Below are 144179 nucleotides of genomic sequence, written 5' to 3' on the forward strand. Positions count from 1 at the left end.
AAATAAATCATGTTCCTCACAGGAAATTCTAATCATGCAGGGTATGCCAAAATATGTGATATTTATGTTGCGTAGAGTCGCGCTTGCTGAATTGTTCAGAAGTGCGCGCGTTTTGTCCGTGATATTTTCTCAATTTACGCTTTTGAAACTTAATGTGCATTTCTCAAGCACATGCAATTAGCACTTGGCGATTCCATGACGTGGCCCCAAGCTTCTCACGCCCACATGACAACCCGACCCAACTTCCTCGTGATATTCATCTCTAACTGTGCAATATTAGCGATCGACTGTGACGAGAGAAATTGCATATATACGAAGAAGAACGCAGAAAACATCATAGGATGAGAGGAGAGGGAATTGTGAATACGTAAACAAATTAGAAATGAGCTTACGTCACCAATAATGCAGGATGCTTGAAGTGGAATTTGTTGACCCACAATTCCCTTCACATACACCAACACTCATACACTCAGCTCCCAATGGGTGCTAAAAATAAAATATGTATGAATTTACAAAAGCAAACGAAAGGCACACAGGTCAAATATGCAAGAGCTAAGAGATCGAAGAAACTTATATGCATTTAACAAACGTACATATGTATGTATATATACATATGTATTGAATACAACATATTGTCGATAATTGCACACTCAAACTCTTACGCTAAAAAGAGGCAATTAACGAAATGTACGATTAAAGTAAATATATTTTTGTGTTTTATTTTTATTTTAAACGGATGCGCATTATCATTTGACAGTTACATTGATCGCAAATTATTTTTCTGAGCTAAAACTCTTCATAAGAAGAAAGATCTGCGATATTTTTGTTCAGATATTAACGAATACTGTACAAATATAAATATCTCTTGGACTTTTTTCTCCCTCGCTCTTTGGCACATCAAAGTGATAGCTGCAATAACAATAATGATAATCACAGGTGTTGTTATTTTATATTATTAAAGACCCACACATTGTACAATTGATTATAACGCTATGTTCTTATATATGCATAAAAGGTATTCTGATAAGTGTAATCAGTTACTTTGGTTTAATATTGTTGCATTTTGTACATCAATAATGACACATTGATAACAACAATTAAATACAGAATGTGATAAGATTTTGGCGTAAATTGACAAAGTACGTGTAATAAAAACTATATGTGGAGACTGATATTAAATTAATAAAGATCTGTCTTTCACCCGCCATAAACATTAATTAATAATAATATGTTATACATTTTCTGTCGAAATATCAACATTCTTGACAAACTATAAGATATCCTGTAATAAAGTTTTTTCATCAACTAGACAAGCAATATGTGCCAGATTATTAATGCATCTAGCGAGAAGCGAACACAACGTAAAGACAAAGAAAAGGTCTCAGTTAATTTATAAAATGCCAATGCAAAAAATACTCATTTTTGAACTCTGACACGCACACATAGCAAAAATTTCAGAGAGTGCGCGAAAGAGAAACAGAACTAAGGCAGACGCAGAATAAACAAGAGGAGCTTGTGTATAACGCCCACGTGAATTGCAATACACAAATAAACCAAAAGCTTTGGCGCCACGACCACAACAACAAGGCAAGACATCAACTGACTTCAGTGCGTGTGAAGTGTGACGTCAGCGCACGAAATGTTTTCCCGAAGTTGACGACTACGCACCGGACCAAATGACCATTAAAGCCCAACAGATATAACAACTACGCATATACTTATGTATACTACTCGTACGACGGAAACTACGATGCGCTCTCGCTACGCTTCGGTTATTGCCGTTAATTATTGTTGGTGCTGCTGTGTTTTCACTGTTTGCTGATTTCGTTATTGTTGTTGCTGTAGGTGTATGGAGTATATACATACATATGTATGAATGTACATATGTAGTGTATTGAATTTGGTCATTCATGGAGCTGCCGTTCGTTTTGCATGTGTGCGCCTAGTTGGCTGTGTGAATGTGGAGCCTCGTTTGCTATTCACAATACGCCTTAAAGGCAAGAGAAACAACAAAATTGCGCGCCATTGGAGCGCTGAGTTGTAAAACGTGTTTTTGTTTTGCAGTAGCTGCTGCCTCTGATGCTTTTGTTGTTGTCGCTCGATGGACAAAATTGCGTAGTTTGTTGTTTTGCTTTCAATTTTTCTATACAATACTAATAAATAAATAGTATACATTTATGTATAAGTGCGCATATCCCCTGATGCCGATTTCTAATATAACTGTGGTTTGACCTTAGACAATAAGCATATTTCACACACAGGTTTATATGAGGAAATTTGTGTGTGATTTCCATCTATAGAACACCAACAAACACTCATGAAATGTGTGATTAGAAAATATTATTGCGGGCTTTATGCAAACAATTCTGACAACATCGCCAACTTTACGCAATAGTTAACAGTTGAAAATTATGCAAACATTTCCAAACAAACACACACTCACAAAGTCTCTAACAACACACACACAACAATCCATAGACAGCTGTCAAGTCGCGCCCCTGAAGAAACATACGAGCAATGTTTAATAAAACAGAGAAACAGAAGAGAAAAAGCATAATAATAAATAACTTGGGTGGTGTTTGGTATACAAATAGTTTTTATCCTTTTGCTCAAACTTTCGTCACTTTTACACACACATGCTTACAGCAGACACACGCGCACAAACACACTCGCGCATAGATACAAATATTAGACAGACAGCGCGTCGCTTGTAAAGGGCGTTGGGTGGCTGACCATCCTTTCAACAAAATACTCAGATTGCGCACACATTCACGAATATACCCATACATTACATATTACATTACATATTTACTTTCAGTGATACAACTTACCTGATATTCCTATTGCTTTGCTACTCTGTCCCTGCTGCAGCGATTGCTGCAGTCGTCTGGCATTCCACTACGCCTTCAATCTCCGCTGATGCTGCGGATGACAACTTCGACGGTGGCCGACCATCAAGCAGCGATTCGACACATGCACATTTTTATTTTGAATGTTATAAATTATTTATAAACATTTGCACACACAAGCACACGCATATACACTCGGGCACACTTTTTTTGAGTGGCCAACTTGCTGCTTTTTTTTTGTGGAGTTTTTCGACGTTTTTCTTTTGCTACCTGCAACACATTTGTTACGCTTTTGTTGACTCGGCTTAGTTATTGGGAGCAATTAACTATGATTTAGTATCAGTACTAACACGCCGTAGACATAAAACTATATTTTAACACTCAAAAATTACGAACTATGAACGCGCACTAAACACTTTACGGCAACAAAAATTCCATGAAAAATAAAGCAGCCATCTTTGTAGAGGTGAAGAAACATCGATGGCAAAATCGATGCATCGATGTTTTTAAAATCTTTTAAAACATCGATTTTTAGTGACAAACATCGATGTTTTTGGCAGCTAAGCAACATATATTATTAAAATTGCATTTATTTTCGACGAAAATTATTCTTTCAGACTTTTGTTTCTTAAAAAGAGCTTTCCTAAAGCTGCTTTATTTGTCGGGGTGTGACCATAGGCAACCTTTCAAAAATATATCTTTAAACGCAAAATAGATATACCAAAATATACCGATTATGGCACTTGGTTCCACTTTTATAGAGATTGCAAAATGTTTCAAAAGTGTAAAAGAGCGCCTTATTTTAAACAGTTGCTAATTTTATGTTTTAAAAAAATATCGTCCTGAAAAATTTTTAAGTGTTTTCTCCATACTGTCGCTATTTCCACGAAAAATTACAAATGGATAAATAAGCAGTGGTTATCCCTTTTCCGACGAATGGTGGTGAAGCAACGACGGATAAGTGGCAGTAAATCGAAGCTCGAAAAATACCAGAAAGCTGTTTTGGAATTTTGAGTATTTTATAACAGAAAGCTACTTATCGTGAAAACCAGTGATAAATATAAAAATATCAATATCCAAATAATCGATAGCTTTCCCCTCATCAAACTTCAATCGATGATTTAAATGGTCAAAATCATTGTACAGCGGCCAAATTGATACCCTTTTGTTGAGTCTTAGAATTTCATATTTAAGGAAGTATGTATTTTTAAATTACTAATTTAAAATTATCTGCGAAGGCCAATGTATATATTCGTCTGGACAGCTTCGTGTCATTTGAGTTAAGGTCTGAGTATTTGAAACATATATAATGTTAAATATAAATCGGATCAACTTATCAAAGCTATTAAACATCATTTTAAAAATAGTGGATATGACAATTTAAAAGTTTGCGCTCAATCTATCAGTGTTTATAGAATACTGGTATTATTTCCAAATGGTATGAGGTCAAATTATGCGGCCACACTGGATTGGTAATTGTTTCGCGCACGTTGTTGTGTTGTCACATCGCATGGCAATAATATAGCATTAAAATGCGCAATCTTAAACTGCGATTTTGCAAGGAAGACACGACAGGCATTCAAAATGCCAGGCAACTGTTGCTGCTACCCGATACCGAATACAATGACAAAGAAAGGAACACCACCTACGTTGTAACCGACAGCAAAATCTACGCCGTGAACGAAACCGGCAATGACAACGATGAGTTAAAGTCTCAAATAGTTGCGGATCTTCCGGACATAGTTGGTGCAGAAGTCTTGCAGTTAAATAATTCCATCTGCGTGGCGACGGGAGCTGGTGAGGTTTTGCTCATAAATCTGGATACTTTTGACACTACTGAGGGCACCTATTGTGATGTGGGTATTGAGTGCATGGCCTGGTCCCCAATCAAGAGGTGGTTGTGTTTGTAACCAAGACAAAAATGTGGTGGTCATGACCTGCACGTATGAGGTGCTAGGTGAGCAAGCCCTGGATGCAGAGCTTGCCGCAGTTCAGCAATTTGTTAACGTTGGCTGGGGCAAAAGGAGACGCAATTTCATGGCACAGCCGGCAAGCAGGCAGCCAAGCAATCGCCCGAATTCCAGACGCCCGGGGATGTGCAAGAGCTCCCGCAGGTACAATATAACTCTGAACTTCATATACTTCATGTTCTAAACATTCTAATCCTAATAGGATGTGCACATTTCTTGGCGCGGCGATGGCGCTTTCTTTGCCGTATCCTATGTAGCTAGCAATGTGGGGCGCACGTTTGGCGTGTATGACAACGAGGGCAAGCTGCAACACATGGCTGAGAAGTGGAATGGATTGCAGTCGCCACTCGCATGGCGTCCCAGCGGTAATTGGATAGCTCAGCCCCAAAGTTTTTCCAATCGACAGTCAACAATTTCGTTGTTCGAGAAGAATGGTTTGCGCCATCGGGAATTTGAATTGCCATTCGATTTGCAAACGGAATACATTGAGCAACTGCAGTGGAGCACTGATTCAGATGTGCTGGCACTGCAGACACGTACAGCGACAGATCAGAGAATCTATCTCTATACGATTGGCAACTATCATTGGTATTTAAAGCAAGTGCTGACCTTCAAGATGACTGATCGGTTGGCCTGCTGCCAGTGGTCCAGTGGTCGTGACCATACGTTATACGTATTGTTGGAGAGCGGCAAGCGTTACATTTACAGCTGGAACTGGGCTATTGATCGCTTTCGCAATGTTGTTTGCGTCACTGATGGCAAACGTGTGCTATTGACAAATCTTCATGAGGCTGTGGTGCCGCCGCCCATGAGTCAACATGTCCTGCAGGTGGACGAATACATCAATGCTATCGCTTGCAGTGAAAGTTTTATGTGCCTTTACTCTAGCGAGCATAACATATTCTCTTACAATATTCTTAACGATGAACGTGGCGCGTTTCCGTTGGGGAGAGAGGGAAATCGACACCCGGAAGAAGCGAGGAGTCGCAAATCCAAATGGCTAGTTTGCTGCATCATCATGCAGGGCATCAACTTCTAGCCACGCGAACCTTGGGCAAGAGCACACATGTTCTCAGTGTTGCATACGTTCCGAATGGCGAATATCGCGTGGTGTCGTCACGAGTTCTGAGCGGCATAGTTAACGCCTCAGTCGAGGGTCTTAACGGCAATGTTTACGCGCATACAGTAAACAATGGACAAATCTTTGAGATTTCATTAGCAGAAGCCGGCAGTATTGAGCACATTGGTTGGCACTACCAATTGAAACAACCTGCTGATTACATTGATTGTTGGATACCCAAGGACAAGGACAATCTGAAAACATCGAAAGGTATGTAGGCGTTGAAATATGTATAAAGCCCAAGGCAAATGCAATAAATATTTCCATGTTTCAATAGTTGCTGTCATTACACTGCGCTCACAACAATTGCTGCAGATCGACGGCGAACTCATTGATGAGGATGTGACCTCATTTATCGTTACCAACAATTATGTGATCTACACTCAGCTTAATGCGCTGCACTTTGTGGAGATAAGCAATCGTCGCAAGGTATCCACAAGAAGCATCGAACGAGGTGCAAAACTGGTGATGCGTGCTCCGGATGCCCGCTTGGTGTTACAATTGCCTCGCGGTAATCTGGAAGTGATTTATCCCCGTGTACTGGTCCTAGAGCTAATCGGTTCTTTGCTAAACGACAAACGTTACAATGATGCAATGCGTATGATTCGTACGCACAGGATAAATCCGAATATCATTTGTGATCACAATGTTCAATCATTTTGTTCCGAGCCACATGTGTTTCTAGGTGAAATTAGCGACCCTCAATGGCTGTGTCTATTCCTCAGTGAGCTGAAGAACGAGGATTACGCTCTAGGGATGTATGCCAGCAATTATGAAGCATCTCAGCAGAGTTATCCGACGGGGTACAACGTTGATATCAAAGTCGAGTATATTTGTGGATTGCTGTGCGAATGCATGGAGAAGATGCCAGGCGACTTTCGTCTGCCCATCATAACGACTTATGTGAAGTTGGGCAAGCTTGAGAATGCTCTGCTTCTTATTTGGAAGCATAAGCACACAGATGCGCACCTGGCGGATCAGTTGCTCAAGTATTTACTGTATCTGGTCGATGTCAATGAGCTGTACAATGTCGCCCTGGGCACATATTTGTTTGGACTCGTTCTTTTCGTTGCCCAAAAGTCGCAAAAGGATCCCAAGGAGTTTCTGCCGTATCTGAATGAGCTGAAGGCTCTACCGGAGGACTATCGCAAGTTTAAAATTGATGAACATCTCAAGCGATACGATTGCGCCCTGACTCACCTAGCTGCATGCGGAGAAGAGCATTACGACTTGGCCTTGGATCTCATTAAGCAGCACAATATATACAGAAAGGCATTGCTCATTTATCGAGATCACACAGCCATGCAGCAACGCATCCATGTGGCCTATGCGGATCATTTGCGTGCCAATGCGCAATTAGAGGCGGCAAGCCTCATGTATGAACGGGGCGGTCAGCTCCAGCAAGCGCTACTCAGTGCCAAGCACACTTTGGACTGGCAGCGTGTCATTAATTTGGCTAAACGTACTGGTGAACCGATTGAACAGGTAGCCAGCTCAATGGTGACGCCACTGCAGCAGCAGGATCGACATCTCGAAGCCTACGAACTAAGCAAACAGTTCACCACGTGGACAGACGTTCCTCCGTTGCAGATACTTATCGATGGACATCTCTATGGTCGTGCCATTTTTGAGGCTAGCTTACTACGAGAAGAACTTTCAGATGATGCTTTGGGTAAGTTCTATTGATTTCTTCTGATGCAAAAATTTGGACTGTCCTTAGCTTTACTGTATTTGCTACGTCTTAAAATTGCTGGCAACATTTCATATTTCGTAAACAATTTTTGCAAATTTTCAAATGAAGAAGAAAGTAATTGAAAGTTAATTTATATTTTAATTTTGCTCATTTGACCACTTTTAATTCTATTGCAGTAGATAAAAATGAGGCGACGTTCCTTAATCATTAAACACATTCGATATTATTCGTGTTGATAATGACATATAATTTGAATGCATTCCTTATTAGGAATATTGTTCAATTGATCAAACCAAAAGCAAATCGCTTTAAAATCGTTTGCCCATGTTTGCCCATCTTTAAGTTTTTCGAAAAAATTTTCGTTTTCGAAATTTTGAGTTTTGAAAAATTTTGACATTTTACGGCATGAATGTCTCAAAATCGATCGCCCACACCTCGAAATTATGAAAACTAAAACTCTACAACGGTAGCCTCAAGTGTTTTTCAAAATTTCAAAATTTTGAAAAATTCGAAGGTTTTCAACTTTTTGATTGCCCATACAAATTCATCGTTTGCCCAAGTTTCAAAGTCTCAAATTTTTGCCAAATTTCAAAATTTTTCAAATTTTTTGACTTTTCAGACTGCCCATTCGCTATTTTCGTTTGCCCACCCCTTAGAATTTCAAAATTTTGCCGAATTCAAAAATTTTCATACTTTTTGATTTCATCTGGTTCCCCATACAAATTCATCGTTTGCCCAAATTTCAAAGTCTCAAATTTTTGCCAAATTTTTCAATTTTTTTACTTTTTCAGACTGCCCATTCGCTATTTTCGTTTTGCCCACCCTTTAGATTTTCAAAATTTCGCATAATTCAAAAATTTTCACACTTTCAAATATGGGCAAACGATGAATTTGTATGGGCCATAGGCTGAAATCAAAAAGTATGAAAAATTTTGGAATTCGGCAAAATTTTGAAATTCTAAAGGGTGGGCAAACGAAAATAGCGAATGGGCAGTCTGAAAAGTCAAAAATTTAAAAAATTTTGAAATTTGACAAAAATTTGAGACTTTGAAACCTGGGCAAACGATGAATTTGTATGGGCCATAGGCTAAAATCAAAAAGTATGAAAATTTTTGGAATTCGGCAAAATTTTGAAATTCTAAGGGGTGGGCAAACGAAAACAGCGAATGGGCAGTCTGAAAAGTCAAAAAATTTGAAAAATTTTGAAATTTGGAAAAAATTTGAGACTTTGAAACTTGGGCAAACGATGAATTTGTATGGGCAATCAAAAAGTTGAAAACCTTCAAATTTTTCAAAATTTTGAAATTCTGAGATATGGGCAGACTTGAAAACACTTGAGGCTACCGTTGTAGAGTTTTAGTTTTCATAATTTCGAGGTGTGGGCGATCGATTTTGAGACATTCATGCCGTAAAATGTCAAAATTTTTCAAAACTCAAAATTTCGAAAACGAAAATTTTTTCGAAAAACTAAAAGATGGGCTAACATGGGCAAATGATTTTAAAGCGATTTCCGCAAAAAATTTTGAAAAAATTTTTGAATTTTCGAAAAAAATGTTTTTCATAATTTCGAAACTAAGGGTGGGCAAAAAAATTTTTCCTGGGCAAACATGGGCAAACGATTTAAAGCAATGGGTACCAATTTTTGTTTGAATATCTCAAATCACTGGACCCAGCTTCTCTGAGCTTGATAATTGCAACAGAAAAGTTGTCAAATCGATGGGAGTGGAGTACCAAGTATTGGCAATAATCAACAGGTCAATAAATTTCAAAAGCGAATATGTTTGAATGTGGGTGTTGATGATGATGAAGCTAATAAAGATGATAGGATAGTGAAGATGAGAATGATGACGATACTAAAGAAAAACTACGATTAAAAATAAGCTGTCAATGCCTAACACTATAGCAATCTTTATTAATCCTTAACAAGAATCATTTGTGTCAGTTAATTTTGGCAAAAGAAGAATCGATTTGGCACATTATTTGATTTTATTTATTTCAAAAAATTCCTATTGAAATGAAATGATTCATTGGCTTGTTTTGACATTAATTTTTATAGAAAGTCGGATACGACCATCACTGATTGGCTTTGTGGATCAGTTGAAGGCATCTCTCATCGCGGATGAGAACTTGTTTCTGGAATACAAGCAGCGATTGCTGGACATTCGTCAACGTCAGGCGACTGTTGACGAGCGCGATGGTTTGGCTAATCACGATGTGGAAATTGATGAGGTAGATCTGCTATCAGATACCAGTAGCATGCATTCATCTCGCTATAGCCATAGCTCCCGGAGTACTGGCACAGGGTAAACAATTGCATTGTCATCAAGTTTCGAGTGAATCGTTGTGATTGAATTTTCACTTTTATTAGGAAAACCTTTCGCTCGAGCAAAATCGACGCAAGCACGAACGCAAACTGCTCAGTTTGAAGCCAGGCAATCCATTTGAAGACATCGCGCTCATCGATGCGCTTCACAACCAAGTTACAAAGATTGCACATCAGAAACAACAACAACTTGTGCGTGACACATGCAAAGCACTAATGCAGCTCCACACGGAGGACGAACGGGCGGCGGAATTGCAGCAACAGTACGCAAGCGTCATGTCTGTGGTGCAGGCATCTTTGGACTCCATTTGGATACCTGAACTAATGGGCGGCACATCGCAACACTTGACCGGACCCAATATCGATTACATGGCGCTGCAAAAGGAGCAGCGTTATGCGTTGATAAGTGAGTTAGCTATGGTGAATTTAATTGTTCTTTAAATTCAATTTTGTATTATCTTTTAGGTCCCATAAAGCGATTGAAGCCGCAACTAAATATCACCGATTGGCAGCATACCGCCCTGCAATAAATGTTTTAAGTGTAGCCAATAAGCTGATATCGAATGTTATCGATAACTCCATTGAATACCATTTATGAAATCAAAAAATTTGCGTGTATTTCGGATTTCGATTTTCACTTTTCATGCAAATATGTTTTGATCTAATTAATATGTTAAAACCAAAACCAACGCTTGGCTTGCGCCGGGTCCGCCTCTCATTTACTTTCACTTGAGTTGTCTGAAAAAATAAATGTTGCATTAAACTTACTAATTGATGATTTTTAGTTAGTTTAGTTGCGTGCGGACTTTATTACTGCAGTTGTTGTTGTTGAATTAACTGTGAAAAAGGGGTGTACAATTGCAATGGTAATTGGTACAGACTATCATTTGGGAGGCGTTTACTTTGAAATACTTATTGCTGTGCAACGCCCTTCAAAATATTTCGTAGTATAATTTCCTGTTGCTGACACAAACAGCAGCTGCTGTTGTTTTACTGTTGTGTTGCAGTCGCTGCTGCATTTATGTTGGCGTTGACTGAACTGTTTGCAGTTACATTTTGTTTGACAAATAACAACATCATCGTCAAAAACAGGTTTGTGATTTGTGTTATAGGTGCATTTTTGTTGTTGCCAGGCAGTTTATAAACATAGTGCACAGTGTGGCAAGCATTACTCGAATGAATAACTCAAAAAAAGTACCATTGTCATTAATATAAGAAAAAATTCAACTTTTTCGTTCTGTTGGGTTTGCTAATTTTGACTGGCCACATTAATAAGAAAGAATTTCTGAAAAACAAACACCTACCCTCCGAATCTTTCCATAAGCAGTAGGAACAGATCAAATTCAAACATCTTTTGACAACGATGTTTTGGTGCAGATGCTGTTGGTGTAATCAGGATATAAGCCATTATATTAAAAGAAAGTTAAAGTCAAGAGTGCTCAATTGTGAGATAAAAGGAAAACAGTACGTTATTAATCTTAAAATATACCCAACCAAATTCTAAAATATATCGATTGCTTTATATGTATGTATGTATATATAATAATACATTAAGAATAGAGTGCAAAGCATGCCAGATTGTCAGCCAAAGACCCGGCAGCAACATCGATTTTTGCAATATCAAATTGTTTTTAAATAATTAAAAAAAATTTCTGATCGAGAATCTATAATTATTTTAGTAGTATGTACCAAAAATCGCGACCTTAGATTAAAATTACTATATTCAATTTTATTGATTTGTAATTCCATCCTTACAAATCAATGGGTGGGTGTAACAAAAATCTAAAACAAACTTGATCTGATCTAAAACAAAATTGACTCTGCTGTTGACGCTGATTAGTCATAATCATATTTTGGACTGAACATCATGAAACACCCTAACGTGCGCTGGACATGCGCGGCTAAGATTTTCTGCGCTACGTCGCTGCCGCAGTCGCATTCGCAACTCTATTCCAGCAGCGGCGATTGGCTCTTGTGCTCTCTTCGGTTTCGTTGTCGAGTCGCATTTCAGTGAGCTCCATTGAACAGAGCGGTCGTGCGCTCGCTGCGTTCAGCTATCGGTTTGCTTTTGCACCGCGCCTCTCGGTTCGTTTCGTAGTTCGCCCGCCAAATAACTAAATAAAAATTGTGTTAATAAACAAAAATGTGAAAAGCTGCAAGCATAAAAACAGTCTCATAAATACAACAGAGTCACCAAAAGCAACAAGTGCGACAGGAAACGTGAGTGAAAAACAAAAACGAAAACAAAGCCAAAATGCAGATGAAATAATTACATCTCTACGTATAAAAATACATACATGTATATGTGTGTATGCGCTTTGAATGAAATTTCAATTATTTGTTAATGAAAATTTGTTATTATCGCTAATGGGTTTTATTAGAAATCATTTAAATGTGATAATTATAAAGAAAGTGTGAAAAATATAAAATTGTATTCAACGTTTTGTTGAGCTTCAGCTCGAGGCGGAAGCAGCGCAGCCGCACTCGCTGAGACTGCTGAGTGGAAAATAAATATATTCGTAATATCATAATGTTATTGCTCAAGTGTTCGCATACATTTACAACAAATATCATTAGCAAGAGTTAAGTTCAGCAACAACGGCAGCAACACCAACTCCAACTACAATAGAAGTACGAGTGCAACAAAAACATATTTCGGTAAGTCTCACTAAGCTCTGAGTATTCTAGTACAAACAGCACAGTATACGTCAAGTGGAGCTTTTGCTGCCTGTTGTCTGTTTCTTTATCGTTCTCTCTCTTCCTCTTTTCTGTCTCTCTTTTCAAACAGTCTCTGTGGTTGGCTGTCCAGTTTCAAGCTTAGCTCAAACTCGCAAAACGACTTTCAACATCATTTGGTTTTACTTCGCGTCATTGTTGCTGGTGTTTTTAAAACGTTTTTTCTTCTAAGTTTTGTGTTTGTGTTTGTTTAATTACACCTTCTACATATTATTTTCTCAGTGCTTTTGTTATAATTTAGATTTGGGTGTATGTATGTATAACCGAACATATGCACATATGTGTGTACATGTGAATATACATATAAATGTTGGCCTTTTAGCACATTTTTCGCACATGTTGAAATCGCCACTGTCTTTAATTTATTTTCCGTGCTAAAAGTATCGCACAAAGCACAAGTCAATTATTTATTTATAAGCTTAATGCCATAATTATTGTACTATTTATTTCGGTTCAGTATGACAGTACGTGGAAATTATTGTTTGTATTCCACTTGTCGTTTATTTTGGGCACGCTTTAATCAAGCATTTTGAGGTTAGACAATTGCAATAACTATCCATTTTGACATTTTATAATAAGCTACGTAGAATTCTTTAATGACACATTTCAATGAATTCCCATTGTAACATTTTAGTATATTAAAAATATGATGTACAAGAATGTAAATTCAAAAACAAAAAGGTCCAACGAGACAAAAATTTAATTAAATTAATTTCAAACATATAAAAACTATGCATTTATGCTATGTACTCTATAAAAAATATGAAAAAATAAAGGGGTGGTGAAAACGACGCATACTAAGGTATTCACTAGATTTAGGCGTTTTCTGGCTTTTTCTTAAAACGCATTTGCTTATTTTCTCAATTTTATGAGACAACCTCATAACTCATGTCCTTTTTTCGTCAAAATTACCAATTACTTAAGTTATATTAATACTTACATCGGTTCCATAATAATACAATCAAAAATATCTGTTTTGTTGTTGCGAACCATAGTTTTCGGTATATTTTTGTAATTTTTCGGTATATTTTAAGAATAATGCGACACTTTTTTACTGTTGTGCTAATCCAGTAGATTCATTGAAAGAGTACATATGGGAATTAAATAATTAGTTATCTAATATGATATTTACGTGTCGTATTTTATTGCTTTGAAGTTGACCATTAAAACTTCTTCTGAGTAAGGTTCTCGAGGACGTTTAACAAATATTACTGACATAATATACTTAGTAGCATTTTAAAAATATAGATAACTTTTGTAACTCATTCATTTTTTCGAACTAATGTGCAGAACGAAGAAGCTCAAAATATAATGCTTTCCAACAGTCATCGACTCTTAGACTGTTTGTCTGACTGACTGGCGGATTATGTTAACGAGCGAGAAGGTCGTAAAACAAAAGCCTTAACTTGTGTTAAGAGTTGCATTTAAAATGAAGCTAAGACAACGCCGGTGTATTCAACGCTGGCGCGAATCTATGCAAAAGCGAAATGAGCGTCGAAGGTTGAGACTGAGTTGGAGACGAAGCCGGTATTGGAGTCTGAAGCCGTGCCACATATAATGTTGTTTTTTTTTAATTAAAGTCAGAAAAATAACAAAGAACTTTTAAGAATGCATTATGCATTTACTTGTACGTAAAACGCTGATAATGGGCTCTTGGGCTAATAGAAAAATGCAAATGATCGAATCGCAGACTTTGACGATGAAATGAAAGAACAAAAACCAAATATAGAAACCGAATCCAATGCTGACTTTCATAGAATGTGATTCCATGTTGAAAACCCGTTTTGGGTAAAAACCGGATTCACATTAGATGGTAGCTGCAATGGTTGATCATTTGATAATTTTGGATGCTTCCATGGATAGTTTGTGGCCAGTATCGGACAAGAAGATAAAGCAGACCAGCATCAGCTGTGAGTCACGTTCAGCACTTTAGGATTTGATTTTGACACTTTCTGGTACGTGACCCATTTGAAGAGATTGAGTAATATTTCAATAGCCGGGTAGGAACAGCGAACATCTACAACAACAATGAAGCATTGTAAATTATGAGATAATGTCTCAAGTAAAATACGAAATCGAATAATAGACCCTGGTTTCGAATACATTTTCACATTATTTAAGCGAATATCTCTCCGATTGCCGTTTGCCATTGTCTTTGTAGCTTAGCGAGACTTATCAAGTGATTTGCCATCTTGTGCTTTAAGATTGTGTCTGATTTATGATATGATATGGATTTACAAAAACGTTATTTTTCTTACTATAAGGTTTCCATTTTCGTTCTGGATCATATGCTTTCTTCTTAATTTGAATATCAATCTTTGCTATGTTAAATTAAAAGCCAAACCTATCCGGAATATTAAAAATTTCATAAATATTGATATAAATTTAAATATATTTGTCTGGCTATATTCTCAAGGCAGTGCATTTTACAACGCTGTATTCAGATTCCAAACTGTTCAACGAAGTCTTGAATAAATTATCGTTGAGTCTGCATTGAAGTTGAACAACCAGTTGATGACTCAGATTTCACCTCTGTTTCGTTGACGTTAAGACTACATTCAGGTCTGTGGGCGATGCACAGTTTCTGAGAGGCTCGTGGAGTGAGGAGGGGCAAGTTATTGCATATGAATTAAGGTTGCCCTGCAAACCCAGAGACCTGACCTATGACGTTGTCAGTAGTTGTCATTTCTGGTTCTTCATCTTCTTTTGTACATATTCTTATTTTTCGGTGCGCTGTTGTCGTAATCTTTGTTTCTTTTGTTTTAGCCTCTTCATCTTCTCTACTGCGTTTCTTCGCATTAAAACATTTTGCGTTTGCGGTTTTGCATTTTGCAATCTTTGAATGGAAAATTCTACTTGACCATTATTTGACTTCGAAGTACTTGCAACAGCAAAAGCTCTTGAACTTTACGGTATCTGAAATGAGTCTGTGTTGGCAACACTTAATTTGCATCGAAGTTATATTTGAACAGCACTCTTAATTTTACGATGTCTTTGTATTCATCAGCATTTACCGTGTTTATTGTATAATGGTTGAATTAAATTCAATTCTAGCAGTTGTAGGATGCCTTTACATGCTTATTCGACAAACACTTTGACCACTGATTGAATCTAATTGAATTACGTCGCGTCTCGTGAGTTACAACTCGACTTGGATCGGCCCTGAACTGTGCCACAGTTCACATCGCATCGGCCCTGATCCATGCCGCTCGGCAAGACGAGAAGGAAGTCGTTTGCCAACGGCCAAACTAGGGAACTAGTTTATTTTGACATTTGGTGGCTTTTGGAATTTTGTAGATGGCCTAAAAGCCATCTCAAGTTACGAGAAATGTTTACCTTCTTGGGGCGGCACACAAGTCGCTCTGTGTGCTTAGCCACAGCTGTAGGCTCTGGGCGCAAAATGCATTTATGAAAACTCTTTTGTTTACCTTTCACATTGAGGGCCATTGAGGTCAACCCCACACAAGCAAGCCCAAGGCACACTCACACTCGCACACACGTATACATATTCATAAATAATATATCCGCATTTGCTCTTTGTTTGTTTATGCTGCATCGACTCAACTCAACTGGCTTGAAAGATACATTCTGTATCTGTTGTTGAACTCTCCACGTATCTGCGAGATACAAACGATCATCTGTTTTCTCCCTCTCTCTTTCTCTCTCACCCCGAATATTTGCATTTTTCTAGCAAACTTTTTATGATTTTTCGATTTTGATAAAGAACAATTTTTATACGCAGTAAGTTTGTAATAAATAACAATTAGTTTTGCAAATTAATTTGCATTGGGGTTCTTTTGCTGTTTTGAAGCACGAGGCGCAATTGTAAGCTATCTCGATTGCTAATTGGCTTTCGAATTTGAGCGTAAAAGTTGAATAAATTTGATTGTCATACATATTTGTTATACGTCTGCTAATATATGTATATGTATGTAAGTAACTGCATATATTATAATCGTATATGTATAATAAATTCATTAAATGGGGTTTGCCCTCGTCGAATCTGAAGTCGAGGCCGGAGCCCATCCGTTTTACTGGGTAACAAAACTAGTTTTACTGTGATGGCTGCGAGAATTCGAGAGAATTCTAAATCTAATGAAATTCGGAGAATTCAGCAGTCGAAAGGGCAAACAAAACCATAAACAATATACAAATCATAAAAACAACTTTCCAGGTAAATGCGAAAAACGAATTCAATTACATTTTGTAATATATGGCTATACAAATTTTCAGATAATTAAATTAACAGTTGTAAATGTTGTGACTATAGAACTAAAATAGTTAGGTTTATTTAGCAAAGATATTTTTTATCGTGTTGTTCGTGATTCTTACCAAGCATACATATAAATGCTGTTAAATGCAATTAACTCAGCTAAGCTCATAGTTGATAACATATTTTATGTTTGAACGCATTGACCTTGCAAAACACGTATAAATTAAAACAAAAAAGACATGTAAGAAAGTCGAGCACACTCGACTGTGAGATATCCGTTACCTATTTTGAATAAAAGCAGAAAAACATACCAAAATAATATACCACAAAAACACTAAAAATATGTTAAAAAGTGTATTTGGTATACGATATACTATAGAAATAAAAATATACCAGATTGTGAGCCAAAGCAACTAAGATCCCTAGTAAGTGGGCGTTTTTTCCCATAAAAGTATTTCATATAAAACTGCCACAATTTTTATCCGATCGCACCCAAATTTTCAGGAATCATTAACACTGTACTAATTATTGCCTGTACTAACAGCTTTAAAATTATGTTTGTTTTTGATTTCTATCGACTTGCGGGGGCGAAAGAGGACGTTGACGCTGATCAAGAATATCCATACTTTATATGGTCACAAAGCTATAATACCCTTCTACCCTATGGGTAACGGGTATAAAAAGAGTGTTGTAATACTTCGAGGGGCATACTACACGCATTTATTTAAGATAATAATTAACATAGTTTTGCTAATCAATTATCGCCATGAACTCTGTGTAACTATCAAGTGTAAAATTAAAAGAGATTCGAAATATACTAATATGATATGATGATATCGTTAAATCTGTGTATCTTTAATTAACAGTTATTGCGTTGGCAATGACAAATTTACGTGTGAAGCAACAACGTGGAGGAAAAGCGAATTTCTGCTGACCTACAGAAGAATGGCGTACAAAGAGAAAAAATAATTAAATAAATTACTTGGGTGATAGTCTATGTTGGTTACTGGAATTTGATGACATTCACTGTGGGTACTTTTAAAATCATACTCAAGTACATATATGTACATATGTATGTTTATTTATTACTCTTCGAATCTCAACAGATCCGTATTAAAATAGTAGAAGAAAAACAGAGCGGTTTCAAAAATACAATTATTTTATAATTACTTTTTATTAATGTGGGAGAAATCGTTCAATTGAGGGATCACGCAAATGGAAAGTCAAGAGAGTGTTTAATTATATAATCCACATTGAACTGTCCAATGATTCCGCCCACATAATCTCCAACATGCTAATACTCTCTCCCCATTTCCCCTTCAGTCCGATCTTCAAGCTGCTGGCGATCATTAGCACATTTAAATGGTAGCTGACTCAGGGAAAACTTGTCTGTCAACTCTTACAGTTGCGCTATGTGGTTGTCTTGCCTAGAGTTTCAACTACGTTGCTAGATGCTGTTACTGTTGCTGTGAAAATTAGTCGTGAAAATGTATCTGTTGGATTGCGACGCTCACGGAAAAGTAAAAGTGGTGCTCTGGGCACTCACTTTTTCTTTCATTTAACAAAAATTCATTCAGTCAAAACTTTCAATTACAGTTCATGAAGGTGTCTTCCAATTTAAAATCTATAAAAATGCTCACGAAATTGTTAGTAATTACTAAATAAATATTACAGATGGAATATATTTATTTTATATTGCAGTGTATTTAGATATGTAAACATTGTAAAAATGTTTATACAAATTCTTGAGTTTACTTTCTGCAGAGAGTTTGCGCAAAAGTTTTATATACAATAAAAAGAAAAATATAAAAAATAAATTCAATTAAAGAGACATTTTTTGGTATATTATATTTGCTTAATAGACTTTAATAATTAAATTAAAATAAATATGTTTGGTGACTTTCAATGAGTTTGTAGATACAATATGTAAATATTGAGGATTAGACAATATTGATAGATTTAGGAAGTCGATACAAAGGGAAATGATTCGGACTTATCTCTCTCCCACTAAGGTATTATCTTTTTGAAAAAGTGGACAGAAAGAATGGGCATTTTGAAGTGATAGTCCGATGTGGCAACTTCTGCAGATTATTCACTAATTTGTTGCCATGCAAGCAATAAATTCGAAATAAGCAGAGTACATTACTTAACTTGAGGTTTGATGTGAACTATGCAAGTGCCCTGAGGCATTCAGCTGACACGACGTCAACGAATGAACTCACATGAGTCACAGCGTACTCTAATGTGAGCTTATACACTCACACAGAAAAATCGTCACAGATACACACACACACACACACACACACAAATTGTTAAATCATCTGGTGGTCGTATGTGTGTATGTGTGTGTGGCTGTAGCTGTTGCTGTGGTTGTGGAATAACCTCAATTTCGTTCACATTGCGGATTGCGACTGGCGGCGTCATGGCTGTAACTCTTTTTATGCCCGTAACTAAAAGCGAAAACCCAAAACAAAAAAGACAACAGCAGCAGCAACAACAACAAGATTACTCGTGCAATTGTGTCCAGTAACAATAACAATCCAATGGAAATGTATCTCGTTGTTGTTGTTGTTTTAGCCAGACATGACGGTAGCCCCAATTTTATTTAACGCTTTTCAATTTCGTGACATTCAAATTGGCCACGTAAAAGGGCAAACATTTTCGTATTAGTTTCCCTCGATTCCCCAATCCGCATTCAGTATGCAACAAGTGGTGATTGTTGCATTAGCAAATACAGATACAAGTTGTCTGTTGTCGTCTGTGGGTGTTAACTTGTTGGTCTGTGCAAGTGCTGGTTATTGTTGATTGAAGTCTTGTCCTTCAGCTTGATTGAATATCTCTAGTCGCTAGCAAGGCTGCGCCAAGTGCGCTTTTATTATTAACCAAAATCATACGACAAGCGAAATAATATCTGAAACTGTATTATTAATGTGTATGTCTATGAAGTGGAAATTAGCTATGCTAAGAAAGTATTTTACGATCGTAATGAAGGCTTTTATCCTAGCTAGCCTCTCATTTTGACTTAAATATAACTAATATTATATAGTATGTATAAATGTTCTCTTATTTACCTCATGCTGTTTTAGGCAATTTCTGATCTTCTATTGTAGATACGAATGTTTATTCCTTTTGAACAATTGTGGAGCAACCCCACAGTATGGAGCACCCACATATGGTTGTTTATTTGATGAATGAAAAAACCACCCCGAAAACATACCCCGTTAGCCGACTAGACTTGCCATTTGATTAGGCCAACATATATAGATTAAAATCTTGGCTAGGCAAACTGCATTTTAGGCCTGTCCCCTGGCTATATAGACAACATTCCCATTCGACAAGTCGCGTGCCCAATTTGGCAGTAAATGAACATTACTTTTGCCCCAAATGCATTTAAATTTGTATCTCCATTTCTATGTGTGTTTCCCCAGTCTTTCAATGATTGTGTGTGTGGCTGCCTATGTCATTATTTTAATGACCAGTGCTATGAAATCGGTTGTAGATATATACATAAGATACACAGCACGGCACTAATTCATTTAGGCGCTTAATGTGCTCGTCAGCTGCATAATTGCCTCTAATGCAGTTGGTCAATTAGTCAAAACGTGCATTATTAGTGCTACTTGCTCAATGTTTGCTGTGGTTACTTTATAAATTATAGAACCCCTTCTCGCTATCCTCTATCTTATTGTACATTTGGGTTTATTGACATTCACAACAAAGTTTTACGGAATAGTCAGATTTTTCTCTTAATCTTCTGTTGCAATTTACACATATTTTTTAATTCACATTTTTATACTAACTAATTTAAACAAAATGTAAAAGGGTTTGTTTACAACAGAAAATTTAATTATTTGGTAGGCAGAATGCGGACAATTTTATCGATATCTCATGAGCTTGAACAGTCGAGATGGAGTCATCTATTCTAATTCTTGCAAGCTTATTAAGTATATTTCTTTTTTCCAATATCCAATATTGTTATGCAAACAAAAGTTTGAGAATATGTTACAAACGAATAATCTAGTTATTTATCGCTGGATAGTTATTTTAATAGTTATAAACTAATTAGAAATGTTTAGTGCGTTCAGAAATTCTTTTTAATTGTGCTATAGGTTTTGCCCTATAGGTTTTGGGAATGTCCAAGTCGGTTGCAGTTGTTATAGCTCTCCTACTTTGCTGTTTTAGCCTTGTTTGCGGTGTTTCTATGGAACGCGACGTATTTGTCAATTTTGTATAAGTTCCAGGCACATACGTAAGTGGACACAAGTCACACTCTCTTACACACGTACACTCGTATATGTATTTATATATACATCACTTATTTCTATATAAATATAAGTAAATATAGTACATGAAATGAACAAATTAGATTGGCTCTTGTTGGCGAACCAATTGTGATCATGCCATAGTTGGGGCCAAGCAAGTTAAGCGGCTTACAAATTCGCTTTGTATGGTTTGATTTCATCATGAGCTTTGTAAGTAATTGGAACTAGAGTGGTTTATAGTGTATATCAATAAATCAACATGATACAAATTCAATTTATTATAATTAATTGTGTCGGACTGTAAATTGGGAAATATCGGTAAGACATGCGGTAACTATCGTTAAAGATCTCTGTAGTAGTGTTCTCAACGTATCCATTAAATGTTTATGTCAGCAATCTCAATTTGAATGTTAATATTGCAAGGGACTCATTTCATTCATTAGCTATCTTAAAATTATACATACCGATTTTTTGGCTGCGTCATTCTTATAATAAGCTTAACAACATTGGCATTAAGCAAGAAGCAAGAAAACTAAAGTCAAGTGTGCTCGATGGTAAGATGTCCGCTGACCATTTTCGATCAAACCAAACAGTATGTTTTTATTTTAAAAATACACCAAACATCATTTAATATCTGATTTTTGTTTTGGTATATACATAATATTTTGGTATATCTATAATATTACGTTGAAACAGAGTTTAATTAGGAAGCAACAGCAACGGATGTATTTTTAAAACCTTCTACAATTTTCATCTGATCTCAAGTTTTCAGAAATCATTAAGTAGTTATTTACTACATAGTCTCGGCTGTTGACGCTTATAATATAGATAGTCTTTATGTCGGGTCGGAGAAGCCTCCACAAAGTTTATATGCCCTATTCGTACATAAAACAAGAAGAAGCATATTTAAATGTACATGTCCATATTTTATGGTGATTAGCGCTTTTAATAGAACAAAAATTACTAAAATCGATAAAAATAACAATAATTAGATTTTTGTGGAGACATGGCGCTGCCTGGTTCAATAAACGCTTTAAGAGGGCAACAAGGTCAGCGTAGATGTGTTTTTGGATAAATTTTGATTTGCATTTCTATTTTAATTTGGCAGAAAGTTTAGGCCCAGACGTATCATACATATGAATTAATTTATTGTGGTGTCTGAGCTCTAATCATTGATTTTCTCTCGATCGTGCGTAGTTTGCGCGTTGAATAAGCAAATGTCATGCAAATGAGTCATTCAAACCGAGTTAAAGCAAATGAATGAACATTGGTTTGAGGTCAGAAAGAGTTGAAGACATGCGAATTATGAATGAAATTAAAAAGAAGGTAATGGCTAAGGTAAATTTCACCAATATATCAAAACATATTCATATTGAAAACAAAACTAGTTTATCGCCCAGGCTGATCCTTGTGAAGAGCTAACAATTTTCTTTTATTTTCAAATCGCTTCCGCTAGTCTTAATTTTGCACGAAATTGTCGTAAATGTGTGCAACAATTAATTTGCCATTTCGACACAGATAACACAGATAATTAAAAGAAACAGTTACGAGTACTTCTAGTTAGCCTCCTACAATAACTAACGCCTCACATCCCTATACCGCGTTGCTTTCCGCATTACACTTGGTTGATTTCAGCTTGGAAAAACAAGGAATATTTAATACATATGTCGTGGAATTTATTATCATTTAAGCACGAGTATCTGTACGACTGAATGAAATATTCGTACGCAGCAATTATAAAAGAGCAAGAGACTCTTAGATCTATGATTAACTAGCCTAACTGTTTGCATTCTCTTCTCGCTAGAAGACTACCAAGAAGTGTCTGTAGAATTGCGTGCATAAAAGATTTGGGTTAACTTAAGATTTGGTTCGTCAATTGTACTGATTACTCAAAAGAGAAACACTTTAATTAAGGCTAAAGACTAAAACTACTTACAGGTTCTTTTATTAAATATGATTTTTAGGTTCAACTGGATAATCCGTGTTTATTATTTTTACTACTCAATTATGTACATAATCTGAGTATTAACAAATAAGAAAGCATTAGGATAACCATATATCATACCATATCATTTTTCTCTGATTGCAATTAAATTTTCAGGAATCATAAACACTATAGTTATAATTGTATATACCAAAAATCGTAACTCTACGTTGCTATTCGCTACGGTTGAACAGACTGATGGATATGGCTATATTGTCTCGGCTGTTGACTCTTATCAATATATTTACTGGGGGCACAAAATTATAATAGCCGGTATAAGAGGTGACTAGAAGTGAAAGTCATTTCTGCGAATTTAAAGTTATTTTAAGGTCAACAACTGTAGATCATCTTAAATGAACATCATCAAAGAACTAAGTTTTTATCATTGAGCTTAGCCTTAATAGATATCATTCAATCTTCGAACTAATTATCATTTTGATCATCATCAATATCATCGTTATTAACTAAAGTTGGGTCGTATGAATGTGAAGAATTCTAATTCTGCAGATTCTAAGACATTCGTTCATCTTCAGCGCCTTTCCTTGCCTCTCAAGCGGAAATGAATCTTCTGTCTGTAAAGTTGGCTTTCTTTAATTTCTTCAGTCGACTATGCCATGATCGCGTCTTTTACCTTGTTTTGTCTGTGCTATGTCTTGGTCGGGGCTGCACTTGCCGTTGCTTCATCGAGTCACGTTTCAGCAGCAGAACAGATACTTGTTTTCATTTGGGTTAAGTGTAGGGTTCAAATTGCAAACAAACTCTTCTTTTCACCATCTTCCCTTCCATCCATTGTCTGTAGAACTTAACAATGTTTTGGCTATTATTTCATATTTGTAGCTACGACGTAATGCTTGAACTATGTACAAGCCAATCACTTAAGTTCTGAGTGTGCTAGATAACGATAAAAAATTTCATAATATGAAAAGTTTCTTTTTAATGTTTTTGCTTAGCTTTTTACAATGGAATTTAATTATATATTTTCGACTATGCGATTTATTTTAACGAAATTACAAATAAACATTTGCCTAGATGATTCCCAGAAATACTTTTTGGTTCCGACTAAAAGTATGCAACATTTTATTAATGATTCATCGCAATAACATCGCACAGCCCAATGAGTACGTTTTGCGATGTCTTTGGAATCTATTTGTTAGAAGACTCTTTTTGTTGGTATCTCTTAATTAATTGCTTATCACTGGTAATGTAGAATATATGTTAAACAAGTATTATAGATTAAAATGTATTAGATGCATCAGTTATAATGTTCATATTTTAATAAATAGAATCTAGCGCCTCAAGTGGAATAATTTTGTACTCGACCTTACACATTTTTCACAAGTTTTCTTTTTGATATGGAAATCGTGCAGTTACAATCTTTTACCTTGCACGGCACTGGTCAGACTTATCAGAGAACAGAGAAAGGGCAGGTGCTCTACTACAGCTTACCGAAGCGATTGTTTCTTATCAGCGCAACGTTGACATTCAGAATGAAGAATTAAAACAAAAACAAAAGGTTACAAAACACTTTGCAGTGATTTTCGTTGCCTTTCCCACAACTTCTGGTAACCAAACAAGTCTTATCAGTAGTTTTTTTTGTTAAGAATTTGCGCGGCATTAGTCAGCCAATGTATATTATATAAAATAAAACATTTGTGTACAATAAGCTGCAGAGTATTGGAATTTCCATATATTTTTATGTATTTGAGCAAATTAAACTATTTTGTAGAACCATATGCACCGTCTGATGTCCCATTTGAGGCCAGAAACTCCGTTAACTCCCTTAAAACCAGTTCGCTGTCACACCCCAGTTTAGACCACACCCAGCTGTAGCATTAATGGAAAGTGGTGCGTCCACCAAAGCACACTGATTCAAATCCTATAAAATGGGAATGATAGAGAGACGGAATTCGCTTACATAAAACCGAAAGAAATATACATATATATATATATAGTTAAATGATTGAACCACACTATTTTTTTGCAGATGCTTGTATTATTTTAATGTAAACATATTTGTCTTTTAAAAGCCAATTTCTGTAATTTCTGATTTTGAGCCTTTACTATAGTTTCTATTACCAAGTGTCGTTAACCTCTTAACAGTGTGATGTTGGTTTTATTTACATTCATTTCCGAGTGTTTAGATCATTTGAATAGCCCCATTCTCGAGCACTACGTTGCACGCAACATTGAAATGACGTGGGGCAAATCAGTAGATAACAAACTTACAATCACCATGGTGAGTTTTGAATGTATTCAGCCCCTAACTGTTTCGATGTCTGCCATACATTGCATGATTCGGATAGTTATGATTGCTTCATATGAAACATTGATGAACTTTGCTCGAGTTCTGGGCCATTTCAATTGCAAATGACGTGAGGTGCAGTTGAATGAACCTTATACTTAAGTTCAATCCGCCAATTGCTTGAATTGTTTGAATATATTTTTTTTTTTTTTTTCGTGAGTTTCTTTTAGCCTTCCTCAAAGTTCATTAAACCATTCAGCTTTTAAATTGACTCAGCGTGTACAAAAACAAAGTATATAAATATATTACTATAATAAATGCTAGAGCTAATGATGATGGATACAATTAAATCTACAAAAGGAAATAAGTTTATTATTGACATATCCATCGAACAACATTAGTTAACTAGGATAACTAATGGAGATTTCGGTATTCTACAATATGCAGAATTGCTCAATAAGCCTATAAAGTAATCAATAATTATTTTTTATTTCTGTATATGACACATATTTGATTTCTATAGTTAACGTTTAATTTAATAAGTCCAGAGTGTGCCTCGTTCTTTGAGCAAGCCGATTTTTCTAGAAAGCTCAAAAGATTGTGTAGTCCCATTATTTCCACTTTCGTTTCCGCTTCTTTTTATGTTGTTTTCGTAGGGAACCCCTTAACCTTGAACTTGTGGATCACATGTTGTATGTAGCCAACGTTAATTAAAATGTATTTTTAGTGCCTTTCGAACGTGTCTCACCAATTATGTCTAAATCGTTATCGCATGGCGGGGAAATTGTTTTAGTTTGCTTCTTGGGCTTAAACTTAAAGTAATCACTCACTCTTTGGAATAATTGAACGTTCTTGACCTGCATTGTATGTCGTACCTAATACCATAAACTACTTTAAAACGAAATTGATAATTCTAATATTTAATATTGTTTTGTTTTTTGTAGGTCTCGCATACATTACAAAATGGCGACGTGACGGAACGCGAAATGCAAGCAAAGCTAAGCTCTCTAAAAATTGAAAATAACAAGTTCGAAAGGTTTAAAATGGGCACATAACTAAAATCGGCAACAAAACCATCAACAACGGTAACAAAAAGTATTGTTAAAGAGTTAAGCACAGAAGAGGAAGAAGAATAACTACAATAACAGCACGCAAATTGAAGTAACAATTTGAAAGCGCAGTGAAACGAAGAATTGGTTGAAGTGCTCCCACAAAAGTGTGAGAGAGGGAGAGAGAGAGAGAGAGAGAGAGAGAGACAGCTACCAACATGCAACTCGTCAATCGCTCTCTGTCTATCCGCTGGGTCCTGGGTCTCTACCTGATGGTGCTGGTATGTTGGGACCCACGATCAACGCAGGCACGTTTTATTGCCAAAAGAGAAACGCCGAATGGGGAAATGGGTGTGGCAGCCGCGGCAAGTGACCCTGACATTGTTAAGCCGCAAAGCGAAAGTGACAACGAATCGCAAACAACGATTTTTCAACAAGAGCGGCTAAAACCTGGATCACAAGACGAAACATCGACAACATCGCCTACAACATCAGGAATAAGTTTCACATTAGCATCCACAAATGAAATGCAATCCACAGTCAATAGCTTTCGGACCACAGATGAGACAGCAACAACGCCATCTAAAGTTAAACTTACGGAACAACCAATGCTTAAAGAGGATCATAAGTTCACAACAACAACGAAACCTGAGCAGCAGTTAATATCACAAGTGGAAGTCACAACGGAAGCTACTACAACATCCAGTATCAACAGCGAACCAACAACAACAACAGTAACAATGACAACAAAGACAATAGCATCAACATCGGACCTTCGATCCACACCACGTGAAGAAGATCGGGCGCGTTCCATGCAATTTCAAGCAGCACTGAAAGAATCTCTTTCGTTTCTGTCGTCACTCCCATGAAACTTCGCCCAATTCCAATGGCGGCGACAACAACAACAACGCATATGCCTCAGCTGCTGGCACCACTATTGCATGCTGGAGTCACGGTCACGCCGAGTGCTTCAGATGAAAACGCCATCGACGGGCAGGAGGGAATGCAAAAGGTGCATCTTCAACCTGAGAAGCGTGCGAAATTCATCGCTGATAATTCGACAAATGCTCAACAGCTGACGCTGCCGAATGTGGCCGAAGTCTGGAGTTTGGCAGCCTTGAAAATGGTGCCAACACCGTCAACCACAACAACAGCTACCACAACAACAACAACAACAACAAATTCACCAGTGGCTGGAAAGGGAGTGGAGCTCTCAAACGATATTGAGGAAAGAAACCAAACAATGAAACAGCACAAAGAAAAGAACATTCTCGACTGGCAGCAGATCATGATGATGCCCTCAGGGCAAGAGAATCACACAGAGCCTATCATGATGAGCACCTCATTGGATGCCACAGAGGCTGCAGCGCAATCCTCAACATTGAAGCTAGACATCACGTTGAATCAGGGCGAAGTATTTCCAGCTGTCAGCAAATCTGTGACTGAGGGAACCATTAATAAAACAGAATCCAAAGAGGCTCAGCTAAATGAATGGTTACCAATTACAACTACTGAGCCATCAATTAACGAGGCGTCAACAAATCCTCCAAAGCTGCCTTTACAAGAAGCAGAGGACGATTTTACATCAACAACAACTTTTGTACCTGTAAAGTCAGAGTTAACAGAGAATTCAACACTCAACTTAACATTAGTTGAGAGCGCTGTAACACAGCTTAGCATAATAGAAAATGATACAACAGAGTCTGTTGTAACTGAGTCTATAACAGCAGCGGCTGCAGCAACATTGCCTGTTAGCTTGACAACAGCTGAGCGAGCGACAACAACAACAACCACAACAACGACCATGCAAAGTGCGTTGAACGCCACCCCAGTCCCCATCCCAATACGAATAAAACGGCAATGAATTCCACACTACATGAAAATAATGAAAACGGTGATAAAGCAAACGACGTTGACGTCGGCGTCGAGAGCGACACCAAGAGCAAGACTGAAAGCGACGACGTCATCGACGTCTCTGTCTCTGTCTCGGTTTCAACTACCGAAACCACGCCGACGGCAACTGAGCGGCAAACAATAACAGTTAGTACCCGAACAGCTGTCGAGGAGAGCACAGCCACAGCTCCGACGATTCAAACGGTAACGGTAACGCCAACACCAACGCCAATTTCAACGTCGACGTCAACGGTGACGCCGACGCCGCAAACATTGCACGCAAATGTTGATGAACAAATAGCAACAGCAAGTACAACGACAACGCCAACACCTACACCAACGGAAATTGTCCAAATTAGCAATGAAGTGAATTTAGAAACAATTACAGTGAAACAAGTGACAACCGACGATATCAATAGCAATAGCAACAGCAAAAATTATTAATAACAACAAGCAGCACTGCGAAACCTATTAACAACACTGTGAACACAGAGCCACTGCAAGTCGATAATAACAGCACTACAACAGCGACGCCGCCTTCGCTGTTGACTGACGAAAATGCCAACAGTAAACTAAACGAACATGAAACTTCGCTGGAAACGAATAACATAAGTGAAACAGCTGGAATAATAATCACAACAACAACAACAGCAGCACCTGTGCCAAGCACAAGAACAATAACTGAAGCAACAGCTGCAGTTAACAGACTGGATGTAAGCAAAGCAATAACAACAACAACAACAACTGCAACTGTAGTGACAGCTGCAAAGGGTGAGTCGGTGTTTAATGAAGACGAAGTAGATGACCAGCAACAGAATAATCATGATTACCGCACAGAGGAGTCATTGTTAAAAGAAAAGAACATGGCGAATATAACAACAACAACCAACACAACATCAATAACGACAACAACAGAAACAGCAACTACAACAACAGCGGCTAGAACGACAGTAAAACAACAACTACCGAGGAACCAATTATTAATTTGCTGGATGATAGCACCAGTAGCACCTCTAGCAGCCCCACTACCACTACAATTTCTACAACAACATCTCCACCCAGACCAATAACTACAACAACAGCTGAGCCGATATACAGCTCCACTTACACTACGAACAACTTCAACAACATGCTGCCGGTGGAGACTACAACACGTGCAATCGATTTACCCACCACAATGCTGATCCCTCGCGTCCCACCGAACTGGATCTAATGCACCAACCGCCTCCAAGCAGCAATTCGGGTACAGATGTCAATGTGATCATTGCCATCACGGTCAGTGTGATTGGTGTCGTGGCTCTGATTCTGCTGGTTGCGTTCCTATATTTGATGCGAAAGCGACAGAAACAGATGTCGTATGGGCAACGCTGTCGTCCCGTCAGCTTGGATGCCTACTCCTGGACAATGTGTCCGTTCTGGGCAGCGTCAGGCGAAAAGGTCGAGATTTTCGCGTCTCGAAACGCACATATGGTAATGCCGCCTTCGATGATCCGTCGCTGCGTCACAATATGCTCAATGCTACGGAGCTGGGCAAGTTTTTAGAACGCAGATCGAGTATCTTCGAGGAATTCAGAGATGTACCGCAAATAATTGCGCGAGCCGATGAAGTGCCTGCCGGATGTGAGGATAAAATCGGTGAGTGCGCACAGCTTTGTTGGAGAATAAGAGACATTGTCTATTATTGTTCTATTTTCCTTATTATTTGTACTGACTGACAGACAATCTCGTTATACTATTACTATTATTATTATTATTATCTTCTGCAAATAGTCACTGATATCACGTAATAAGGAAAGTGACTGCAGTGTAGATACATACATATGTATGTATATAATAATTTATAACATCAAACACTGAGAATTTTCAAGGTTTTATTGTGGGGATTAATTAAATTTAATTGAGGGTATGACACTCATTTGCTATCCGCTGAAAGATGAGCGATAAGGAAAACAGAAAAAGTGTGACCAATTTGAATTAGATTGATAAAGGTATCTTAATAAAACAAAGTTTATTAGTTAAATAATTATGGATTTAAAAAATGGGAAAGTAACTGCAACTGCATATCTATAATAATATGATTATTAAAAAGTATTATTAAAATGACTCATTTTTATTGTACTACACACTTCCCGATTAACCCTGTTGGTTGCCATTAATGAATCCAATGCCTTTCTGTGATCGCTGACCGGTTTGCCTAATTGAACTGAACTGAACGGAACGTAACCTCAAACTTGAAACCGCAGATACGCTAACGTAATTCCACTTCCTGAGACGCGGGTGGTACTTCAAAGACAGGGCGATGATGACAAAACGGAATACATTAATGCCAATTATGTGCGGGTAAGTGAGACAGACGAACGAATGCCTCTCATTCAGCAAAAAACAATCAAAAGCTGCTTTCCCACATGTGTGTGTGTGTGTGTGTGTGTATGTATGTATGGTAACTCTCCAACTTTACATAAACACATTGCTATATTGTGTTTGTTGTTGCTTATCTTACAACGGTACAATAACTTAAAGTTGCCTCTTCGTCTAGCCTTGCATGACGTGTGTAGCACAAACAGCTGAAAAGGCGGAATAATTATATGGCCCATGAGATTGGTAAAGTGCCAAGAAAATTACTTCAGCCTCTTTGTTACATTGTCTGTTGTAAACAAATGAGCTCTGTGCGAAATCCATATTGATCCTACTTAAAGCAACTATGACAATAAATAATAATCATAATCAAGGAGAAAGTAGTGTGAAACTACAACAAAGTGCAATATCCTAATTGAATAGTTTGAATGTATTTTGTATTGATGTGATCATGGAACTTATAAAAGTAATTCTTATTAATTGATTATTGATCGCAAAGTTATTTAGATTGCCTTAACTTAAGCCAATACAAATTGCAAAATGAGTAAGCTTGCTTATTTTTGCTTATTTAGTTTTATGAAATTTGCAAAACAATAAACAATTAAACGAAGCATGCAATACAAGCATTGACGTGTAACGACAACGCGTCGACTGCAATAGATGCGAAGCGATTACAGAAAACGGCTAAAGTGCATTGAAGCGAATCTGGCATTGATAAGTCAAGTCGAAGAGAAAGAAAAATACGTATGCAGTTCACTCTCACTTACTCTCATTGCTCAGCTGATGTATTGTACTCGTGCAGCTGTTGATAATCTGAGCATTCCCTGATTGACGTTCTGGCTTATCTATGTACGTAAACGTGTACACATGTATGTATACACATATGTATGTACGGTGGTGTATGTAAATACATGCATTCACACACACAACCAAGTTTACAGTAATTTATCGAAAGCGCGCGCAACTCAATGGCAGCCATTAAAAGCACATTTGCACACACAAATGCATACTTACTATATGTATGTATGTACATATTTTATGAAGCCACACACGAGAGCGAGTATCATTTGTGTTTACCTTTTGCACGCACTTTAAAGCTTTTAATTAAATGTTATGGCATTAAACACCCAAATTTACATAAGCTAATTTTCCTGTATATCCACAGGGACCAAGAGACGCACCAAATTATTATATCGCTTGTCAGGCACCTTTGGAGAGTACAACTGGAGACTTTTGGCGCATGATCTGGGAGCAACAATCACGAGTGATTGTACAGGCAACCGATCTGAATGAGAATGGCATTGAACGATGCGCGGAATACCTGCCGCCGTCAGTGACCCTGGATAATCACAGTAGTTATGGCGATTATCAAGTAACACTGAAGCATCGTGAGGTCAAGGATAAATACGCGATTTCCACGTTGATGCTCAAGCGTGTTGATGGAGAAGAGTGTCGCGAATTGACGCATTATTGGTACAAATGGCCGGAGGCTGGAGTGCCCCTAGAAGAGGCGCCCATTATAGCGATGTTACTGGAGGCGAGATCTTCCCTCAAATCCTATGCTCTGGAGCAGGCCAATGAACTGAAAGAGAAATCCTCAACTTTGAAATCCATGGACACCGCTCTCAACAATAGCGCGGACGTGGATACAAAGAAGGCAGAAGAAGTGGGCAGCACTTCGAGCGGGCCAGCAATGAAATTAATGGCAATGTGACCAATAAGCAGCCTCGCAGTCAGCAGGGGTAAGTTGTGTGTGTGTGCGTGTGCGTAAATTGTCATCAGTTTAGCATGTTAATTGTTAATTGTTTTTCGTTATCTTCACTGCGTGTTCATCTTTCATCCCTTTAGACCGCTAACCATTCACTGTTCCCCAGGCACGGGTCGAACTGGCACTATCATTGCCTGTGACATGGCCATACGCAGTCTGGAAACACCTAAACGTTTCGTGGACATTCCCCAGTTGGTTTACTATGTGCGTCGTGGACGTGCCAGCTCCGTACAGACCAAGGAGCAATACGAATTTATCTACAAGGTGGCCAATATGTATGCGACCAAAATCACAAATCTATCAAATGATAACTGAGATTGTGTGCAGTCGAAACATGTTTAACCAAGTCCTTATATAAACGCTGTATACATTTAGTCATAGTTTATATACAATCTATATCTTTATATCTATTATACATATATTATACAAACATAAATTAATTAATTAATGTTACTATACTAAGAGTGATAGCGTGTAAGGTATGTATTTATCGATTGTTCGCATACGTTATTTTCGATTGCTGGAATTTTAATTTAAAATATATGTATTCCTTTATTATTGTGATATATTCGTACATTTGTAAATCTCGTAATTATCTGTTGCATATTTATAATTAGGCTTTGTTTTTGCAAGTAAATACCTGTAAAATGTGTACATTTTATTGTATTTTAATTGTAAATCGTTATCAAATTTCTGTATTTTAATAAAAGCTTGAATGTATGTCAAATGTATCTGCTTGTTTGAATGTTGAATTTCAAAAACGATTAAAATATTACAGACTTGATTTTTTACTTCACGATTACAGAAAAACAATAGTTTAAATTAAATTTTGCTAGGATTAAAAAGTTATTTTATTCACTTAATAATTTTCAAAATATGTATGGCATTCTAAGAGAATTGTATATGCTTCCGAAATGAAAATTGTGAAAGGAGAAAAAAAACTGATTAATAATGTGTTCATTTAGATACAAAAAATAATTTTGAATAATGCGCGAGAATCGATTATTAACAATTGCTATTCACATAGAATACAATAACAATGGCGCCATGTCAGCTGTGAATGGCGATAATAATCGGTGCCGTCGATAACCGATATCATGTTTTCATTAAAGGAAAATTCAACTAGAAGTGAAGATGAAAGTGCAGCATTTGTTAATTGTTTGTGCTCTTTTTGGTACGGCTTTGGCCAATGATACGCCTAAAGTGAAGATTGGAGTTAAAAACGAGTTGAAAACTGCACGAAGAAAGCAAAGAGCGGCGACCTTATTCACGTGCACTATAAGGTAATAATCCAATAAATATGTTGCACGTCAGTTGCTGATAACAAAACACATAATTTGTTTTCAGGGTTCTTTGCAAGATGGCACTGAGTTCGACAGTAGTTATGGCCGCGGCAAGCCCTTCTCGTTTAGCTTGGGCGCCCGCCAAGTCATCAAAGGCTGGGACCAAGGACTTCTAGGAATGTGTGAAGGTGAGCGTCGAACACTGACAATTCCGCCGGAGCTTGGGTATGGAGCAAGTGGAGCGGGAGGTGGCAAGATTCCTCCAAATGCGGTGCTTGTTTTCGATGTGGAAATGGTGAAGATTGAAGCACGCGGAGCCGAAGAGTTATAAGCAATAAAACCAACTAAATGAATTTGCATTTCAAATTTGTAGGCATCAAGCCAGTCTTTCAATAATAAAAAACAATAATTCAAGTCTAAATAACTAAACAAATGGCAAAGCACCCTTGGCACCGTCTTAAGCGGTTTGTGTCTGCATCTGCGATTGCGTTGTACCTCGTTCGTCGACCTCGTCAAAGTGACGACGCATCATTCGATGCTTTTCGAGCGCGGTGCCCTGGATGAAGCGTTCGCCGCATGTGCCACAGATGAAGGGGCACTCGCCCGTATGCTGCTGAAGATGCAGCTTTAGATCCTTGGCCTGGCGATAGCTTTTCGCAGTACGTGCACTTGTGGGGCTTCAGTCCGCTGTGGGTGAGCATGTGTCGTTTGAGCTTATCGGATCGGGCGAAATCCTTGCCGCAGACTGTACAATGGCATGGTTTCTCGCCGGTGTGCATGCGACGATGCGATATCATTTCCGAGTGCCGGGGAAAGGCCATTTCACATAGATCACATTTAAATGGTTTCTCGCCTGTATGGCGGCGCATGTGGGTTACTAAGGTTGCTGCGGATTGCGTCTCGCGACCACACAGCGAACACAAGAACTTCTTGATGGCCTCCTTGCGTTTGCGATCCCCGTTGATGTGCACGTCCCGTATGTGATTGTTAAGGCGTGACTTCATTTGGTAGGTGCGATCGCAGTGCGGACATTGTAGTAATTGAAGAGCAGAATCGACTTGATCCGCTACATCATTGGGTAGACGACGATCAGCGCTAGCACCGCGTTCATTGCCACCATGTTGGAGTTGCATATGTTGCTGAAGATTCTCAGGCCACATAAACTTGTAGCTGCATCTACTGCACGCGTATTTCTTTTCAGTGCTGTGGCACTGCGATTGACGATGCTGATCCATAATGCTCTGCAAAAGGATATATGCTTCAGTAAATTTGCTCGAATAAAATTGTAGAATAAGTACATTACCTTGCAGACACACTTGAAAATGCAGGTCTCACACTCATGTGGCATCTTGTCAAAACGATGCATGGCACGCTGATGCTGTATCATCTCGTATTTTCGCTTGCATTGCACTTTGCACAGCTCACAGACGTAGACGATGCGCGACGTTGATTGCATCTGCATTTGCATTTGCACTTCATCCTCTGTCTCAGAGTCACCTAGCTGCAGTTCGTATCCCGATTCATTTGTTATGGAATAGTTGTGTGGCGAATCATAGTTCTGGTGCAGCGATAAAGCCAGCTTCAGCTCCAGTTGAATGTGAGCACGCAGATCGATGATGCGCTCAAAGTGCATGTTGCAGATCTTGCAGGTGATTCGTTTGGTGCCATTCGGCTTTGAAGTGGCCGCAATAAGTGTCTCCGCCAATGGAATATCCTGCTCTCGAATGCCATGTCGCTTGAGGTGCTTCACCAGATAGTCGCGTCGGTAGAACTTGCGAGTGCACCATTGACACGGTATCAGCTTCGATTGCTCTGCATGCACGCTCAGCAAATGAACTGTTAGCGACTTCTTCTTGTCAAAGACTCGTTTGCAATCGACGCACTCGAATGTTTGATTCTAAAGCAAGAGTTATATAAGAGTAAAGTATGTAATGCATTGTTTGCCAATACTCACAGCAATTCTGTGCTCCCTGATGTGCACCTTTAGATTGTGACGCCAGCGAAAGCGCAATGGACATTTGTGGCATAGGAAACGTTTTTGCGAATTCTTGCATTGCGACTCGTTGTGATGCCGCAACAACTGCAGGCTCACAAAGCGAGCATCGCAGCGACCACAGACATGCGGCGCATCCTGCCAGAGATGCGTTTGTCGCTGATGCTCGTACAGCTGATACTTCCGTTGATAGCGTTCTTGGCAAAGTTCACAAGAGTATTTGGCTATTGGTATGCTACGTTGTTGCTTCGTATGCTCATCTGCATCCAGTTCAGCTTCGCTATCAGTCTCTGAGCTGTCTAGATCTATTTCATAGCCCGATTGATTCGTTATCGAATAGAAACGTTGATAAATGCCAGCAGCTAAATCTTTTCGTATGAGCGCTTTTAATTCTTGTTCAGTCATATCCTTGGCATCTGGATAGAACAGCTCGGCAAGTTCATTGGGTTCCATATTGGACCGTGTGCCAAAGTTAACAATCTCTGGATGCTGCTCCAAGTGGCGTCGCAAATGAACGATCTTATCGTATTGACTTTGGCAGATCATGCACTCAATAAGCTTATAGCCATGAGGTTTGCACACATTTACATCAATATCCTTGGCCTTTTATTTTCTCCCAAATTGGCCGATCTCTTCGAATCCCCGTGCACCTTGAGATGTGCTTTCAGTGCTTCGTGGTGGCTGAATTTTCGTATGCAGAACGAGCAGGAATACCAATCAGTTTTCGATTTATGCACCCGCGAAGAATGCTGCTTTAGATATCTGGGACGCTTGAAGCTTTTGGGACATTCTTTGCACTCGAATATTTGTCTCTTTAATCTGCGATGTTTTTCTGTTTGCTTCCACTTTTGTATCCGCTGTTGTAGAGGCAAATCATCCAGCGAACTGAAACACATAAGGGGATTAACTTTTGTACACTCAATATGCGATTTGAAATCGTACTCTTCTTCGTCGTTATCATTATCAGCCTTATACAAATGGTTCTGTGCAATCGCTGCTTTTGTTGCAACTCCATCCTCTTCCTGTTTGACGGGATCGACCATTGTCAATGGATCGTTGGACGCTTTGGTTACATCTACATCCACATCACTGCTCAATGTGTTGTCAACATCGTTGGCATTTTGTACTGTGGTGAATTCCGGCAGTTCTGTGCAGGTGATATCGTTGTCAATATCCTCTTCTTCCGTTTCCAATTTAACCTTTAGACAATTGTTTTGTGAGAGATTCAAGTAATAACAATAAACAAGACTTGCCTCCACATGTTGTTCGGCACACAGTTCCATGGGTACCTCCTGCAGGCAGTCCACCACACTGGCTTTGTCGCTATCCTGCACATGGTTTATCAGCAGCTCGTGTGCTGCCAGCGCCTGCTTCACATAGTAATAAGCGCTTATTAGTTTCCTGGCGCAAGTGCCGCACAAACATTGTGGGAGTCGCTGGCCCAATGGATCGTCTACCTGTAAAATAACTTGTCTGCATTATGGATATGAATAGATAATTAGTTTGTAGCATATTTACCTCAATGTGCGTCAATTCAGATAAAATGTCGGAGAGCAATTTATCAGGAAATCTTTGGTGGCCGTCGCTAACTTATAAAGTTTATCGGTGTCTCTTGCGTCGCAAGTTCGACACATGACTGGCAGCTTCATGTTGTTATGCCTTTTTAAATTGCAATACCTTTCAGCAAACAAGAAACAATAACATTTATCAAATACAGAATATCAACAAATTTCCATCTCGTTTTTGCTTATTTTACACACAGATGTGCGTTGGTAACTGAGAAGGGAGAAACGTCAACGCAACTATCGCACTTCGATAGCTATCGATAAGTAGAATCATAAAATCGAAAGAAATTGTGTTTATTAATTGGTTTGGCGAATAAACAAAAATAGTTTGTAATGAATTGTATATTGTTTATTTAAAGTCATTCAGAAGTCATTTGCACACATATTTGAATTGACTACTTCGTGTTTCTCTATATTCTGTATATTTAAAGTAAATGATATTATAATAACTGCATCTTATTTTAGAATCTTGATAAGCGATGCGTTTCACAAAAATTTAAAACAATTTGTCAATTTGAAGAAGAAAAAGAACGGGAATCCATTCGTAAATTAAAATCGTGTCTAGTACTTCTTGATGGTTTTTCTTATTAAAGCCAAGCGTTGTTTGTGCGCCTCAGTGACAGCAGCACGTTTATATGGACGCAGCTCGTCTGTTCCAAATCCAGGTATCCACATATTATACTTCCGCTCAAAGTGCAGCTGCACGTCGCGTACCTCAATCTTGTTGGACTTGCGATGCTTAGCAAAAGCACTTGTTGACTTGACGGTGTCCTCCACAAAATCGTCTATGATCTGCAGCAACAACTCTTCCACGTCTTCATCCAACTGTGTTGTGGTGTCCACTTCACGCACCAATTCGGTAAGACGCGGTTTGGTTAGCATCTAAAGATTCCACAGAATAACTGTATTAATAAGTTATCATCGATATTGAAACCGTTTCGCTTACAGGTGTATTTTCGGCCCCAGTTGCTGGACTGTGATTTGTGCTTTTACCACTTGCACCACCGCCTCCTGCGCCACCAACTCCAGCAGCAGCCTGGCTCGTAGTTGTCGTTGTTGCTGATGTACCGTTCTGGGAGGTTGAGTTGCTGTTGTTTGTCATTGGGCTGTGCTGAGAGGGCGATGCCATTGGTGGTGAGTCGTTATGACCGCTCTTGCTATCAAAAGTGGTAAAGAAATCCGACATGTTGTTTAGAGATGTGCATGCATATATTCTTAAGACAAACAATGCGTGAGTGTTTCTTTTATAAATAGTTGAGACTAGAATCAAAGTGATGAAACCAAACTGATATGAATGTGTTATGTGTGTGTGTGTTGTGTTGGCTGTAATTGGTGGTGATTATTTGAATTAGTGTGTAATGTGGGCATAAATTGCATATTAATGATAATAGAATTTTTATTGGCAAATCGCTGTGCCATGCATCCTGTTTTTGTATGCCCATATTGGCTGCTGTATCGCACAACTAACTGACTTACAGTGAACGTTTATTAATAGTTTCACTTTTATTGAGAATGAAAACAGCAAATTTATTTATTTGTTGCAAACAACAAAACAAACTCACTTGGTTTGCGTGTTGTGAAACGCGTCATAGTGGCAAGAGTATCGACCTAGCGATGAATAATACATTTGATATTTAACATCTTTGCAACACTCAACTAAATATACCAACTGATAAGTGCTGCAAAGATGACAACTATCGAAGCAGTCACTCATCGATAACTCGATAACCTTTTTTACGTATTTAATTTAAAAACAAAGAAAAACGTCAATACGCCATTTGATAAAGTTATAAGCAATATTGAAAATAAAATGTCATTGGACGAGACAACAGCTAACATGCAACTAACTGAAAATACTGAAGACAACGATGGTGTTGATAATGCTGTCGATATGACGTTTACCAAGGAAGTACGCAAAGCTACAAAAGACGTCCATACTTTGACTGATGTTTTGGTTAACGCAAAATTTGCATTCGGTAATTACATACATATGTGATTATGCTTATCGTGAAATTTTTATATTTAGTCTTTGGGGCGTTGTCGAATTGCAGCTCTGTCGGACGATGAAGTTTGGTACGATGGTCTCTTGGTCTTCTACGAGTTATATAAATTCTTTGAAACACATTTGCCAGAGCGCCTGCTTCCCAAGGAACTTCATCGGACCGCTGCCTTTGAGCGTGACTTTGCATATTTCTATGGCTCCGACTGGAAGAAGACTTATGAGCCGCGTCCGGCTGTCCTAGAATATCTCTCATTGCTAGAGAGTGTCGCCGCCAAAAATGAAGTGCTCCTCTTCGCCTATGCCTTTCAAATGTACATGGCATTGATGTCTGGTGGACAATTATTGCAAAAAAAGCGTATGATTGCTCGCAAACTGTGGATCTTTCCCAAAGGCAATGTCGAGCAGGAGCAAAAACAGGCACAGGCCGATGCAGCGTTGGCAACTGATGCTGCAACTGCTGCTAATATTGAGCTTGATGATAAAGATTTGATGGCGCGTCAATGCCCGAGCAGGTGACCATATGTCCTGTTGGATGTGAGGCCACATATTTTCCCACACGAATCCCCAAACTCAAGTCGAAGCTGCGGCGCATATTCAACGAGCTATACGGCAATCTAGACGAACAGACGCGTGCCGAGTACATTGAGGAAAGTCGCAACGTTTTCCGCCAGAACATGGAACTATTGCGCACAGTAAAGGGTGTGAATAGGGCTAATCTTAGGAAACTTGCCATTGCGGTTATCTTTGTAACCACCATATATGTGGCATTTAAATTGGCTGTCAAATAAGATGTTATTTTCATTAACCTATATTTGCAACTATTATATTTGTAGGATTCCAATTAGCATAACTATATACGATTGTTCTCTAGTTTGTATATGAAGCAAAGTCAATAAATTGCAAGTTAACTTCATAATGAAAGTCGCTATAATCCAAAAGTTTTATTTACTTTGAATAATAAACCCTTTAAGAAAGAACTAGTCTAATTGTCTTCTTTTGATTCAGGAAGGGATTTATAGCTGTGCAATGTTTGCTAAATCTTTCATTGTTTCATATTCTTTAAAGTTTAAATTCATTATACCCGTTGCCCATCATATAGATAATTACTATTATTTTTATTATTTGATGGTAAGAGGAAATCATATTTTACAATTTTATCGATCTGATAAAAGTAACATTACTAACACTAGACTAAGCGACTCTTTTGGTTCGGGTAAGATTATATGTATAGTATCGATGTTGTTGATGAAGAATTTTCTCTTGAGCATTAGGCTCTCATTATTTATCATCCGGAAATGTCGTATGCTTACAATAGATACTCATAAATCACAGTGTATACTGCATATTATCTAAAAGTTTTAATTATATATTTATTTATTTATTTTTTTCAATATTTGACAATATATACCATATAAATAATACATCACATTTTGCAATTGTATAGTTTCAGAGGCAGTAGCGAAGAAGAAACTTTAGACAAAGTCGAGCAATCCCCTATGATTAAGAAAGGGATATATGGCTTCGCTGTGCTTGCGATATCTGTCATTATTGAAGAGCTTCCGCTTGAAATTTTTACCTTCCTCATCGTTGCCCAACATGGTCTCAATGCTCGCGTTATTTGTGGGCTCGAGCAGGACTGCTGACATCACCGTGGATGTGGTTGTCACAGCCCAAATGGAATCGTTCAGCAGCATTATGTGGAGTTCTCTTAGAGTGGGAATGTGGCGCGGATACTTCAGCAGCTCGAGGTTTCGCTTCAGTTCGTCGTGATAAAAGCGAATAAAGTAATCGAATTTCTCAAGTTTGATATCAAAGTTGGGCGAGGATAACAGGAAGTAATATAGATCCTGGGCTGGAGTGTTAAAGTTTGATCGCTGGAAATCGATGAGGAGAGTATCGATAATCTGTCCTTGTGAATTATAGGAAAACATCACATTGTTTGTCCAACAGTCACCGTGATTCATCACATTGAACTGCTTCTCATCGTACTCCTCCGCCTTGGATATCAGTGTAAAGAGGTTATATAGTACCTTGACCTTTAAAATAAAGGATATAGTGGGATTGTGCTTTCATCTGGACATAATCTTGATTTAAACTTACCACTTTTTTGCCATAAAGTTCACTACCCTGGAATTTTTGAATCGCCTCAGCCGCTAGTCCCATAAAACTTTTATTTTGCTCACTTTCGAAGATTGGACGAGTGTTCTCATTGTGCAAAGCTTTGTCCAGACAATCAGCATACTTGCCTTTTGTTACATACCATTGAGCAGAGGCTGCATGCAATTTGGCCAACTTTGCTAACACATGTTTCGTTTCACTTTCGTTCAACCCCTTAAGGCGATCCGCATTCTTATAGCCCGCTGGTCGCAGGTTCTCAAGCAGGATGTGGTCGTCCTTTGGCGAATTCTGGAACGTATAGCTTTTGGGGCCAAAGACAACTGGCTCTCCAGCCTGCTGATAGAGTTGCTCCAGCTGTGGTATGACATCATAGTACATGGCTATCTCTTTTTAAATGTGAGCATCAAGTCGAGTATCGCCTTTGAAGCGGCTCCAGCCGGTGGCACTTTTAGCATAAATGAAATGCTGGATTTACCACCCGATACTTTGAGGTAGTCAATATCCACCGAGAGCATGATTGAAGAGTAGTTATCACCAGCTTCTGTGGCTTTTCGCACAAGGAAACTTTGTATATCCTTATAGTCGGTTATCTCTGTTTTAAGCAGAGTCTTAAAGAAGTCGATGCTGACCCAGTCGGGGCCTCAGGATCCACATTGATCTCAACTTGATTTGGTGATTCAGTTGCTATCGCAGCAGGAGTCAATCCTGGGAGTTCTTCACTAAAAAAGGGATTTATACGTTTGAGATGCACAATCAAGTGATCATAATCAGCTGAGCTGTAGGACTTACTAGGTTTCTAGGAGTCCTCGATTATCCAGCCAAGGTAGTATCTGTTCAATATAATGCTGGTAACGCTTGTTGGAGTACATCAGATTCTTAAAATCAGACCCAGATTCAGTGTCTGCAAAGAAGTTCTCAAAGGTGGCCGATTCAGTGGGATCCAGAAGAACCACGGGCAGCACCATATAGACTGCAGTGATGGCCCAGCTAGCGTGTTTAGATAGCTGCATATGCAGTTCCCATAACTTCGGCTTGCGTTCAGTATATTTAAGTAATTCCAGGTGCTCAATCAGCTGGTCGTGGTAATATTTGATGAAATAGTCAAAATGCTTCAGCTTATAATCAATGTGCACAGATGTCATTATGAAATAGAGCAAATCTCCGAAAGGATGGCCATAGTGTGGATTCTGGAAATCCACAAAGAGCATTTCGGAGAGATCTCCATTTAGTGCGATCTTAAAGAGAAGATTGTTGACCCAAGAATCACCGTGGTTGATAACATTGAATTCATTGGGGTCGTGGTTGCCAATGGACTTAAACAGATCTTTAATTTTACCGAAATATGCTTCCTAATTGATAAAGGATATTAATTAAAATAATATAAAAAAAGAAATAATGGATCAGTTGTACTACACTTACCATCTTGTCATGGTATTTTTGACAGTCCTTGAAGTTCTTTAAATTACTAAGGAATCTTTTCTGTGTTGGTACCATCATGGCTTCTAGCATCGCCAAGGCAACTTCAATATTCTTCCCAAACATTCCATACATAAGTCGCTCCGAGATACCATAGAGGTTCTTATAATGTGCACCCGCAGCGTGATATTGTGCCATTTTCTTAAGAACTACTTTGGTCTGCTCAAAATTGAGACACTCCAAACGATTGACGTTCTTATAACCTTCTTGACCCAGATCGTACATTAACACTGTATTGGCAAGTCGAGGCTCTTCTTTTACGCTCTCCTTGAACTGATATGCTCTCGGAGCAAATCTTATGTCTAGCCCCTTTTCTTTGTACAATTCCTCCAGCTTGGGCAACAAATCTATATAGGCTTCATTCTCAACGACAAAGAAATTTGAAACGGCGAGCATTTGTTCCATTTCCGGCGATTCGTGTGGCACTTTCATCATGTACGAAACGGACTTGCTGGATTTGTCTGAAAAAATAAATTCATTACCAAAAAGACACAATAAAGTTAGTAAGAAAGTATGCAAAAATCACAAGGAACAATCCAGACATCAAAGTAATAAAATGAATGCTACTCGTTACAATAACAATATTTGCAAGTACTAATAGTTGCGAAATCATTTGGAATGGACTATTGTAATGAGAGTAAATTTTTACTAATTAAAAATTATTTATCTGAAGCCAATGTTTGATAAATTGAATCATTAAAAATAATTTATCTGAACCCAATATTTTTAATTATTCAATTTATCATGCTTCTAACCTGCACAAAGTTGTTAGCGAAAAATTATTGATTATATATATACCTGTCTTTCCGCATTCAATCCTAGATATTTGAGACTATAACAACATTAGACACTCTAGAAAATGTAAAGCATTATCTACAGACTAGTCAAGTTTGGTAAAATAGTAATCGTAAAGTCGGAAATTCCACACAATAATGACATACATATGATAATTTGATTACGCTTGGGCTATAAAGATTAAAATTGTATGAAATCAATACAGTATTTGCGTCGAGTAATGCGTAAAATATGGTTTTTATCCATAGCGACAATAAAGTTATATGACTGATTTACGGTTTCAAGTTAAGATATATTATGTACACCATACTTGACCGTAATTTAGTTATAGATAGACTAGGGACAATTATAAAATGGTTATCTTAAGTTGAGATAAGTGACCATAACAAACGATTACGCTCAAAATTTCTTTGTCGATAATAATGCTATATATAGAGCACATGAATTTAATTGCATTTTAAAATAAAATTCTAATTTGTGACATCATTAAAAGATTAGCTCTTCACATACCTGATAATTCAACATCTAAGCTCACTCTCAGCATTAGTGTTGCATAGTTCTCTCCGGGGTTCAAAGCGGGTTTTATGTGAAAGCTTTTGATTTTTCAAAGCTTGGAACAGTCTCTCTGAGTATTTCCACAAAATGCGACTCTTTAATCCATGTGGGTACCAATTTAATATCAAATTCTGGAACTGGCGCGGCAGGGGCAGCGGCTGGAGAGGAATCCGGTGTAACGATCTTGCTCTGTGCTTGAGAGTCATTCGATTTAGCGGTAATGCTTCTCTTCTGCGCCTTAGGTTCTTCACTAGCCACATCATACTTGTGCTTGGACTTCGAATTAAATGCACCCATTGTACGAGATCTAGGTACGTCTTTTCAACAGGTCGAATTAATTTCAACTGAGGGAATGCGTTAAATAGTTTGTCGATATTTATACCCGAATATCAGTACTGATAGCATTTATCGCTGATAACAAAATTATTTTATCAGTTTGCCCCGAGAGACTGATGCAACAGGTGTTTTTCGAAACTACAAACTGAAAAGTATTCTATTCACATGGTGCGCATCAGTTTAATGCAATTAAAAGCTCTCTACAGAACTAGTACATCTGCGTGGGGGCTTTAAAATCATTCATAAATTCTCCAATTGCTGGTTGCTTGAGGGTAAGCTATATATATACTATACTTAGTATCACTTAATTTTATACAAATACTGTGAAATAGAAAATGTGACGCAGTTAAATACCCTGTATACGGTAAATTCAAAAGGTGGCTTGACAGATTAGATTAGTCAAAATTATTACAACAAAATGAAATCTTCAACTTTGTAATGACAACGGCCTAGTTGACTTATACATTTCTTCCTTGCAGCATATTAATTTTCTTTGTAAATGGTTATTGGTAGTTAATGTGAACATGAAAATATTAAAAATTGTACAGGGCATTTTAATGTTTGCTTTAGGTCTACAACAAATTGATTAGGAACACACAATTTGAAATTAATGTTTATCAATCGTACTCGTTTACTCATAATGACTTTAACTTTGTGAATACTTCCCAAGTGGACGACAATCACTACCACAAGCGATAATAGCATGCAATAATTTTATTATAAGAACTAGTTTAACATTTGTAGATTAGAATGAAGCGAACTAAATTCTAATACACTGAAAAATACCAGTTTCTAAAATCAAGAGTATTCAGCTTAAAATTTGTGTTTTAAATTCTTAAAATAAGATCAGTTAGTCCAGCTGTCGCCAACTTCTCTTCATTGCAGTCCATGATGTACATATGTATGTATTTCGTAAGCAGAGAGATTAACATACAACTGAATGCGCTAAATAAAAAATTAAGAAATAAATAGTACACAAAAACAATAAAACATAATGTTTTTTTTTATTTGATTATAAAAAGATTTTTGGTCGTGAAACTATTAAATTTTTTCTCTTATAAACAAGAACTTGTGTCTTACATCAAATGTAAGACCAGAAACTTGATTTTAGAACCTCTTTTCTTTCTGTGCAGCAGTAAATGTCGCTGATCAAACATATGATTCAAATAATTGTATTATTAATCAATCATTTGAATTATTTGTTCCAATAGGAGTTGAAGTTGGCAAAACGATTTAATTTCCGACTCATATAAACACACCTATATCTTTATCGGTAAAAATAATACACACTCAAGTCATTTGTGTTGTTAAATCTAATCATAAGAAAGTACTTAAAGAATTGCAGCTTTTATATTCTTAGTAGACTCTTAGGAAAATTGACAGATTAAAACAGTTTAAATTTTTGTTCTGAAATACAACAAATTTTATTAATAAGCTTTTTATATGTATTGATATTGCTATGTATATTGTCCTTCCAGAAGTGCTCTAATCTTTACATTTATGAAATTGCTGCGTCGAGTATGATCATTATACTTTTATTCTTCTAACAGACCCCGGTTGTCTAGCCATGGTAATATTTTCTCAATATGAGTCTTATAACGGCTATTGGTGTACAACATGTTCTTGAACTGGGCACCTTCAAGTGCTTCTTCGTTGGGATCCAGTAGAACAATTGGCAGCACCATAACAGAAGCTGTAATTGCCCAGATGCCATATTTATACAGCTGCGAATGAAGTTCCTTAAGGTAGGCATTCGCTCCGAATAGCCCAACAGGAGCAGGTGCTCAATCAGATGATCGTGGTAGTATTTGATAAAAAAGTCGAATTCCTTTAATTTGAGATCAATGTGCACAGAAGTCATGATAAAGTTGAGTAAATCCGTTGAGGGGTGTCCATATTTTGGCAATTGAAAGTCAACAAAAATTACATCGACTAATTCCTTATTCGGCCCAAATTTGAAGAGCAGATTATTAATCCAACAATCACCATGATTAATCACATTGAACTCATTGGGATCATAGGTACTTAGTTTAAGGAATTTCTGACTCATTTTGGAGAAAAGATGTTCCTAAAAAGACATTTTGAATTAATTTCGAAGTTGTTCGTTTAAAGTGCAATTAAAACTATAGTCATAATTACAAATTTGTCATAGTATTTGTCGCCATCCTTAAAGTTTTTAAGATGAGCTAGAAACATTTTCTTAAAAGGTCCCATTATGCCGTTCAGTATGGTGAGGGCTCTCTCCTTGCTGGAACCAAACATGGGCTGAGAAAAACGTCTGAATAGGGCCCATGAATGACACGACAATGTGCTCCGGCTGCATGGTATTGTGCAAGCTTGCGAAGTACAAACTTGCTCTCCTCCATATTGAGGCAATCCATTCGATTGAGGTTTCTGTAGCCATCCTGGCTTAGATCATACATGAGCACCGAATTCGCCAATTTGGGCTCATATTTAAGGCTCTCTTTGAACTTGTAGGTTCGTGGAGCGAACGTGATGCTTACACCTTTGGCCTTATAAATGTCCTCGAACTTCGATATTAGTTCAGTATATGTTGCATTCTCCACAGTAAAAAGTTGACAGTTTTAACATTTGTTGCATTTTGGCCGATTCATGAGGCACTTTCATCATGAATGACATAGGCTTTATGGTTTTATCTAAACATAACAATTGATTTGATGTTAGGTTTAAAAGGTTAAGTCACAAATTTCCTTATATATCTCACCTGTTAACTTTATATCAATGATTACTCGCAACATTAAGGACGAATAGTTCTCGCCTGCACTTAATGCTGGTTTCACCAAAAGTTCTCAATTCTGGCAAACTCGGGAACATTTTCTTTTAGAATCTCAATAAATTGGGACTTGTGTATCCAGTCGGGTACCAACTGACTATCAGAATTTTTCTGATACTGATTTTGGATCTTGTTCTTTCCATCCTTTCTGGTGCACAAATCGGAACTATTTCGAAGCTCAGTTAAATGCTGAGGCTTCGAACACTTTTGACCCATGGCCGACATCTAAAAACGTTTTCTAAAGTTGTTTAGTTGAAAAGACAATTAAATTTAATTATAAGTTCATTTAAACGGCTCTATTTATAGTGACGGATAAGTTTCCACTGAAAGCATTGCAATTTTCATCCTTCGATGAAATTGCTATTGAACACATCGAAAGATATGGTGATAAGACGGACACAAAAATTAAGTTGTCAATATTTTAGATATGTGCGTATTTTAATATTACTTTTGTTGTAAAAGCTCCTAGCCAATGTACAAAGTGCAATTTCTATAACAGTTTTGTGTAAATACTTACGAAATCGAGTGTCTTTTTTTAGCTTTCATGTGAGCTTAGAATTTGAAAAAAATTTCGAGCTTTGACCATCATAATGGAAAACTATTAATTGACTTCATTCTCGTTCTTTTCTTAGAAATCGGACTCATTTTCTTTCGATTTAATTTGACCAAGCTTTTACCATACCAATCCGTTGTTTTAATAACCGAAATTCGTATAAGTGTTCACATTCACACACAGTTTATTTTTCCATTTTCAACAAAAACAAAATATGAATTTTACAAAATGAATAAAGTCTAAATAAATTGATAGAAATGCTTCACCTGTCATCTGATTTAAGTAAAAATATAAAGCATTGAACTTTCAAACCGTATGACTTACCACATTTTTGGTAAACGCTTTGCTCACTACTTTTGTATTACTTCTACAAATGTTGGTATAGGTCGCTCTTATCTTTATGACTAAGGGATTTTTTATATGAAATAATAGAAACGTTTTTTTCTTTACATGCTATTTAAATTCTACAAAGTGAAAGAAATTCTTAATTTTTTTGGTCACTCCAATTAACTCTTTAATTATACATCAATTGTTTATTTTGACCTAAATATTTTAATATTTAATTTAAAAGTCCGCGGTTGTCCAGCCAAGTCAAAATATTTTCAATCTGTGTTATATAACGTTTATTAGAGATTTTTTGTTGAGCACCCTCTGCACTTTTCTTCTGTTAATCTAATCTAATAGCACTACAGGTAGAGCCATATAACTGCCCAAATTCCATATTTGAATAATTTGTTATGAAGTTCCCTAATGGTAGGAATTGGTTGTTCGTAGTCTCAAAAACGCAGATGTTGTATGTGTTGATTATGATAATAACTTAAGAAATAATCGTAATTTTTAGTTTATAATCGATGTCCACACACGTAATGAAAAAATGCAAAAGATCAGGAGATGGGTGACCGTATTTGGGTATCTGAAAGCGCAAATTATCTAGATCTCCATTGGCTTTAAATTTTAAAAGCAGATTATTTATCCAATTATTATTATTTATCGCCATAGATTAGAATATAAAATTCTTAAGGTTCGTACTTATTCAGTATTGCAAGAGTACTTTTGAGTCCGTCGAAAACTTTAACCTGGGGAAAATATATACAATATTATATGACTTATTTTGTTTAATTTATATTGATTACCAATTTCATACATAGTCCTTGGAGTTTTTGAAACATAACTTTTGATTTGTCTGATTCCAGTCCAAGCATACCCTGCATTAGACGGTCAGTATAAGATCTGTAGACTCTAAAATACTGGACTGACGCTGCGGTGTATTGAGCCATTTTTCGCAAAACAAACTTGGTCTGCTCAAATTCGAGATTTCTTAGACGATTGGCGTTTTCTAGCCATCCTGGCTCAGATCACACATGATCACTGTATTTTCCAGCTTGTGGTACAATTTTGAACCCATTGTAAGGAGCCAAGCTTATTCCCAGCCCTTTCGCCTTGTAGAATGCCTTGAATTTTGATAGAATGAACAAATAGGCTTCATTCTCAATAATAAAGAAGTTTGATGTTTCAATATATTATCGGAGTCAAGGGGCAGTATTATCTAAATTAAAGAAGAACATATATATTGTAATCTGCAGGGTAACTTCCTCCAATATTCCTCTGACCTGTACCACCTCGATGCGAACTCTTAACATGACGGGTGCATGTTTGTCACCATTTAAGGATTTTCTTAAATTGCGAATGATTGTGCCAACATGGATTGTTACAGCATCAGATATGAACCCACTTTTGATCGATGCTTTAAAATTACGCTTATAATTCGAACTTTGTCAATTCCTGGGGGCGTAAGTGGGCGTGGTAAAATTTGAAACAAACTTGATGACAAAAATATTATAGCTCTATCTCTTATAGTTTCTGAGATCTAGGTTTATATGGACAGACAGATAGAAGGATAAGGCTATATCGCTTCAGCTGTTGACGCTGATATCCTTTATAGGAACGGAGATGCCTCAATATGCCTGTTGCATACATTTCCTGCCGGGACAAAGTTATAACACCCTTCTACCCTATGGGCAGCGGATATAAAAACGTCCGTGCAAAGTTTTTGCGACTTCATTTCGTTCCGCAGTTCCCAGCACAAAACAATCGATACTCCGGATACTGGAATGTATGTATGTAGATGTCACATCAGCACTTCCACATTCGAAGTAATAGATAACCTATTATTCTGGACTCATATCGACAAAATTAAGAGTAGCATCAAGAACGATAATTTAAAAAAAGAAACATATGTTATGCATTTCCTCGAGAAGAGAAATAGTATAAATTAATATTGGAGTCCCAACACTATATGTTAAATTTAAAATAAAATAAAAATGTTGCAATAAAGTTGCAATAATATGTACTTTCGATATTGTTGCCATAGATATAAATATTTGCTTTTAACTTTTCCGTGCAAAAATTTAGGGTGAAACAGGATCCTAAAACGGTCGTGGAACTTGCAAATTTGCAATTTGTCTAAATTTAAAGATTATGATTGGCCACTCACAAAAAAAAAATTGGCGCGAAAGCATGTAATGGAATTTATTGGTTAAGGTATGTAAAAAATTATTAGCACTAAATATTTAGTCCATGTGATATATTGTCCAATCGTTCAATGTGTTTTTGGTATGTTTTAGGTCCCTGCTAACAAATGTATAATATTTGTGTTTCTGTGGTGTAACTTGTGAGTCTAGGCCAGTCAATGCAATTTTAAAGCTGAATGTTATTAACTAAACTGTTATTAAATACTGGATGTCATTTGTGGTTTGTCATTCAACGTTGCTTGATTTTTGGAGCGACAACAACCGCCAACAAGTTGCTGTAAAGCAGTAAAGCAGTTTGCAAAATTTCGATTAAACTGAATTAAGTGATGTTCGGCAAAACTTAGTAAAAGATAAGCTTAAGCAGTTTATCAGATTGATTATCACTAATTTGTCAAAATGCAACAGAATGCTCGAATGCAAACGAAAAGCATGCGCAATGGCTTGCAACCCCGTTAGAAATAGAGTTTCTTTAGATGATGCTCAATGCGAAACGCATGTTCCTAAACGCTTGACGTATGTATACTAAGGCACGACCAAGGTTAAACAGAAAATTTGCTTCTAAACTGGTCAATGAAACAGAAAATTCAATATCACTCTTGTTGCATGCCTTCTTGAACAATTTTATGTAATTTTAATTGCTACATATTGTAAGTATAAGGTATGCCCATCAAAACTTAAAGTACCAAATTATGGAAACCTCCGTACTTCCTCTTCGAGCTCTCGGCGAAAATGCGTTAGAAGCGCGCAATAAATTATACAAACGCGAAAAGCTTTCCCATGCAAGAAAAAGCAGCCGCCTAAATACTATGTCAGACGTGTTTAACAGAGCATTGGATTCCTCTGACCCACTGCTTTCTACTACAGATCTGAAGAAAACCGATTAAACCATTAAACCATAATAATGGCTACCGACAGAAGTTACAGCTCTTTTGGAATTTCCTGATATTGAGCTTTCAAGAACCGGGGCATGCTAAGACAAAAAAGAACGGAGATGATGCAATCGAAATTTTCGGGCTGGATACCTTAGAGTTGGAGGAACAATGTATACAAAGTTTCATTGTTTTATCTTCAAAAGTGGTAATAAACAAGTAGTTTTTGTAGTCTGTAGAGAAAATAAAAATGAAGTAACTTTAATATATATTAAAATTTCACACTGTTTTACTACAATTTGTACTCTACAATAATATAAACTAGCTTCAGTTTTGCTTTTTTCATATTCAAATAATCCACGATTGAACGCCCATGGCAAAATTAGCTTGTAGTGCTGTATAACTCGAGGATTGCTGAACATTGTGTTACGGAACTGATTTCCTTCTTTCTCTTGATCCATTAGTGTATCCATGTTGGATTTCTCATTGGGATCGATCAGCACAAGTGGCAACAATAGAGATATAACTGGATAAGCTATAATAAAGTTTGCAGTTTTTGAAACAATTCTATTTTCCAAATATATATAATATATTAATTGTGACTTACCCCAATCTCCATGATTGAAGATCGCAATGTGTAAATCCCTTAATGTTGGCAAGTTCTTAGAGTATTGTAAGAGTTTCAAATTTTCAACTAGTTTACTGTGGTAAAAAGATATTAAATAATCAAATTTCGAGAGTTTCAGATTAATCGAAACAGAGGAAAGTATAAAATAAATTAGATCTTGAGCTGGCGAGCAATAGCGACTCATTTGCAGATCTATAAAGTATGTTTCGGAAATCCGACCACTTTCATCGTATTGAAACATAATATTATTGCAGTAGAAGTCTCCATGGTTGAGGCATCGAAATTCATTGTCGAATTTTGCAGCAAACGCCTGATACATATCAGGTGCCCTTGAAGTGTAAGATTTCTGAAAAAGTTATTACAAAAATTAAAAAAATTTGTCACATTTACGAGTTGATTTTGTTACCAATGCGGATGTCAAGTGTTCTGCCTCAAAGAGAGGAAGAGCAGCAATGAGGGAGTTGGCTTGGGTATCGCGAAACTCTTGAAATTTGTCCTCTTCACTGCAAAGATTTCGATCGTAGAGGTTTGGATATGGTCCCTTTAGCTCATAATATACTGCCGAAGCTGCATGGAACTGGGCTAATTTTTCCAGCACAATTTGGGTATGATCCAAATCTAAGCCTATTTGACGATTTGTGTTTTTAAAGCCTCGATTACGCAAATCCTCCAAAACGATTAATTCTTCTGCTTTTGGCTATGCAGTTCATAGTACTTGGCGCCAAAACTAATTTTTTATTGGCCTTTGCATACATTTCCTCAAAATGTAGCACATACTGGCTATATGAAAGCTTCTCCTTATCAAAACCTTCCAGCTGGCAATCATATCCCGGGTACTCAGAGTTGTTGGCAGTAGCTTAACAATGTATGATGCAGATACTTGGCTATCATCTTCAAATTAAAATATTTTTAGTATTATTGTTTTCTTCTTTTATAATAAATGTATTACTTACCTTCAATATTTACAACAAACTTTACGCGCAGTACCAAAGTGGTGAAGTTTTCGCCTTTGGCGCAAGTTTCTTCAATAACAAATTGGTCAATGTTCTTAAAATTCGGAATATCTTGTTTTAGAAATTCTACAAACAAGTGCTGGTCTAACCATTCCGGAGACTCTGGTATGTTTCGTTGGTGTTCCATTGTTTGTTTGCTACCAAAAGTTTGATGTTAACTGAAAGTAATATTTCGACGCGATTGGTTTATATGCTTCGTGCTTTAGTTGCAAAAGCTTTGTTTTCATTTCACAATAATTTCAAATCGAAGGCAGTTAGAAGGTATACACACTTGGATACCCTATAATACAATATGATCTACATAAACATATTCGTTTAACAATTTGAATTAAAAATATTAATGATCTAAAGTCACTACCACTTTTAAAACATTAGCAATTATTAACTTAATGTGGTTTAAATACATCAAAAAGTTTATTCTTAATGATACAGTCTATATTTTTTAAATCCTATACTATATTATGATGTGCTTTATTCACAAACATATTATTCATCTTAATTGCATATCATACAACCATTACATACAATATAACCCATTACCACAAGAGATCACTCACAAGGTATTCGAATTTCGTGCAAGCATTTAAAGCTTTTTCTTATCATACACCGCCGCAAACTGGCTAGCGAAGTTTATAATAGCTTTCAAAAGCTTTTTGTGATGAACTTAATACGTATTCTCTTATAATTTTGCTGAGAGATCGTATACAAATCTAATCTTGAAACATCTGTTTGATTTGGGCAAACTTTATGTCATGTCAGCGATATACAATATATTGAATTTCAGCATAACAGGGCTAATGAAAATCTCGATAATTTTGCGCAAAATGTGCCGAAAATTGTAACAATCTGTAATCAATTTGTCATAGATATTTGACATGGGCACAATGAATTAGAAGGAGGGAATCAATTTTAAGGGATGCCCTTAAACTTACTTGTTAATATGTGTCGGTTAGGATTCTTCTTGGCAAATGATTTACCATGGGAAGCATTTAATGAACGACACGTGGCTAGTCAAAATATAGTGTTGCAACAAGGTGATCCAATTTACAATTATGTAGTTAAACATCTAGTCAATAGATGAGTTAAATCTCTAGTCAATACTTCTCAGAAATTCACACTCAGCAGGTGGTCGAGTCAAAGTACAAATTGATGCTTATTTGACTTTGGATATAAGACACATCTAATCACAGACACGTGAACGCACTTCATAAGCAGAAGTCAAGCGATAAGCCCACCCCTATGGAATGGGGTAGCAAATAGATGTGCAATATAATACGGCATGAAGTGTCACGAATTCATCAAAACATATTGCAACACCAAAAGACCAAAGCACCAAAACAAAAGCAACAGCAACCACATTGCAAAAGGGTCGCAACATGTTACAGTATGACGAGGGTTGTCTCAGCTTACTCTCAGGTATTTCTGTCTATTGGGCCCTTAGTGCTATGTTTTGGGTTCAAAATTAATTATGAGATCTGAAAAAGGGGGAAGCTAATCTGCGGAAACTGGGCGTTGAACGCAAATTCCTCGGTATTTAGGCAGGACTATTAGGGAATGAAGTTTGTATATATTCGAATTTGTTGTACCCTGGAAAATACGTATAAATCTATAGATATCTCGAATTAAATGCAAATATACGTGTATATACATATGCGTATTTATAAATCTGAACTAAAGAAAATTTCATAAAATGTACTAACTTCCCTTTTTTGTATACAGTAATAAAAGATAGAATAGAATTGCATCCTCGGTGGTACACTTGTTTCGAAAAAGCATCTGAGGGTTGTTGCAACAATCGTCATAGTATTCTTGTTCATTTTATTGGAACATTAGTTTGTTATTATTAATTTTACGGATTGTTAGCGAAGTCCATTTTTTTCGACTGCTTCGCTGTTACATCGGCATGTGTTGTGGATCTGCCAGCTGCAAGATTTCACACGTAAATCACGCCTAATAATGTTGTTATGCAGAGAAACAAGTTGTGGTTGCAGGATTATCAGGTGGATGTTCGTTGAATTAGTTTGATTTTGCTTAAGCAAAATAAGTTTTAATACAACATAATAGGCCCGTTTCAACTTCCAAATAAGCGCGATTCTCCATCCAGGGAAGTAAATTCTTAATTTCTTCCGAATAATTTTTCGTCCTGAACGGATCTTCAATGTCAGTAGATTCAAAATCAGCTAGCACTATGGGTAATATTTCCATTACCACCTGGAAACCTACATAAACATGTAAATAAGATAAGTGGATTAAAAAAAATAAAAAATTAAGATGAATAGCTTACCCTCATAGCCATAATTCAATAGATCTAGCTGCAGGTCTGTAAGCGTAGGTAAATTTCCCTTGAACTTGAGCAACTTCAAATTGATGAGGAGCTCATCGTGATAATACCTCAGGAAAGCATCAAAGTTCTCAGTTTTCTCGACAGGTACCGTCAGAAGTATCTCAAATAGATCATGTGCAGCAGATCTATAGCTGGAATTACCGAAATCAATGAAAACTACATCCTTAACTTCGCCAAAGGCATCGAAACTGCCAAGAATGTTGTTGGGCCAACAAGCTCCAATGGAAATAACATTGAAAGATCTTTTCAGATCGGGTGTGTCAATACTTCCTGGTAAATTTTTAAATAATATTTCTGCGAAGTAAATGATAGCTCAGTCCATATTTAATTTTTAATTCTTAGTAGGCAATACTGACCACTTTATCCTCATAGTGCTGAAGACCATTTGAGCGCAAACTTTCGCTAAACTTTCGCTGCAACAAAGTTTTACGTTGAATAATTTCTCCATCTGTTTCGTTCCCTAAATTCCGTTTTAATTGGGCCTTTAAGTGAGTAGGAGTCAATTGAAGATAACACGCAGTAGCCGCATGATAAGCAGCCAGTTTGGAAAGAATTGCCATCATTGCAGATTTTATCAAACCTTTAGGCTGAATGATAGTCCGATAGCCTTTGGTCTGCAGATTTGCCAAATACAGGTGATTTGATCCCTTACTGCTATGATTATCAGGGCTGAAGGTTATCTGCTTGCCCACATTCTTATATAGGTTCTTGAGTACTGGCAAGACCTCATTGTACATGTGCAGCTCTAATTTAAAGTTGTACGGCCTTGGAAACTTTGGTGTACTAGAAATACTAGTTGTCTGCTCGTTTGATTTTACCAAGTAATTCAAAACTTGTGTGGAGTTGTCTGTTTATTGAAATGAGCGGTATCAGCTGAAGTTATAATTTGGCTATCGACTTACTCACCAGTTAATTTAACTTGGATTTGCACACTCAGTACATTTTGTGAGAATATTTCCGATCTGCTAACGATCTTTATAATATCTTGAACTTTTGGATTACTTTCTAATATGAAACTCTGCAACTCATGCTGATTAAGCCAGGTAGGCAGTCCTCCGATATCCTTGGACACCTGCGATACAAATGCTGGCTTGGACATGTTCGTTGGCCTTTCAATTCACTACTGACCTAATACGTGCTAGATAAACACGACAATCTAACATTCTACTATTTGTTTTGATATGGTAAGATTACTTGCAATTTTACTGATAATGAAAAATGCTTTGAATTCTTATCAACTGTTATGTTAACGCCAGTCAGTCATATCTTTAATCGGACTAAGAAATACCAATGTATTAATAAATATAGATTTTAAAAAATATAGATGCTTACTAACATTAATAGATATTATATTTTCTTACACCAACTATATGATTTTTATGAAAAAAAACACTCTAGAATGTAAAGCCAGAATATACGAATTTAAACGTACTCAGATCTAGATTGAAAAGTAAATTGCAAAACTTGAGATAAGAACTTTTCGACCTAAAAACTTCAAACAAGAATTTCTTAAAACAAGAAAAATTCTTCTTCTTTCCAGATTAGAAAATTCTTAAAACAAGATTTAGTTCTTCAATCATCGTTTTAAGATTAAACATGTTACAGTGTCCTCCACCGTACCCGACACCCATTTTCTATAAATATACGAGTACCACAAAAATATAACTACTTTAAAAATATACTGTAGAGTACAGACTGTGTCAGACAAAGCATGTAAGATCCTTTTCCAGTAGGCGTTATTTTGGCATTTTTTAAATAACATCCACAATTTTTATCTGATCGAAACCAAATTAACGTGGAACCATAACCAAAAATAACAACTCTAGCTCAAAAATTATGCTTGGCGGGAGTAGGCTTGTCAAAAATATATAACAAATTTGATTTCTGTGCAAACATGAGTGTTGTCAAAAATCAAGCTGATTCGAAAATTTCAAATCATCAACAGTTGACGTTTTTTTTTTGCTTTCTGCGTTGCTATTACTTTTGATCGAAGAATTTCGAAAGTCGGCGGCAGTCTCAGTCGCGATATTCAAACGCGTTCGGCTTGTTGCCACTTTTGATTTTTGTCTCAGCTGCTTACGATCAGCACCGCAAGTTGAAAAGCAAAAGCGACAGATGCGTGAAATTCACTGTCACGTTCGTTTGCTTCATTTAATATTACTTGTAATATTACAGTAGTTTGCTGCTATACTCACACGTAGTCGGCTACAGCACCAGGTGCAGTGTGTAAGTATTTTGAATATAAACCGGCCGAGGGTTTAGCATATGCAATATATGCAAAGATTCTTTTAAAAAATAGACTGTCGAAGTTAAAACGTACATAATAAAATGCACAAATTTGATTTAAATTTGTTAAATCTTGAAAACATTGAATCATCTTTTTCAATTAAAACCGCGTTTATATTGGTTGAAAATAAAATAACAAATTTTGGGATTGATTTAGTGGAAAGGGGAGCCGAAAATCTTACCGCCGAAGTGGTCAAAGGTCTTGATAAATATAATATTCATTCCATAACTTATGATAACGGTGCAAATATACTTAAACCAACTAATATTTTATCCTTTGTTTTGAACAAAATATTGCAGTGGTCAACGAAGAGTGCACCAACAACGATTATTTACAAACAGTTGACTAATTTAAATAAACTTATTTATTAATTGGTGATATTCAAGATTGTCGTTGTGGCTGGTTCTTGACGTGATGCAATCATTGGACATACTAATGTACATACTCAATTGTAGAAATATGACAAAATACATTAGAAAAACATCTAATGGTTAACGTGAATTGTTTAATTTAAAAATTTTAAATGGTACAACTAGATTGTCTAACCAGATGGGGATCTACTTACACGATGCTAAAAACTTTTTGATGCTAAAAATATTTAAACTAAAATAATTCGAAATTTAATTCTTGATTTTAGCACGTTTTAAATGTGTGTTATTTATTTTAGCATATAATGATGATAATGATAATTTAGTGCAGTACACAGGACTACACTCAAAATTAAATTCATTGATACCGCGTAGTCAATCTCTTAAAACCATAAGGTGCAATATTTGTAATTGAGAATTCTTATGTAACATAGTTCTATTCTCACATTTCAATATACATATCTTTAACTTTAAGCTTAAATATCAAAAATTATAACAGAAACTGCAGAGAATATTGAGTCATTACTCCTAGGTCTTGGGAAGCTCTAGGTTAGGCTGTGGTTGTAAGGCGAGGCAAAGTCACGCTGATAAGCCGAAGGATGTAGATGATGTGGATGCATTGGAGGCCCTGGAGCAACATTCGAAGGATGATGATGTCCGTTCATTCCACCGTAGATTTCCGAACGTGATTTGTGGGAGTTGGAAGGCGTGCCACTTAGCAGCTCTGTCATAAAGCCAATATACGTTATTGCCAGACGAAGAGTTTCGATTCGAGAGAGTCGTTTCTCATATGCGAATGTGGGCACTTTGCGTCGCAGCTTATCGAAAGCTTCATTCAAATTGAACATGCGACGGCGTTCTCGAATGTTGGCGGCGCGTCTTTGGGCCATGGATGCAACTCGACGACGAGTTTTCTTGGAGGAAGACGAAGAAGACCCATTTGTGCGCCCATTAGTACTTGGACGTTGATTAACTAAAGGTGTCACCTGAGATCTTTGCCACAGTGCTGTAGCAACTAAGCTGGTTAGCAATTTTACAATTGATTTGCAGATAAAACTTACACAAATCAGAACAAGGGAATCCAGCTATAAGTTCTTGATACGGCACTATCGGCGGCGGTGGAGGGGCCTCTTGACTCCACAGCGGCTGAAATGGTACATCGGGCATATAGGTGGGCTGGTCGCTCGGATGTTGCATCGTTAGAAGTGACTGCTGTGCTTGACTGTTCGAATTGGAATAAATTCTGATTGCACTGACTACGTTCAGTAGGACTTATTGGATTTATACCAACCCCTTACGGCTTGTAAGCGCATCTGTGACAGGTCGAGTATGCGGCCATTTTGGATTGGCAACAGATTGAGACACTCTCATTGGCTGATAGACAAACAGGGTTCATTGCAATCAAATAGCAATATGTGTAATACACATTGTGTATGTATATCAGGTAGGAATAATCTAGACGTTATCAACAGTTACAACTAGTATCTTAAGTGACAGATTTAATAATACTTGATAATTATATTTTGAACACTTAAAATTATTTACGAAAATATTTGCTTTTGCAAGATGACAACCCTCTACAGCCCGTTCACTGTGTGAAGAAAGTGAGTGCTTTCTGTTGGTTGTTGTATTGGCTAATCTCGCATTTGTCTCACAGATGGCGCTAGCATTCGGTGCGGTCAGGTATTTAACAAGGTAAAAGCACTAAAAGAGTTTAGCAATTATTATTATACGCATTTCATAAATATTTCATGGGATAAACTTATTTTTTTTTATACTTTTTTTAATTCATAACTTTTGTTAATAAGATATTTATTCGAAATTGCCATTCGCTGTACATTGCCGTCTCTGACAATAGAGCTGCTCATAGTTGTGTAACTCAGAATCTTAAAATAGTTATATTCATTGTTATTGCTATTGTGGATTTATAAAAAAAAGAAGTATATAGTTTGTTTTTGCATAATTGCAGATAGATGGTTTAGTTTTAATAGCATTAGTGCAACCCAAGAACAGCAAAGCGCTGCGACTGAAACCCCAGAACCCCTTCGTCTCATTTAAAAAATTAAAGTTTCAATGTAACGCGCAGCTGAGTTAACAAACTCAGTTCAGTAGCAAATCAGTTTTAGTTTTGAAAAGTACGGATTCATTTTAATACACTGTTGGTCTTAGGTTAAACGCACACTTATTTTCGATTAAATTAGTTTTAGCAATTTCCACATAGCTTTTAGCAACTTTTTAGATTTGTTCGGCAGAATCTGGCAGCACTGCTACGCGCTACGCGTCAGATGTTCGAAATTCGAAATCAGTATGCCACTGAGCGGTTGTTGTCATGACTTGGGGTGCTATTTGGGCTGCTTGACATACACTGCATTCATTTCAGTGTGATAACAAAATCATCAGTATATTAAAATCTTGACATATCTACATATATATTCTTTGGTTCGGCCGCATCATCTCTTAAGCGGCTGCGTGTAAGAGAGGGACGACTAATACGCTGTTTACTCTAAACTGCATTATTGAAATTACTGTTAAGAAGAATCTTCCGACGCATTATTCCATAAACGGCTGCGTGTAAGAAAGAGACGCTAATGGAGATGCATCATTGATCAATTTTGGCGCTTTAAATTTATTTTCAAATTGCTTTGTAATTTAAAAAGTCGAAAAATAAAACCAAATAGACAGAGGCACGAGAAAATGAATGAAAATCACTGAGACGATCAATTTATTGACTTTGTATAGAAATGTGATCGTTTCATAGCGAGTTACTTATTATGATGTAAAACGGAAATAAGTTGAGTTTAATAATAAACAAATAAATTGATTATAAAATTAAATTATACTTATAAAATGAAATAAGTACCGTAAAATTTTTTAAATTGCGCATTTTCTTCTATTGCCCTTAATATTCTTCTTCTTGCCAGAGTTTGCTTACTTAAACAAGTACTTACTTACTTTAATCAGCCAGAGTTTGCTTACTTGTTTAACTTTAATCAGCTGTTCGCGTGATGTGACTTTGGTGTAAATACTTGCATCATTGAAGCAGATTCTCTTGGTCTAAATTTATTTGGTTTTATTCCTCAAAACATTTTTATTTAAATTAGTTATTAATTATTTCACAGCTAGTATGTTATTTGATTGTACTTAGACAGACGGCCTAAATAAAATGAATCGCGAAACCAATTGTGGAGAAATTATAAAATATGGGGCAACGTCAATTTAGTCCTTATTAAAATCTAGGAGGATTTGGCATTGTTTCATAATAACTGAAACTTGGCGATGCAGCATAACTGTGATACTTGCTCCTTATTATAGATCCGTTTTGTACGCCAATTTCCAAATAATCTTTAACTGTCTTTATTAATGTATATTGTTGGCGAGCTGTGCCCTTCAAATTAACTCTACAAGCTCTCAATAGTTGTGTCGCCGTGTGCGGCTTATTTAGTATCCAGAGACATTTAGCCATCTGCTGAACGGAAACTTCCATCCTATCGTTCCTATTCATGCTTATTTAATTAGAGGTGTAAAACAATACAATTTTGTACAAAAAAAAGCTAAAAATTAAAATATTTAGTTTATATCAAGAATATTTTTCATTTTGACAACAAAATACTAGTAAGCTCAATAATTATATTGAATTCTCTTTTAAAGTGTATGGGGTTCATAAATTGTGTTAATATTTAATAAAATTAATAATAGGCTATGAGTTTCGTCTTATACCTACCGTAGTTTTAGTATTTCGTTTCATAGCTACATACATATCATACATAAATGCAAGTAAAAAGTTATCAAAAAATAATAAACTATTCAACAACATCCTATGAATAAAATGCAGTCCAGTGATCTCCTGCAGCTTCTTCGGGACCATAACAATTAAATCAAGCAACCCCGTTAACAGGAATGAAAGTGCACGCATCTGTGTGCAACTCTGGTGCGATGACTGCAATAAAAAAGGATTTGGGCACCAGTGTTTAGTTTAGTGTGTAAAACAACAAGCAGCGGTTTTTCCATTATTATTATTAAAAACTCGGTAAAAAACTTTGAAAAAGAAAACTTAAAACTACCTAGCTATTGTTGATCAAACAATCTTCCCTCGTAATGACCGCGAAGTCATCAGTTTCCCAAACTTCTTAGATTTCGAGCTGTTGTAGTTTTAACCAATAATACTCAAATCTGAAAAGAATAACAATTCAACATACACATGTATGCATTAAGATGCAAATCTGATTTCCGTCTAATTTTTCTGAGAAGGTAAAAGCAAAGTTTCGCAACTGCATGTTTTAAAATGCTATTATTCGTTTTAATATGACATCTCTAACCATGCCGTCGATACACGAATGGGAATGCGGAGCATCCAAGAAAACCATGTGATGAACGCTTACCAACAGGCTCGAAGTGAATAGATTTAAAACGTAGTCAGAAAGAATTCGCAATATATCCCTCTTAAGATTTACGTCCTCGTCAATTGGCGAGTGTTGTGCTGAACGGTCCAGCGCTGATCGTTTTCGTCTATCCTGTCAGTTGCAGCAAGTAAGTATCAAGGTTTTGTTATTGTTCTCTATTACTGCCTGCTGGCGCTTAGAGAGAGGAGGAGATTTTAAGAGAGTGAAAGAGCACTGAGTGCTTTTAATTAGTGAAGAGAGTGCCTGTCACTCACTATATAAGTCGCATCACATTAATGCTTCGTGTCACACTTAGACACATAAGGCGTTAAATGACATTCTTATGGTCGGACCGACCATTCAAGAAGAGCTGTTTTCGACTTAGCTTCGTTTTCGATTGCATAAATATGCATTAACGCCCGACAGGCCAATAACGCCAGATCGAAATTATCAGCTTTCAGTGTGGAGAAAAGACCCATTAGATTCGTTGAGATTATTTAGATTAAATACCGTAATCTATGGCACTGCGCCACCGCCATTTTGGTCATTCGGTGCAAAATCCTCGCACCCATGGCAGCTGACGTTATCAGGCAAGATTTTTACATTGACGACATGTTGACTGGTGCTGCATGCGTCGAGGACATAAAGACAATTAAGTCGGAAGTTTCGCAGATACTGCTAGAAGTAGGTTTGACCTTGCGAAGTGATTATTAAATGCTTTAGGTTCTCCGCATCAAACAGTACACCAAAGCCGATAAGAATCTCCGAAACTGACGCAAACAAGGCTCTTGGTGTGATTTGGTTGCCAAGTGAAGATGTGGTCCATTTCCGGATCGACGATTCATTCATGGGTCGTAGAGCGACAAAAGTGAGCATTCTCGATGTCTGGAAAACCTATAACTCCCCAAAACAGATTCGTCAAGCTGGACTCCAGCGAGGACTCCATTCAACCAAAACAATCTACACACCAACCATTAAAAACGATGCCGCAAAGTTGATTCAGCAAGCCCGAAGGAAATCTCAGCCATTGATTGACAACCAACAAAGGTAAGACACCAAACTCAGAAAAGTTCAAACAACAACCATATCAAACATAAACCCGAATCTGACCGTGGAGTTGGCGAAATTCCACCACTATTTATCCCGAAAGTGGACGCCACCCTTCCTTTATTGGAGAAAAATCTCGCGGTTATTTGAGTCCTTTGAGATCCTGTTGAGTCCCTTGATCATAAATGCAAAGATTCTGCTTCAAGAGTTCTGGCTTCAAAAGTAAGATTGAGATGAATCCATACCTTTAATTTGGATACATCATGACAGCAATTAAAGTCAAATTTGACGGAGTTTCAAAGCATAAAGGTACTACGATATTTGTTTACAGATACGAGCGTTCAATACGAGCGTTTGGGGCGTGTATTTAGGTTCACGCGCATACTGCAGAAGGTTGTAAAACATCGTTAATAACCTCCAAGTCCGAAGTAGCGCTCCTCAAGACTAAGACCCTTCCTAGACTGGAGTGGTGTGCAGCTCACCTTCTTGCAGAACTCTGTCACCGCATCCGAAGGCTGATTCGGTCACGAATTGAACGAACGGATCTTGGGTTAAATTTGGAAGTCACTCTTCATTGATCCGGTCACATCCTTCCACTTACGAATCGTCGAATCTAGTGGCCGAGGTTCAAGAGTGATGATTACGTAATCATTTTATAAAAATTTTGTTGCTAAAAGTATTTATTCAAAATTGGTTTCGCGCCGATTACTCCTTCAATAAGTACCGAATTCAACTCAATAATTAAGTCGTTATACATATTATATTATTTTTATATCGAAAATCAGCAATTTTCTGACCTAATACAACGTTCTCGTGATATCAATAAATAAAGACAAATATTTTATCTACATTTTATATATTGAATGTGCTAACATCACACTCCCCACTTTCACTGTCCGTCGGTACAAAGCCAACTTGAAAAGCGTATATGCAAAGCGTGTGTGTTGTGTGTTGCATCACGGAAATCAGCTACTCTGCATGCGATAATTCACAAAAATGTAGCTGTAAGATTCGATACAAAATCAAAGAAACCCCTTTACTGTGTGGCTGGACGGCGAAAGGAGAATGCCTAGTAGTTCAGTCATATGAAGGATGCGAAGACCTCGAATGGCTTGGAGAAGACTATGGTAGACGACGAAGACGAAGATGATACCTGCGGAGATAAAGATTTAAAGATTTTGATAAGCCAACTTCCAGTAATAAATAATATTAAAGATTGGCTGAATTTCCCTTTTGAAAATATAGATTAAAAGAACGTTCCAGCACTTCGCCGGAGATCGATCACCGCCGCAGGAGTTCTGGGGTAAGTTTCGATGAGAAATTAATTAATAATGTACCCCCATATAAAAAATGTCTAGCCCTTGCACATACGCTTTATGCAACTAAATTAACTTGAAAAATTAAATGAAAACAAAAATTATGAAAGTTGATCAAAGAATAAGAATAATAAAAATTAAAAGTTATTGATTGAAAAATAAAATTTAAAGTAATCGTGAACAAAAATTATAACAATTTAAAGATTAAAACAAACAAAACAATTCGCTCGAATACAATTTAAAAATAAATAGATTTAGAATATAACCATTGTATAACCATTAAATATACGTATTACTTATAATCATAATTTATATTTTTCTGGATTGAACTTTAGTTTTTTACATATGTATGGCCAGTTAACAGATCAGCTGAACTGAACTTCGAATTCAGAGTATCGAATTAAGAAAAGACATAGATAGGGTTCGTAAGAGTGCACGTGTGAAATCGAGCATACAACGACTCAATCCTTTTAAACATGAGAATGAAAGATCTTGGTGTTCGTTGTTGTGAGTTGGTTGAGCGACTGGTAAATGCTACTATTACGTATGGGCGCTCCGCCCATTTTCAATATGTGGCGTAGATTTTGTGGTCCAGTTAAGACCACCTACAGGATTCGTGTTTCAAGTCGTACATTGCGGAGTTCGTTTGTTTTGCGTCAAAAAATGTTTCCTTAGAAATTGTATCTGACTTAACAACTAATACTTTTCAAATGGCTTTCCAAAGGTTTTGGTCGACGATGATGCTCGAGCCGAGTCCATTGCGACAACGCGACGAACTTCGTCGGAGCAAGTCTGAAAGAGCTCAGAAGGCGAACAAATTGTTCTTTGAATAATTTAGTATTTTTATTTAACGTTCACAGGCGCATAGGCAATCGATTAGCTTGCAAACACTGTGAAAAATAGTTGACCTAGTTTTCGCAATCATGATTATTTATTTTGTAAAATTTATAACAGGAAACGAATATTACATTTTGAAATTCAAAATTAAAATTTTTCATAATCATAAAATGAATTTTAGCTGAAATATAATATATTCAGGACGACCAAAATCCTAGCTTATCTAATCTAAAATTTTACTGTACTATAATTATACAATTTTAGGAAAGGAAATTACCACCAAAGCTTGTAATGCTAGACATTCAATTCTAGAATTAACATTACTTAAAGTCGTATTAGTTAGCTGTATTAAACTCTAAGAAGACGGATATTACACTTTTTAATTGAAAATTACAAATTTTCATATACATACATAAAACTAATTTTAACGGAAAAATAAAATATATTAAGGACGAGCAAATCTATCTAACCTAAAATTTGAATTGTTCGAAAAGATCGGTATTAAAACAAATTATAAGGAAAAATTAAAAAATAGTTGTTCGATTCTAGAATTAACCTGAATTATTAGTTAGTTTAATTCATCTAACTCTAAACAAACGTGTGCTACCCAATACCAATTTTCAATAAAAACATATTCTAATAATACACCAAAATAATATATCGAAAAATACTGAAATTTACCGAAGGCTTTGTATTATCTAATCACAACCAATAACTGAAAAATATAAATATTATATAACTTTAAATTTGATTGCACTATTCTTGTAACATAATTGCAAGGTTTAAAAGGATAGTACAACCCAAAATCAAAATGAAGTAACAATAGTAATTCAATTCTAGAATTATCATTACTTACTTGTTTGTGGTTCTTGTGTTGTATTCTCTGAAAAAGAAAAAAAAACGAATTCAAAACGTAAATTGTTTTCGTACCGAATGGCGCTTTCGTTTCTTTCGCAAAATTCCGGCCTCTTGGATTTACAAAGCATATTTGATCCACAATATTCATTGCAACAACATCAAAAAACAACAGCAGCTACATTTAACATCACAACAACAACAACAATCATCACAACAACGCACTTCAACGAAATTCGATTTAAGCATCTTTAACGACTTTGACCAAATGGAATTCAACAACAATTTGAGTCGAAACCATAATCAATTTCAAAATAATAATAATAGTATAAATAATAATAACAGTAACCACAATTCAACTACCACCAACAACAATAACAACACCATACATACGCATCAGACCAACGGTGAAAATTTGAATCAGGTAAGTTCTTTGATGTAGATACCTTTAAAAAGTGTGGTAGTACCTGAGAGGGTTGTAGATTTTAATTGCAGCAAGCAATATAAATATATTATATTTTAAATGTAGGTTGACATATTTTTAAATAAAAAGTCGGTAGTAAATTTCTTTGCAAAATATATTTTTAACAGAGGTTGGACTTTTATAAAATATGGTAGTACCTCAGAAGGTTGTGGGTTTTAACTGCACCAAGTTTTCCTTGCGAAATATATTTTTAATATAGGTCGGAATATTAAAAATGTGGCTCTACCTCAGAGGGCTGTGAATTTAAAATGCTTAAACTATTCTTGAACAAAATTTATTTTTAATGTAGGTATTTTTGAATAACAATTGTGTTAGTTGAATGACTTAAATTTATATTCAACGCTTTTGCATTTTAAATTTATACGGCAATAAAACTTAATTTAATTTTAATCTCATGTTTATTTTTATCTTGATCTCAGATATAAATAGAACTCTAATCATAGCACTCTTTATCTATAACTGATATATATATATTATTAGCTTCCCTAGAAATATTAATCATGCCAATTTAGCAATGTTTTATTGGTTTAATGGGTTCTAGTTTCACACCAGTTTTAATTGTTTATATGCTTTTGATTCAGTGCTTAATTAGAACGAAAATAAATTGTGTATTTACAATAAATTAGAATAGGATATCGTATAACAAATTGACTGGCCCAGACAGGTAAACAAACAAGCGAACAATTTTGTCAAATGCGAATGTTACGTAAATAAATCGACTTGACAGACATTAGATAGAAAGTACTTACAAACTATATCTAGACTCCTAGACTCTAGATGGGCTCTTTAAACATACTTGTGTTCTGTTCCCACTTACTGTATAAATAGCTTCAGACTGTCGGCTTCCATTGCTCTCACTCTCTCTTGCTTTGAGGGCTATCTTGAAACAGCGACAGGTCGTCCTCTTGTATGGTTATTATTTACACTCTCTCCCGGAGCTTATCTTTCTCCGAAGCCAATGAAATGAAATCAAATATTATGAACGCACATGCGGCGTAAACAAAATATAAAAAATCTCAATCTACAATATAGACGAGCGAAATGCAATGAATCGATTCAGATTCGAATTTTCTTAACTCTCACCCAGAAAGCTGAGCCTTGATAGGCTCGATTCTCTCAAATGTGCGCTTAGTCTGGCGCTTCTGTATTATCAGCAAGGTTTCGGACCCCTATACCACAATTTTTATTAAATGTAGACAAAAGCGATAATGTAGTCGAGGCAGAGTAGGCTTTTTAATTGAGGAACGAGCGCTCTATATAGAAAATGTTCAGTTTTGGAAAGTTTTCCACAGACAAACGTCTCAAATGTTGTGTAGTTTTTAGTTGACTTACGTTTTCCGTGAATATTCGTGCAGAAATTCATGTGCATTGTGGCTTCTGTTCTAGGTCCAAAATCGTCATTTTATCAGCGGCTATCATCATCAGCATATTGGATCGGATTATGAGCAAGTGATTAACTTTGTTGACTCACCACCGAATTCTGAGGAATCTTGGACAGGTAAGGCACAGATTTCGTTTCACCCAAACTCACCCAGAAGAAATCCCATCATCAAAAGCTAATATGCAATTGGCTAATTGTTACGTTTTGATTCGGTTCGTTATTCTGCTGCAGACGCACAGTCCAAGGAATCGCCAGGACCCCAAATAATCGACGTTAGAACAATTTACTCCAACAGTGGTTCACGCAAAAGACGAATGGATTGGGACTCATTAGATATCGGTCAAAGTGAAAATTCGCCGACAACACAATCTGGCGACTTACTCCAATAAAGTGCAACAGCACGAGAAGGATAAACACAAGAGAGAGAAGCATTCAGGTAACGACACTATCTTTAATCTATTTCCATTCATGTTGTTTTCAATAATTTGTTGACTTTAAAATAAGCATGACAATGTTTTCAAGAGTTTTGTGCCAAATTCAGAATTTATCTTATCTGTCTGACAGTTTGAAGAGTTTCAGCATAAACGAAGTCATCAGGCTCGCGATATGTCTGAATTAATTGCTATAAATTTAAAATTTTCAATTCAATTTTCGTTTGATATATGCTATGCATGCATTCAGATCTAAGAATTACGAATAGTTATTACAGGCAGATGTATCTTTGTTAATTACTCAACAGATCATTACTCATTCGCTTTAATTAAGTTGTATTTTGTATGCTGAGAATATTAAATAAAAACAAAAATAAATATCCTACGGCTATAGGGGCGTATTAGTAATATTATTCGATATGTTATTTTAATTAGTTGTATATATTTAGTTATTTCTGTGTGTTGTTATTTTTGTTATTTCTTAAACCGCAAAAGATTTTTAATTAATTGAATAAGTTTAGTTTCTGAAACGCAAATGGAATTATATATAATTTCTATTATTATTCGTGGAATATTTAACTTAGATTTGCCTTATCTTGGCGCTACATAATAGGCCATAGTTCTGACACAAGTTCATTGTAAACAAGTAAGAAAGCTTAAGTCGAGTACCCTCGACTGTGAGACACCCGTTACCCGTTTTCAATGAAACCGTATTTTAAAAATATACCGCAAAGATACTTATATATATCGCAGTCTTAGTATATTGATATTTTACTAAATTCAAATATACCATAAAGTACAAAATATACCAAAGGCTATATTTGGTATATCGATATCGCACTAAATTTAAAGTATACCACTCATTAGAAAATATACCGAAGGCTATACATTGGCACTACATTTAAAATTTACTGTGAGATACCCGTTACTTATTTTCAATAAAATCATATTCTAAAAAATATCAAAAAATAATAAAATACTCCAAGTGCTATCTTTTGGTATATAGATTTTGTGTATATTCAAAATATAACTAAACTACAAAATATACAAAAGGTATATTTAAAATATGTCATAAAGTATAAATGTACCACATTATCAATCGAAGAAAATAAGACCTGATTGCAGTGGGCGTTATTTGCTCTACAAAGCTATTTTTTTTCTTTCTTTATGAGTTTTAAGATGTTTCCTTCTCCCAGTTACATATCCATTTCCAGCAGCCACAAAGTTATATTACCTTTTAAAGGGTTAAAAGGCATAGAGGGTATAAAAATATTATAATAGACTTGACTTGACAGTCTCAAGTTTTAGTATAAATGTTTTTGATTTCAAAATGTAATCGACAATTTGTTTTGTTGTTGTTGTTTTACAGGTCGCAGCAGCTGGAGCGACGACATAGGCTTCGATTTGAACGCAGAGTTTAATAGCAACTCATATTTGAACAAGTGAGTGCTGTGAAATATCAACAAAGCAAAAAAACAGGTTATTAATATCGTTATTATCGTTGCAGTGAGAACTTTTATCGTTCTCCCCGAGCCTGACGGCTCTCAAACAGGAGCCGCAAACGGAGCAGCTCAAGCCAAGTCCCAAGGATCAAAGCACTGGCAATTCCGCTGCTGCTGCTGCTGCTGTGGTTGTTGCTCTTATTGTTGTTGCCACCGCTGCTTGCCGTTGAATTTTCTATATAAGTTTCAATCTGTAGTCGAAATGGAACACCCTTTTCGCCATAAAAGGCGAAGGTATAAACTACACAACAAAAAGAAAATACAAACCAACAAAAGAAATTATGATTACCACATTCAAAGTACAGTACCACGATAAATCGAACAACAACAACGAATGTCGGATGAGAGTTCAGCTAACAACCAAACAACATCTATTGTTTTACTTATCCAGCTTGTCTATTGTATGTGATAGAAGCAATAAAGTGTTAGTTGTTATTATATATACCTTTTCCTATTCCCACTGTTTTGCGTTTTTCAGTAAATTATCATTTCTTAGTACAACTATAGCCCCCGGCCTCCCAATTTAGGCATACTTGTTTTGCCAGACTTAGCGTTAGCCTCAAAGCAAAACAAAAACAAGTAAGAAATTTACAGTCGAGTGTGCAAAACCAACCATACAAAAGTATTTCTTTAATAACTTCCACAATTTTATCTGATCGCAATAAAATTTTCAGGAATCGCAATTACTATAGTTGTTATTATATAAGTTAACATAAAATTATAGTTATATTATAGTTATAGTTTTATGTTAGTTAACATAAGAATTAGTGCATTTCGAAATGCAAACTGCGGTCACCTTGCGCACGAAGTTTGACAGCCGACTGCTGACACGTCACGGGAGAGCCACGAAAAGCATGTGCCGCAGTCTGTTGGGTTAGGTTAGTTCTGTTTTAATCCACGCCCAAACGAGAGCAGACGCTCCGAATAAAGAAACTTAGAACATTCTATATCTGAATAATACTTATTCTTAATTGGCGCCCAACCAACTGGAAAACTCCAAGTGTCACGCCACTTGTAAAAAAAATAATACGAACAATAAAATAACACACTAAGTGCCGTCGCATAAAGTGCCATTGAATAAATTTGCCGTGAATAACTTCACCGCAAAAATACCAAGAAAACACACGTGCCATCGCATAGAGTGACATTTCTTGTAATTTCTACAACAAACAACGCAAGTGCCATCGCACAAAGGCGACATTTCTGATAACTATAACAACAAGCAACAAGTGCCGTCGCGCTAAAAGTGACAAAACAAAAAATCAGAAACAACCACGCCGGCAGCTAATACAACAACAACTGAGGCCCCAAAACAACAACGCCTTCAACAACCTCAACTGTGAAACCGGACAACTCTACTACAACAACAACACCAGCTACAACAACAACTCCAGCATCGAACAGCCACACACACACATAGAATATCCGGAACGTAGCCACGCATACACCTGCGAGTTAGGAGACGGACTACGAAAGACTTGTAAGTGAGGTGTTCATATTTTTCCAATTTAAAAATTTTAAAAGAAATAAATAAAGAAAAATAAGACAAGAAAATAGATAGAAACAGCCATTATTACATTCATGCTAAGCGGAATAACTGTTTATTAATATTTTAATATTTTGTTTATAAATATTTAATTGTTTAATAATACTCTGTTTTGCCACATGCAAAACATTATACCCGAGCAAAAAATTACGTGGCCTTGAAACTGTCCAGAACAGTCGCAGTAAGCGAGCGTCGTAATTTGATACCCAAAGAATTCACGGCCGCAACATTGTTGCAGTTTATTTTGTTTTTGTCCGTTTTGACTCGAACTGTTACCGAGAGCTTTATATGTCAGACTTAAGTAGCGGAGAGGAAGAGGTAACTTTAGTATTCGAAGAAAAAAGGAAAAGAGAGCAAGAAAGACAGGGAATAGACATGGCCCAACAACAAGATCAACACGTTGTCCAGCTAATAGAGTCGGCTGTCAGAGCAGCGCTCGAGCACCAAGCGAAAGAATTTGACGCCAAATTAAACGCGATAACAAAACAAATGCGCGAAATGCAAAGTACAGTGCCTGAAGTTGAGACGTATGAGAAAATTCGTATCGAGGGTAATGTTGAGTGCAACGAGCCACTTGACATAGTCAAGTCCATACCCGAGTTCGATGGCAAACAAGAGAACTACGTCTCTTGGCGCCAAGCTGCTACAGCAGCATACGAAGTTTTTAGCCCATATGATGGCAGCTCACGCCACTATCAGGCTGTGGCTATCATAAGAAACAAGATCAGGGGCCCTGCTAATGCTACATTAGCATCTTTTAATACGGTTTTGAACTTTAAGGCAATCTTAGCCCGCCTAGACTTTACATACGCAGACAAAACTCCCGTCCGCGTGATCCAGCAAGAACTCAACCTAATGCGCCAAGGGGACAAAACGCTGCTAGAATACTATGATGAGGTAGAGAGGAAGCTCACCTTACTAGTAAATAAGACAATCATGACCCATGACCAAGCCGCCGCTACAGTGCTCAATGATAAATTTAGATCAGATGCACTAGCTACTTTTATTTCGGGACTTAGGAAACCCCTGAAACAAGCGGTATTCCCCGCGCAACCATCAACCCTACCGACAGCGCTGGCACTTGCTCAAGAAGCAGAAGCCAGCAATGAACGGTATCAGTTCGCGACGAACTACGCCAAAGCCAACGAAGAACGGGCCCAAAAGCAGACCCAAAGGCAGAGGCCACAAGCTCGTCAACGGAATGAAGATGATTCCTACCACGGAAGGAATCCTCATTTCGTAAGAGGTCAGGAAAAGCCAGGACCAAGCAATTATATTGCAAACAGTTCTAGGCTGAGACCCCAGGCTACACAGTCGAAGCCAGAGCCCATGGAAATAGACCCTCCATGTCACGCTTCAGGCAACCGACTAAATTTCGTCCAAATGGACCCTCCGGTCACAGCGGCCAGACCAATCAGAATCACCAAAGAGTGAATTATACTACCCAAGACGTACACCAAGAAGAAGACAACGAATATGAAAGCAGAGCGGAAGGTGAGGCAGTTGCTGTGCGGGACGATATGTCAGATGATGGCTCAGAGTCCGACAACTGCAATTTTTAGAACAGGTCCCTACTACCGTACATCACACGAGTAGTAGGGGAAAGAGAGATAAAACTCCTGTTAGACACAGGAGCCGCAAAAGAATTACGTCAAACCATGGCCAGAGCTAGCACATTTCGTGCCGGTAGAAAAGCCATTCACAGTGACGTCAATTCATGGGCACACTAACATCGCCCAGAAATGCAAGATATCGCTTTTCGGCAGTAAAACATACTTCTTTGTTCTACATGAACTAAAGCACTTCGATGGCATAGTCGGATTGGATCTTCTAAAGAAGGTTAACGCTAAAATCGACTTGTCCAAAAACATTGTCACCTACGACAATGGCACAGAACCTATTCAGTTCGTGCAGTGCAAAAGTGTCAATCATATACAGATTGATGACACGGAGGTACCCTAGCGGTTAAAGGGGACTTCAATACAATGATACGACAAACAGCGGGAGCATTTGCGGATCCCGATCAAGCTTTGCCGTACAACATTAATACCATTGCCACAATTCGAACGAATGGTGGGCCAGTATATTCAAAATTATACCCATACCCTATGGGTGTAGCTGACTTCGTGAACAACGAGGTCAAGGACTTACTTAGAGATGGCATAATAAGACCATCCAAGTCCCCTTATAACAACCCCATTTGGGTGGTTGATAAAAAAGGGACAGACAATATGGGACACAAAAAAAGAGGTTAGTCATAGATTTTCGTAAGCTCAACAGCATTACGATAGACGACAAATACCCGATCCCATCAATCTCGACAATACTGTCAAATATGGGAAAGTCCCAATTCTTCAGCACTTTGGACTTAAAATCCGGATTCCACCAGATTATGTTGGCCGAAAAAGACCGCGAAAAGACGGCATTTTCAGTCAACAATGGAAGTATGAATTTTGCAGACTCCCATTTGGGCCCCCAGTATATTCCAAAGAGCTATCGATGATGTACTAAGGGAATTTATCGGTAAGATATGTTACGTCTATGTAGACGACGTAATAATATTCTCTGAAACCAAAGAGGCGCATGTGCGGCACATTGACTGCGTGTTAAAAAGTCTGTATGAAGCAGGAATGAGAGTTTCCCAAGAAAAATCAAAGTTTTTCCGGAAAAATGTCGAGTACCTAGGATTTGTGGTCACTAGAGGTGGCATCACGACCTCACCTGAAAAGGTTGAGGCCGTAACAAAATACCAGGCCCCGACTACTCTCTTTGGCTTGCGCTCGTTCCTGGGCCTAGCAAGTTATTACAGATGCTTCATTAAAGGTTTCGCTACAATCGCGAGACAATTAACAGACATACTAAAAGGTGACAACGGAAAGATAGGTACTAATCACTCGCGAAAAGTAGCGATTAGCCTAACGGCTGAACAGCTAGCAGCGTTTGAAAACTTAAACAGATATTGTCATCTGAAGACGTCCTCTTGAATTACCCTGACTTTACCAAACCCTTTGACTTGACAACTGACGCTTCCGCCCATGGTCTTGGAGCAGTGCTATCCCAAGCGGGACGCCCTATCACCATGATATCCCGGACACTTAGGGGAACGAAGAGAGTTTTGCGACAAATGAACGCGAACTCTTAGCAATTGTGTGGTCCTTGAAAACACTCCGGAATTACTTATACGGAGTACGTAACTTAAATATCTACACGGACCACCAACCACTGACTTTCGCGGTCTCTGACCGCAACCCGAATGCCAAGATCAAACGCTGGAAAGCGTTTATCGATGAGCATAATCCCAACATAGTCTACAAACCTGGCAAGGAAAATTTAGTGGCAGATGCGCTATCCCGCCAACCTGTAAACGTGTTAGAAAACGATGTCGAATCAGACGTAGCTACGATTCACAGCGAGGAGTCGTTGACTTACACAATCGAAACTACCAATAAACCTCTAAACTGTTTTCGGAATCAGATTGTGATTGAAGCAGCTCAATACCCTTCGACAAAAACCTATATACTGTTCAAAACAAAAACAAGGCATATAGTACAGTTTTCAGATGAAGGAAAACTTCTAGACACATTGCACGATTTGGTGAAGGCGGATGTAGTAAATGCAATTCATTGCGAGCTTCCAGTGTTGGCTCAAATCCAGTACCGTCTTGTTGAATTGTTCCCTGCCACGACCTTCAGACACACTAAGCGTTGGGTTAATGACGTAATAGACCGAACGGAGCAGAGAGAAATTGCCACGGCAGAACATAATAGGGCACATAGGGCATCCCAAGAAAATGTCAACCAAATAATGCAGGACTATTTTTTCCCCAAAATGACGAGGTTAGCACAGGAAATTGTAGCAAACTGTAAGGTTTGCTCGAAAGCCAAGTATGATCGGCACCCAAAGAAGCATGTGCTGGGAAATACACCAACACCCTCATATGTGGGAGAAACCTTGCACGTCGATATATTCTCGACAGATGGGAAATATTTCCTGACATGTATCGACAAATTCTCAAAATTTGCCGCAGTCTACCCTATACAGTCTAGAGCCCTGGTAGACATCAAAGCCTCCGTATTGCATCTGGTCAACCTATTCCCGAAAACGAAGGTCATTTATTGCGACAACGAAAAATCCTTAAACTCCCAAACAATTGGTACCATTCTGCGAAATAATTTCGACATCAGTATCGTGAATGCCCCACCTCTACACAGCATCTCCAATGGTCATAGAACGGTTTCATAGCACTTTGCTAGAAATAGCACGCTGCATGAAACAGGCGAAAATGATCGACGATACAGTTGACTTAATCCTACTGGCAACCTTCGCGTACAACAGATCATTCCATTCGGTCACAAAAGGAAAACCAATAGACCTAGTCCGACCAGTACAAGTAGACATGGAACTAGCTGTCAGAGAAAAGATAGAAAAAGCACAAAATCGAGTGCTTGAAAGGGAAAACGCGAAAAGACAAGACAGGACGTACCAAGTGGGTGAAAAGTCTTGGTAAAACGAACAGAAGATTAGGAACAAGCTTACCCCATTGTACAATGAAGAGTCTGTAGAAGCCGACCTCGGGACGACGGTCCAAATAAAAGGGAGGGTGGTCCATAAGGACAATATCCGCAATTAAAACAAAACAAGAAAAAATTACAAAAAAGAGAAACACAAACACAAAACCTATAATAATAATAAAGGGCAGGACAAAAATTATATTCCGATATTGACGGAGACGTTATAATTTGAGAAGCATTAATATCTTAGGTAAAGCACTCAAGGTGATTGCGGGCAACCCAGACTCTGATGACTGGGAACAGATCAGGTTTAGGCAGGAGCGATTGGTTGAGGCTGAACACGGTCAGATAGAAATAAATTATAAATTCCAACAGGGAGTAAACGAACTTACTGACGCTGTCAGAGCACTTTCACGGCCAAATGATATAGAAACAGATGTCCCGTACCAGCTAATGCTGGCAAAAAATAGACCAGTTATTTCCGACTTGCAGGGACTAATAATGGCAGTTACTCTGGCTAAACTGAATTTAGTGGCCCCCACTATACTGAATGAGATAGATATTAAAAATTCTCGATGAACACCTCACCGACATTAGAATGATGGATCTATTTTGAGTTTCTGACGTTAAAATATTCCAAAATAACGATATCCTACACTTTTCAAAAGAACAACAAGATTTTAGACTTCAAAGGTGATGACGTGGCTGCGGACTGCAACAGACAAATCATCGCTGTCAACACTTGCAACGAAACGGTGAGGACAACGTTCTGCAGGAGATACCAAGGCAGCACCTGCGCTCAACAACTGGTTGCCGGCACTACAGCACGCTGCACGGCACGAATAAGCTACCTAGAGCTATTGGCTAACGTAGGCGAAGGTCTAATCATCGTCAACAACGCTACCGCTGTCGTGAGTGGGAAGTCCACCCCAGAACAGACAGTATCGGGAACCATACCGGTGGCTTTTGATGACGAGGTGGTCATCAACGGTACCCGCTACAGCAATAAAACGCGGTGTACTAGAACAAAGTCCAGTTGTCCCGGTTGTGTCAAGCGTCAATATCACCGAGCTCAAAAGGAACTAAGCCTCCCACTTCTACACCAACCAGGTATTACCAACCTTAGGCACATCAGTGGCTTACAGAAGGAGGTTACTGCTAAGCCGGTTCTGAGCGCTGTCGTCACCCTGATCATGGTCATAATTGTGCTGACCGTGTACGCTATCTGGCAAAGGAGGTCCAAGCAGAAAAGGCGAGCAGCAAGCGTCGCTTCCCTGCAGCAATACCTGAAGCAAGCCGAGGACGTCTCGCACTTAAGCAAGGGAGGAGTTAACATAAAATTATAGTTATATTATAGTTATAGTTTTATGTTAGTTAACATAAGAATTAGTGCATTTCGAAATGCAAACTGCGGTCACCTAGCGCACGAAGTTTGACAGCCGACTGCTGACACGTCACGGGAGAGCCACGAAAAGCATGTGCCGCAGTCTGTTGGGTTAGGTTAGTTCTGTTTTAATCCACGCCCAAACGAGAGCAGACGCTCCGAATAAAGAAACTTAGAACATTCTATATCTGAATAATACTTATTCTTAATTTATATACCAAAATTCGCTCTAGCTTCAAAATTACGCTTGTTATTCGATTTTTGATTTTGATTGCGGGGGCGGAGGGGCGTGGCAAAATTTTGAAACAAACTTGATTGGCAGCAGTCGACTTTTTTCCACGAAAAGTCCCAATAATTTTGTAATTTTGCGAAAAGTGAGTTAAATTAAGTTCATTATTCAAAGTTATAGGACAATACACTGTATCTATTAAAAAAGTGTATTTTGAGTGGGTAGAGGACCTCACTTAGTTTAGGAATAAGGGCAAAACATATGTATAAAAATTCAGTGTCACTTAAAATGTTCTAACAAGATGATTTCCAATGCCATAAATTATAAGTCGAACAGCGAAAACCGCGGTGCGGTTCGAAAAACCACAATTGCAGAGGACCGACGCATAGTGCGCTTCAACAAAGCTAATCCTTTTGCATCCTCAGAGCTATAAAAGCCGAGCTAAGTTTGGGAGTTTGTGATATGACTGTTGGATAAAAATTTGAAGTCCACGAAAGGTACCATTAGGTACCATCAAAGACATCTCAAAGCCAGGTTAGAGTTTGCCAAAAATCGCTTAAACTGGCCACTAACATAATGGCGTAATATTCTTTGGACAGTTGAGTCCAAACTACTGTTATTTAGTGGAACAGGTTCAAGACAGTATGTCCGTCGATCACCAAACACTGAATACCATCCAAACCATACGCTTAAGACCGTTAAGCATGGTGGCATTAAAATATTGATATGGGCATGTTTCACATACAGTGGTGTGGGTCCCATACATATGATCGATGGGATCATGGACAAACAAGTCTATGTCAATATAGTGAAAAACGTTATGCTGCCGTATGCTCAGGATGAAATGCCCTCAATAGGGACTTTTCAGCAGGATAATGATCCTAAACGCACCAGCAAACTAGCCTAGCAAACTAGGAGTGGTTTTGCCAAGAGAAGATTGACGTAATGCCATGGCCAGCACAGTCGCCAGACGTAAATCCGATTGACAACTTATGGGAAGACATCAAGCATCAAGATTTCTTGCAAACGTTACGAGATCTTGGTGGACTTCATGCCAAGTAGGTGCGAAGCTGTAATAGCCAATAAAGGCTGCACAACAATATATTAGGTCCTAATCAAGTCGTAATTTAGTATGATTAAGTTATTTATAAGATTTTTTAATTTATTACATTTTTATTTTTTACTGATATTTCAAAGTTTTTCATAATACAGCCATTTTCATATGTTTTTATCCACATTCGCAAAAATATTGAATTATCCAAAATGAAAAATATGTATAATTATTAAAAATTAAATACATTAAGCTGTTATAAACAAATTTTGTCTCAAAGTTGTATTTCAAAGTTTACAGCTTTATATACTTTATAGGGTCGGAGATGCCTTCTACCTGTTACATACATTTCCTGCCGGCACAAAGTTATAATACCCTTCTACCCTATGGGTAGTGGGTATAAAATCTTTCTTATCAAAAGTTCTCAGAGGAGTTTTCCGAATTTCCCGAATCAAACCAACAAAATCCACACCCATGAAGTGCAAAATATGCCAACTGATGCAAAAATACAGCGATTTGCGTATCATGCATCTAGTCCCACATCACCCCGACCCCTGCACTCGCACTTTCTGCGCCAATTATATCGGTGATCACGCCGCCTTCTCTTCTACTTGCCCTCAATATCTTTACTTAAAATCAAAACAACAAAAAATGCAGTATTCGCGAAGCTCGCATATTATTGAAACAGCAACAACCAACCGCTAATTCTTCATCTTGTGCTGCTACTGTAGCAGCTCAGCAAACTTAAAACAAAAGTTATTTGTGATAAGCAATTAACTCTCAGAGAACGTTTAAAATTTAAACTTCAAATCTTCCAGGCGGTGCCAACTGCCTCTAGTATATGCCACTGTCCGACAATGTAGAAGACAATCTATCAAAATCTCGTGCTCTTACATTAGCAGTAATCGAAGACAAACAAAATTTAAAGCTCATAGTACTTACTCCATACGATGCAGTTTGTGCATCTGCTCTTCTGAAGACGCAGCCAACTATGGAAGATGTGCTCGAAGTTGGAGAAACCTACGAGACAACGAAAACGTAGCAACTCTGAAAGAAAAGTAAAACAAGTAAGAAAGCTACAGTCGAGTGTGCTTGGCTGCGAGATATCCGCTACCCATTTTGAATAAAAGCAAAATATTCCGGTATTCCGGTATATTATGTACCAACCGGTATATTTGTTATATCGATATAGTACCACATTCAAAATATACCATAGACGGCACAATATACCAGATTGCCGGACAAAGCAACTCAGACCCCTAGTAAGTAGGCGTTTTTGCCAATACAAAAGTATTTCTTTATTAACTTCCACAATTTTTATGTGTTCGCCATGGCTAGATCGTCTCGGCTATTGATTCTGATCAAGAATGTATATAGTTTATGGGGTCGGAGATGCCTCCTTCTACCTGTTACATATGTACATTTCCTGCCGGCACAAAGTTATAATAATACCCTTCAATCCTATGGGTAGCGGGTACAAAAATGTCTACTACTACTAATGCAACCAGCACATATTCAAACAAAAAGCATTGAAATTGGACTCTGGCTATGGACACTATAGAGAAGTGCACGTTTTGAATGCCATATTTGCGGTAGAAAGGGACATATGGGCAAATCCTACGTGTCGCACGATTTTAGCTAATGAAAATCAATTTGGGGGTTTTTAAAGATTTACCGTAAACTCATAGCTTGCAAATAACTGTTAACCGTTTTTCTTACGCTCTGTTCGCGTGAACAACCGAAAAAAGCATGCCGTTTCGGTTTCTCTCTGAGCAGCAGACTTTGTTTCTTTTGTTTCGGTTTCGGTTGAACGCATTACGATGAGCCGATCATGAAACTCTCATTTACTGAACATCGCTCAATGAGAGATTCGAGTGACGCTCGCGCAGAGAGCAGTGTTGCCATATTAGCTATTTTATTGCTAGATCTAGCTATTTTGAAACTGCAAAAGCTATAAGATTTTGTGAAATGCTATTAGCTAGAATTCTAGCATTTTTTTTATGATTTGGCTACTTTTGGCACTTTTAAATAATACCGATAGCGCTTCTATCGATAGGATGTATTTTGAGGTTCACTCAAAAAATTTGCATTATCGATTCCGTTTATAGTTCATGTGCGAACTTAGTTCGTTCACTCATGAGCTAGATACAAATTGTAAAATTTTAAAACGGTGAAGAATCTGTTAAGCGAAATACTGGTGGAAATATTTAAAAGACAAGTTAGATAATGCCGAAAGTTATCTATAAACAACATTTTCACGACGCGTGGTTGCAGAATGAAGAGTTTAAGGATTGGATACGCTAAGATGCGACAGATACAACGAAGGCATATTGCTGCTACTGCAAATGCAGTTTTGGCGCGAAGCTGCACGACATCAAGTCGTATTTAGCCAAGTGCAACTTGTTAAATCTAAAGTGAGGAATGGAAGGCATTTGAAAACTCTAAATGCTATTTTAGCCATAAGGTAGGCTACATTAATAACTACAATTCTAAGATTTACACTAATAAAATGAATGTTCATTTTCAGATATGGACTCAAAAGAAGTGGAATGTGTTGTTATAACTACACATTGCCAACAAAATATTTAAAATGATATCTGAATCAGATAAATATAAAGATTCGGTTGAGGACACCATCGATATAGACCAAATTTCTGTTTTATTTTAATAAAACCATTTAAAAGTAATACAAAAATTAGCAATTTCTTTAGCAGTTTCATATTTTTTTTTAGCTATTTTTAGCATATTTTTTCTATCAATTTAGTTATTTCAGCTCATGAAATTCTGGCAACACTGGCAGAGAGACTCATTAAAAGACCGATTGACTGAAAAAGTCAGCGAAAAAGTCTTTTCAATAATTTGTTTTCGTTTCGTTGCACAGTGGTACGTTGTGTCCTATTTTAACATGCAATTTTCACGAAAAAAACTTCTTAAAATTTTAAACGTGAATTTTTCAAATTTTAAACTAATATATTGATTATTTTAATTAAAAATGAATAGTTTTCTTTTAAATTCATTTATTTTGAGTTAAGCTTAACAACTAATAAAGAATTTAAGTTTTGGAACCTAGTGAACTACGTCGTTCGCTTAAAATAAAATGTAAGGCTGAAAATGCTCTTTCCACCGACACTTGAGTAGCCGGTGTGGCTAATACTACTTGTGCCAGAGCACTCAAATGTGGCGATTTCAGCTTGACATTTCTAAAAAATTTAATATATGTATATTCATTTAAAGGTAAGCGACAGTACATTTTGTCGAAGTTCTCCACCTCAAAATATATTTTCACTAGTTGGTCCGAAACAGGCTCTACCTTTTGCTTCTGGAACAGTCTGCACGCCATCCAAAAATTCTGAGAAAAGCGACTTTTCTTCTGGTGGGGATGAAATTGATAAGTCCTTATCCAGTTCAACATCATGAATTGGCTGCGAAACAACAGTTTCTGTGGTGTGATCCTTTAATAATAAAACAAAATTAATGTGAAATTTATTGTTTGCAATAATAACTTAGAACAGCTGTTAGTGTTTGACGAGGACAATTTTAATTATTAAAACTAAGAACACGTATCTAAAAGCAGCTATAACATAAAGGAAACAAGACCCAAACTTCAATCATTCTTCGTCTTACATGTTTCAGCTCAAACAGTCGAAAAGCAATTTTTTAAATTCTGTTTAGCCAACCATTTCTGGTGATCTGTTAAAATGCAATTCACTCGTGGATCCATATAAATTGCAGATAACAAAGCTTCGTTCTCTAACAACTTACACTCTCGAAGTTTGATTTGTGTCAATAATTTTTTTATAATATTTTGGCTGTTTTCGCACTTCAGTTTAAGTTCCATCCAAATAATGAAAAATTCACTATAAACTAAATTTGTATCCTGCAGCTTTATGGTCGCATCATATGCGTCCTTGAAAGCGTCGACATACGTCTCCATCCAGTCCCATTCTACCGCGGTATTAAGCTACACTGAGTGGCCAAAAACTCTTTTAGGACAATTAGTTTTTACCATTAAGTAAGTTGAGTTCCACCTAGTGACAACGTCGAGCGATGGTATAGTTTTGTTGTGCTCGATTAAGACGCGTCTGCGCAGGTTATATAATATATTTATTTTATACATGTATATAAAAATATATTTCTATTGTATTTAAACTTTACTTACCTATAAGTTTCAGTGCGCAATGTTTTGCATAATTTGCGACAGATACTATACTTATTCACCTCATAGACGCACAGCTGAAGAGTGTGCGCAGCACACCGTACGAGATGAATATTTGCCAAATCCAGAACATCCAGCTTATCCATCAAATTTTCCTCTTCTCTGTCATCTTCAAAAAGGGATTCCTCCGTTTCTTCATTAAGAATTTCTAAGCTTTGACCATGTTTCTCCCATTATCAGAAGTAACACTGTGTATATACATTTTTTCTTTAATAACAAACATATTAAAACTAACTGAAAACCCATTTTACCTGAAGATTTGATCAAGATTAATGCTATATTCGTCGACAATTTCCAAATTTTTTTCTTTAATGTATTGTGGTATGCACATATAGCGAGGTTGCACTGTAACCAAAATATCGCTGTATGTCAACCGGTGTGCATATCACACACTCCTCCATATATACATATAGATATAAATATATATTCTAAATGACAGTTACTTAGAATAAGCTGTAATATGTATGAATATATTAAGAGAGTAACGAATATGAACAGTTAAGCAGCGAAGCTTTCGTTACAGTTACATTCCGACTCGAGTGCATGCATATGTATGTGCACACAAGACTCTCGCTCACTCGCTAATATGCTTTGTCGCATATTCTTAGCATAGGTAATGTAAAGCGTAATAAATAGATATGCAGCCGCTTGCTGCCGGCTTCGCCGCGTGCTTTTCTTACTATGTACTTAGGCTAAGATCATGCTAAGACTTTTGGAATAAATCATTATGAAAAGTAAATCAAAAGGCACAGACGTGCCGGTGTTATCATTTGTCAATTATTCTCGACACGTGCCAACAGTTTGGTACAGTTTGGCACCAATAAAAGATAACATATCACAGTATACCCCAGTGTGTGCATGGGTGAGCTCGATCATACCCAATGTCTTTACAACAATCTCCATTTTATTTGTATTTGTGTGAAACATTTGCAGATTCACTCCTAGAACTGCTGTTTCCATTCTAGTAGCCACGTCGATTTTAACGATAACAGCTTTCCTTTAACTAAAGCCCTTATGACGTCTTTGATGGCCTGTTCTTTTACGGAAACGAAACTTATAATGTTCCTTGATGTAATTCCGTTCATACCAAGGGCTTTATAAATTGGATCAACAATTTCTTTGAATCCCTCGCTGTCCAAGAACATAAATGGCTTTCCGTCAGTTGTGACAATTTTGACCAGTGAATTTATAATTGTATCTTCACTAGTTTCAAATGAAATTTTTCTTTTTTCACAACTTGAGTTTCGCTTACTTCTTCGCTGTCGCAGTCTTTAAATATTTCACCATGCTTCGATGTCAAATGGCGTTTTAAATTTGTTGAGTGAATGCCTGCTAATTTAACTCCGCACACTTTGCACGCCGATTTGTTCTCAATTGAGTTAAATATAAAAAATTGGTGCACTTTCTTATTAATTTATCTTCCCATTTTGAATTAATTTGTTAAGTCAATGTTTACACGCGAGATTCACAAAGCCAATTGACGCGTTGAACCCACGAAACTTCACAGACACACATACATGCACAAAATACTTTTGAATCGTCGATCGCGAGCAAACGGTCCGAGAATGTGCAGAGCAAACGAAAACAGAAAAACTGTTCTTCAACTGAGCGCGAGCAAAATTTGGTTGCTCTCAATTCAATCGGTTGCTCTCAGACTTTTTGCTCAAAGTCTCAGTGACGAACACTTATTTTGAGACCGCACGAATCGGTTAACAGTTATTTGCAAGCTAAGCGTAAACTTTTGTTATGTGTTTAGAGTGAATTGAAATTACTTTCGGATGGTATATGTGCAATTTCACTGGAGTCACTGTTTTGAAAATAATTAATAAAATTGTGACGTGTCGTACGCTACACAAAGTGGAAGTTAATTTCAAAATTTTAATATCAAACGCAATTTTTAGCGAATTATGCAAAATAAACCCTATGAAAGTTACTATCCTAAAAAAGTTAAGAATATTAGAAGACAAAACCGATCATTTGGTCTTATAATGTTTACAGATTTTAGCAAAGCCGTAAACCCATTGTGTCGCACATAAGACAAAAATCTTTTATTTAAGCAAAACATTATTTATTATATTCATAAATGTGCTTAAAAATTATTTTGATATATTATGTATTTATTAACAATTTTTATTTATAACAATATATAATACGAGAGTTGCCGAGGGTTGGAACACTTTCGAGCAATTATTTTCCACAACTTTCGACGTGGATTATTACAACAAGAGTGCATCGATGAACTTAAAACTTTGTTCGCCATCCTATAGCCCTGTGAAAAACTGTTTTAATGGATTCTATCGTGGCCGATGCTCGCTCGAAGATGAAGGTCGTCCAAAAACACTGAACTGATATTGCAAGATCGTCATGTGACATATTGTGAGATAGAGGCATCCTTGGACATTTCTTCTACCAGAATACATTCGATGTTGCATGAACACCTGGTCGTAAAAAGGTTTGTTCTCGTTGGATACCGCACAATTTGACAATTTCTCAAAAACGACTTGTGTGGATTGGTTCAAAGAAATTTTGAAGAAATACATTGACTGTGCTTCAAAAGACATTTTTAAGATCGTCACAGGTGACGAATCATGGATCTATGCTTATAAGCCCGAATAAAACAGCAATCGACCGTGTGGGTCTTTGAAGATGAGCCAAATCCAACGAAAGTTATTCGTGGAAGAAGCACTTCGAAGCAAATGGTCGCCTGTTTCTTCGGTAAAACTGGTCATGTGGCGACTGTTTCGCTTGAGCAACGTAGGGCGGTCGATTCTGAGTGGTACACCACAATTTGTTAGCCTAAAAAGTCCTTGTACCAATTCGAAAAACGGACAAGAAAATATGGATCATTTTGCACCATGACAACGCGAACTCTCACACATCAGCTCAAACCCGCGCCTTTTTGAACGGTCAAAACGTGGAATTGATGGGTCACCCGCCGTACAGCTTGACATGGCACCCAACGACTTCTTTTATTCCCGCACATCAAGGGAAAAAGGCGTGGTCAACGATTTTCGATGCCAGAAGATGCTGTTGAAGCGCTCAAAACCATGTTTTGGAGGTGCCTCAATCAGAGTGAGAAAAGTGCTTCGACAATTGGGTTGAGCGCACTCAAAAGTGGATGATGTTGCTGGAGAATAATGTGAAAACAAATAATCCATTTTATGATAAATATTCGCATTTTCATTATTAGGCCAGAAATATAAATAGCAACCCTCGTATATAAAAAATGTTCAATGTTTACAAATTAATTTTCTTAATTTTTGAGTCTGCCGTAAACGCCATTAACAATGCATTCTTCTCATATGATGCAAAATAATAATTGCTTTTCATTTCCTGTATGCTCGATACGTGAGCCCATCTCTCCAGCGGCGAACTTGTGGTATTTCGAATGTAAGTGCTACTTACATACAAAATGTAAATGCTAGGTATATTTTTCTGGCCAATTTGAAGAAGTGACATTGTTTAAAATGAAATTTTACATTTGGCAATTTGCCAAACTTTTCTCATCAAAACAGCCCCAATTCCGTCAACAGCGCCTTTTCCGTGAGAGGTTGCAAAGAAATTCCACTCAAAGTGGGAAACTTTAAATTCTTTCCGGAAATGTGGAGCCTTGACATGATAAATTTGTTTTAAATTGGCTAGCCATCCGAAAAAATAAATTTTAGCGAAATGGGATGTTCTTTTTTAATTTTTATAATTAGGCTTAGAAAGCAGTATACATCAAATTTATTGTTTGCTAGCTCATTGCTCGTGATCGCCAATGATTTTGCTCCAGTGTGCAACCAGGCGACACAAGTAAAAATAGTAACTTGTGAGTAGCTAAAGTGAGCTAATTGATTTCATTCTGATTGAGTAGGCGATAGTTTTCGGCAAAATCAATTTGCAAAACAACCTCATCCTTAGCAATGGACATTTTCCGCTTTTGAAAGTACTGTTGTTGTACTCTGCGTTTTAAATTTTGGCAAGTGCATGCAATTCTTTTGCAATTCGCTGAGTACATCAAAAGCAGTTCCTTGAGTTTGGTTAAGCACCATGCGTTTATCAATTATTCGCCAAATTTTCCATTCAACACTGTCTTCGATCCGATTAATTTCATTTAAAGGGACAAGAGCATCTACAATTTCTACAACACATTCATCACACTCGTTTCTCATACAAACTTCATTGGCTTCGTCGCAGCACACTTTTTTAAAAAGTGGCCGAAGTTTGATGGAATAGATTTAATGATTTTATTGCTTGCTTCTAGCAAGAGTGCGAAATTTGCATGGTACTGGCAAACACACATATTGTGAGGAAGCTTGCTGCATTGCACAATATGTTTTGGTCTACATTTGTAGAACTTGCTGTGAGAAATTAATTTCTTTGGATACGTTGCTTTTAAAATCTCGTATACTAATTATTATCATAAATCGTTTAGAAATTGGCAAGTCAGAGAGCTTCAATAATGTTGCCTTTCTTCCGGCAGTTTCCGTTGAAATGTCATCGCTGTTGTATCTTGCTCATCTTCGTCTATTAGATTTGTTGAACCGTGTTCATCCTCGTCCGTTAAATACTTCTCTACAAGCAATTTAATAATATCCTTTTTTGTATGTCCTTTGGCAATGCCATTTGTAATTGATGCAATTGAATTTTTTAAATTTATTTCGATAACTTCTATAATTCCTGATTTTCTTTCAATTTATTTTTTCTGTATGTTCTCGTTCTCTTTGCATTTTTACACGAACAATTTTTGACAAGTTTTATTTGACTTTTTCGCGATAACTCTTACAGCGTTCTGCACACGTCTTCATATTTTCAAAACTTTTTCTAATTTTACAAGGTTATACTATAAATCTCTTAGTGATCACTTGTCCTCTGCTTATTCAAAAGTGATTCTCGAAGACGAATTTGTTGAAACCAAATTTTAAGTGAAGTCAACTTTTCCGTTATAGATACGATGAATGCGATAAGCAAAGCATAAACAGCATGAAAATAACCGTTACAGATAACAATCTCTAATAGATACTCTAATTTATGTATTTAATCTTCAAATCTGATGCTCTCCTTATCAGTACGTGAATAAGCAAGCAAAGTAAGAAAAAACAAGTAAGAAAGTTACAGTCGAGTGTGCTCGACTGTGAGATACCCGCTACCCATTTTTAATAAAGGCAAAATATTGCGGTATCATTTTGAAAATATACCGAAAATACTTAAAAAATACTAAAAATATACCAAATGGTATGTTTAGTATATCAATATAGTACCGCATTCAAAATATACCATATACGGCTCAATATACCAGATTGCCAGCCAAAGTAACTAAGACCCTTATAAGTAGGCGTTTTTGCCCATACAAAAGTATTTCTTTTATAACTTCGACAATTTTTATCTGATCGCAACCAAATTTTCAGGAATCATAACTACTATAGTTATTATTATATATACCAAAATTTGCAACTCTAGCTTTAAAATTACGCTTGTTATTCGATTTTTTGATTTGCGGGGGCGGAAGTGGGCGTGGCATAAATTTGAAACAAACTTGATCTGCGTGCAAACATAACAAATGCTGTCGAAAAAAAAATATAGCTCTATCTCTTATAGTCTCTGAGATCTAGGTGTTCATACGGACAGACGGACGGACACACAGACACACAGACGGACAGACGGACATGGCTATATCGTCTCGGCTGTTGACGCTGATCAAGAATATATATACTTTATAGGGTCGGAGATGCCTCCTTCTACCTGTTACATACATTTCCTGCCGGCACAAAGTTATAATACCCTTCTACCCTATAGGTAGCGGGTATAAATACGGTTTTTGGGTAGAATTGAAAAAGTGTCGCATAAATGTGCCAAAAAATATATTCATGTAAATACATAATTTTACTTTTTATGTATATTAAAGTACAATATAATTATAATTTAAAAATTAGGTGGAATCAAAAAAAAATTTTCTCGCGCTATATAACAAAAACGTTATTTTCGTGTCGCACGCAACAGCGCTAGTGCACAACTTTCACATTACAATTTAAATTTCTGTAAAAGAAAAATAATTTTTTTCACTAAAAATGAAGAACATAAGTTAAGTAATAAGACTAATATTGCTCCAATTCACTGTGTTAACATTAATGTCAAATTAGGAATTTTGAAAAATGTTAACTTTTGGCATAAAAGTGCACACAAAGGTTGGGTTGGGTTTGATAAAAATTTGTGCATTTATAATGATCGAAATTTCTTTTGCTTTAAATTCTTAAAATTCGATATCTACTTTAATGTTCCATATAGTATAAAGAAAAATTACAAAATGTGAAATTTCAAAATTAGTCGCTGGTGGACTGTTTCTGGGATTTGCCTATATAGCTTTCGTCTGTATGTAAGCAATACAAAAACCAGAAAGAAAGCTACAGTCGAGTGTGCTCGACTGTGAGATACCCGCTACCCATTTTGAATAAAAGAAATATATTTTGCGGTATTTTCTCAAAATATACCGAAAATACTAAAAGATACTAAAAATATACCAAATGGTGTGTTTGGTATATCGATATAGTACACCATTCAAAATATACCATAGACGGCACAATGTGCCAGATTGTCGGCCAAAGCAACTCAGACCCCTAGTAAGTAGGCGTTTTGCCCATACAAAAGTATTTCTTTAATAACTTCGACAATTTTATTTGATTGCAACCAGGAATTATAACTACTATAGTTATTATTGTATACACCAAAATTCGGAACTCTAGCTTTAAAATTACGCTTGTTATTCAATTTTTTGATTTGCGGGGCGGAAGTGGGCGTGGCAAAATTTGAAACAAACTTGACCTGCGTGCAAACATAACAAATGCTGTCGAAAAAAAATTATAGCTCTATCTCTTATAGTCTCTGAGATCCAGTGTTTCATACGGACAGACGGACAGACACACAGACGGACAGACGGACATGGCTATATCGTCTCGGCTGTTGACGCTGATCAAGAATATATATAGTTTATAGGGTCGGAGATGCCTCCTTCTACCTGTTACATACATTTCCTGCCGGCACAAAGTTATAATACCCTTCTACCCTATGGGTAGCGGGTATAAAAATTCTAACACTGTCTTAACATTTTCAGGGTCAGTTTTGCACTAAGAAAATTTGTTTTCGCCCGTGTGCTTGTTGTGCTGTTGCCCTGTCTTCGTCTTTTGAATTTGTGTTTATTAATAGTTTTTCATTTATTAATAGTTTTGATTTATTTTTGTTTATTCCTTTGGTTTCAACTTTAATAGGTTCTTCTTATAAGTGTGTATTCTCACGTTTATATGTTTTTAATGTATGGTGCAGCGTTGAAAGGCGAACGAAGTTGATTGAAGTTGTAGAAGCAAATATTATTAAAAACGGCTATATTGTTGATAAGAGTTAAGTGTCAAAGCGAATTGAATACGTTTGTAAGAGGATTATAACGTTTTGGGTTAATTATATGTTATATGTGAATTTATGGTTGATTTACTTTTTGGGATTACGATTAAACCAACGTTTGTATTAAGAGGTAAAATATTGAGTTTAGTCTTGGAAAAAATTATTTTATCCGTTTGTATGGAAGCTATATGATACGATTTTTTACAGTGTGTTTAGAATATTTTTATAGATTTTTTGATTTTTCACGCATGTACATCTTTGATCTTTGGTGTACAGAAGTGGGCACGAATGAAGAAAAAACTCGAAGAGTAACTAGTTTGATAGAAGAAAGCAGCAATATAATTTAAATGCTTATATATATCTTATATATGTCTTGGATTCTAATATGAAATTTTAGCACTGTAACTCCACCAGAAGAATTTTGGCGCACAATCGGCATATAAGCCATAATAAGGTTGTATGGGAGCTATAGGATATAGTCCTCCGATGTATCCAATTTTTTAACTATATATACAAAATATTTTTTAAATTTTTGGGGATTTCGTAACGATATCTCAACGGGAAATATTTTTGGCCGCGGCTTCATACAAGCCCAACCACTGTGCACTGTTGTCCCGTCCTGTCCTGGGTACACCGTCACGACTCGACACAGCATCTACTGCATCGGTGGCTGGTTGTCCTCTGCGACGACGACGAGCTCTTCGATTCGAAGATTTGGCTGTCACTGGACGCTCGCTTGAGCGACGAAACAGCTCACCATCGCCTTAAGCAGCTCAGACCCTCCTGGTCCAGGGTCCGTGACGCTGGCGGTGCTACCAGTGGGCCGCCCACCAGTAGGTTTGGATCCTAGCTGACAGCTCCTACCGGGCGACAGTTTAGCACCGCTTCAACCGCCACGACCATGGTCTGCAGCTCCATATCCGTAAGCTGAGCGTTTTGCACCGTCCGTTGGAGTAGGTGTTTTGCAGAATTCACACCTGCCTCTCGTAGTCCTCCGAAGTGAGGAGACCTCGGCGGTATGAACGCAAATTCGCATCCACTTCTTCATGCGAAATCGTCTGGCAAAACAAGTATGCCCTAAATTGGGCGGCCCGGGGCTATAGTTGTACTAAGAAATGATAATTTACTGAAAACGCGAAACAGTGGGAATAAGAAAAGGAGTGAAATGGGAATAGATATTAAACTGACTGTAGGTAAGTCATGAAGGTCCGCACTCGAAAAGAGATAGTCGGTGGCGGGTAGTGCTGTGGAATCCCCTTCCCTCCATAACTATGCATAGTAGAGAATTACACACTACATTCATACATACACAGACACACACACACATACAGGAGGCAGGTGCGTGAGTTTTCCGAGTACGGTCGTGTTATTAAAGCGCTCCATTCGATCGTGCAGGATGACGAATTATAACGTCGAAACACTGAAAAAAGTGGTCTTGAGTGAGTTCAAGATTCGCTTAAGAGTCGGGTAAATTGTTGTTGCTCAACCATTCCAATAGGTTGTAACAAGACTAAATAATTCAATAAGTGCAAGATCAGCTGGTTACGAGGGCTCCACACTCATCAGCTGTTTAGCTAGTTGCAACAAACATTCCATATTGCATACTTTTAGTAGATGCAGTAAGCTTAAAGCACTAACCATACATACCAGCAAAAAGCTGTTTTGACGGAATGAATGGAGAAAAAGCTCAAAAAATTATTAAAATGTCCAAAAAAAAGCTAAAAACAAATGTATAAAAAAAAGAGAAAAAATGTCTTCAAAAATAACAATTTATTAAGTTCATATTTATTTAAAAGATAAAGATTTGCATTATTTTATCGTTATCTCCTTAGTTCGTCTTTTTGCGTATGACATATTAGTGCCTATCATCTGCAGATATTTTATAGGCACTTCATAGTCGACGCAGCATTTTCCCATCCGTCACAATCCGATTCTCTATATTACAAAAAATGAATAGAGTATATCTTTTGCTTGAAATTAATATTTTACCTTATGCTTAGAATGCATTCCCTAATTTGATTTGATTAGGTTAACCTGACAAATAGCCAGAAATCGCGTATGACCAGGGCAAACACAATATTTAGATGGCCACAGTTGCCAACTCAAAAAATCGCCGGTTTTCACCAGAATCTTTAAAGACCAAAATTTGTTTGTGTTGCTGATGTTGGCCCACTTGATCTAATTGAAATGGAAAGCGAGTGATGAAATTAGCGTATTTCGAGAAAACAATCGATACGCCAACACATTTTCTGGATTGTTTATAAGCGACTTTCGTAAAGCTGCCACTTTTCCATATTTTGTACTTTTGTGTTAACAACACAAAAAAGTTGGGAAAAAGCCAACAAAATTTCTAAAAAGCTAGAATTCCCGCTTTTCACAATTCCCGCAATTCATAAATTTTTTCCCGCATTTAGCCTTCAAAAAGCCAGTTTTGACGGCAAAAATCCAAATTGGCAGCACTGGCAATAATACTGTTTTAATGATACCTTTTGGATGTATGGACTTGACGCATCTACATATGTATTGCATGGTTAGTGCTTAAAGGGTGAGCGTTTCTTGGATCCTATGTGAAACCGTTTGTGGCATAATTTTAAGAGTTGCGTTTAAATTTATCTTAAACGCACTGCCGGCTAAGATAAGATCTGGTTGACGCTCTGCGATGCAGCGTACACCACCTGCGAGGCGTAAGTCACCATGCGATAACGCAAATGCGACGAGTCTCAAACAAGTGGGCCCCAGAAACGAGTCATTAAACTCGGTTGCAGCAACAGAGGCAGTGGAAACGAGAAGAGGCAGCAAGCTGTCAGGCTGACAGTGTCACCAACGTCCAAGCGGCAGAGAGATAGCGAGGAGGAGCCGAGCAAAACTAAATTTCGCGCCAGGCAAGTGGACTACTGTGGAGTCGAGAGTGCAGATAAGAAGAGGACTAGTAAGGCACGTCCGGACGCACTGGTGGTCAGTGCCAAAGGAGAGTTTAGTTACAGCGACGTGCTCTCCATAATTACGAAACGGCAGGATGGGAAACTACAAAATGTCGCTGATAGTGTTATCACTGCGCGAAGAACTGTCAAAGGAGATCATGTATTGGAACTCGGTGGCTCTGGGCTGGATAGTACATCAAAGCTGAAGGATGAAATTGAGAATGTACTGGGAGATTGCGCAGAAGTGCGCAGTATAACTCAAAGTACGACAATAGCAATACGTGATTTAGACGAGCTTACTCGACATGAGGAGGTGTTGGCAGCACAGCATACGCAAGCGGGTGTACCCAGCAAGGTGTGTCAATTAAAGAGCCTGAGAGCGGCTTACGATGCTACCAGCGATCGCGAGGTAGATCGTCCTTTACATTGTGGGGCTCGAGTACAAGGAGAAGCGAAAAGCTCTGAAGCATGCCATCAAGGAGAGCAAACGCAAAAGCTTTATCGCGAGAAAAGAGCTGAAGCAGGCTGAGACGGTTTGCAATTAGGCAATTGCGATCATCCAGCAGTGGCTTGGGGCAGCCGGACTGGCCCTCGCGCCGCACAAAACTGAAGCCGTGCTGATCAGCAGTCGAAAAAATCAAAATAGCGGAGATAATGGTAGGATGCATCTCTATTGTCTCTAAAAGAGGGATTTAGTACCTGGGAGTGTGAATAGATACGAGACTCAGTTTTCGAGAGCACCTGAATGAGACAAACAAGAAGCCAGCTAGCATGAACCTACTTCTTTTAAGGCTGATGGTGAACACGAGAGGCCCAAAGCAAATGCGACGGACTTTGATTGCGGGGCCATGCGATCCATCGCTCAGTTCGCGGCACCAGTATGGGTACAAGCGCTGTATACCAGGAGCTACTGCCAAGGGCTGGAGTCAACTAACTGGTCTACGCGAGTTCGTGTCATCGGTGATGCAACCTCAAAGAAGGATGGAGAAGGCCGGGAGAGATTTGATGGAATAGGCGGCGCTATGTCTCTTGTGAAGCATTGCTTCACGGCCGTCCCACAGGAGTTTCGCATTGCCCTATATCCTTAACTTAATATGTATGCATTTGAGTAGCAATAAAGGGAAAAAAATCACACACACACACATACATACATACATCCAAGTTGCGTTTGTGTCCAGTGCAAGCAAATTTCGGCAGTACGTGCATAAACACTTTGCTTTCCTCCAAGCCACTGCCGGCAAGCTCACTTGTAAACATATGTATGTACATATGTACATATGTATGTATATGCATGCATATATTTTCAAAGTGAGCAGTGTAAAACCGCGACAACTTACGTTTTAGCTGCGCAGAAAACACCTTGCATTTTTCCTCCCAACCGGCAAATAAAAAGATAGAAGTAATTGGCTTTTTACTCTAGTTTGGATGTACATATATAAAGGGTGATCCATTAAGACCTTTTTTTTCAATAGGCTTTTTCGTGCATTTAACGCGTGACTCGTGTCAAGCTGTCATGACATTTCTATTCAGTAATGTTTGGCAAATCATCATGCAAAGACTCACACTTCAACAACGTCTCCAAATTATTCAGCTGTATTACGAAAATCAGCGTTCTGGGAAAAAGTTATTCGCGCAATTCGTGCAACATATGGTGCGCATAATCGGCCTTCCGAGCCCACCATTGCACTATGGCAAAAAGTCCAGAATTGCGGCATTTTTACCATTTTTGAAGATAGAAACATGAAACTTTAGATTTATAGTTGAAAGCAGTGGGTCAGAGAAATCCAATGTTCTATTAAACACATCAGGCGGCTGTTTTTCCTTGCATGAGAAAACATATGGCGTTTGTACAATTTTTGCGCTCTTCCGTCCCATTTTCACTGAGAACTCCTAGAAGAAGTACGGAGGTTTCCATAATTTAGTGCCAATGTACCAGTACTTTATGCAAAATTTGAGACATTGGATACCACGTATAAGTATTAACGTATAATTACGTCAAGTACCTACTCTAAGTTTTGATGGGCATACCTCAAACTCACATTATGTAGCAATTAAAATTATATAAACACTTTTCAAAACGGCATGCAACAATAGCATTGAATTTTCTGTTTCATAGACTGCCTCAGTATACGTCAAGCGTTTACGAAAAGGCTTTTCGCGTGGAGCATAATCTTAAGAAACTCAATTATGAACGAGGATGCAAGCTATTGCGCAGGCTTTTCTGTTGCATTTTCGTAAAATAGTAAAATCCGAAAAACTGAATAAGCATATTTTTATTAAGTTTTGCTGAACATCAATCACATAATTCATTTTCATCGATATTTTGCAAGCAGCAGTTTGTTGGCGGTTTTGTTGCTGCACAAATCAAGCAACGTTGAATAACAAGACGTAAATACAACTGCAACATTAAGTTTTGCCGTAAATCGGGCAAGAATGTTAACCACTATTTGATTGTTAAGAGTTTGGTTAATAACATTCAGCTTTAATATTGGCTCGACCGGCCTAGACGCACTAGTTACACTCCACAGAAACACAATACATTTGTTACCAGGGACCTAAAACATACCAACAACACATTGCACGATTGGACAATATATCACATGTACTACAAATTTAGTGCGAATAATTAATATTACATACCTTGACGATTAAATTCCATATTCAAGCTTTTTGTTTGCTTTAATATTTGAATATAAAATTGACAGAAAAATCACAAACTTTCCCGCCAATTTTTTTTAGAGGGTCCAGACCATAGTCTTTAAATATGAGCGAATAACAAATTACCAACGAAGTCTAAAATTTTTAAAAATATGTTTCAGTATTCTTGAAGTATTCTAATTCAAACAAGTAAGAAAGCTACAGTCGAGTGTACTCGACTGTGAGATACCCGCTACCCATTTTGAATAAAAGAAATATATTTTGCGGTATTTTTCTCAAAATATACCGAATATACTGCAAAAATACTAAAAATATTCCAAATGGTATATCTGGTATATCGATATAGTACCGCATACAAAATACACCATAGGCGGAACCAGATTGTCGGCCAAAGCAACTAAGATCCTCTGAGATCCAGTGTTTCATACGGACAGACACACAGACGGACATGGCTATATCGTCTCGGCTGTTGACGCTGATCAAGAATATATATACTTTATAGGGTCGGAGATGCCTCGTTCTATCTGTTACATACATTTCTTGCCGGCACAAAGTTATAATACCCTTCTACCCTATGGGTAGCGGGTATAAAATAAGAAGTTTCGAAATTTATGTTGCGTCAAACCTGCAAAAGTGCAGTCGCAATGTGCGAACATTCAGAGAAAAGTATTCACAGTGGCTATTAATGTCTCTTAAAATAGATTTGAAAAATCACTCGGAGATGGAAAATTTAAGAAAGGGAAGACTAAAACTAACTTATGATGAAGGAGGATCGCGCCTTAAAAGAAAACTTGCTGGTCAAGTAGCACTTAATAATGAAAATGATACCCAACTTTTGGTACACGCAGCTTCAATATCAGCAAGGAAATCAAGTGAACATAGTGTTGCATTTTTACTTGCAAATTGTAAAAGGTCTGAAGCACAGGCAACTGAAGCTAAAAGAAAGCTTCATACAGCAGAACCAATACCTCTTACAATAAATGAGGCTTTGGAATTTTTCATAGACAATTCATTAAGCAAACAATTGTACAAAGAAATTCGTCAAATAAGCAAACTGCATAATTGCGACATATACCCCAACTACAAAAAAGTTCTGGAAGCTAAATTACAGTTGAGACCTGTGGGGATAACAGCGACAGAAACATTTGCAAAGGTTGCTTTACAGGATTTATTAAATCATACTGCGAGCCGAATTGTATTGATGCAGGAGGAACTATTTGCAAATTTGGAAACTGTGTCAAGCCTTAAATTAATTGTAAGTTACGGATTTGATGGATCATCTGGACAGAGTATGTACAAACAAAGATTTGAATGTAACTACCATTATACCTCTGAAGCTTATAGATGATGCAGGATCCATATTTTGGAATAACAGAACTCCGCAATCTGTAAGATTTTGTCGCCCTCTAAAAATGGAATTCGCAAAAGAAACAAAAGATCACATTCTTGCAGAGAAAAACGATTTGGACAGGCAAATAGAACATTTGATTCCCTTCGTAAGCACTCAATGCTTTCGCTCACCCGCAATGCCCTCACGCGTAAGAAAGCACTCAAGCTCCAGTGCTCTCAACATCTCTCATTCCCACTGCAGAGCGCGGCTCGGCAGTAGATCGGCGAAATGTCGTCGGCATTTTGCTAGGTCAGTGTCAAACCACGTCTCTTAAGCCACGGTCTATAATCACCCCCAAACTCTGTGCGATTTGTCATTAATACCCCGAAAGTTGAAAATATATTAACTATTAGTAAAAACGCGAGTTTTTTACTACGGGAACAAGGGAAACTCTAGCCTACATATCTGCGCCACTACTACTACGCCACAGAGACTATCAACCAGAATTCTGTTACCTTATACCTTACATTACCCGTGGTATCCGATGTCACCAACTCTACACAAGATTTTAATACATGGATCGCAAATAATAGCTGCATCAGTAGTCCCGGCTGGCTGTCTTGGGGAAAATGCTTCACGAAATAAATTTTACAAACGTGATAGGCAAATGCATGCTCGAAGAAATTCCCGAATTAATAATTTGATGGATGTTTTCCACAGATCTATGGACTCATCAGATCCACTTATTTCAAGTATGGTTATTAAGAAAAGGACAGCACGTCATAAGAAACAACCGCTTCCCCAAGATGTAATCGAACTCTTAGAAGCACCCCATAATAATGTTCAAAGCAATACAAAGTCTTTTCTTAAAAACTCAGATGATTCTGAATCAAATGAAATAAATCCATTTTTGTTTGCATTAGCCTTAGAAAACGACTGAATACATATATATATGCTACACTTATATTTTTAGTTTTGACTTCTTGTAACAGATTAATAAAGAATAAAAAAAAAACACAAAAAATAAGACTTTTATTATAAATATATGTATATGTTTAAGAAAACAAATTTAAATGAATTATCACGTATACGTCATGATGTGTATAGGGCGTGATCAAACTTACTTGAAAGTTTGCTTAAATATTTAGAGTGGTCTATTATTGAAATATGCCAAGTTTCAGATCGATAGATGCAATATTCGATTATGACCACCAAATCGGGAATCCGGCCCATAGCGCGCTGAACTAAAACGACAACGCGCGGAGCGTTTTTAATTTAAAATAAGAGAATGTGTAAATATGATCTTTGTTTTAGTGTTATAGAAATTTTTTCACTTGATTTCGGACTTGTAGAGCACGGGTTTATTTAAGTGGAGATAAGGCTCGCGTATAAGGAATATTCATGGGCCACAAGGCCATGTAATGAAAAAATCTATGTGCTTTTGAAATAAAATTTAAGTGTCAAACCAATTCCAACGATACCAAAAAAATTTAATGATGTTCTCGCGAGGTACATAAGTACACATACATGAACGCATACATACAAGAATTAGTGTACATATGTACATATGTATATGGTACATATGTTTATTTATTTAAAAACATGACGGTGTGTGGGTATGTATTATGCAGAAATTGATATACATACATATTTGAATTAATTTTTTTTGATTCGTTTTATAATAATTTAGAAAACAAGTGGAGAAGAGGAAATTGAAATAAGTTTTGATATGGTCAAACGCACTCTACAAAGAGAAAGACAACCCTTTCTTTCAAAATCACGAATTACTCCAGAGGACGTACGCGATGCTTTTCATGATAAAATTGTGACGCACCACACTGCGCCCCAAATAAAACGAAAACATAAAACATATACCACAGCATTCTATTCTCTCACATACGGTCACTCATATAGCTGTGCTGAGTTAACAGGGCATGTGCAACACAAACAGAGCCAAGCGCGCCTCGTTTCTTTCCGTTATCATCCGCGTCAGGTACCGCATTCTCCCGTTAGCTGTAGTAGTGTGACTACAAACTACTACAGTCGACGCTGGAATAGTGCGACTGTGCCAGTGTGATTACACACGAACACTCGTCTCACCTGCACAGTACACCCCAGTTTTGATCTCCGCGAAATACACCGAACTTCCTCGTTAGCTGTAGTAGTATGACTACAAACTACTATAGTCGACGCTGGAACAGTGTGATTGGGCCAGTGTGATTACACACTCATAACCATTTCACCCATGCTGTGTGTCCCGTTTTCTACCATTCGCGCGAAACACAACATCTTCCCGTTAGCTGTAGTAATTTGACTACAACTACTACAGCCAACACCGGATAGTGTGTACAGTGTAACAAAAAATCTGTGTGATTACACACTGACACTTGTGACATTCACGCCGTACTTCCCGTGCTTTTCCTCGCCAAATAACTACAGCCAAAACCCACTGTGTATATATAGACATAGTGGTAGTGTGTCTCTATCCGCCCACATAAGATATCAATCGACGTTGGACCTGAGGACAATCCCAGACGCATAGATACCCATATTATCATTAATTTATCCAGAACCAGTCAAACAAGTAATAAAGAAAAATAAAACTCAAAACTACTGTGTTTTTCTTTCCCATCGAGATCTCCCCGACCAGCTACTAAGATTTGTCTCGCATCTTGTGATACTCGGCTTGTAGGGTTTCAGCAAAACATAAATTTCTTTTTCGACCCCTGGACAGCGCTAGTTACCCCGGCGTTGTGACGGTTCGTTACAAGTGGCGCCCGAGCAGGGACCCTACAAGTCAAGCGGAACTCAGTTTCCGAGTGGCATAAAACCCACTAGCAAGGTGTGATTTCGTAGCGTGAGTCGATACATTCCGCGAGTGTTTAAAAAAATGAGTGATCATGAGAGTGATAGCGACGCGTGTTCGCAGGAGATACCCAACCGTGGAGTTGGCGTGAAATGGATCTACTACCGTCGGCGCGATGAGTTAGAAGCATTGGCGCAGGAATTCATGTTCTCGGTCGCAGGCAAAGTCGAGGACCTGAGGAAAGGGTTCGCTTCACTAGTAGCCAAAAGTAGGCTTGCAAAGAGCGTCTGGGCTTGATTGGCCGAACTAGTTATAGTATACATGCGGCAGCGCACTCCACAACCCGAAGCGCAACTCACCACCTCAGGCTTGAGCCAGCAATTTTACACGCCCCGCCGTTTACCCTGCCCAAGACGGAAGCACGTACGACGTCTCACGTCCCGGTGCTATCTTCCACCCATGCCACTTCAAGTCCACACAAGCCAATCCCCCAGCACTCGTCAGCGAATCTCGGCCGAACCCGAACGCCGCCAACCCAAACCCTTGGCCATACGGCACTCACCTGGATCGAATTCGGAAAAGGGGAATCCAATTCGACGGTCAGGGTGATCCGTTGGCTTTTGTCGAGGCATTGGACGAACGGGCTCAGGCATACGGGATCTCGGTCGATGCATTGCCAAGGAGCTTGGCCGAAGGTTTAGTGGATCGTGCCGCGCGTTGGTTCCGAACCAGTCCCTTGGTCGGAGTTCCGTAAAGAATTTCTCGTATTTTTCTTGCCCACGCTGTACTTCGAAAGGTTGGAAGATAACATCCGCGATCGTAAACAGCGAGACAACGAATCCTTCAAGGATTACGTCACGGAAATTCGGTCCCTCATACACCATGCTGACTACAGCACGACGCGAGAGTTGCACCGAACCTATGACAACGCCCGCCCCGAATACCAGTACTACGCCCGCCGACACGAGATCACAAGTCTCAACCAACTGATCCAGTTGGCCACGGAGTTTGAATATATCCAGGATTGAATCCAGCACGAACCTCACTGGCGACGGCGACTGCCATTTCGCCCCCGGCACCAGCCCGTCGCGAGGTATATCCGCCAACCCAGACTCCACCGACGTGGCACAACCCCTTCCGAGGACCACCCGAGGACAGGCCCCGCCAACCATCCGTTCGTAACACTCCCGCAGGACAACCTTCAGTGCCGGACGTAGCCAGGAACCCGGACATTTACAGGCGGTATGTCAGAATCCAGCCGTGATATTCTGTTGGGACTGTGGCAAACGAGACTTACAAACGGTCCATTGCTGTCGGAACAACAGGACGGGAAACGGTCATCGTCCTCTACCACGTGAGCTCGTGATCCTGGGCCTAGATTTCCTCTGTTCCATAGAAACAACGATTAGCTGCGGTACAGCCCAGATTTATCTAGATAATTTTCTAACATCGATAAAGATACCTTTGTGCTCTCGAGCCTCGCACTTCGAGCCTATCCTGGCGACACCACTCCCTCCAGCTCCTCGAAAACGAACACGCGTCTGTGCAGAGGCAGATCCAATGCCCCGGCCGTTTCCGAGACCCCGTCCACGCCATACAATACACACGCTCCCGTTGCCCCAATTCCGCTTCCGGCCACTTTGTCTAGTATGACTCATTCCGTCCCGGACACAAGCATTCTTGACACGACTCATCATCCGGACTGTCGACTTCAAACGTCCTCTCCAGTCCTCGAGATGAGATCCAACCCGACCAACCTTGTTCTTGGTTGTCACGGCGCATGCAACAGGTGACTGAGGCGACACAGTGCTGTCTGGACTATTTAATCAGGGACGGCCAACTTTTCCGACACATCGTGCATCGGTCTGATGATTTTGATGACGTCACTTGGAAGTTGTGTGTACCTCGGGCCAAGCGAACTCGCGTTCTCCAGGAGTGTCATGACCAACCAGCTGACGGCCACTTAGGATTGCGTAAGACAATTCTTCGAATCAGTCAGCGGTACTACTGGCCAGGTATGCATCGGGACGTCAAGAAACACGTCCGTCAATGCCTGAGCTGCTAAAAATTTAAGACATCACATCAGAAGCCCGCCGGACCCATGCATACCCGGTTCGCAGAAGAACCATTCGTCGTCATTGATCCGATTTCGTCGGCCCACTTCCTCGTTGCAAGCATGGTAACACCATGCTCCTCGTTTTCGTCGACTTGTTTTCCAAATAGAGGTGGAGAACTATCGATGGCACTATCGACGCTATCGATGGTTTGGCGCTATCGCACCGCCATCGATGGCAGCCACACACACAAAGAAAAATATAGCTGAAAGTGGACATCAAAAATATAGCGCAAAGCAAAAATATAGTGGAAAGCAAGTTCTAACAATTGTCGAAAAAGGTAAAAGCAAGTGTATTTGTAAGTTTTATTTGAAGTAATCAACACGTGTTTTTCAATTAAAGCAAAACGACGCAACTCAGCTCCTAGCAGTGACGTCGAAGTTGCTTGTGAATGCAGCAGCGCTGACTCGACTCAAGCAACACACAGCAAGAAGCCGTTAAACGGAAGAAAGGGATATCGAAAGTGTGGAAGTATTTTAAGCGATCGGACGATAAAAACTGGCGAAGTGTCTGAATTGCGGAAAGGAGTATAAAACGAGTGGCAACACGTCTAATCTAAGAGATCACCTAAAACGATTTCATCCAGGTATCGATGACGCTGTTGCTAAACCTGCAGAGTGCAATGACTCAAATTTACCTGAGTCATCAAGCAGCAGCACAAGATCGAGCATGCACTCGATCTCTTCGTATTTCAAACGAGCCATTACTTATGACACCAACTCTAGACGGAAGAAGGACATCGATCGTGTATTAGCCAAGATGATCGCAAAGGATGTTCAACCCTTCAGTATAGTTGAATGTGAAGGTTTTATCGAGTATTCCCAAATCCTTGACCCAAGGTACAAAATTCCCAGCAAAACCCACCTAAGAGATGTGCTGGTGAAGGGTATTTTGACGAGGCTATTCTTACCCTAAAACCAAATTAAGGGAAACAACTAGAATTGCTGTGACATGTGATTGCTGGACGTCAAGCGCAAATGATGCATTTTAACTGTAACTTGCCATTTCATCGATGGCTTTCAGTTTCGAACAGCGTCACGCAGCACAGAAAAATTAAAAGATGCTACGAATCATTCGGCACAAAATATTGCTGAAACTTTGAAAGGTGTCTTAGAGCAATTCAATGTTTTGGACAAAACAGTGTGCATTGTGACCGATAATGCAAGTTCAATGCTAAAAGCATGTGATATTTTAAAGATTCGTAACTTGCCATGTTTCGCACACAGCTTGAATCTTGTTATGCAAGACGCTTTAAAAATTCAAAACAACAATTTGTGCTTGGAAAACTTATTTGAAAAATGTAAGACCACTGTCAAATTTTTAAAAAGCTCTACTGCAAGCGCAAAATTTAAAAAGCCCAAGAATCGGAAAACCCGCTTAGCTTGTTGCAGGAAATGCCAACTAGGTGGAACAGCTTCTACTTTATGATAGATCGCATCATAAAACAAACAAAGCGATTTCAAAAGTGTTATTGGCCACAGCAAATGCACCTCTGCCATTTACTGCCAATGAAATAATTAGAAGACATATGCAACCTATTGGCACTATTTCAAGATGTGACAGAGCAAATTTCCGGCGGCAAATACATCACGATTTCGTTAATAATTCCAATAGTTTATGGATTATACCGCAAAGTTCACCAACTGACACCATTGTTAAATACGACCGAAGGGAAAGCGCTTCAGGAATGCTTGTTGGATTCAATAACAAAAGGCTTTTTAAATATGAAAAGAAGCATTACCAGAATTGGAACTATTCTGGATCCGAGGTTTAAAAATTGATTCCGCAATGATTACAACGGTGAGCAAGTATCCGTTCTTTTAGAAAGTGAGCTTGTCATTGCATCTCAGCAAATCTCGAAACCCATTGTGGAATTGGAAACTACAACTTCAAGAGAAAAAAACATTTTTGATTTTGTTGAAATGAAATCAAATGAAAACCAACCACCAGCCGAAGTGATGCAATAATCGTAAAACGGCAATATCTTGAAAGAGGTGTAGTATCCCAGGATACAGATCCTCTGATCTGGATACAAGTAAGCATACATATTCATTCAAGCATTCAGTAAATTCAGTTTTTGTTTATAATTCGAGATGAACGAAACGGATCTGGAACTTATAAAACCGTAATGTTTAAGTTTTTGTGCGTACCCGCCACATCAGTGGAGTCCGAGCGCATGTTTAGCAAGGCCGGACAAATAGTCTCCGACCGCCGAACTCGACTGAAGGAGGAAAACATTAACATGTTATTGTTCCTCAATAAGAACAAATGGCTCTACGAAGAAGCTAAATGAAAATGTATTAATTAAATGAAATGATTTATTAATTTGTATAACACAAAAGCAACAAATGAAAAGTATTTTTATTTTTAAGAGTTAAGAATATAATAAAGTTTTGTTTAAAGCTCATATTATAGCTTTTTTACATTTAACAATTAAAAGCATCACACTATCGATGGCACTATCGACACTATCAATGGTTTGAGAGAAAAATCGCTCGCTATCGATGGAGCCGACTATCGATAGTTGTCCACCTCTATTTCCAAATGGGTGGAACTAGTGCCACTACCGCGACGTTTCGTGTGCGACAATGGGACACAGTTCACTAGCCGGTCCTTCAAGGCATTCCTAAAACCGCCGGAGTCGACCTGCAACACACTGCCCCCTATTCTCCACATGACAACCCAACGGAACGAGCAAACCGGACAGTTAAGACCATGATCTCGCAACTAATTGACGGTCAGCAGAACCAATGGGATGAGTTGCTTGCAGAGATCACCTTAGCTATAAATTCCAGCGTCTTCGAGTCCACCGGCTACAGTCCCGCCTTCCTAGTACAAGGTAGAAGACCACGGCAATAAGGCAAAAAGACTGCAGGAGATATTTACGATCGTACGAGGGGACCTGGACCAGGCGAGCCATGACCAGAGTCTACACTACAATCTACGCCGGAGGCAATGGCGACCCACTCTGGGCGGAAAGGTGCTTTTGCGGCAACACCATCTCTCCAATGCTGCCGATGGTTTCGCAGCAAATCTAGCTCCGAAATTCGACGGTCCGTACGTGGTAAAGAAGTTCATAGCAGCAAACATCGTCCGCCTGCAACACACAACGACCAACCAAACAAGGGTGGCTAACATTGCAGATCTCTGAGAGTTCCAGGAAGAGAGGCCTTTGTCCGATAGCCTCACTATTTCCCGTGGCCCGAAGACGACCCTCTCCTCGCAGCCAGCTTGCGAGTACGCCAGGGTTCCCCGCCAGCGAAGGGGCCGACCCACTCTCCCACCTGTTGGAAGTGCTGGGGCAGGATTTGGTGTCGATGGAGGAGGACGGGACAAGGATCTGATGTCCGAGGTAGCCCGCGGAAGCGCGTTGGTGGAGGCTCCCATCAATTGACGGTAGAGACACCCCACCGTCAACTACCCCGGGCCTAGTCGAGAAGGTCCGCTGCAGTGAGGACGAGGCACAAGGACCCGTTTCACGCACACTAGTGTTGGGTTGCTCATGAGTGAGTGAACAAAAGAGTTGTTCACTCAACTGAGCGAGCGAATATGTTCCTTCCTTTTTGTTCTTTTGTTCACTTGCTCATTTTTGCTCACTTGCTCATTTGTGTTCACTTGTTCACTTGCTCCCTTGTTTTGAATTCTGCTTTGTACTTTTATTGCGCTTTCTTTACTTCAACATTTCTATTACCGCCAAAACTGTTTCTAATTTAAAAAATAATAATATGTCGTGTATAAGAAAGTTTAGTGACATTTGGAATCATTTCGATGATTTGGGAAACCAGCAGGCCATGTGCAAATTTTGCAAGTTCACTTTAAGCTCCAAATCTCAGAGCAATTTGTCCAGACATTTGAAGAGCAAGCATCCAGCAGCACTTGAGCCCATTGCACGGCAAATCGATGACGACAGTGTGGTTGCTGTGCAAAATGCCCAGCCAAAGATCTCCACATTTGTGCACCGGCCTGTTTCGCAAAATAAATTGCAATGCCTCGACAAGCAAGTGGTTCGTATGATTCCAAAGGTCAACAGCTGATTTCTGACGTGTCGAACTGCCCTGGTTACAAGCTGCCCACGAGTAAAACTTTAACATATTGGGAGCTTTGCTCACATTTTAAATCTAATTGTCCAGAAGGCTCTAGACGGAATTGGCAATGTGAGGGCAAAAGCAAAATCAATAGCTCAATATTTTAACAGTAGCTCAACTGGATTAAAGAAATTGGAAGACATACAAAAATTGTTGAAATTGCCTGAGCTTAAAATTAAGCAACACGTTCCAACACGATGGAATTCAACACTAAAAATGTTTGAGCGTCTCCTACTTTTAAAAGAGGCAGTTATGGCTACATTATCGAACCTGCGGATCGATTAAATGTTATCAGCGGAGGATTGGGAGGTAATTGAAGGAGTGATTCCAGTACTGCAGCCATTTAGCCAAATTACTACGGAAATCTCAGCAGACAAGAACGTGACACTGTCAAAGATAATTGTGCTATCTGGAATTTTGCAAAAAAATTACAAGTATTTTAGATAACTTGAAATAGGATGCAAATACAACTATTATCGAATTCGTAAAATGCATACAAACTGATATGCATACACGATTTGAAGATTATGAATCGAATGTTTTGTATGCTGAAAGCACCATTTTAGATCCCAGATTCAAAGGAAGAGTTTTTAAATCTGAAGAAGCAGTTCATGATTTAAAACAAAATTGATATCATTTCATTCGGCCACTGCTCATACTGAATCTGTTCGGATGGATAATGCTTGCCAAGTAAAGCCTAATGAAAATGACAACGACATCTGGAAAGATTATGACAACGCTTTCCAAAAAGTCAGTAAGCCCTCCAACAGTACGGCCGCAGCTATAAGGAACTAGATAAATATCTAGCCGAGGAGTACATCATGAGAACAGATGATCCATTGGTCTGGTGGGATCCGCGGAAATCCCAATATTCGCTGCTATACACATTTATGCTGAAGCGGCTTTGTATAGTGGCCACATCAGTGCCATGTGAGCGAATATTATCAGGTGCAGGCGAAACAGTTCGAAATAGACGTTCACTGCTTAAATCATCTAATGTGGAAAATCTTATGTTTTTGCATACCAATTTGTAAACAATAATTTCCGAAAAGTACATATTGATGAACGTTCTTCTCATTATAGCGCCAACTCATTCATCCATAAAGGAACTTATTTAACCATTTTAAATGCCAAATGAAGGGAGCAAAAGTGTTGCCACAAATTAAAATGCAGAGATATCAGTAAATTTGAAAATAAAACATGTTAAATTTTAATAATAATAATGATTTCATTGTTTGTAGCTTATTAAATTTTTTTGAAAATTCAATTATCCATGAAGGATTTCATTTAACTATTTTAAGTGCCCAATGAAAGGAGCAAAAGTTTTGCCACAAATTAAAATGTAAAATATCGGTAAGTTTGAAAATTAAATATGAAACATAATCTATTTTTGAAAAGTCGTTGAGATGCAGTGCTCATTGGCTTGGTAATGCACTGAACAACCGGTGAGCAACTGAGCATCTGAGCAATGAACAGTGAGCAAGTGAGCAATATGAGTGAGTTGACTCTTTGAAAAAGAACAAGTGAACATGTTCACCTAAAAGAGCAGTATTTACACAATACTAACGCACACCTACCTCGATACCACCTCTCAGGTGAATAGGTCGAAAACCGGACGTATCCGGATTTTATACGCCCGGTGGGAGTGTGACGCACCATACTGAGCCCCAAATAAAACGATAACATAAAAACATATACCAGAGCTTTTCTCTCACATACGGTCACTCACCCAAATGTGCTGAGTTAACAGCGCATGTGCAACGCAAACAGAGCCAAGCGAGTTAACAGCGCATGTGCGACGCAAAAGAGCCAAGCGAGTTAACAGCGCATGAGCAAATTTAAGCAAAAGAAAACAAAGCAAGTTAGCAGAGCCAAGACCTTGACCTAGATAAAAGCGAGAGTAGGAGGAGCAACTCGCTCTCTGATTAGAACTTAAGTGCTACTTATATTGAATTCTTGTACCAAAACTACGTACCAACCACAAGTTCATCACGCAGCCAAAGCATATTCTGCAGGTATGTCCAAGCTTGATGCTTGATACTCGCTTATTTACTGCAGTAATCATGATTACTTCCCGCTGCCCCCTTTTGTGAACATATGCGATTACGCATATTCAATAAGCATTGTTTTTACATAATCCCGTTAGAGTGCGACAACGCACTAGCACAACCACACTAACACCATCATACGCTAAACGTTGTTCATCTTCGCCGCGTCTTTCGTTTTGTCTTTTCGCACAACGCACATGATTTTCCCGTTAGCTGTAGTAGGGTGACTACAAACTACTACAGTCGACGCTGAAATAGTGTGTACAGTGTGACTATGCCAGTGTGATTACACGCCAGCATTTGTCTCATTCATACTGTGCACCTCGTTTTCCTAGTGCTCGTGCAAAGCAAAGTGCCCGTTCGCTGTAGTAGTGAGACTACCATTATTACAGGCGGCGCGAGAGTAGTGTGTATAGTCATAATTGCACCCGTGCACAGTGGTTCGGCTTGTATGGAGCCGCAGCTATAAATACTTCTAGTTGTTGTATTGTTACAAAATTTTCCCCAAAATTAAAAAAAAATTTACAAATATATTTTATAAAAATTGATATATCGTGCGTCTATATGATATAGCTGCTATAGGAATGATCGGTTAAAAATACAAATTTAGTATGAAAAATTTTTTATTTATAAAGATATGTTTTCTAAACTCCCAGACTATAAGTTTGGTGTAGTTTTACAAATGATTAGCAAATTTTATTAAAATCGCATAAATAAATCATACGGCTGTCATAGGAAAGATTAACTATTTTGTGTTTTATTATACTTCAGTAAAATCTTATCCAATCCCCAAGCTATACACCTACTAAAAATATTATCATATCAAAAATCCTAAATTAAACCATCCTAAACCAATTTATTAAATTGATATTTACGCAGCCATCAACGAATCAATATAATTATAACATAAATAAATACTTCTAGTTATACTGCTACAAAAAGCGTTGCATACTTTTACATCTAAGATAGTCAGTAGTAAACTATACTCAACAATTATCCTTTTATTATAAAAATTAAAAATTCTGTAGGCTTGAGTTGATGTATTTTTTTCCTAAAGTATTTTTCCTCTTGAATTGAGAGTTGAGTTGTCTCTTTTGAACTGAAAACAAAACTGGCTTGCGGTAACGTGTTGATAAAAATAAGAAGTCGTGTAACAATATTAACGATTACAAATACATACATCCTCAACTTTCTGCACCTAACTTTAACGATTTTAAAATCTTAAAACTAACACAAAGATAAAAATAATAATTTAATGTGGAATCGTGTTGTTCCCACAACTAAAACTTTAGGTAAACACATTTAAGACACACAAAAAGGTACAAAAAAAGGGTTTCACATATCAAGTTAGTATAAATTAACTTCATAAATTAAAATAAATTCCTTGGGCTTCAAAATCCATTTTAAATAATATAAATGTATAAACTTGAATAGTTACCAGCCCGATTTAAAGTGCGCTTTTGCTCCGAAATAATTCACCAGAGCTGCGATGCGCTGTTGAAATGAACACGTGTTTATGCTTTTGATTCTATTTTTAGAAAGTACCGCTAGGCCTTCAGCGAAAACTGGTTTGCAAATTGAAAATTTTGACATTTTAGAGACAAACTGTGTAAATTGAGTTTAAATATTTTCTGATCGATTTTTTATTTTTGGCCTCTGGCGGAACCACTGTGCCGTGTGATCATACGCTGGTAACCGTAGCACCCACGCCGCGCGCCTCGTTTCTTTCCGTTATCATCCGCGTCAGGTACCGCATTCTCCCGTTAGCTGTAGTAGTTTGACTACAATTACCACAGGCGGCGCGAGAATAGTGTGTATAGTGTAATTGCACCAGTGTGATCACACGCTGGTAACCGTAGCACACACGCTGCGCGCCTCGTTTTCCTTATCATCCGCGCCAAGGTATCTCGGAACTTGGAAAGCTGCCAGAGCCTTGAGAATGCAGTCCCAACGTGCAGAGTTAAAGGCATTCTTGATGTCTAGCGTGACCATCAAGCTGTGACGCACCATACTGCGCCTCAAATAAATCTATAACAAAAACATATACCAGAGCTTTCTTCTCTCTCAGCCACTCAAAAACATACGGTCACTCAGATAAAGCTAGCTGTGCTGAGTTAAGAGCGCTTGAGCAAACACAAACAGAGCCAATCGAGTTAACAGCACATGTGCAAATTTAGGCAAAAGGAAAACAAAGCGAGTTAGCAGAGCCAAGACCTTGATCTACATAAAAGCGAAAGTAGGAGGACAAACTCTCTCTCCTGATTAGAACCTAGTCGTGCATAGACCTTTACTCGCGAGTGCTTAGAGAATTGAAATATTCTAGTACCAAAACTACGTGTGCACATAACAACTACACCACGCAGCCAAGGCATACTCTGCAGGTATGTTCAAGCTTCATGCTTGATACTCGCTTTATTTATTGATTTCTCCCCGATGCCATAAGCTAAACGTTGTTCATCTTCGCCGCGTCTTTCGTTTGTCTTTCTTTTCGCACAACGCACATGATTTTCCCGTTAGTTAGTAGTGTGACTACAAACTACTACAGGCGACTCTGAAATAGTGCCTGTGACTGTGCTAGTGTGAATACACGCCAGCATTTGTCTCACTCATACTGTGCATCTCGTTCGCTCGTGCAAAACACATAATTCCCCATTCGCTGTAGTAGGAAGACTACAAATACTACAGGCGGCGCGAGAATAGTGTGTATAGTGTAATTGCACCAGTGTGATCACACGCTGGTAACCGTAGCACCCACGCCGTACGCCTCGTTTTCCTTATCATCCACGCCAAGTACCGCATTCTTTCGTTCACTGTTGTAGTGTGACTACAGACTGCTACAGACAACGCTGGAATAGTGTGTGCCAGTATGATTACACACCAACACTCGTCTCACCTGCACCGTACACCCCGGTTTCGATCTCCGCGAAATACACCGAACTTCCTCGTTAGCTGTAGTAGTATGACTACAAACCACTATAGTCGACGCTGGAACAGTGTGATTGGGCCAGTGTGATTACACACTCATAACCATTTCACCCACGCTGTGTGTCCCGTTTTCTACCATTCGCGCGAAACACAACATCTTCCCGTTAGCTGTAGTAATTTGACTACAACTACTACAGCCAACACCGGGATAGTGTGTACAGTGTAACAAAAATCTGTGATTACACACTGACACTTGTGACATTCACGCCGTATTTCCCGTGCTTTTCCTCGCCAAATAACTACAGCCAAACCCAATGTGTATATATAGACATAGTGGTAGTGTGTCTCTATCCGCCCGCATAAGATATCAATCGACGTTGGACCTGAGGACAATCCCAGACGCATAGATACCCATATTATCATTAATTTATCCAGAACCAGTCAAACAAGTAATAAAGAAAAATAAAACTCAAAACTACTGTGTTTTTCTTTCCCATCGAGATCTCCGCCCCGACCAGCTACTAAGATTTGTCTCGCATCTTGTGATACTCGGCTTGTAGGGTTTCAGCAAAACATAAATTTCTTATTTCGTCCTCTGACAGCGCTAGTTACCCCGGCGTTGTGACGGTTCGTTACAAAATAATCATAAACCGTTTTGGCATGACGAAAGGAAATCATCTGAAAGTTTTTTTAGGAAATTATATGCATTGAGTTCATTTGCCTATTGTATATTCGCGTCTGACAAGATCAGCAATTTGAAGAGCATAATAGTCATTTTCTTATAGATGCTACATTTAAAGTTTGCCCTTTCGGGGACTTTAAGCAACTGCTTATTATTTATGTTAAACACATGCAAAATGTGATTATTTTATTATTTGTTTAATTTCATATTTTATTTGAACTTATTATTTATTTTTATATAACGCCTTTTCTATTTGTTTTGATGACCCGTAAAACGGAGCTCTGTTACCAACACCTGTTTACGTATGTTGACTCTAAAATTTGCTGTCTCAATGGTGCATCATTTATTTATTTATTATTATGAGAAGCCGATGCGTAACGCTTTGAAAGATTTGCATCCAAATATAAATTTTATGCTTGCTGATTTCATTTTACCCAAGCATGTAAAAGAAATGCAGACAAAACTATTGGTTTGAAGAAAATGCTTTCGTGCAATAAACATGCGTGTATGCTGTTCATAAAATTTCTATATTTATCTCTTCTACCGGAAATAAAGATTGTTGAAGCATTTAGTGTTATTGAAGCTCAAGCCACATTTAAAAAGTTTTCGCCCTTTTAAATTATTTCAAGAAGCAGTGCACATTGGGATGAGATGCCTTTATTTTGGGCACAACCTAAAAAGTTCAATAATGTTACAATTATTTTACGCTTAGAAAAGTCCCTAGACATCGAAAATATTTAATTGGTATTTTATTGTGCAGCCCTTGTCTTCCACCAGCCTTTGAAAGTCAGATGTTCTGGCCACGTGGTGCGGGCAAGCTTGCTGATTAGACAGGTTTCCTAATTTTGACGTTCTCGTATTTTTAAACAGTTTGACCAATTAAAATATGTATAATTATATGTTCTTTTGTGTTGTCATGTTTTTATGAAATACGTAAACAGTAGTTTTGTTGATTTTAACCCTAAAATATTTGTGTTTCGTGGAGCATTTCTAGCAAGGATACAACAGGATTCAAACAACAACTTATGTGGAAGTATGTATTTTGTGTATATTCAGATAACATTGAAATTATTTGCGGGGGTTAAATATTTCAATAGATGCGAGCAAGGTTGCTATTCGTCGAGGTGACTTACTAGCAGTTTGGCTGGATACAAATCGCAATATCAACGCCACTTTTGACTGGGTTTGCGTCGAAGTATTTCCAAATGATTTTCCGGAAAACGATTTCGAGGTGATTAAAACAAAATAAAAACTTTATTATTCACATTAAGAGACTGCTGAACAAAGCACACAGAAATATTCGTCGCTTCAAAGAAGAAAACGCTAGCTGGCTTGCATCGGAGTTATTATTTTATTCAAAAGATGATTGTAATCGTAATCTTGGTGGACGACCTCGGTCTCTTATTTGCTTCCGAACTTGCAAAGGAAAATTCAAGACTTCTACTTATTGAAGCCGCTGCTATGTCTGCTAAGAAGGCACAATATACAGATATTTATCACATTGTGACGAACACCACGAGGTCCTACTCGTCTAAACCTACTCTGTCTAGATAACTTGCCGGCTCAGTTCAGGGCTGGGGTGGGTGTAGATAGTAGTGAAATAATCGGGAAGAGGGACAGTACTCATTTCGCATCAACCTTAACGCTCGCATATCCAGTGCTCAAAAGCTTAACACATAATTGTTTTCAGTTCCATATTATAAATTATTTTAATAAACATTCTTCAACACATTCTTAAACAACAGTTTATAAAATTATCTCTAGTGAACAATAGTGCTTGATTAATTGTATTTTCTTAATCGTAACGTTACGTTAATTTTCTCAAATGTTTGTCTTCATCACTTAATAACAAGAAATATATAACCAACATGGACCAACACGGAATCGAAAGCCCCACAATCGCAACCCCTGATCAACAAGGATTTTATACACGGCTACGCCGTACTTACGCACTTTCCATCGATGTTAGCAGGCCTGATAACAGATGAATCCGTCGTTTATGATTGTTGATGATACCTATTAAAGATGATAAAGTGTTATGATTATCAGGCTATCGAATCCCTATGTACCCCATGTTGGCTGTATAAAAGTCGAAAAAATTAGTTGATTTGACAAGCACTGATTACAAATTCAATTTCATTTATTTTTCTTTATCAAACCATGTTGGCACTCTTAGTGCAATTTACACAAGAAAACAATCCACTGCAGATAGCGCTGGTGTTGGTTTTGGTGGAGCCGTAGACCTCTCTCCGGAGGATCTACGCTTCTTATAACGTCTTTATTATCGCCTTTGACGAGCCGCTATCGAATACCCTTTAGATTATTGTCTTTATTTCGCTCCAGTTGGCTGTCTGCAGCGAGATTCGCTGCCTTCACTAATACTCCATTATGGCCTGTAGGTTAGGTGAATATCCGCCTGTGATTGGCACGTGGCACCTGTTCAACTGGGGTGGCGGGGACCGCAATGGGCAACACCTATTCCACTGAATTGAGGGTCTAGCGTCTGCAAGCAGTATGACCAATTAGCTGTATGAAATAACATTTTTATAGCAAGGTCCATACAGATTGACACTAATTACCAATCAGTGGCAAAAATTATAAAGAAAAATTTAACACCTTATATTTCTCTAATAGAGACGGCCACTCAAGGTTGGCGACAAAAGCGATTCTTGGATGCCAAAAGTTTGTGTATTATTTTCTTATTTAAAGAACAATTTTATCTTTCTTTTTTCTCCTTTTTTCTGTCTGCTTTAATGCGTTTCGTTCTCAGCGAAAAAAGTTGAAAAAGTGAAGTTGGCTGCCCTTAGTGGGTGCTCAAAGCATCTCTGTGTGGATCGGTAAAATTCTCCTCGTTCGTCTCAACAGAGGTCTAACAGTTGAGCTATGCTAAGTAGCCTTGTCAACTTAATTAAGGCTTTGGTGCATCAGCTGATGTTTTGATTTTGTGGTAATCAGGTGTTTTTTGCAACTTTAATTGTCATTAGATAACTACCTTACAACATTTTAAATACGACAATAAATAGTCCTGACAGTTCAAAATTAAGGCAACAATTTTCATTGAAAGAGCCTATACTATTATCACCTGATGAGGCCTTAACATTTATTATACAAAACTCGTTTTCCAAGCAGCAGTATCGAAAAAACTGCAATATATATCCAAGCTACGAAAAAGTGAGAGAAGCTAAGGAAAAGTGTCGGCCTACAGATATGTATGTATAAGCGTATCAGATACTGTTGCCGAAGTGCCAATGCAGAACTTACTGAACCATATTGCATCTCTGATCATTTTATATCAAAACCAATTTTCCTAAAATTTCTTGATATATAGTAAATAAAGTAAAGCTTATAGTAAGCTATGGTTTTGATGGTTCAACCGGACAGAGCGAACCCATTTGCCTGGACCAATCTTTTGTTTGTCACTACAATAATTCTCCTTCAAATGATGGATCAAAATGGGAGAATTATTTGGAGAAACAGCTATCCACAATCCGTTAAATATTGCAGACCGCTAAAAATTGAGTTTGCTAAAGAAAGCACATTTTGAATTCCGAATTTCTGTTGGATTCGAAATGAAAGACTTAAATGACTTAAAGCCATTTGTGTATGAGGCGGATGAATTGAGAGTGGAAGTTCGATTCGACGTACACCTGACGTTCATCGATGAAAAGGTGTTGAATACATTAACGGGCACTAATTCAACACAATCCTGTCCAATTTGTGGTGCCAGTCCCAAGGACTTTTAAAAGAAACGGATGTTAAAAAGAAACAGAGTTAAAAGTTCAAGCCTAAACTTAATTCTTATCAGTACGGAGTTAGTCCTCTCCACGCATGGATTAAGTTTTTATACCCGCTACCCATAGGGTAGAAGGGTATTATAACTTTGTGCCGACAGGAAATGTATGTAACAGGTCGAAGGAGGCATCTCCGACCATATAAAGTATATATATTCTTGATCAGCGTCAACAGCCGAGACGATCTAGCCATGTCCGTCTGTCTGTCTGTCCGTCTGTGTGTCTGTCCGTATGAACACCTAGATCTCAGAGACTATAAGAGATAGAGCTATAATTTTCGACAGCATTTGTTATGTTTGCACGCAGATCAAGTTTGTTTCAAATTTTTGCCACGCCCACTTCCACCCCCGCAAATCAAAAAATATCGAATAACAAGCGTAATTTTAAAGCTAGAGTTGCGAGTTGGTATATACAATAATTACTATAGTAGTTATGATTCCTGAAAGTGTGGTTGCGATCAGACTAAATTTGTGGAAGTTATTAAAGAAATACTTTTGTATGGGCAAAAACGCCTACTTACTAGGCGTCTTAGTTGCTTTGGCTGACAATCTGGTATATTGTGCCGTCTATGGTATATTTTGAATGCGGTACTATATCGATATACCAAATATACCATTTGGTATATTTTTAGTATATTCGGTATATTTTAATAATAATACCCCAAAATATATTTTAGTATTTTGTAGTATAATTGGTATGTTTTGAGAATAATACCGCAAAATAAATTGCTTTTATTCAAAATGGGTAGTGGTATCTCACAGTCGAACACACTCGACTGTAGCTTTCTAACTTGTTTTCCGTCAAAACTGGTTTTTTTTAAGGCTAACTGCGGGAAAAATTTATGAATTGCGGGAATTGTGAAAAGCGGAATTCTGACATTTTTAGAGATTCAGTTGGTTTTTCCTCAACTTTTTGTGTTGTTAACACAAAAGTACAAAAAGTACAAAATATGGAAAAGTGGCACGATAGTCACTTGCAAACGATCTAGAAAATGTGGTGGCGTATGGTTTGTATTTTCGAAATACGCTAATGTAATCAATCGCTTAGTGTTTCCATTTCAATTCGATCAAGTGGGCCAGCAACAGCAACACAAACAAATTTTGGTATTAAAGATTCTGGTGAAAACCGCAGATTTTTGAGTTGGCAACTGGGACCATCCAAATATTGTGTTTGCCTTAACCATACGCGGAAATAGCCAGGTTAACCTAATTAAATCCAAATTAAGGAATGCATTCTAAGCATAAGATGATAGGCATTAATACATATGTCATACGCAAATGAGACAGACGATAAATAACTATATGTTATATGATACTCCTCTTGAGCGAATTGAAGGTGTGAATGACTTAGGGTTTTGCTTGATGCAAAACTAAAATTCGATAAACATATTCTGTCTGCTGTAAATAGGGCCATGGGTATTCTGGGATTTATAAAACGCTGGTCGAAAGAGTTCAATGATCCCTACTTCGCTAAGACTTTGTACGTCTCACTGGTTCGTCCTATCCTTGAGTACGGATCTCTTGTCTGGAATCCCCAGTATAGGGTTTATCAAGATAGGATTGAATCGGTGCAGAAACAATTTTATTATTTGCTCTTCGTAGTTTAAATTGGAATCCTAATATTAGATTACCACCGTATCGAAGTTGACTTTTATTACGAAACCTTCCTTCTCTTTCTGACCGTAGAACTATGCAAGGTGCTGTTTTTATACAGAGACTAATTAATGGTGAAATAGACTCTTTGGAGCTGTTAAGTCAAATTAGTTTTGCAGTTCCTGTCAGGATCACTAGGAATTTTCTTCCTCTTCTCATTTCACGTAGATCTACTAACTTTGCTTGCCATAATCCCTTCCGTATTCTGTGTGTGAACTATAATAATCTCAATAACGTAGTTTGCTCTAGTAAATCTATTCCTTTGCTTAAAACCTTATTATTAGCTTATTTATCGAGTATTTAATTGTTATTTATCTTATTATACATTTATTCTAACATATTTTTAATCTAATTTAATTAGCTGTCCAGCGTCTTTTAATATTTATTCGCGGTTTTCGTTTAATGCATGCTGTTCACAAATTTTTTGTTTTGTCCGCACGTCAACAAGCCCGTGCTTGGTATCGCTGGGCCACTTGATGGTACTGCCGTTAGTACGTCAACGTCCAAATAACGATAAAATAATGGAAATCTTTATCTTTTAAACAAAAATGAACTTAATAAATTATTTTTGGACAATTTTTCTTTTGATACATTTGGGTTTAGCTTTTTTGGATTTTTTAATAATTTTTAAGCTTTTTGAGGTTCAGAATGCGGCCTCCATCAGCGGGAATGTCCGTTCTCATTGTGATCCTTAACGTTTGCGCCATGCTTCAGCAGTACTTTCAACACATCCACATCAGAGAACTGCAACGAGTATGATTAAGTATGAGCGAATACTCATACCCAAATTGCAATCAAATCAAATCAAACCATTAGTCGCAACGAGTTCGATTCAACTCAAGTACTTCCAGCGTCAGCTGATTTGATTTTACTCGAACCGGCAATCACAATCAAGTACAAATATGGGCTGCTTCGGCTTGCATCAAACCCTTTGATGCGATTGTTGCTAACGATTCATTGGGTTGAACTGTTGCTAAGTCAGAATTCAAGGCACTTTTACTCGATTATAATTGTGTTGATTTTATTCATCTGTCGTTTACTCGAGTGATTAGGTTATGATGCGTGTGATAAAATGTTTGATGAAATCACAAGTATGTGCTTTGTCTGCCTGTCTACATATGTATGTTAAAAATTATTTTTGAATAAAACAAAGGAAAAGTAGTATTTGTTATAATTATAATTGTCATTTTATATTATATTTAATACATTATAAAATTTATTTAATTTTTACATTTTGATTATTATTCATGTGGGAATGGGTCTGGCAACGCCAATCTATCCCCTATCGATGATATGAAGAAAGGAGAATCGATGATATGAAGAAAGGAGTATCGATTGAGAAGGAAGTCGATAGAATATACCTTTTGTGACGACGACGAGAAAAGCAAGACGTGCTAACGACGACCGCGACGAATATTTACAAATAATTTAATTAATCAATAAACTAAATATCATAATAATTAAGGATTAAACTTATGGAATAATAAATAAACATTAGCATAAAACCAATCCCACATTCATCTAATTTATTTTCATTTTAAAAATTGAATTTAACAAGTAAGAAAGCTACAGTCGAGTGCACTCGACTGTGAGATACCCGCTACCCATTTTGAATAAAAGAAATATATTTTGCGATATTTTTCTCAAAATATACCAAATATACTGCAAAATACTAAAAATATACCAAATAGTATATTTGGTATATTGATATAGTACCGCATTCAAAATATACCATAGACGGCACAATATACCAGATTGTCATCTAAAGCAACTAAGACCCCTAGTAAGTAGGCGCTTTTGCCCATACAAAAGTATTTCTTTAATAACTTCGACAATTTTTATCTGATCGCAACCAAATTTTCAGGAATCATAACTACTATAGTTATTATTGTATATACCAAAATTGGCAACCCTAGCTTTAAAATTACGCTTGTTATTCGATTTTTTGATTTGCGGGGCGGACATGGCTATATCGTCTCGGCTGTTGACGCTGATCAAGAATATATATACTTTATAGGGTCGGAGATGCCTCCTTCTACCTGTTACATACATTTCCTGCCGGCACAAAGTTATAATACCCTTCTACCCTATGGGTAGCGGGTATAAAAATATACTGTCAACAGAGCCAGGTGTAAGTCTATTACGCTTTTCTGTTATAACATTACCAGCTAATGAAAAAGACCTTTCTGCTGCTGCACTACTGCTAGTATGGAATGTAAATTCATAGCAACCTTATATAATTTAGGAAATTTGCTTATATTCATTTTCCACCAATCAATTAAATTGAAATTGTTATTCATTTCGACAATTTCTCTAGCATATCTATCAACTTCTTCTGTGGGTGTTTCTTCTGCCTTAAATGCTGATGTATTAATTAATTGTGAAAAGAAATAGGCATCGCTGAAGTGTCTATTGAGGGATCTAAAGATTCATTATTGTAATTGGAGGTTAGGCTGTCAAATGAAAATATGGAAGTTTTCGTTGGGGTTGAGGGTGTTGAAGAACTATATTTTATTTGTTTATCAGAAAGATACGCAAAACTCTTTTACTGCGTCCAAATCAGCTTTTGCATTGCAATAGCAGGAGGGTACAAAAAAGGCTGCTTTATGCCACAAACAAAGATTTTCCATCCATACCTTATCAATATTTTCTAAAATATTTTTTTGAATTTAATGATTGCTGTTATATCATTTGGTTTTGGACACAAATTTTGCTTGATTTTTAAAATTGACGGAATAACAAAGCATAATGATGGTGAGTTTGTCGTCTGAAGTTTCTTAAAAATAATTTCAATGTGTTCGCAAACTTCTACTAATGCCTTTACTACGCCTATGTTGATGTTAAATAAGCGTAAGCTTTCGTCATTAAATGCCAAAACTCCATTGATATCTGCCCAATTGTCATTAATAGATTTCAGCATCCTATAATGCGAATTCCATCGCGTTGGGCATTGACTTTTTAATGACGTTGGCAGATAGTGCTGCAAATTTGCCTTTTTAAAGTATTTTGTTAATTTCTTGCAAGGTCTCCGATAATTCATTCGTAAGTGATAAAGATTTTTCTAAAACATTTGACAGCAAATGGCTGCTGCAGTTGATGCGAATATTATTTTCCAAAGCTTTAATTATATTTGCACCCCTATCAGTGACAAACTTAATTGTCTCTATATTCTCCACTCCAAACTCCAAAAAATGCTGTTTCAAAGTTCATAGACTTCATGCCTATGACAATATTATTTATTGTGTGGTCCACCGTGTAGTGCAATGTAACACCTAAGAAATTGCGGTGGACATAATTGTCAGTCCACATGTCAATTGTGGCTGATGCTCCACCACTGCGTACAATTTCGGATATTTCTCCTCTCTCTCTCTTTTTCTTCTCCTCTGCTGCTTTTTGCACATTCCTCGATATTGTTGTTGGATCAGGAATGACGTCCTCCAAATCTACATTTTCACCATATATAGAGTTTAACAAAAACTGCGCCATTTTCATAAATCCAGTACCTTTAATATATGTACAGTAAGTATGTAAGTAATAATTGTAAAATAAACAAGTAAGAAATTTACTGTCGCGCGTGCTCGACTGTGAGATACCCCTACCCATTTTAATAAGGGCAAAATATTGCGGTATTATTTTCAAAATATACCGAAAATACTAAAAATATACCAAATGGTATGTTTGGTATATCGATAGAGCACACCATTCAAAATATACCATAGACGGCACAATGTACCAGATTGTCGGCCAAAGCAACTAAGAGCCCTAGTAAGTAGGCGTTTTTGCCCATACAAAAGTATTTCTTTAATAACTTCCACAATTTTTATTTGATCGCAACCAAATTTTCAGGAATCATAACTACTATAGTAGTTATTGAATATATTGTATAAAATTCGCAACTCTAGCTTTAAATTTACGCTTGTTAGTCGATTTTATTGATTTGCGTGGGCGGAAGTGGGCGTGGCAAAATTTGAAACAAACTTGATCTGCGTGCAAACATAACAAATGCTGTCAAAACAAATTATAGCTCTATCTCGTATAGTCTCTGAGATCCAGTGTTTCATACGGACAGACACACAGACACAGACGGACATGGCTATATCGTCTCGGCTGTTGACGCTGATCAAGAATATATATACTTTATGGGGTCGGAGATGCCTCCTTCGACCTGTTACATACATTTCCTGTCGGCACAAAGTTATAATACCCTTCTACCCTATGGGTAGCGGGTATAAAAACTTAATCCATGCGTGGAGAGGACTAACTCCGTACTGATAAGAATTAAGTTTAGGCTTGAACTTTTAACTCTGTTTCTTTTAACATCCGTTTCTTTTAAAAAGTCCTCTTCATTCTGCAACCACGCGTCGTGAAAATGTTGTTTATAGATAACTTTCGGCATTATCTAACTTGTCTTTTAAATATTTCCACCAGTATTTCGCTTAACAGATTCTTCACCGTTTTAAAATTTTACAATTTGTATCTAGCTCATGAGTGAACGAACTAAGTTCGCACATGAACTATAAACGGAATCGATAATGCAAATTTTTGAGTGAGCCTCAAAATACATCCTATCGATAGAAGCGCTATCGGTATTATTTAAAAAGTGCCAAAAGTAGCCAAATCATAAAAAAAATGATAGATTTCTAGCTAATAGCATTTCACAAAATCTTATAGCTTTTGCAGTTTCAAAATAGCTAGATCTAGCAATAAAATAGCTAATATGGCAACACTGCTCTCTGCGCGAGCGTCACTCGAATCTCTCATTGAGCGATGTTCAGTAAACGAGAGTTTCATGATCGGCTCATCGTAATGCGTTCAACCGAAAACCGAAACAAAAAGAAACAAAGTCTGCTGCTCAGAGAGAAACCGAAACGGCATGCTTTTTTCGGTTGTTCACGCGAACAGAGCGTAAGAAAAAACGGTTAACAGTTATTTGCAAGCTATGAGTTTACGGTAAATCTTTAAAAACCCCCAAATTGATTTTCATTAGCTAAAATCGAGCGACAAGTAGGATTTGTCCATATGTCCCTTTCTACCGCAAATATGGCATTCAAAACGTGCACTTCTCTAGTGTCCATAGCCAGAGTCCAATTTCAATGCTTTTTGTTTGACTGGTAAGACTCGAATTCTTTGAATATGTGCTGGTTGCATTAAGTAGACATTATACCCGCTACCCATAGGATTGAAGGGTATTATTATAACTTTGTGCCGGCAGGAAATGTACATATGTAACAGGTAGAAGGAGGCATCTCCGACCCCATAAACTATATACATTCTTGATCAGAATCAATAGCCGAGACGATCTAGCCATGGCGAACACATAAAAATTGTGGAAATTAATAAAGAAATACTTTTGTATTGGCAAAAACGCCCTCTTACTAGGGTCTTAGTTGCTTTGGCTAACAATCTGGTATATTGTGCTGTCTATGGTATATTTTGAATGAGGTACTATAACGATATACCACGTATACTATTTGGTATATTTTTAGTATTTTTTGTAGTATATTTGGTATATTTTGAGAAATATACCGCAAAATATAATGCTTTTATTCAAAATGGGTAGTGGGTATCTCACAGTCGAGTACACTCGACTGTAGCTTTCTTTACTTGTTTATTTCGGATAGAATGTTCCACAGAGAACTGCGTCCTTTACGTTGATCAGAAAGACTATAATTACCGCAATTAATTTTTTGTAACACAATTTTATTGTTCTCCATTATTTACAATACAATAATTAATTTGTGAAGCGTACGAAACACGTGCTACTCAGCAGAAAACAATACAACTTTCTACAAATACATACATACCATATGTGTATCCGAAGAGTGTACGAGTACATGAACACAATTTGACCGAACACCGGTTAGCAAATACATCAATCATGTTTGAGTATGATTGAACTTCGGGTATTGGTATCGCTCATACAAAAATCATGTATGGGCCGATTACTCGTGATTGAAACTTGTTCGTCGGCATTGAGTTGGAAACGAAAAGTTCAATACGTATACCCGAAGCAAACGCATTAGATCAAACAGAGTACTGAATCAGTACTCAAGTATGAGCAAAAATGTCATACACGTTGCAGCTCTCTGATCCACATGACCGACCGCGCTGGTATCTATGTATGAGCGGCGTATTGCCAGTGGCACAATGTTTATTCACATCGGCTGACGGATCAGTTCCTTATCAAAAATCCAGAACCACTTGAGAATTGCAACAGGCAAATAAGTAAAATTGACTATTTACGTTTTAATTTATGTCAACAAACCTGCAATTATGCCATACATATTTGTAATTAGAGAACGAAATATTGCTTACTTTTAAGCTAACATAAACAAGTAAGAAAGCTACAGTCGAGTGTGCTCGCTGTGAGATATCCGCTACCCATTTTGAGTAAAAGCAAAATATTACGGTAATAATCTCAAAATATTAAAAATAAATATGCATGTATTCTCGATCGAGATTTGAACTCAAGCACCACCGACCGGGTGGTTAAAAAAAAAGTTTGTACCCCGAGCGGGCTCGAACCTCGAGCACCACAACATGCTCGGCTTGCACTCTACCACTTGAGCTATCGCATTGCTTATGAAACCTCTAGGCATACAGATACTAATATAGGCGAATATATAATATAATATAGGTATATACTATACGTATACGCATACGCATACATACAATACATACATAGCAGGTGTTTTTGCCCATACAAAAGTATTTCTTTAATAACATCCACAATTTGTATTTATAATTATTGTAAATACGATTAAAAAAAACAGGTAAGAAAGCTACAGTCGAGTGCACTCGACTGTGAGATACCCGCTACCCATTTTGAATAAAAGAAATATATTTTGCGGTATTTTTCTCAAAATATACAGAATATACTGAAAAATACTAAAAATATACCAAATGGTATGTTTGGTATATCGATATAGTACCGCATTCAAAATATACCATAGACGGCACAATATACCAGATTGTCAGCCAAGGCAAAATAAGACCCCTAGTAAGTAGGCGTTTTTGCCCATACAAACGTATTTTAGGAATCATAACTATTATAATAATTATTGTATATACCAAAATTCGCAACTATAGCTTTAAAATTACGCTTGTTATTAAATTTTTTGATTTGCGGGGCGGAAGTGGGCGTGGCAAAATTTGAAATTTTTCTTTTTTAATTAGCTTCTTTATTTAGTATCGAACCTGTACAGCAAGAACAAAATTGTACTATAACAATACAGGTAAAAGAAATGTTTATGTTTGGGCCAAACCTCATATGAGTTTAAGGTGTTTCTGAGAAGTTTACTATTGGGTGAACGTTTTGGCGAACCCTTGACGCTTCAATCGCCTCAACGGTCTAGCTGGTAGTAGTCTCCTAGCGAGTCTGTTTTATGAGTTAGCAACCTATCGCTATATCGGCTTGTGTGTCTGCCAATCTGCTCCTCTACAGAATGTATTTTCCGATCGCGGTATAGGGTGGATCCTCTCACGTACCAAGGGCAGTTTGTAATTCGCCGTAACACCCCATTCTGCAGTACTTGGATGCGTTTGTAGTTTGATTTGGCAGCAATCCCCCAAATCTGCATTCTACATATCCAGATTGGCACTATGCAATGTACATATACTGCTCTTTTGCTCGAAGAGACATTTTGCTTCTTTGTTGAGCAGCCAGCGCAATTTCTGTAGACTTTGGCCACAGTTCTTGGTGACAGCTTTTAAGTGTGGCGCAAAAGTGAGTCTCTTGTCTAGAACGATACAAAGATATTTCGCAGAGGTAGCGTAAAACACGGATAACTGTTTTGTGGAATTAACCTTCAGATTCCACCTTCTGCACCAAGCTGCCAAGCTATCCAGGTATCCTTGAGTCCGTTTGCAGCTTATACGCTGCTTGGAGAGTTGTATAATACCGCAATGTCGTCCGCATAAGTTGCAATGAGAGCCTTGGAGGGATCTTCCATATATGCACCCATTGGGATGGGTCGTAAGTGTACAGGGAGTACAGCAGAGGTCCTAAAACACTACCCTGCGGGACTCCAGCTCTCATTTGGCATGTTGAAGAAAATGAGTCTCTAACTCTGACCTTGAATTCGCGTCTATCCATATACGATTTTAAGATTCCATAGAATGGAGCAGGTAGCAGCATTTTTATTTTACACAGAAGGCCATCGTGCCATACTCTGTCGAAGGCTTGTTGCATGTTTATAAAGACTGCGTTGCAGTACTTTAGGTCGTCAAACGCTTGCAGGATATGTTTTGCCAGCCTGTGAATTTGTTCCACTGTACTGTGTACTTCGCAAAACCAAACTGGTGCTCCGGCCAGATGTGACGCTCTCTCATGACATCATGGAGTCTATTGGCAATAAGTCGTTCAAATACCTTCGATAACGATGGGAGCAGGCTTATTGGTCGATAAGATTCTGTTTCAGCTTCTGGTTTGCCTGGTTTGTGAATCATCACAATCGTAGCCATCTTCCACTGCTTTGGAAACACCTGTACTCTTAGCATGACATTGAAAATGTTAGCAATAGAGAGCCTTCATTGACAAAACCTTCAACGTACGATGGCATATCCTATCTATACAAGGAGCTTTTTAGTATTTAATGATTTGATGACGTCACATATCTCCTCAGTTCTCACTGGCTTAATGGGAAGTGACATTTGCAGAGCAGTCTGTAGATGGTGTTGCGTGATCCTGACCTGTTTCGTTGAGGTAAAATCGAATGGAGTGAATCGAGCTTCTAAGTGGGCTGCAAACGCATTAGCTTGTTTTTCTTCATTTCTGGCAAGGCCACCACTAGGGCACTGTACTGGAACCTGCCTGAAGGGTTGTCTTTTCAAGGCTTTTGTGCATCTCCAGAGCGAGTAGTTAGCGTCAACCGTGTAGTCTAGTGCTGCCAGTTTTTGCTCGAAGAAATCACTCCTTAGCTGCCTTAACATAGTTTTCAACTGCCTTGTAGTCCGGTACAACATTAATCGATCCCAAGGGTCTTGAGAACGGATAGCGCGTCTTCGGAGGCGTCGTTTTTCTGCAAGAAGCTGTTTGGCTTCCCTTGTGAGGCTAATTCCGTATTCGATTGCATCTGGTTGAGCGGAAGGTGGAGTCGATGCCGCAGCAGCCCTGTGTATGGATTCAGTCAGTATGTCAACTGCCTCTTCTATGTCATCTCCAGAGTCCAGGGCTCGATTTCATTGTAATGAGCCTTCCAGATGCTGTCTAAATGCTGGCAAATTAGTGCGTTTAGTAATGAGCCGCGGACAAGTAGTGACGCTGATACTGTTTGTGTTAACGGTGACGACAAGGGCTAGGTGATCTGAGTCAAGGTCCCAGCTCTGTTTTATATTTATTAGCAAATCAGGAATTCCGTGGTATAAGGCAAAGTCAATGCAGGTAGGCGTGTGGTTGTCAACATAAGGGTACCTTGTGGAGATTCTGTGGCAAGAACTTTGGCACCGCAAGCAGCGACGGCTTCAGAGAGTTCGCGTCCTCTGGGTGAGTTGTATGTGTCACCCCATATCCAGTGTCTAGCATTCCAGTCTCCGCCAATTAGATATCGTTGACCGCTAGCATGAAGATTGTCAATGAAGTCTCTTTCTTCAATTCTATTTCTTGGAGGGCAATATATAGCACTAACCTCCATATCTAATAGTTCAGTAGCAACTTTAATTGTTGATACTTGAGTAGTAAGTGTCTCGATAATTCTTCGAGGAAAGTGGCGTAGAGTACTTCTTATTAAAACAGCTGCGCCGCCTCCACTGTGATTGTTGTTCGATGGCTTGTAGGCGGGATAGAAAGCATATCCAAAGATTTTAACTGTCTGTCCTTGGTTGAGCCTAATTTCAGATAGCAGAATGATGTCAACGTTATTGCTGTGCGCAAAGAGTTCAACCTCTTTGGCTTTTCCAGCTATGCCGTTGACATTCCAAATAAGAATCTTTAGTGAATTCATTGTGATTCTGGAACGTTAAACTGGAGCTGGGAGTTAAATTTACTTCCAGACCATTGACGAATCGTGTTGGCCATGTCAAGCACCATTTTTCCAGTCTTTCCAGGCGATCGTTGTCTTGCTTGCGTTGCTGTTCTTGCTCCTGTTTCTGCTGCTGTAGCCACAGAAAGAATTGCTGCTGTTGCTTTTGTTGTAGTTGTTGCTGCCAATTTTGAAATTGTATCTGCTGCTCCTGTAACAGTGTCTGAACAGTGTCAGCTGGCTTGCTCATAGCTTGTTGTTACAGTATTTGTTGCGTTTGAAGATTATAGAGTCGACGCTGACCAGGTCCGTCATTACTTCTAGCAACTGCAGCATAAGAGAGGCCACTGCTGGAAGTGCCAGGCTGTGATTGGTGTATGGTTGGGTGTTGTTGTTGCGTCGCTTGACGTTGGGATCTTGTGCTAGGGCGAGCCCGTTGCAGCCTGGGATATTGCTCGAGAGGCCTAAAGTTCGTCCGACCCGTCGGCTTTGCATTATTCCGGCCCTTAGCAGGTGCAGTTGAACGACGCAGAAACTCCTGGAACCATTGGCAGCCTTTGTAGCTGGCTATATGACTTCCTGAGCAGTGATAGCAAGTAGGTAAAGCATCTTGGGAGTACATTGCGAAGTGTGATGGTTTTCTCCACATCTGGCATAGTTTGATGACGGCGACAGTATTTGGCAGTGTGCCCATACTCCTGACATCTTAAGCATTGCGCTATTTCAGATGATTTACGCATCCTTTCGATTTTCACTTTTTGACGGCAAAGAGTGTTTAATTTGTGAATTTCATTAATGTTAGCACAAGGCTTAACATTAATGAAGAAGATGTTGAGTTTACCATCAGTATTTGTTCTTGATTTTGGGTTGTGAATTTGTAGCACTTCCGTTATGTCGCTGTTTAACGTGCTATGGTGCAGGCCTTTTACAACGATTCAATACGGCTTGTCTGTTTTCAATTGGTAGGTATGAAATTCCAACCCAACGTTATCCATATGGTCCACAATGGCTCTGTAAGTATCACTGTCTTTAGGGAATATTCTTATCGTTTCGCCTTGATTGACCTTAACGATAACTTTGTCTCTACTAGCAACCTCATCTATGAGTTCAAATAGGTCACTTAGGCTATTTGCGTGCACTACTATTTGTGGTGGCTTTGAATTTCTCTACGTCCAGGAGCCTCATCGTTATCATTATTGCTAACTGCTGCGTTGTTCACTGTGACATTAGTATCACCTACAGTTGTTTCATCAGCATCATCCATGTCCAACAGAGCGAACATGTTGCTTGCCTGAGATCGATTGCTCTGTGTCAGTAGAGCAGCACTTTTGCTGGTGCTTGGCTGATCACTTCCAGCCAAGGTTAAGCGTAAGCTTTCATGACCATTGAACGCCCTCTTATTCTTAAGGGGAGGCGACAATGGTTGCTTTTTTCTTTGCCGGTTAAACACTTTTGCGCGTTTACCAGTCTAGTTGCAGCTGCACTAGGTGTAGCAGTATAATTGGTAGCAGAGCTGTGATGGGCATAACCACTACGGCTATCATTGGCTATGCCAGAACAATTACTGCTAGTTAATGTAGTAGCCAGGTTGTAGGGGCTAGTTGTGGTAGTAGCCATGGATTACGTGGTGTTACTAGTAGCTCTCGTAAATGTTAATGTGGTAGTTGTTGTATTGTTGTATTTTGTTTCTTGTAACGCATAAGGCATATTACCAGAAACATGGTGCATTCTTTCGTGAACAGCCTGCTTGTTTCCAAGTATGGAGTCAGAAGAAGTGCTACGATCCATTTGACAATTTTAATATTTAATTTCTTATATATTAAATTGTCCAAATTTGTAGTTGATTTGTAGTTTTGCGCAGCAGCTTCCCCGTTTGGGCAGGCGCACACTTTCCGTAACAACAATTATTTCGTGTTATTATCTGTAGTGGTCGCTTGACCGCCAACATTTATTGGATGTGCCTAAAAGTAGGCAAAGGTTTCTTTTTCAAAAGGGGAAAAACCAGCGCCACGGCACTAGGTGTAGAAAAAGTAGTTAATATAATAAGCAAAGTTAAAGTTATGTTTATATATGTTAATAATCCAATTTTGTTAGTTAAATGTTAGATGTATAATAATTGCTTAGTGTTAGTATAAACTTGTAGGATATATGTATTTTGTTAGGAAAACTTAATTAGCGCCATCTGTGTGTGGGCTTAGCAACATTGCAGAAAGATTTTAGAGATAGATGCATCTTAAGCAGGGTTGCCAATGCAAATTTATACATTTCCCCAAAATCGGGATAAAATTCCCCAAATTTGGGGACAAAAATCCGCTGATTCCCTACAAATTTCCCATATAGGTTTTTTAAATGAAACAATAAAAGCTCAGTATAACTCATATTAGTATTCTTAATTAATTAAAATAAAAACTCAAACGGTTAACATTCATATTCTTTTCCATATTTTTGTGGATAGCATTTTGTTTGACGGGTTAAACTTGACGCTGCCGCCTAGTTTTTAATTCCTTCTATTGCAGCCATAAATCATACAACAGTATCTGTATTCAGTCGATTACGGTTTTCAGTTTTCAAATTCTTAAGAACACTAAATTTGCGCTCGACCGATGCATTTGAAAAAGGCAGTATCAGCAACAACGAAATAACAATTTTTATATTTGGAAACAGGTATTCTCCCGCAGACGAAACTCGTATCGTTACTTCGCGACAGAAATAACATAAACTTATCGAACTCAGCTACGAAAATGACGAACACAGCGCGCATAACATGTAGGCGTTTAAGAAAGAGAAAAACGGGAATCCCCTGATCATAAACAAAACAACTGTCAATCTACTTGTAGTTTGAAACTAGAGATGTGCTATACATAATATTTTTAAAAAAGGTCGATGTCGTCTCGATAATGAATGATGAAATATTTACCGACGAGAATAAGATGTCAAAAAATGTAAAAATCCCCGCATTTTCCCCACATAATGTCAATCTCTAATAAATCCCCAATCAACTAAAAATTCCCCGCACTTTGGGGAATTCCCCAAATAGCAAATTGGCAACGCTGATCTTAAGGCAGTGAATGTCAAAGAATGGGAAGATAAGAATACATGAATACAGTTTAATGTCCGTTTGACAAGGCTTAGATTTTTGATTTGTGCTGGTCATTCATTCTCGCAAGTCACCTGGTCATTTTGTCGTGGCAATTCTCCCAAAGTAGAGAAAAAGAGAACATATGGTATATATCGCCAACTCCAACACAAAAGTGACATAAGTAAATAAATATTGAATAGTGCGAGAAAAGAAATTGTGTGTAATCAATATTAGCAATAATCAATAATCAATATTAGCAAGAGAGAGAGAGAGAGAGAGAGAGTCTTATGTGCATATACATACATATGCATGCACTCGAGTCGGAATGTAAAGCGACAAAGTATTGCAGTTAACTGTAACGAAAGCGTCGCTGATTAACTGTTCATATTTTGGAACAGTGTTCCCTCGAGTTGTGCGCATACTTATACATACATTTATTAATTACGTTTTTATTTTAAAGGATATATTTATATTTATATTTACACATCTTGTATAATTTCTTCAAAAAATGGTTTTCTTTTTTTTATATTTTTGGATAATTGACTTAAAAATTACTTTTTTATTTTTCTTTAATGAATTAAAAATTTTAACCTATCTTTGTGGACTATTTGTTTTTCTAGTTTTTCCGGAAATTACTATATTATCATTCTTTTCTATATTTTCTATTTTATAAGGTCCTAAATAAGTTGGATCTAATTTATGTCCTGTTTCATTCTTAAGTAGGACTTTATCTCCTACCGATATATCTACGTTTATTACTTTTCATCATATAATTCCTTATTTTTCTCTTAGCTTCTTCTAACATAATTCTAGCTCTTTTATATGCTATTTCTAATCTATATTTGCTTTCCTTAGCATAATCATCTATATTATATAAAGATTCTATATTATCTGTGCTATTAAAATGTTTTAGTAAACTGTTTGTTTTACCGAAAACAAGTTCATAAGGACAGTAGTCATGTGCCATAGATGGGGTTGTGTTGAAACAGTAAACGAAATATTAAATCCATACGTCCCAATCAGTTTTATCAACCGATATATATGAGCGTATGTATTCATTGAATGTTCTGTGACTTCTTTCGACTGTTCCAACTGTCTGGTGGTGGTGTGCAGTTGATGTTATGTTATTTATTTTAAATACTTGCACAAATCATTTATTATGGAATTTTTGTATTCTGTTCCCAAGTCCGTAATGAACGTCTTCATTGGACCATACTTTAGAATAAAATTCTCAAAAATCGCTTTTGCTACTGTGTTAGCATTTTTGTTTGGAATTGGAATCGCGACTAGATATTTAGTCAGATCCATTTTCAGACCTGGGTAGTGGACCGATCGTATCCACTATCACCCTGTCGAAAGCATGTGTTGGTGTATCAGTTATTGTTAAAGGAGTTTTATTTTTCTTGTCACTTTTGATTGTTGGCATTTTGGACATTTTCGAATGTACTCAGTAATATCTCGAGTCATACCTTTCCAATAAAATGTCTTTTGACCTTGGCCAAGGTTTTGTGATGCCTGTGTGACCTCCTTGTATTGGATCATCATGGAATGTAGACAATAGAGCTTCTTTTTCTTTAGCGCTACTCTCAATGAAATTAATATTTTATTGCCCATATTTTTGAAATTATCAAAGTGAAAACCAAAAGGTACAGACGTGCCAGTGTCTTAATTAATATTCTCGACATGTGCCTACTGGAGACAAGTACAGTCATCCCACATGGTGACCATGACGGTCATCACCACCACTTCATGCATAAAAATGAACATTTTTCAGGATGCAGCTTTAAGTTGTGTTTCCTACACATGTCAAAAACACTAATTAAATTATTGAGCATGTGTTTTCGGAACAACCGATTACTATTGTAACGAACCGTCACAACGCCGAGGTAGCTAGCGCTGTCCAGGGATCGAAAGAAGAAATTTATGTTTGCTGAAACCCTACAAGTCGAGTATCTCAAGGTGTGAGACGATCTTCGTAGGCAAATGGAGATCAAGATGTAAAGAAAAGACAGTCACGGAAATCAGTGTGAAGCACACCGACTATGCAGCACTGTACACACTTTTCGGCGTCGACTGTAGTGGTTGTAGTCATCCTACTACAGCTAAACGGGAAGAGTTGTGGTTCGTGCGAAGAATATGGAAAACGGGGCACGCGGCGTGGGTGAACTGGTTGTGAGTGTGTCATCACACTGGCCCATTACACTGTACACGCTGTTCCGGCGTCGACTGTAGTAGTTTGTAGTCACACTACTACAGCTAACGGAAGAAACGGGGTTCGGACGAATAGTATAAATCGTAGCACGCGGCGTGGGTGAAATGGTTGTGAGTGTGTAATCACACTGGCCCAATTACACTGTACACGCTGTTCCGGCGTCGACTTTAGTAGTTTGTAGTCACACTACTACAGCTAACGGGAAGAAACCGGGGTTCGTACGAATAGTATGAATCGTAGCACGCGGCGTGGGTGAAATGGTTGTGAGTGTGTAATCACACTGCCCAATCACACCGTACACACTGTTCCGGCGCCGACTGTAATAGTTTGTAGTCACACTATTACGGCTAGCGGGAGTTAGGTATACCTCGCGGAGAATCGTAACCGGGATGTACGGTGTAGGTGAGGCGAGTATTGGTGTGTAATCACACTGACACGGCCGCACTATACACACTATTACAGTGTCGACTGTACTACTGTTACCGCGAACGGGCACTTTTCTTTGCACGAGCACTACGGGAAAAGACGAAAGCACACAGTATGAGTGAGACAAATGCTGGCGTGTGATCACACTGGCACAGTCACACTGTACACACTTTTTCAGCGTCGACTGTAGTAATCTGTAATCACACTACTACGGTGAACGGGGAAAAAATATGTTGTGTGAAAAGGTAAACAAACGACGAGCGAAAGACGCGGCGAAAAGAAAACAAATGTCTAGCGTATATCGTTAGTGTGGTTGTGTTAGTGCGTTGTCGCACTCGAAGGGGTTAATACAATGACTATGCTAATGGCTATGCGTAATCGCATGTGTTGAACGGGGAGCAAAAGGGAATAATTAAAGTGTAAATGGGTATCAAGCATTCAGCTTGAACGTACCTTTAAAGTCTTCGTGTATTGCGTGATGGAACTGTTCGAATTATACTTGGCACGTGGTTCTAAACTTTTCTTTATCACTCGCGCACTGGCAAGTTCTTATCAGAGTGAGAGCCGCTCCTCCTACTCTCGCCTTTTATCTAGGTCAAGGTCTTGGCTCTGCCAACTCGCTTTTCTTTCTTTTCCTAAATTTGTGCATGCGCTGTTAACTCGCTTTGCGTTGCACTTGCGCTGTTAACTTCCTTTGAGTTGCACATGCGCTGTCAACTTGCTTGGCTCATATTTGCGTTGCGCATGCTCTGTGAACTCTCTTTGTGTTGTACTTGCGCTGTTAACTCCCTTTGCGTTGCACATGCGCTGTCAACTTGCTTGGCTCATATTTGCGTTGCACATGCTCTGTGAACTCTCTTTGCGTTGTACTTGCGCTGTTAACTCAGCACAGCTGGGTGAGTGACCATGTATGAGAGAAAAACTCTGGTATATTCGTTTTGGGCTATTGTTTATTTTGTGGCGCAGTATGGAGCGTCACACTATCAAATCATCCATATAAAGTAATGCTTGTGATGGTTCAAGTCCAGAGAATGCGATAGTCATCATTCTTTGGAAGGAATTTGGCGCTATTTTTAGTCCAAATGGCAATCGCGTGAAGCGATAAGAGCCATTGCTCGTTGAAAATGACGTTATATCTCTAGAGTTTTCGTCCAGCTCAATCTGATGGAATCCTGACATTAAGTCAAGGCAAGAGAAATATGTTGCTCTTCCTAGTTGATCTAAGATATCATCGATCCTAGGAAGTGGAAATTTGTCTGATAGTAATTTTTATTAATTTGACGATAGTCAATTACTAATCGTCATTTCTTCTTTTCGTTATCTATTGATTTCTTTGGTACTAGTAAAAGAGGACTGTTGTATTCTGAGACTGAAGGTTCAACTATTCTATCTTTAATTAATTTATCGACTTGAGCTTGAATTTCGTCTTTTTGACTATGAGGATTTCTATAATTTTTTATATATACTGGTTCATCGTCTTTTAACCTTAGTTTCTGCTTATAAAAATTATTGGTTGTTATTGGTTCGGTATCAAGTCCAAATATCTCTGTGTATTTACAGCAAAGTTCTTTTAATTGTTTATTAAATAGTTTAGGGAAATCTGGCATCAACATCCTCCCCTTGCAATGAGTTGCAAAACGGTATCATTGTCCAAATGGACCGGACAGAATCCAACCAAGGTGGAATTCTCCTGCTCGGCAGGAGGCCAGGTAGGATGATGTGAGGATACACATCAGTGCCGAGCACCAGGGACACCGTCGATGGCTGGAACCAGCGTTCGTCGGCGAGCGTGATGCTGCGGAATTGCTCCAAGTTCTCGCCATCGACGGGTCGGAGGGGGGTGCGGCTGCAGAGTTGCGAGTCCACCTGCAGCAGCACCTTTCGACGGAACTCGGATGTCCGTGAGCGGATGATCGCCGTGCAGACGCCTTCCGTACCAACGCGGGTGACGGATAGCCGGTAGGCTGTTGCCAAAGATGCGCTGATACGGCTGGTCGCCGCGCACGGGTCGATCAGCGCTCGCATCTCAAATGTCTTGCATCCGGTGTCGATCAGGATGTTGGCCGTCGGAAGTATGCTCACAGCCTTGTCCTGCAGCAAGGATGCGAGCGACGTCGGAAGGCCTCCTCGGACGTCGGCGAGGCCGGTCGATGGGGTGACGGCGAGCGGGAGCGTGACTGTGGCGAGCGTGGCCGTGGCGAGCGTGGCCGTGGCGAGCGCGGCCTTGGCGAGCGCGGCCTTGGCGAGCGCGGTCTTGGCGAGCGTGGCCTTGTTGGGGTTCGGGACCGGGTGGAGACCGGTTGGTCTTCGCCTCGTCGCTGACGGTTGGGGTGAGCGCTGCGTGCCTCCTTGAAGTGCAGCAGTGTGTGGTGATCCCCCGACACACCCTGCACCTTCCCGCGCTGCGGCAGGATTGCCCGGAGTGTTGGTGGGCCAGACAGTTAGAGCAGTACTTGTTGATGAGTACTGCTCTCAACCGTTTCTCCGCTGTCGCCTCAGGAAACGCTGACACTTCCGGAGTGGGTGGATCCCACGGCACACGTGACACCGGAACGAGTTGGTGCCAGCGGGCGGTTCTGGTGGGTGGATGTGTGTGACGGCATACTACATGAAACGAAAACAAAAAGAAACAAACGATTATTGTAATAGCCTCTTTGCAGTGTCAATGACACACGGAACAGGACAGCATAGGACAACACAGGAGGACGAATAAGAGAACAGGATAGGATGTTATTCGTCCTTCAGTCCTTCTGACGTGGAGGGGTCAGTCTTGCTGTCCATCGGGAGTAGAATAAGTTTGGCAACGGGTCTTCGGATGGTACCCCGCACCGTGAGCACATCTACCACTCGGAACTTGGCGTCGGTGCCTGGACACGTCGTCCAGGCACCCGTCCTAGGCGCCACTCGTTAGAGGGAGGTTGTCTTCCTTTATGACGACCATGTCACCGATCCGAAGGTTCCGGGTAGGGATTGCCATTTCGTCCGTTTGTGCAGCTCCTTCAGGTACTCATCTTTCCAACGGAAACAAAATTGTTGGTGAAGAGCCTTCAGTCGCTGCCATCGATTGAGGATGGAGGTGGCCGGTTGGTTAATTGGTGGTTCCAACACCGAAATAAGAGGGCCACCTATGAGGAAATGGCCAGGAGTGAGCGCTAGTAAATCCGACGGATCCTCGGACATAGGGAAATCGGCCTCGAATTCAGGCAGGCTTCGATTTTAGCGAGAAGAGTGGACAACTCTTCGAACGTATATTTCGAGGTGGATGTCGCCTTGTAAAAGAGTGCCTTAAAACTCTTTACGCCGGCTTCCCATAAACCACCCATATGCGGGGCGCCCGGCGGGTTGAAGTGCCAGGATAGGCTCTTGTGGGCGTGTTGTGCAATGATGCACTCCCTCGTCGCTTCCAAGAAGTCGTTGGAGATCACCTTGTCAGCTCCAACGAAGGTTTTCCCGTTGTCCGAGTACATTTGGTGTGGACACCCGCGCCGTGCGATGAAACGGGAGAATGCGGCCAGGAATTTCTCCGTCGTGAGATCCGATGTTGCCTCAAGTGGATCGCCTTCGTGCTGAAGCACACGAAGACGCAGACGTACCCTTTGGTGATGAGGCAGGCTCGGCCAGTGTAGTTCTTTATTTCGAATGGGCCAGCGAAGTCGACTCCAGTGTGCGTGAAAGGTCTCGAGTAGGACGCCCTTTCCTTAAGCAAGTCCCCATCATTTGGGTCTGCAATCTCTTCTTGTAGATGACGCAAACCTTGCAGGAGTTGATGGTGGATTTAACGAGGACCTTCAATTTTGGAATCCAGAATCTGGAGCGGATCAGCCGCATGACGACTTGGTTACCCCCATGTAAGGATATTATTATTATTATGTGGCCATTACAACCCTTTATCGGGTCTCAGCCTGAAGCGCGATGTGCCTCCACGCGGCTCTGTCCTGAGCGCGCCTTCGCCAGTTGGTAACACCAAGTGTGGACAGGGTTTCCATCACCTGGTCCTGCCAACGCGTTCGGGGTCGTCCTCTCCTTCGTGTCCCAACAATCATCGCATCAAACACCTTACGAGCCGGAGCATCTTCATCCATACGGGCAACGGCCCAGCCAGCGAAGTCTTTGAGATTTCACTCGACTGGCCACGTCAACATCGCCGTATAGCTCATACAGCTCGTGGTTGTATCGGATGCGATAAACATCGTCCACGCAGATTGGACCAAAGATTTTGCGAAGAATTTTCCTCTCGAACACTCCAAGAGCAGCTGCATCTGACTGCGTCACAGTCCAGCACTCCGCACCATATAAGAGTACTGGAAGAATGAGCGTCTTGTAGAGTGTGGTTTTGTGCGTCGAGAGAGAGCTCTACTATTAAACTGCCTACTGAGCCCAAAGTAACACCTGTTGGCAAGTGTTATTCTCCGCTTAATCTCCAGACTGACATCATTTGTGCTTGTTATAGCAGTGCCTAGGTAAATAAACTCCTTGACGGACCCAAAGCTATAGTTTTCTGCAGTCAGCTGAGAATCAAGACGCCGCGATTCTCTGCTAGAGCACACCATAAACTTTGTTTTCTCCATATTAACTGCTAGTCCTACTTTTGCTGATTCCTTTTCAATAGCCCCGAAGGCTCCTGTGACATCACGCTTGGTGCGGCCAATGATATCAATATCATCAGCGTAACCAAGGAGCTGGACACATCTGTTGGTTAATATCGTGCCCGTCCGATGTACACCGGCCTTTCTTATAATACTCTCCACATGTAAGGATATACGATGGGTGAAACGAACCAGTAGTCGTGCAAAGGACGAGGAATACGAGAGGATGATTGGATGACTCTCATCATAACGCAGCGAGTGGGACGCCCTCAGACGCCCACAGGCCCGTAGAATCCCCTTGCCGTCGAGGAAAGGGTTCAAGTTTCGGATTGAACTTGAGGAAGGAACCTGTTGCTTGACTGCAGACATTGGTATTCCTGTTGGAAAGTTTGTCGTTGAGCCATGACGATTAGCCGCTCTTGGATCCGTGACAGCTCATCCGCTTGGACCACGGTAGAGCGTGGAACTGCCAACTTCCGACTCCTATCGATGAATCTGAGGACATAGGCGGACGTGCGCAACGCCTTGCCAAATTCAGAGAACTTACTCAAGAAGTCAGGAGTAGGAGGTAACTTAGCGACGTTGCATTTCACCCGTTGCTCCAGCAGAGTCTCCGGAATGGGACTCGGAGATGTTGGCCATTGATCCGACGGGAGATGAAGCCACTCTGGTCCATGCCACCACAAAGGATTACACATCAATTCTTGTGGCAGGACACCTCGGCTTGCGAGATCTGCCGGATTGTGCTCGGATCGCACATGCGACCAGTTCTTGGCGTCGCTGGCTTGGACGATCTTGGCCACGCGATTGGCCACAAAGGTTGTCCATCTGCAGGGTGGCTTGTTCAACCAGGCGAGAACAATTGTTGAATCAGTCCAAAAGAAAGTCTGGAAACTTTCTGCTGGCAGATTCAGGAGGAGGGCTGCAGATAACTCAGCCAACAGGACTGCGCCACAAAGCTCCAGACGTGGCACTGAGAGAGACTTGACCGGAGCCACCTTTGTCTTCGCAGTAAGGAGATGTGTGGAAACCTTGTTCGCCGTCTCCACACGGACATAGATCGCTGCCCGTACGCCCTTTCTGATGCATCACAGAATCCGTGGTACTGGAGCTTCACCCGCGTCTGAATTGGACCCATCTTGGAATCCGGATCTTTCCCAGAGCAGGATAGCTCTGGAGGTACTCCTTCCATTGGAGTGAAAGATCCGTGGAAGGTGCTCGTCCCATTCGAGCGTTCTCAGCCAGATCTCCTGCATGAAGATCTTGGCTCGGATAACGAAAGGGGCCAGCCACCCGGCTGGGTCGAAAAGCTTAGCGATTTGCGAGAGCACTTCCCTCTTCGTGTAGGAGTCCTGATGGGCAACTTCTGGTGGCATGAAGAATAACTCGTCATCGTGAGCTTGCCACCTGATGCCCAGAGTTTTCGCCGTACTAGAGTCTTCGAGTTCGAGGAAATCTTCTCGAAGTAGATGGTCCTTGGAATGTCCTTCAGCACGCTCTTATGGTTCGACGTCCACTTCCTCAGCGGGAAGCCAGCACTGTCCAGGGCTGCACACACTTCCGTAATGGTCCGGATGGCCTCTTCTCTTGTGTGTGTCCCCGCTAGGACGTCGTCCACGTACATGTTGTTGGAAATGACACGGCTTGCGAGAGGATACCCAAGCGTATGTCATCAGCAAGTTGCTGAAGGACTCGTAGAGCCAGGAAAGGCGCACAGTTGACACCGAATGTCACCGTGTTCAACTCAAAGTCACGGATCACACCGTCCGACGTGCGGAACAGAATTCGTTGGAACGGTGTGTGCTTTGAGTCCATGAGGATTTGGCGATACATCTTCGTTATGTCCGCATTGAACACATATCGATAGTATCGCCATCGGAGGATCTGCAATGTGAGATCCGATTGAGAATGGGCCCTGAATGAAGGATATCATTCAGACTCTGCCATTTGAGGATGGACAAGATGCGTTGAAAACGACCCGCACCTTCGTTGTGGTGCTATCTGGTTTGAACACGGCGTGGTGAGGCAGGTAGAAATTAGAGTCGTGCCAATCGCCTGAGGCGATATGGGTGTCATATGACCCAAGTCCACGCACTCCTGGAGAACGGCATTGTACTGTTCCTTTAGAGAATCGTTTCTTGACAAACGACTCTCGTTCTTGAGGAATTGAGCCAGCGCTATAGATCTGGAATGACCCAGTTCAATGCCATCGGGCTTCCGGAATGGAAGAGTCACCCGATATCTGCCACATTTGCTACGAGAAGTAGTCTTAACGAAGTTTTCTTCGCAAACGAAGTCTGACTCTTTATCAACTTCGCTGGAATATCCTCCACCTCCCAAAATTTGGAAAGTAGTCTGTCGAGCTGTTCGTCTGCTTGAGGGCGACTCTTGTCGAAAACGCAGAAACAGTTGTCGACGTACTCTGGGAGACGGGGCCGGTAAGAATCCAGCCAAACACGGTTTCCTGCCCAAGGAGTGAGCCACAAATGTTTGGCCGGGAGCCGCTCAAGATGACCGACGGAAGGATATCCGCGCCAATTAGTATATCGATCTGAGCGCTCTTGTAGAAGTGTGGATCTGCCAGTTCTATCGCTGGTAGATCCTTTAGGAAAGTTCGCGGCATATCGAAGAAGGGCAGTTTGCCTGCCAACTGTGGGATTACGAATGCCGAAGTCTCGATATGGAGCCTCGGCTTCGTCAGAGAACCAATGCTGAAGTGACATAACTTCTGCGATTGGGCCGCAACTGCGTGATTTAGTCCGGATACCTGGGCTCGCACGGACTGGAAAGGCAACTTAATGCGTTGGAACAAACGCTCAGAAATGAAGGTCGCTTCGACCCGAATCAATTAGCGCACGTGCGGTATATGTAGTGCCCAAGTGGCAAACATTGATGACCGCCGTGCCGAGAAGGACATTCTGAGCATTATTGGCAAAGAAATTCTGCACATTTGTTGCCGTTGGATTTGGAGTGGACTGTATATTGACGATGAAGAGGCACCATTGTGGGCACTGTCACCCCGATGGAGAAGAGTGTTGTGCCGCCCTTGCATGTAAAGCAATTGTGCGCACTCGTACACTCTCGGAGTTGGTGACCTCTTGCGAAACAGTTTAAACAGAGACTTTTCTGTTTGATGTATGTCATTCTCTCGTTGACCGACATTTGCAAAAACGCGGACACACCCGGACAGGATTCTCCTTTGAGCACAAGTCACACGATTTGCCTTTCGGAGTGACTCGGGCCTCAAAGGAGTTGACTCGCTTCGAATTCTGCGGACGGGATGGTCCTGCAGTCGCGATCTGTGAGTTGGCAGTCTGTTTCACGTCCTCAATCGCTTCGAGCGTACGGTAGCGCTCATTGAGGAACGTGCTCATATCCTGCCATGCGGGAATTTTCGCTTTGTCCACCACCGATTGCTCCCACAACGAGAGTGTGAGCTTGGGGAGTTTGGACGAGCAGAGGAAAACGAGGATGCAATCTGCGAACGGGCTACAGACGGAAATGTCTGAATGTTCTAGAGCGGTCAAGCAACGCTGAATCGTGCTCTGCAGCTCCTTGATAGCTGCTCCCGACTCTTGGGTAACCGTGGACAGGTTAAACAGGATCTTCAACTGGCTTGTTATTAACAAGCGCTTGTTCTCAAAACGTTCGCAGAGAGCACCCCAAGCCGACGCGAAACCATCGTTCGTCAGCGGAAATTTGGCTACTATTTCATTGGCCTCATCTGCGGTCTTCGAATTCAGATGGAAAAGTTTTCGACCGGAGTCAACCTTGGATTGTTGACATAGATGGCCGTGAAAAGGTCACGGAAAGTCGGCCACCGCAAGTAATCCCCACGGAACACTTCGGTGTCGACTGGAGGGAGCCGGCAGCCACTGGAGTATACAGGAGGAACGGATGCTTCACTCCTGCTGGACCCGGAAACCTGGGTAATTTGCCCTTAACACGGGCGAGACACCGCTCGTACACTGCATAGCAGTGATTGTTTTGCCTCCATCGCCTGTGTGCCTTCACTGTCGCCTTGATGCAGTGCATCAGCGCATGTGGAATAAGCGGCTTCGACATTGTCCCAGAGGACTTGCAGCCGGTCACGACGGATTTCGTACGTGTGTACATTGTCATCTTCGGCTGCAGGCCCTCTGACCCGACTCTCGAAGTGCACCAGTCTGTCAGAGACGGCGACGAAGTTGCTGAGAGCCATTGCACGGGTTTTGCTAAATTTAGCTTGACGGAACGGGTAGTTGCCTGACTACGTACAGCAGTCGAAGATGTACGCAACAGCGGAGTCTTTGCAGAAGCAGACGGCGACGGACGATCGACCTTTACTCGGAGTTGAGCGGCAGGTGTGGCGGATTTGGACCCCGAAGGAGCGGGCGAAGCGGACGACAGGCGACGAGATGTGGTCGGAAGCTTTAACGAGTGTTTTGAGTCCTTTTCGCTCTTTTGGCTCTTGGACATACTATGCTTCGGCAGTCACTTTAGAGTCTTTTCTCAACAAAGACTCACGGTAAAGCGGACAGCCGAAAGCAAGCACAAATGGAAAAGAACTTCGGCAGTCACAGGATAGTGAGCAAAGCCGACACAAGAAAACAGACGAGGAACAAAATCGCTGTCGGAAAAACAAAAAATGTTTAAGTAAAACACAAACAGCAGCGTGAATCTTTATTTCTCGGTGTGATTGCTGCTGTTTATATACGTATACGGAAACGGATAATATATGTGTATATATGTGTGTATATATGTATATATATATGTGTAATAATGGATAATATATATGTATATATGTGTGTATATATGTGTATATATATATGTGTAATAGTGGATAATATTACGCGCTTGCAAAGACACCTATCGGAAATACCGCAAGACTTTTTGGCCAACCTAATATATATATATTATATGCAACAATGGATTTGTAAATACTGTATAGTTTCAATATTTGCGGAACATGTACGGAGTGTATATGTGTGTAAGTGTCGTGTATGGAAAAGTACGTGTGTGTATGTGTGTTGTGTGTGGGTGTATATATGTCGTATGTATATGTGTATATATATATATATATGTATGGAGTGTAGTGGAGTGTAGTGGATCTATGCGCGTTTGTTATGAGAGGAGCAACTCTCTTGTTATTTGAATATAACCAATAGAAGAGAGCTTGCCTACACAGGAGTGTGTTAAAAGAAAACAGACAAACGCGATACGACAGAAAAAGAAATAGCAAAGTACACACAACCGCGGCCAAAAACGGAAAATATTAGCGAACTCTTTTTAAACTGTATATACTTACACATACATATACATATAAGGATATATATATATATATATACTGTGCCAAGTATACACAAAGTAGAAAAGATGGCTGAGAAAATGCCGGTCGAACGCTTATGTACTTATATGTATATATGCTGTGTCACATATATATAAGTTACAAGGAAAAAAATATGGCGCGAACACGACACTTGCACAAATGTATGGGGAAAAAAAAGTGTATTACTTATCTTGTCAACCAATTGCTTGCTGGGGTCGAGCGATATCCAATCCGGCTCGAAGGACCAGAATGTGTAGGAGGCGACGCTTGTTGAAGTAATAACATTTTCACCTTTAATTCTTTTAAACTTTAACTTTGTGTAGTATTTATTTTCACTTGGAAAAAATTACATGTGGTTTGTGCGTAGATATTTGAACATATGATAGAAGGCGGAATAGCAGAAAAGCACTAAAAGGGGCAGGGTGACCATCTTCAGAGGAAAACCAAGAACAGTGTGACTGTGCGTATGACACGGTCACACGCACAGTATACTAGCTTTGTCGCTATCGATAACTTTCGATCGCGACCACGCTGTCAGCTGGCCTGAGTGGTCACACCTGCAGTCATCTGGCATCAACAATTGCCATTATTATTGTTGTGGCCCCTGTTTGAATTACCACGGCCTCTAGAGTTTCCTCTATATTGGCCTCTATTTCTGTTATTGCCATTATTATTATAATTATTGTTGTATCTATTTCCATTGTTTTGGTAATTTCCACGATAGTTTCCGCGGTTATACCCTCGACTGGATCCATATCTATGTTGCTGTGCAGCGTATAGGACCGTATTTGGATGTCCTACTGCGTCTGTGCAACTATCGACGAAAACAGTTGTAATTTCACTCATTGTATTGAAATTACGTGATTTCATTACAGATCTAACTTCGTCAATTGTGCTGTTTGCTATAATTGATTTTACATCAACTTGAAGGCTAAGTTCCTCGGCATATTCTTGCGGTACGCCGTGAATCATATGCGCTGATTGCAAAGCCCTTGTCAATTGTTCAACTTCTTGAATATATTGACTTGCTGACTTGTGCTTTTGCTGAAGATTGAATAATTTAGCGGATAAGGCTTTAGCTGACTCG

The 144179-nt window shown here is 38.6% G+C and overlaps 11 protein-coding genes, 1 long non-coding RNA gene and 1 pseudogene across 15 annotated transcripts; 5 read left to right on the forward strand and 8 right to left on the reverse strand.

Annotated features, from left to right (window-relative positions):
- The first annotated feature begins 4222 nt into the window (after window positions 1-4222).
- Window positions 4223-10726, forward strand: LOC133849721 (elongator complex protein 1-like). The gene is given in 11 exon segments (XM_062285815.1): window positions 4223-4727; window positions 4730-4765; window positions 4768-4866; window positions 4869-4963; window positions 5022-5815; window positions 5818-6149; window positions 6217-7611; window positions 9689-9935; window positions 10001-10017; window positions 10020-10361; window positions 10421-10726. Coding segments are annotated over 11 exon segments (3768 nt in total). The 5' UTR covers window positions 4223-4381; the 3' UTR covers window positions 10486-10726.
- Window positions 10727-11956: 1230 nt separating this feature from the next.
- On the forward strand, window positions 11957-33169 carry LOC133849774 (mucin-5AC-like; annotated as a pseudogene).
- Window positions 33170-33591: 422 nt separating this feature from the next.
- On the forward strand, window positions 33592-34071 carry LOC133849773 (peptidyl-prolyl cis-trans isomerase FKBP2-like). Its single transcript, XM_062285861.1, is given in 3 exon segments — window positions 33592-33673; window positions 33676-33740; window positions 33805-34071. Coding segments are annotated over 3 exon segments (414 nt in total).
- Window positions 34072-34197: 126 nt separating this feature from the next.
- On the reverse strand, window positions 34198-37507 carry LOC133849769 (zinc finger protein 420-like). The gene is given in 9 exon segments (XM_062285857.1): window positions 34198-34390; window positions 34392-34981; window positions 35044-35637; window positions 35695-36341; window positions 36344-36618; window positions 36676-36932; window positions 36987-37190; window positions 37252-37304; window positions 37307-37507. Coding segments are annotated over 9 exon segments (2889 nt in total). The 5' UTR covers window positions 37383-37507.
- Window positions 37508-37625: 118 nt separating this feature from the next.
- LOC133849772 (transcription initiation factor TFIID subunit 12-like) lies at window positions 37626-38956 on the reverse strand. Of its 2 annotated transcripts, none has more exons than XM_062285859.1 (3): window positions 38861-38956; window positions 38245-38455; window positions 37626-38180 (listed from the first exon to the last, which is right to left on the reverse strand). In XM_062285859.1, exons 1-3 carry the CDS (start codon window positions 38923-38925, stop codon window positions 37860-37862), a joined length of 597 nt encoding a protein of 198 aa, XP_062141843.1. In that variant the 5' UTR covers window positions 38926-38956; the 3' UTR covers window positions 37626-37859. The 2 variants fall into 2 exon arrangements, with proteins under 2 accessions (XP_062141843.1, XP_062141844.1); XM_062285860.1 differs by having other exon boundaries at window positions 38775-38865.
- On the forward strand, window positions 37830-40721 carry LOC133849770 (heme oxygenase 2-like). Its single transcript, XM_062285858.1, is given in 4 exon segments — window positions 37830-37963; window positions 39058-39274; window positions 39350-39796; window positions 39799-40721. Coding segments are annotated over 4 exon segments (984 nt in total). The 5' UTR covers window positions 37830-37933; the 3' UTR covers window positions 40089-40721.
- LOC133849725 (uncharacterized) lies at window positions 40693-44602 on the reverse strand. The gene is given in 7 exon segments (XM_062285818.1): window positions 40693-41336; window positions 41401-41804; window positions 42010-42137; window positions 42208-42767; window positions 42838-43355; window positions 44200-44295; window positions 44298-44602. Coding segments are annotated over 7 exon segments (2514 nt in total). The 5' UTR covers window positions 44542-44602; the 3' UTR covers window positions 40693-40772.
- A 1539-nt stretch (window positions 44603-46141) lies between these two features.
- On the reverse strand, window positions 46142-47108 carry LOC133849726 (uncharacterized). The gene is made up of 2 exons (XM_062285819.1): window positions 46720-47108; window positions 46142-46648 (listed from the first exon to the last, which is right to left on the reverse strand). Exons 1-2 carry the CDS (start codon window positions 46840-46842, stop codon window positions 46142-46144), a joined length of 630 nt encoding a protein of 209 aa, XP_062141803.1. The 5' UTR covers window positions 46843-47108.
- A 4268-nt stretch (window positions 47109-51376) lies between these two features.
- Window positions 51377-56614, reverse strand: LOC133849727 (uncharacterized). Its single transcript, XM_062285821.1, has 7 exons — window positions 56219-56614; window positions 55665-56159; window positions 55253-55582; window positions 52362-52645; window positions 51935-52301; window positions 51613-51862; window positions 51377-51428 (listed from the first exon to the last, which is right to left on the reverse strand). The coding sequence occupies exons 1-7, from the start codon at window positions 56409-56411 to the stop codon at window positions 51377-51379; spliced, it is 1971 nt and encodes a 656-aa protein (XP_062141805.1). The 5' UTR covers window positions 56412-56614.
- Window positions 52668-53206, reverse strand: LOC133849752 (uncharacterized). Its single transcript, XM_062285843.1, has 2 exons — window positions 52909-53206; window positions 52668-52846 (listed from the first exon to the last, which is right to left on the reverse strand). Exons 1-2 carry the CDS (start codon window positions 53093-53095, stop codon window positions 52683-52685), a joined length of 351 nt encoding a protein of 116 aa, XP_062141827.1. The 5' UTR covers window positions 53096-53206; the 3' UTR covers window positions 52668-52682.
- Window positions 56615-58501: 1887 nt separating the features above from the next.
- On the reverse strand, window positions 58502-60372 carry LOC133849758 (protein Fer3-like). Its single transcript, XM_062285849.1, has 3 exons — window positions 59259-60372; window positions 59029-59189; window positions 58502-58973 (listed from the first exon to the last, which is right to left on the reverse strand). Exons 1-3 carry the CDS (start codon window positions 59336-59338, stop codon window positions 58513-58515), a joined length of 702 nt encoding a protein of 233 aa, XP_062141833.1. The 5' UTR covers window positions 59339-60372; the 3' UTR covers window positions 58502-58512.
- A 123-nt stretch (window positions 60373-60495) lies between these two features.
- LOC133849759 (uncharacterized) lies at window positions 60496-61627 on the reverse strand. Its single transcript, XR_009895449.1, has 2 exons — window positions 60916-61627; window positions 60496-60874 (listed from the first exon to the last, which is right to left on the reverse strand). It is a non-coding gene; the product is annotated as an uncharacterized LOC133849759 (long non-coding RNA).
- Window positions 61628-66405: 4778 nt separating this feature from the next.
- LOC133849754 (uncharacterized transmembrane protein DDB_G0285607-like) lies at window positions 66406-70622 on the forward strand. 3 transcript variants are annotated; one of them, XR_009895448.1, is made up of 5 exons: window positions 68025-68043; window positions 68272-68383; window positions 68498-68702; window positions 70067-70143; window positions 70205-70618. XR_009895448.1 is itself a non-coding variant. In XM_062285844.1 (4 exons), the coding sequence occupies exons 1-3, from the start codon at window positions 66670-66672 to the stop codon at window positions 68653-68655; spliced, it is 426 nt and encodes a 141-aa protein (XP_062141828.1). In that variant the 5' UTR covers window positions 66406-66669; the 3' UTR covers window positions 68656-68702; window positions 70067-70143. The 3 variants fall into 3 exon arrangements, 1 of the variants encoding a protein (XP_062141828.1); XM_062285844.1 differs by lacking the exons at window positions 68025-68043; window positions 70205-70618 and adding an exon at window positions 66406-66825; XR_009895447.1 differs by lacking the exon at window positions 68025-68043 and having other exon boundaries at window positions 68188-68383; window positions 70205-70622.
- Window positions 70623-144179: the final 73557 nt, after the last annotated feature.

This window comes from Drosophila sulfurigaster, unplaced genomic scaffold (assembly GCF_023558435.1).
Source record: "Drosophila sulfurigaster albostrigata strain 15112-1811.04 unplaced genomic scaffold, ASM2355843v2 contig_289_pilon, whole genome shotgun sequence".
Taxonomy (NCBI): Eukaryota; Metazoa; Arthropoda; class Insecta; order Diptera; family Drosophilidae; genus Drosophila; species Drosophila sulfurigaster.

Bases quoted from the DNA above. Each gene is read 5' to 3' on its own strand.
- LOC133849772 (XM_062285859.1), bottom strand. From the start codon at position 38,925: ATGTATTATTCATCGCTAGGTCGATACTCTTGCCACTATGACGCGTTT. The intron at 38,456-38,860 runs GTGAGTTTGTTT...CACTTTTGATAG, and splicing joins TTTCACAACACGCAAACCAA to CAAGAGCGGTCATAACGACT. The intron at 38,181-38,244 runs GTAAGCGAAACG...TGGAATCTTTAG, and splicing joins CTGGGGCCGAAAATACACCT to ATGCTAACCAAACCGCGTCT.
- LOC133849726 (XM_062285819.1), bottom strand. From the start codon at position 46,842: ATGTTTGGTTCCAGCAAGGAGAGAGCCCTCACCATACTGAACGGCATA. The intron at 46,649-46,719 runs GTAATTATGACT...ATGTCTTTTTAG, and splicing joins ACAAATACTATGACAAATTT to GAACATCTTTTCTCCAAAAT.
- LOC133849752 (XM_062285843.1), bottom strand. From the start codon at position 53,095: ATGGAACACCAACGAAACATACCAGAGTCTCCGGAATGGTTAGACCAG. The intron at 52,847-52,908 runs GTAAGTAATACA...TTTAATTTGAAG, and splicing joins GTTTGTTGTAAATATTGAAG to ATGATAGCCAAGTATCTGCA.
- LOC133849727 (XM_062285821.1), bottom strand. From the start codon at position 56,411: ATGTCCAAGCCAGCATTTGTATCGCAGGTGTCCAAGGATATCGGAGGA. The intron at 56,160-56,218 runs GTGAGTAAGTCG...TTCAATAAACAG, and splicing joins AATCCAAGTTAAATTAACTG to ACAACTCCACACAAGTTTTG. The intron at 51,429-51,612 runs GTGTGAAATTTT...TTTTTGTCTTAG, and splicing joins GTACAAATTGTAGTAAAACA to CATGCCCCGGTTCTTGAAAG.
- LOC133849758 (XM_062285849.1), bottom strand. From the start codon at position 59,338: ATGAGAGTGTCTCAATCTGTTGCCAATCCAAAATGGCCGCATACTCGA. The intron at 59,190-59,258 runs GTTGGTATAAAT...CAATTCGAACAG, and splicing joins GCGCTTACAAGCCGTAAGGG to TCAAGCACAGCAGTCACTTC. The intron at 58,974-59,028 runs GTAAGTTTTATC...TAGTTGCTACAG, and splicing joins ATTCCCTTGTTCTGATTTGT to CACTGTGGCAAAGATCTCAG.
- LOC133849754 (XM_062285844.1), top strand. From the start codon at position 66,670: ATGGAATTCAACAACAATTTGAGTCGAAACCATAATCAATTTCAAAAT. The intron at 66,826-68,271 runs GTAAGTTCTTTG...CTTCTGTTCTAG, and splicing joins ACGGTGAAAATTTGAATCAG to GTCCAAAATCGTCATTTTAT. The intron at 68,384-68,497 runs GTAAGGCACAGA...ATTCTGCTGCAG, and splicing joins TTCTGAGGAATCTTGGACAG to ACGCACAGTCCAAGGAATCG.